This window comes from Dermacentor silvarum, chromosome 4 (assembly GCF_013339745.2).
Source record: "Dermacentor silvarum isolate Dsil-2018 chromosome 4, BIME_Dsil_1.4, whole genome shotgun sequence".
NCBI classification, from domain to species: Eukaryota; Metazoa; Arthropoda; class Arachnida; order Ixodida; family Ixodidae; genus Dermacentor; species Dermacentor silvarum.
Genome location: NC_051157.2, coordinates 172,665,149 through 172,806,255, shown reverse-complemented (window position 1 = coordinate 172,806,255; position 141,107 = coordinate 172,665,149). Strand labels below are relative to the sequence as shown.

Genomic DNA, 141,107 nt, shown 5'->3' with positions numbered 1-141,107 from the left:
TTTGTTTAATGCTTTTATTTACATGAAACTGCTACATTTTCAGTGCTAGCTTGCACTGTAAATATTACTGTGTACATTTCATTTATTGACTCTACTATTTACAATTGAGGGCGCTATCTAGAAACTTATCAATTGCTCATGCGTGAACCACTTCACGGGGGGCCACAGCATTTGACCTAAGGCTGGCCATTTGGCAGTATTTTCTCACACTGGGAGGAAACTTTGCGGTTGTTCAGAGAGAAAACCATGGAGGAAATAGAATGTGTGCGTGTAGTAACACGTTCTATCGAGCGGAAGGTGCAATGTGCATTTTGGCTTTTCTGAGGCTTATCTGCTGAAGTGGAAAGCGAGGAGACGAACGCTTATGTTCTTCATTGCATACGGGAAGCGGAGACCTGTCAGGATACCAGTAAGAAAAAAAAAAGGCTACAGAACAAAAACTGCAGGCTACACCCATGGCACACAGGGCATCTAGATGACAACAGCAGCACGAGCAGCAAGGAATCGTGGCAAACACACTTTTAAAAGCCACTTATTATAGTTTGCTTTCAATGGTATATTTCGCTACTAATTATTCTGTTTTACTTAGTATAAATGTAAGCTCGACATATACCCTACAGAACAAAACTAAACAACTTTTACATTTCTCAGGTATTCTTTTCATTACGTAGACACGAACGACAATTGAGTAGGTAAAATGTAGTGTCAGCAATTTCACTGCATTAAATGCAATTATTTGGTATTTCTAGACCACCACATATTGCTGGACACTACTAATAGCGTGTATGTACTGTGATGCTCCCGCTGCTGTTGACGTCGCAACTGCCAACGCACACTCGTGATGTAAAGCGTGTGCTGCCCAGGGCTTGTGTCGAAGATGCCGATTACACTGTCTCGAAAAGCCGGCCTTCTCATATAATTCAATCGAGACCTGCTGTTTCAGGGCAGACCGTGTGGTATGGGGTCACCGTTATTGTCAAGTTCGCTGCTGCTGCGGATGTCGTCATCGCATTATACGTTCGCCCTCAGACAGCCGAAGGTTGTGCAATACAGCACATGCCACGACAATGTCGGCCTGACGTTCCGGCTCGTACAGGAGGGTGCGGTACCGCTGCAGACAGCGGAAACGGCTCTTCAAGAGCGCAATACTCCTCTCCGCTATGGAACGCATGGTGGCATGGGTTCCGACGGGGGCCATTGGAGATCGCTAGGGAGGGCCTTCATCCGGCAGTATACATAAAAATTGGCTGCTGATAATGATAATACCAATAATATAACACTTATTATTATTATTATTATTATTATTATTATTATTATTATTATTATTATTATTATTATTATTATTATTATTATTATTATGGTAACTAATAGAAACTTAAATGTAGTAGAGCCTCAATAAATTCGAACCTGCTGTTTTTCTCACTTTACGTTGCGATCGGGCAAACGCTTATCGATTGCCATGCATTAAGTTTCCATTAAATATGTCGCAATTCCGCCAGGCTCCAGCATTTTAGCTTTGGTTTGTACTATGTGATGTCATATACGTAGCAGTGAGAGGAGACATGACGTGAATTGCAGAAGCACGCTACAAGGAAAATGCCACAATCACCAAACTATATAATCTATGCATTCAATTTGCACTTGCCTGTCAATACTCAAAAATATAAGTACGATACTTCAGCTGTTAAGTCTAATGAGCATGGCAACAAGACAATGGTGACACTAGGGAAACGCATGATACTGATGAATGATGTGAATCCATGTGATTCTTTCTTCTAATGCCTTGAAGAAACTGAATGAGAACTGAATGAAGTAAAAATTGTTACTGGGAAATCGCGGTGACCTTTTTAGTATTACGCTGCTTTCCTGTCTGTTATTTTTTGTGGCTATCACGCTTTGTTTTTTGGGTCTGTGAAAAAATGATGTGTTAACAGTATACGAATGTGTCTGTCAACGGCAAAATGTAAAGGTGAAAAGTATCAGGCGTGGACACTTAAAACGCTGCAAATTTATTGGGCGGTATGAGGAAGAGAGTTCTCAGGCGTAACCGTGGCCCACAAGAAAGACAGTGAGACTACAAACACCGAAGGCTTATTGTTCTTCCCGCGAAGACATAATACAACAGCTCGTCGACACGGGTGCACGCGCCGCGGATTCAACTGTGCCGCGGCCCGCGGCAAGTAGTCCACGAAGCAGCCCGCAAGCAAATAGTGAGAATTTACTTATCAAAATAGCGAGAATGGCTGGCTATTCACAACGCGTGCATGTATGCTCAATGATTAGAGCATCAACATGGTATGAAAGACTATTCACAATACTGATATAATAAAAGTGTGAGACGCGTGATTGATTTTCTTTCAACTTTACAGTTCTAAGTTGGCAGTTTCACTATAGTGTGACACCTCCGTTCCGAAGATGCACATTATTGATCTTAACACTCATTTAATTACCTTCAACAGCGTAAGAAATCTCCAGCTCAGATATGCTACAATTTTCCTTTCATCCAACCACACAAATCTACGCATGAATGCGATGTCATCACTCATGCAATACTCCAGAATACGTATATTAGCCCACCTTACATCGGCACCACCACGAAGCAAGAAATTCCTGGTGGAAGTTGGCACATTTGCAGTCCAGGCTTCCCTAATGAAATGAACACTGCCATCTTTATATGGAAATATTTTGCAGGACATAAATGGAAAACAAGCATGTCTGCTATTTTTATGCTCCCTATGGCGAGAAATAAATACAATTTTCACCCTATAAATTTTCACAGGGCGCATAACGCAGTACTAGAACAGCGGAGTGCCTTCAAGCAACAAAGCATTGAATAAAGAAGACGATAACAGCCATGACCACTGTATCATCCTTCAATTATTCACTTATTTTCCTTAAATTGTTATTACTCATTTATTTCTAAACTAATTTATCTTAAATTTCGATTATAATACCACCCGGTTCATGGCCTATCCTCCACATTGAGTTGTGCCATTGATTGAGGCATCATCATCATCATCCAGCCATTCCATGGACCTGCCTGACTTCGACCGAGTGTGCACCGCTACAAAACAAGGAGAAGGTGCTGGCTTTCCAGCAACACAACGGCATGGAACCAAGTTCTTCACGAACTCGCGCTTGAGCTCATCGAAGCGCGACCAGGTACGCTCCGCCTTCAGCCAATGGAACGCGTATACGTCGCGGGAGATTATACTGCCGCCTCTCAGAAAGCGGCGTTGATTGTAACTTCGCTTTTGGAGCAGCATGCCTGCATCCAAGAGATCAGCGTGTGCGTCACATCTGATGTTGGCGAGGCAACCGACCAAGGGCCGTTCACAATTCGCTTCCAACCATCAACGGGGCTCAATACTTCGCGAACCGTTCGCCGCCTCGAAGTTACGCAGCGCACTCTTGTTCAGGCGCAAGTAGCAGGCAAGTTGCACGCGCTAGAAGGCACCGATACCATTGGCTCCCTCGAATATCTGCGGCTTAGCTTGCTAGGCGGCCAAACAAAGCTGGAGGCTGATCTGGAAGTTCTGCTGAAGCGTAATGCGAGCTCCATTACAACGCTGGAATTGTTGTTCTTCGGACAGTCAAATAGTATTCTGTCTGTCTTGCCTTCGCTTAGAAACTGCGAGTCGCTGACGCTGAAATCGTTTGCAAACCTTCAAGAACTTCCGCAGACCATGGAATACGCCATGCAGCTTATAAGTACTTCGGTGGTTCTGAAAGAATTGGATATCTCGCCGTTGACAGAGACGTGGATTTCACCACTGGCGGAAGCTCTGACGAAACGTGGAATTTTTACTAGGCTATACGTAAGGCTTGAAGACTGCTCACCTGCACCGTTATTTGCAATTCTTGAGGGCAGCACAACGTTGAATAAACTGCATATCGCTGCCCGTGCAATTGATGAAAGCTGTGAAGAGGCTTTGGCTCGGTTTTGAGGAAGAATAAGTCCCTGTGCAGACTCGTGCTTTTCTTTTCCGACGTCGAATCCGGTATGGGACGTCTGGCACAAGCATTGACGGAGAACACCACATTGAACTACCTTGAGTTCGGGCACGTATTTATGCCCTCCACTGCAGTTTCTGAACTGTGCCGTGCACTCTCAAGGAACAAGACACTAAAAGAACTCGTTTTCCCTGCATCTGGCACACAGTTTTCAACGGATGAAAGGTATATTTCTGAGCTTCTTGGCTCCTTTCTTTTTTTGGTTTCATAGTTCCTGAAAATATAGTTGTTTTCTAAAGATATCACCTCTTATCTTATATGAATCACTGTAGGATGTCAAAATTAGTTTTGCTTTTTGTTTGACCATGAAAATAGCCACATAACTGTCATCGCTACAATCTCATACTGTACAAACGACAGATAATAATGCCATATAAAGCACTCACGAAGGTGGTGTATCATACTGGTGTAAAATCGTCACTAGAAATTTTAAACTGCTAGCGTGCACACTCTAGACACTTTAGCAAGTACAGCGCCCGTCCTTTGACTAGTATACTGCAGTTTTTCCTCTGTGATAATACGTAATACTGACACGTATACATGTTTATCTTTCACCGGTGGCCGCTTTCCACCGGCTAACAAATGTTAAACGTTATCGCTCGGCGCAGGACGCACCTGTATCGGAAGTTTCTAGAACGTTATCGATGCTTGTTTCCGTTGCCTGTTTTCACCTACGCTTATGTTATCTGATTGTATGACCGACGCGAATTGTCTAGAACTTTCTGGAAGACCCGCGGGCATCATGGATTAATCTGGAACCTTCGAGGACTCAGGTATAAAAGCCGACGCATTTCGCTGCTGATGAGATTTTCGACGATCGCCGACTGTGTTCGCCGCTATCGTTTGTGCTTTGAGTGTAGCTTGCTTTTGTGGGCACAGGTTCGCCTAATAAACAACCAGTTTCGTCATACACAGTTTTACGACTGTTTACTTCAGCGTCACTACTACGTGACAATACTTATAAAGTGTCTGCAAAATTAAACTCCCATTATGAAATTCTTTCGTCTCTAAAATTAAAGGCCACCGAATTAGCGCTCAAAAGCAGGACCAAAGCTAGATTTGACGCTTAGCATGTGAAGTGTTCATACGCTTGTGCGGCACCATGTCTATACTTAAAAGGAAACTAAACGAAAATATTAACTCGAGCTAGATAAATAGACAATTCCTATAGAATCCAATAATTTTCTGTGGGACAATATACTTCATGGTAGTGTAGGAAATTGGCGCCGAAGGTCAGGCTGCTGATCTGGAATTTCAAATGCTGACTCCAAAATGGACTAGTTGACGAAATCTGTATGTAACCTTGCTCCGTGTAGCTCCCTGTGAATCCGCCATTGCTGAAGCGACATGAGTGATGCTGTAGTCAACAACAAATGGCGTTACTCTAATTTTTCATTTTGGGCATTTTCTTGCTTACAAAAGCTCTGTTCTGACTAAGAACGACAAATTGCTTTTTACCGCAGTGTAATCTTGCAATTTATCTCAACTTAAGGTTTTCCTTTATTGTCCCCTTAAGAAAGCTGAAAGTGGTGCCATCATTAACGCTCTGTGCTATATGGTGGTTTTGTCTCTACACCTGATACGCGGCACTAGACGCCAGTCCAACCAGCTAGATGAGAAGCTAAGTTTAGGAAGTGATCCACAATATATCACCAACTAATAGTGCTGCAAATTTCTCCGCTTCACCGCCGCCGTTATCATGCAGCGCTATTAGTGGCACGTGTTACGCTAGCTTTGCCGCAGCATGATGAAGCGATATGAGTAAACGTTCAGAGTGTACCAGCAATTCTGCAATAACAGACTTCACAGTGCGATGAAATTTCAACTACCGTAGTGCTACAATTGGGCGCTCTTGGCATGTGATAAATAACTGTATAATTAAGTTATCCATATTTAACGCACGTGTGGGATTCCACGTTAAGTCATGCGGAATGCACGAAATCCTGTACAACTACCGGCCATGGGGACAATTTTATTTATACGCCCCGCGCAACTTCATGCAATGTTTGTTTATCCACAACTAAGGTAAGAACTATAATTTCACGCTTTTTTATGTTTGCGCTACACGTCTCATCAGCTATGCCGGAATGAAAACCGCAAATGAAGCAAGTACACATTGTGAGACGCATAGGCAGTGACGTCATGAGGACTAAGGCGAAGTATGACACTTGTCGACAAAATAGTGGCCATGGCAGGAAACAGCGTAACGAATATCTTGCTGCATTTAATAATTCCGTAACTGCTGTGAAGCAATGGTATATACCTATGCCGGAGAATTGGCTATTAATGGACACACAACCAGGGGCACATAAAAAACGGCGAAATAAAAATCTAGTAAATTAAAGTGTCTGTCGAATACATTGCACTACTCGAAGAGGAAGTAAGTGAGCTTTGAAGGTATCCAGCAATCTAGAATATAAGCTCAGGTTTTATGTAGAAATTTTGTTGATTAGGCAGAATATAGATGCGGTTCTTATAATATTTCTTTTGTCATCATACAGAGGTTATAGAGGGCTTACGGCAATCAGCCTGTCTAAAAAAATATATTACCTGGGGTCAGATTCCAATGACAGCGGCGGTTCTGGCATCGGCGACACAGACGACCATAGTTGTTGCCGGTGTCGAAATTGTTTTTCCAGCGTTCGGCAAAATGGAGCACTCACAATCGACAACTACGTCTCACTGTCGCTTCGAGCAGTGACATAAGTGCAACGTCGACCTGTACACCAAGGAGGTGGAACTTGGTCAAGATTACCAACCGAGGAGTTCGGGTCGGTCGAACAAATGGAGCTGCATTGCCTAATTCCCCGGCTGGGGCCGTCTCAGAAAGGTCGGGGAGAACCATCGTAGTCGCAAACGGTGCGGCGGCCTGTGCGAAATGTGTCCTTTTGCCAGCAGCGATGCTGGGGACCTCAAGAAAGCGGCCGCTCCGGAGCTTCGCGGCGAGGAGAGAGAACGAACAGTACAACCAGAAATGCTACGTCTAAAATTATGAGGCAAGAAAACGATTATATACCGTTGCATTTACAGGCGCAGTCAAACATTGCCGGGACTGAACTGCCCGCGGAAGGTTATGACTCCACAGCCATGACATGGCAAGCCTGTTTTTGATCAGCGATATACGATTATGAGACCGGCGGTGTTCGTTAACAGTCCTCTTCCGACACCAGTATAGTTCTTTTACGCACTGATAACCTGACCAGTTATACTTAGTAAACATAACCAAAATTTAAATTTTTCGATTAAGGGCGTGAGTTTCGATGGGAAAGCTGTTAGTGCGTCCGAAAATTGCTCAACGTGAATTCAGTAGTTTTCATTGCGCTATGTCTTGCGTGAATATTTTCTTCCTGCGCGTTCCTCGTAGCACGCGAAATACTTGAAATGCCGCCTAATTACGCGCCTGCGCGCCACAACTACAGTGGCACCGGAATTGAGTCTAAGGAACGAGCTCCGCTTATGAGGGAGTGAGTGAAACAACTTTATTTAGACCAGCCGAATCAGGCCTGGGCCTAGGCCGCGCCAGGGGTGGTAGAGAGGCCCTGTCGGCCGGCCGCCTCTCAGGCTCGCTGGATGGCCCATAGTTGATCTTGCAGATTTGAGCTGATCATCGCGGCTTTCCACCGCGCCCCAAGCTGTTCTCAGGAGACTGCATATTCATCCTGAACATGTGCGCAATCCCATGGAATGTGTTCCGGTTATCAAGCAGAAAATTATGCTGCACCGGTATTTTTGATGCATTGGTCATGACCGCACCGGTTAGTCTACCGAAGCTAATGCTGGGCACCGACAATGCTGACATTGCTGTGACAATGCAAGCCGATGCTGGGCACCGATTTTTTGTGTAGGAGTGCACCCGTTGAGCTACCACGATGCGTCCTCGCCGTCATGCAGGGTGTAACTGTAGTGTGCAGTAATGGCAGCATAGAGCAGGTTCGATAAGTGGAAGATTAAGTCTAGATACACCTAGCATAGTTTGACAGGTTTCAGCTGCTTTCACTTGGGTGCAATATTTCCCAATCTGGAAGCATGCTTTTGCTGTAGCGTCACCACAGAGCTGCCCATTTTAGGGATTTTTTTCCCGGACGCGAATACCGCTTGCCTCAATATTGTGGTGTTATGTGCACGCCAGTAAGGGTTGGAGTTTGCGCGAGATGGTAATGCTCTCAAATGAGCTTGAGCGAAGAAATGTGACCTGCTCTTCTCCCGGGCTGCGCTCACACTATATGCAAGGTAGATTAACGGAGTCGAGCAAACATGCCCTGCATGCCCAGAACGAAGAGCACATGTTGTAGTTGGATAGGGTTGTTATCCGAGCCTCAAATAGCCGGCTTGTACAGCACAAAATTTTCATCTGGCCTTTTCTCGGTAACCAAGAATGAAAAGGGCGTCCTAATTAAAACCTGCATATACTCTCAATTTCTACGGTTTAATAAAAGCACGCAGACCTGATAGTAGAAGATTGCAAAATAGTCAACAGTTTCGCAAAATGTGTTTAATTATGTTAAGAAACATCAAGCACTACACACCGCCGTAGGCAAAACGCTCGAGCGTAGCATAATAGCGTTTGTGCACTTACGCCAGCATCGCGATTCTAACTGACGTTCCTGCTGCAATGCTTGCTTGCTCGTTGGAGTGGAGCTCCTAATAAAGCATAAAACCAATTGCCGTGGCCCAGCGCAACATCTGCGCAGGTACGGTGAAAATTAAGTGACAAAACGTTCCACGTTTTCGCAGGGTGTGAATGAGCGCTGTGCTCGTTGCTCTCTGAGCAGGTGGTTTCAAAGCGTAACTTTATATGGCTTGGCGAAACGAAAAAGCGTCTGTTCATCGGCTGTCCACAGAAAGATGCCATCATCAGCATTGGCTCGAGCGTCGTCGTCATCTTCCGCGGCTGTCTCGTTGGCGCCTCTCGGGTTGTGCCACTGCTCCCCCGTTCGTCATCGTCGCCTTCTTCCACAGCTGGCTGCGTTGCCACTCACCATTCCAGCCTAGAATTTCACTTCTCTTCTGCCGTTGTAATCGGGAAGCAATTTAATTTCGAAGAATTGCAAGCGGCAATGGAGGGCGAATGCAGCTAACCACTCCGCCGATCAAACTTGGGACATCGAATGCAAGCGACAACGGCGGCCTGCGGGCATACAGTCATGGAGGTCGTTCTCTCCGTCGGAGCTGAACGTGTGTGCAACCTCATTAATAAACACAAAGACGTAACCAATAATTTAGAAATTCTTTAATGAACCGTCGTGATTAACCCAGTGAACACACCGGGGCCGCTCGTTTAAGCTTCGCTGGTTAACCATCTGTACGGTGTGCTTGGGCGGCGATTTTTTTTCTTCGTGTTTCCTGGAATTTTCTCTTGCGTTATTCCTGTTAGCGCTTTGCGTCGTTCATTGCCGAGTTATCAATGAACGCGTGTGTAGAAAGTTATGAAATTCCAGTTTGTTTAGATTTACTTGTTGTTCCTTCCGTTGTAGTCATTTTTCCGTTCCTTTAGAATTTTGTTCAAATATAAATTTTCTAGATGTAGTTCTTTATGTGTCCTTTCCAGTTATTTTTTACCTTCATCAATGTTTTTTATTTCATCTACTAATTCTCATGTTTAACAAATTTCGTCATCCGGAGTACCACATTTCTCGATCGCCTCAGCAAGCTGCAGCTTTCTCTGACTTTTCCCGACCGCCATCAATTGATTTCGTAATGTAGCTACAGCTCTGGACACTTCGATTTGTATAAACCCATGATTATTCCCGAACGATGACTTTCTTACAAATCAGTAACGTGAAGAAGATCTATAGACCTGCCGGCTTAGGAAGCATATATGAGGTGGAGGTGTTAAATTCGTACACAAAGTCAGGAGCTCCCCTTATTGTAGAAGCAAGCACCTAACGTACAACATCCCATAGATGCCAACGTGCTGATATGATCTCGGTTGGATAAATAGGAGTTCACCGCTGGATGAAGGAGACCGCGACGAACACGGGCAGGGAAACGCCAAAAAAATAAATGTGTTTACAGAATATTGGCATGATGGTCACTTCAGGAGCCTCTCAGAATCTCTAGCGTTCTTTCTGATCTGGCTGGTTGAACGTTCACGACCTTAGAGTCCCCTGCGTGGTAGGAACCATCAGCTGGAGAGTTCGGGTCCTCAGGGAGTAGGCGCGCGGTCCTTTGTAGTTTTGCCACACCGATAGCCGGCTTCTCCATACAAGTTGCTCCTCTCCGCTGGAACTGTATCACATGTGCGGCTGCTGTTCTGCACAGTGGCAGGGAAACGCAATTAACGTCGCGCCCTTGGTTTGCATAATGGCGCCGATACGCGGACGTGCCACATCTGGGACCGTAAACGCTGCGTCCATCTCCCGGTTGGATCAATTAATCCCACGTAAAACGTACGGCAAGGAATGTGTTTCCGTTGATGGGAGACGCGATGCAAGCGCTCCGAGTATGACGTTTCACACGACTGGGAAAGGAAGCAGTTATGATTCACACAGGGCGATTTCAGGAAGTAAGCAGGTAGCGTTGCCCAGCCAAGCTTTGTTGCTTTTTTATGCTGATCATACCAGCCCACATATTGCATGATATTTAGCGCGTTTCTTAATTTTTTGAACTTTTCTGCCCAATTACTCGGCAATAGGGTATTCCAACGGATGCTCCGGCTCATGTAGCAATAATGTTTTCCAAGAACGAAGTGCCCATAGTCTCACCGCTGTTCTTTATAATCAAACAAAAAAGCAGTATTTAAAACCAGTAAGTGGAATCTCACTGCATACATATCACTAAAGCGCTAAAACTACATTACTAAAATAACGAATTGTTTGCGACAGCTTCCTATATTTCCTACACTTCCTATAATTGGCCTCTACTATTCTTCGGTCATTGGGTATGTGCGACTGTGTGTGTGCCTATTCTCGGCCAATACCCCAGAATGGTTATCTGCCAGAGTGACGCAAGAAGCATCATATATGCTCAAATTTATTTACACATGCGAAAGTGATAATAACTATTAGTATTCATTAATTATCTCAATAATAAGCTAGAAAATAGCATTTCTGTATTCTTCCCTTTTGTACCCACTGCCGCCCGATTCATGGCTGATGCCCCGTAATGGGTTGTGTCCCCCCCCCATGCACATAGCCACCAAACCAAACCAAAACCAAACCATGTGATGTACGTACATCCCGCTGCCTGTAACTTTCCTGGTCATTGTCTATTATCTCAATGAACATGAAGCGTCACTTTGGAATTGGTCGTGGTTAGACAGTGTGCGCCGACGTCGCACAGTGTCTATCCACATGAACTGCTTCAACATTTGGGCAGCTCTTGTGCCGGGTGTAGTACATAAATATAGACATCCCATGAAGTAATAATGCAGACATGCGTGGTTCGTAAACGTGTATACTGCATGGGATCATTAGTGGATGGGATAGAAAATAAGTACCATTGCAAGCATCCCATTACGCGTTGTATAACCTAATTATGAAGCCACATAAGTTTTGCTTCACATACATTTGCGTTTTATCAACGCAGTTTTCTTCCTTTAATAGGTAAATGCAAGCGATTTTCGTTCTGTCATGATTCCTTGCTCAGGTCCTTCTCCTTTCTTTATGTGTATTTTATGCATAAAATTATCTATCCTAACGCACTGCTTGAATCAATATGCCAGTTGGTGTTTTTTTGTTTTTTTTTTGTTTTTTTTTTGTTATTACACGGTACAGCGTTTTTTCAATATCACTTGTGGCAGATGCCATAATTCTAGTCTTTGAAAATGATTACTCAAAAAGCGGACATTACTTTATCGCGAAAGTGATTTGCAACAATGATTAATCACGAAATATACCAAACTAGGCTTTTAATATTTACTTCACGGTAAATAATGCAATTGGCGAATTGTAGTCAGTGAGTTGGCATGGCCTATCTACTTTGAAAAATTTTCATTCGGAGACCAGTTTCTAGATACTCATACCCAAATTGTCCGACGGAGCATATGTGTGTCATCTGTTGTTTGTGCTTCACTGCATAACAAAGCATTTCGTTAAAATGTTACTGTGGCAACTGTACATTTTTACCGCAAATGTGATGGCGACTATGTCAAAACCCTTGCCATCCTCAGAATTTGTACCAAGTGGATAGGCCTTGGAAACTCGCCGGCTATAATTTTCAAATTGCAATAAGTGCTGAAATTTAATTAGGTAAAACAATTTGAAAGTTATTGGTAATTATTCGATTATTCATATAATTTATTCTACAAGTAATGTCCACCTTCTGGAGCATTCAATTGAAAGACTACAATTATGTTATCAGCCACAGTCAATTTTCTAAAATTATCTGTTTCGTAAAAAAAAGCACCCCGTATTGTGCCTCTTGAAAGTCGATTGATCGAGGTGGTCCTAAATGAATAAATACCCTATGGACTTTCTCAATTTCAGGATGGCCTTGGCACAACAGCTCGCAAGAGATGGTTGTTACAACCGTGTACAGCTAGCATGGGTCGAGGCTGACGTTGTAGGCCTGTGCAAGGCACTTTCTTCGCCGGCCACGTGCCCCGAGCAGCTCACCTTGTACGACATCTGCCAGCTGTCCGAGCATGCAGTCGACTTACTTTTTGGTGCCCTTGGTTCCAGCATCGTTCGTAACCTCAATATTGTTATTGAGAGAGATCCTAAAGGAAAAGGCATACCCGTCTGTGAAATGATAAGGGTGAACCGGCACCTGCGATCTCTACATCTTTCTGTTCAGCGGTATGCAGAGCCGGTTGTCAATAGAGTTTTAAGTGCCTTGGCAGTGAACACAGGAATAGAACAGATAACAATTGAGATCTTTAGTCTAACTATGCCTGAAACTTTCACTGCTCTCGAGTACTTTTTCTCTCGAAACAAAGCAGCAACCGAGGTTTCGTTACATTGTGACCGCGGCCTTGCGTACCAACACTTGATCCAACTCACTGACGCAATTTCAAAAAATAGTCTTATTGTAGATCTTGAATTACCTTGCTATGTGTTTGGTGACAGAAGCAGCTTCCCTCTATTCGAGTCCGTGCGGCAGAACAAGATGGCTCTGAACCGCGCCATAGAGTTCGTTCAGCTTCACATAGCAGAGAGAGCGTACGCCATTGCTTTCGAGCAGTTTTTTGACAAGCATTGCCTCCTTGCTCACTACATGAAAATCACCGGAAAGGCGCAAGCTCTGGCAATTTTCGACATTGCGTCCGCTCGACACTTTCTTCAAGAAAATTTCCTCGTCATCACGGGTGTCACCCAGCGAGGTGTCATAAAATGCCATCCTGCCAGCGTCACGCAAGCTGACTCACTAAATGCAGACTGTTGGTGTGTGATCGTGTCTTACCTGAAGATTACTGACGTACTGACGTCGTCGTGTTCGTCTACAAAAAATAACCTGAAGCACTAGTCTACTGTAACCCTGGTGCAAACCTGCTACAACCCTGCTACAAACAATCCATAGCGGCTATATAAAGTTGTCTCGCCGTACATACTGGTTGCTAAATAAGACCGAATAATACGCAGACTATTCTCACGTCGCAATAAATGCTTCATCACTGTGCGTTGTTGTGCAGTGAGTCTAGATAATAATAAATACTTTATTCCGAACATCATGCCAGAAAGTATGCAGGGCAATATGCAAGGCACGTTTTTCCAGGGAATTTTACGTGCCAATACCCCGATATAATCGTGAAGCACGCCATCATATATAACTGGGTTACAATTCGGACCATCTGGGGCTCTTTACAGCACACGCAGTACGCGGTAAACGTATCTGCAGAACACGTAAAGGTCAACGTGAACATATTAAATAGAACGCAATTCGGCACTAATGCTGTAGATGTCTTACGGGCTCGCGAACAGAGTAATATGTTTTCGCATGCTCGAGGTCTCTTCACCATCACCATTGTCATCCGCCCATTTTTTTTCAGTCAACAGCAGGACGAACGTCTCTTCCAGAGATCTCCAATTACCCGTAGCTTGTGCTAGCTGATTGCAACTTGCGTCTGCAAATTTCATCACCCTATTTAGTTTTCTACCGTCCTCGATTGCGCTACCACTCCTTTGGCACCCTTTCCGGAACTCTAATGGCCTACCTGCTATCTCTCCTACGCATTACATGGTCTGCCAGCTGCATTTGTTAGAGCACAACTCAGTTTCTTAGGCGAGCGTCGGCGTTGTTCCTCCTTACCGAACGAACCAGCATAGCGAAGGATGAAAGATGGAGATAGGGAAGAGATCTCAAGGAAGAAAGCGAAGTTGGAGGGCGCGGCGGAACCATGAGGCGGTTTTTAATTAATTTATTTTTTAGCACATACTGCAGTCCGTAGACCAAGCAGGAGGAGCAAAAAAAGGGAACATAGTGAAAGAAAAGAACACGTTATACAACACGTTATAATAAACATTGGTACTCAAAGATAAACATACACTAACAAAGGTGATTAAATATACATGTGTAGAAAAAATTGCACAACTGTGTATCAACTGTTTTATGTACACAAAGGTAAAGCAAACACATCAATAGTTTATAGACAATCTGTTTAAACACAATCAGCAGCTTAATGCGCACAAGGGTAAAACAAACACAACTTAGATAATGAGTTGTCATAATGTAGTATGGCAATAACAACAATGTAGTTTACACTAAAATATGCACGTGTTTTTCGAAGTCAAGAAAACTACGTTCTGGGAAAACACTGGAAGGCACTCCATTCCATTCGCTAATGGTTCGCGGAAAAAACCAGTGTTTGAAAAGGTTAGAATGTGCAAAGTATGGTGTCAGATCATGATTGTGACAATGTCTGGTCCGCCGGGAAGAAGAGGGAGAAAGGCATTGACCGGGATCGATATTAAATTGCCCATTTCGGAGCAGCTTGAGCCTGGCGATAGCTCTGCGCTGTTTCAAGAGTGGAATGTTGTTAGCAGCCATCAATGATGAAGGTAAATCAAGAGTGTGATAAGCTCTATAGATGAATCTTACTGCTCTCCTTTGGACCATTTCTGTTATATAAACATCATTTTTAAAATATAGGTCCCAGGACACGCATGCGTACTCTAGACGGCGTCGAATGAAAGTATTATATGCAAAACGTTTAATCTGAGATGGCGCGTTTTTACTTTATGTCTAAGAAATCCTAGTTTTCTAGAAGCGGAGGAACAAACGTCGTCAATATGGCTACCCCATGATAATCTATTTGTAATCTTGACCCCCAAGTATTTAAAATTACTGACTTCGATCAGGAGATTATTATTTAAGGTGGACCTTGATGTAAAATTTTATTTGAGATTCGAATAAAGACGGAATTGTTAATGTGTAACTCAATCGACCAGGTGTTGCACCAATCGGAAAGAGAATTCAGGTTGTTCTGTAAGCACTTTGGTCCTTTTCACATTTAATTATCTTATAAAGAATGCAATCGTCCGCAAAAAATGTTTAAGTTTATGGCGGAGGTGTCAACTCATGAAACGATGTCATTTATTAAGATAAGAAACAAGGCAGGGCCAAGGACGCTACCCTAGGGAACTCCCGAGGTTACAGGTAGCACCTCAGAGCAGCAGTTGTGGACCTGGACAAACATGTTTCCGGTTCGTTATATGAGATCGATATCATATAAATAGATTAATGGGAAGGCCAATATTAGAAAGTTTCATAAGTAGTTTACCGTGACAGACGTCGCACTTCTACTCCGCCAACAACCGCGCTCGTCGCTCGCTCGCACCGTCGCTTATCTCCACACGGCTCTGACCTTTGTATGCGCCGTGCATTCGCCGCTCAGTTTCCGTTGAAGCGATAGACCGCACGTACCTTCGCCCGTTGCTACGGCGTATGCGCTTGCTGCCAGCGTTTTTACAGTGGTTGTCTGCAGTCATTCAGTGTGATCTATTCATGTTTGTTTGTGCGCGCTCACACCACGCTTGTTCAATCAGTTAGTAATAGTCGGGCCACATTGGCCAACGCACGCTACACATGCAATGCTACCCGGGTCAGCAGTGCAGCGCTACAGGTGTGTCCCTTCGCACGTGCTGCCCACGGGAAGCGCTTGTCATCAACACCACCGTCTCACACGCGCCTTCTCGTGGTCATCGAGTCTCTCTTCATGTCGGTCTGCTTACGCCGCAGCACACCTGCTTACTTAATCAGCTCATGTTTACTACAATTCATATTGCTACCAAAGCCGCTCACCTTACTTCGTATGACATTGCTGTGTTGCTATCGCATTCATTGCTTCGCAATTAGGGCGAAACTGTGACATTTTTTAACACCAGTATTGAAGGATAAAAACACTGTTTTATGGTCAGAGATGCCATCTTCAACGGAGACTGTGTATCTATATACATTAGAATTTGAAAAGACTAGGTCGAGTGTAGAACGGGCGTTTCCAGCCTCTCTGGTGTACTCATTACCAATTTACAAGATCACACATCAAGACAATGTCGGCAAGCGGGTTCAGGGACGCTATATTAGAGCCAGAGCCATTAACGTGCCATTGAACACTGGGTAAGTTAAAATCACCTGCAAGAATCAGACGGTCATTTTTGAACAGGTATATGTGGTCATGTAGCTTAGTCAGATATTCGTGCGTTGATGATGGTGGTCTGTAGACGACACACAAGTTGAAGGAATGGCCCAAGCAGCTTACTTTAAGGAATAAACTTTCGTGCTTTAGCAAGGTAGTGCGTTGGGCGAGTTGGTGCATAGCTAAGCGAATGAATTCAGGCGCAAAGAAAAGAGAAAAAAAAAAACAAGAATGCGACAGGATAGGGTGCCCTATACTGTTTCCTTGTTGGTTTCCCTTCTTCTTTTCTTTGCGCCACAATTCATTAGTTTGACTTTCCTGCTCATGAATTTGTTCAAGGGTCAGAGGTTGCTAATGAGGAGAGTGGGTGAAGGTGAGGAGGAATACGGACCGCCGCTGGCACCCAAGCATGCGGCAAACGCGAAACAAATCGCTGGCGTGGGCTTCGGACCCACTGCGCATGCGCTACTTCACCTGCGCCACCGCCTCTACAGAATGCCCTCAGCGTGACCCGCACATTCCCGCGTTCATGCTTACTTTCTGATCAATGTGCAACGCAACCGGTGGAAAGGGTTCGTCTGCCGCTGCTGCTAAACGAGCTTCCCGAAGCAGGGGCTCAACGCCGCCTCCGAGAGGACTCTGTTGTTCAGAATTAAATTCTTTGCCACAATATACGAGTATCACGAATTCAGAACACCTAAACAGCTGCGCTCAAAATTCCCCTTAGGGAGTATAGTAATCATCGGTAAATTTTTTACGTCGTTATTATCTAGAATATCAGATATCCCCGTATGCTCTTTCATCCATACCGCTCTCTTCCTGTGTGTTAACGTGGCACCTAATATTTTTATCCATCGGTCTTTGCGCGGTTCTTAACTTGTTCTCAAGCTTCTTTGTTAGTCTCCAAATTTCTTCCCAATATGTGAGCACCGGTATAATGTAATGGTTGTACACTTTTCTTTTCAACGACGGTGGTAAGCTCCCAGTTAGGTAATTTTCAAGTCAAGTGTTGCCCGGATTCTTTTGCTAATTATCTTGGTGAATATTGTCACCCAGCTAGTACAGCTAGAATAGATGACCAGCAACACATAGTCAAAAACACGTCAGCCTTTAGTAAAGGCTGGACTTCGGAGAGCGCGCGCGCAAGCACGAACTTCATCGTTCTCGCCTCAAGGGGCCAGTGTCACCACGTGCCAACTTATTTCGCATCAATATTTTACACAATACTGAAAGCAAGGTATTGTATAAAATTTAATTAGAATTAAGAGACAGGAAAAGAACGGTGTGGATCACAGAGCACACGGGGATAGCCAATATTCTAGTTGACATTAAGCGAAAAAAATGAAGCTGGGTAGGCCATGTAATGCGTAGGACGGATAACCGGTGGACCATTAGAGTTACAGAATAGATACCAAGAGAAGGGAAGCGCAGTCGAGGACAGCAGAAAACTAGGTGGGGGGATGAAGTTAGGAAATTTGCAGGCGCAAGTTGCAATCAGCTAGTGTAAAACAGGGGTAATTGGAGATCTCAGGGAGAGGCCTTCGTCCTGCAGTGGACATACATATAGGCTGATCATCATGAAAGCAAGGTAATGTGCCTGTACTTATTCAATGGTGTGACGTATCCCTATTTAGAGCTAAGCTTAATGTTGATATTCTTCCAGCTCTCTGGTATATTTGAAGCCGTGAGGCATTGCGTATAAAGGGCCGCAAGCTTTTCAAGCATCATATCTCATCCATATTTGAATAAATCTACTGTTATTCCATCTTCTCCGGCCACTTTTCCCTGGGTCATGTCGTGCAAGGCCCTGTCAAGTTCATCGCTAGTTATAGAAGGAGCCTCTGCATCCTGTTCATCACGACGTCGAATGAAGGTAGCATGGCTGCTCTGAGTATTGTACAGGTCGGTTTAGAATTATTTTCATGCTTTTACTATATCATCAAAATTGATGATGATATTACCCCTCTTATCTTTTGATGCATACATCTTGCCTTGTACTATGCAAAGTTTTCTTTTCTCTTATTCATGCTGTGGTCATTTGTACTGCTTCGTCATTCTTTCCCACGTTCTAATTTCGAATACCCCTTGCTTTCCTCTTGTTGATCAGTTTTGACCGTCTATGAGATCTCAGGAGTTGATAATTTTATGGTTTGTCGTTTTTGTGTTAAGTCCTTTGTTACTTCGGAGAGCTTACCTACTGGTTGACTTGGTGCCTTAAAAGGTACTGTGTACTGTGTGTGGTGCCTAAAAAAGTAACTGTAGCTGCTTGTGAAATCAGCCTAGCTACGGTTTAATTCATTACATATGTTAACTTCCTGTTCTAAAACTGCATCTTTGTTAGAGAGCAATAGTCCGACTCCGTCCACTTTTACGCTTACTGCGTCTAAGTTGGCCTGTTGCGTAGTGGCCAATTTTACTATTTTTCTCTTCAAATTGAACAAAATCATAGATCTCAATACTCGTCGTAACAGCATTTTAACCTACCTAATGCTTCTTCATTCTGCCCTATGCTGGGTTCGGCAGAGATCGGGGAACGGAACCCGGCAACGTTTGGCACTCGAACCTCCTCGAGTGAGGCTAGCCTAGCCGGGCTCTTTGAGCAATTATCAGGTTTCTTCAACCTGCCGTTAAATGCTGTAGCAGTTCACCAACACATGCAGAAAGCGTTCAAACTACTTGTTGGAGGTTTGAGATGGGCACACCATGGACGCGACAAAAGAAGGTGAACACAAGAGAAGCGCTTACTCGTTACTGAAGCCGATTAGGAGCATATGGCGTACAAATAATTTCGCAAGGAATCTGTGCAGACCAGACCACACATAAAACGCAAACGACATTGTAATCCACCTTGAAATGCATAAGAACAACCAAATCACAGCATTCCTTTCAAAGCTTTTTCTTAGTGGTGTGCAATGTTTCAGATGTGTCGCTGCTACATGCCTATCAACGCATGCCCAGAGGTGGGGAACATGCATCGTGCGACACGCCTAGCGCCCTGTCTTTGCGGGCGTCCCCACGGCATTGCTTACTGAACGTATACCGCAATTAAAAAATCAAGACGCCTTAAAAAAAAAACTCAGCCTTTCTTTCAGCATTTCAATCAAATTTGAACAAAAACATTCCTAGATATATTCAGAAATATTGAGCACTGTGGAAATAATGCTCAAAGTTCCTGTGTGGTTTGACTATTTCGATGAGGTCCCTTTCAAATAGTCCATTTCAAATAGAAACCTAGAGCGTGTTTTCCACAATGTTGATACTTTCCTACGATGGTAAGCGATTTCTATTAGAAGAACACTCAAAACAAGTTCGGCGGTTTTACGAGCCCAAATGCGATATGATTATGAGCAACGCCGCAGTGTCCACCCCGGATAAATTCCGACTACCTGGAATTTTTCTTTTTTAACGCGCACCAATCGCACCGCGGTACACGGCCGTTCTTGCATTTCACCTCCATCGAAATGCTGCTGCGACCGGATTCGCAGTGGCTGCAGCGGCTCTGAATTCCGGCGCTGCGGCCGCATTTTGATGGCGGCTAATTGTCGCTCAGTTCATTCTGTCCCTTCAGTTAGGCAACGCTGAGCTGATACCCTCCGTGAGAGGGCGCTAGGCAGACTTAAATTATGGGGCTTTACGTGCCAAAACCACGATTTGACTATGAGGCACGCCGTAGTGGGGGACTCCGGAAATTTGGACCACCTTGGGTTCTTTAACGTGCACCTAAATATAAGTACACGGGTGTTTTCGCACCTCGCCCCCATCGAAATGCGGCCGCCGTGGCCGGGATTCGATCCCGCGACCTCGTGCTCAGCATCCCAACACCATAGCCACTGAGCAACCAAGGCGGATGGGGCGCTAGGCAGCTGACGATACTCAATTCCCGCGTTTCCGGGCATGGCTAACGACTTGTTTAAGCGCTCGGTTTTCGATATATGGCATTGTCGTCAAATAATTGCGAGCAACCCTTCGTGGAGAAGGTAGATAATAAGCAGGCTGTGGAACTTATCGTTCGTAAGTTGTCTGCATTCTACTCTGTCCGTATCAAGACCTTTCTAAATCCTTCGTCCCTTCTTGACCCTGGACCCTGCATACAGCCACAGCTGCAGGTGGCGAGCATACGCTTGAGAAGCCGTGATAAACACTTCGGCCACATCACGGGGTACTATATTGCTGGGCCCAGAATTAGGTTTGGGAATAGGTGCAGGCCGCCCCATCTATATTCGTGCCGTGCCATTCATTTATTAATTGCGATAGCAATTATGTGCACACTCCAAGCGCATTTTTGCCGTCGTCGTCATCGTCGCCGTGATGTTTCGTATCAAGTGCAACGGCGATAAATAGAAAATTTAATAGAAACTTTATTGGAATGGATGATATTGTTAGAATAGATATTTATTAGAATGGAAAATGTATTAGAATAAAAGATATGGTGGTCGGAGCCTCTCAGTCCAGGGCCCCACTGGCCTCTGCCGCGATAAAATCGTCGCCGCGCGCCGTGCGTTGTGTATGCGAATGAAAGCGTGCGAGGGTGAGCCGGCAACCGCAGTTTAATGTCGCGCACGTGAGAGAGGAAGGCAGCCGGAAGCGCACGGTCTTCGTTCACGCGCAAGGCACCGGCAGGAGGTGACGGAAACGGGAGGGGGGAGGGTAGCTTTTTGCTTCCGCGGCTGCTGCTCACGGAGCTATCTTGAAAGCTATCTGCGACGCGGCTATGGTGTGCGCCCTCGGGGGCATCATCTTTAAAGCAATCTGCGATGGGCCTAAGTGCATTCGCCGAGTGCCGGTAGCTTGGTATGCGCTGCCCTTTCGACGTTTAGTTCGCGTTGAAGCGAGAGCCAGCGCGATGATCAATTTTCTCGCTGCCACTGGTGTGCTTACTCACTCCACCGTTTTTACGAGCTCCCGCGGTCATCGAGTGAGATGTGTTCATGTCTACCTGTGCGCGCGTGACACCATGCTTGTTTATTTGGTTAGTAAGCGAACATTTACAACTTTAAATGGGCGATAAAGCTACCATCCTTACTTCGTATAGCTCTCTACTAATTTGCTATCGCAACCGATGCTTTGCCTTTCGGGCGAAACTGCGGCTTTTTTAATTCGTTTAATCCCCGTACTACGCCAGGCATGCTTCCTGCAAAGGAACGAAGTAGCTGTGCCACAACTGCGCATCAGCTAGTCAGCATTATTCTTTTAAACCTAAGGGCTATGTTCTCAACTTCCTATGGGTGGCGGGCCCACAAATGCACTCTGCACTCGCTTCCTACCTGGCACGGCAAATCAAAAGGCACACAACTGCTCTAGTCGCTTTGTGTATTTTGTTGAATACACAAATATTCGATATTTCAAACGTGTATTGAATATTCCCGGCTTTTCAATTCGCATTAGATACCACAAATCCATATTTCATGCCGAATGTTATTTTTATTCGAATATTCGTAACAGATAAAACCCACATGGTAGATTTTCAAGAGTGAAATAACGATTGAAATAGAACTTATGCTGCAAGAGAGCTGCGGTTGTTGCACAAAGGCACCATGCGGTTCCTGAGCGGATGTCCGCGGAACATCGCTGCCGCGCACTAATTTTCAATTACTCACTAAGAATGACTCGCTTTTACACAGCCTATATACGTAAAAAAATCTGACGTTTTATTATTTGGCCAGTCTCATCAGGTTGGCATCCCTTTGAAACATGTTCGATGGGGGCGACCGAAATACAAGAACACCGGCTTCCCGTGTACTGGGGCACAATAAAAATCTCCTGGTGGTCTGAATTAATCTGGAGTCCTCCTATAGTGAGGACTCCAGGCAAGCCGTATACGGCTTGCCTAATAATCAAATCGTGGTTTAGGCACGTTAAACCCTGAAATACATACAATTCTATACGAAACATTGTGCAGTGCTATAGTGTCACACTGCTTTCATATAGGGTCTAACTGCTTTCAATCACGCGGGCGTGATGTGATTTGCTTCATTGCAGCAATTGTCACGGTGAATCAGATAAGTGCTTCATTGCTGTCCTTGTCATGATGCATCACACAAGGGAAAACAGTTATTTATCATTTAAAAGCATCCCAATGGACCGCAAGTCTAGTTGCGAAGTATGTTACATACATCAAATGCACTCATACTGCATATTTCATGCTGGTTCTGAAATATTAAAAAATATAGACTATATAGAGAGTTTGGTAGTCCCCTTTCTCGAATATTCGTATTCAATTTTATTCGGAATTTTTTCATTTTTTTACTCGGAGCCCTATGATTTAGTTAATTCATTGATGGAGCTGTATATCATTTCGGCGTGTTTTTCAATTGCGACTGCAACGAGTGCACATATGTCCAACAGATTTTCATGAGTGAAAAAGTTTTGTGTCGCTGAAGTTACCCGTCGCCTTTATACGAGCCGAGACAAAGGCGATAGATACTAGCACGCTGTTTGAGCGGAGCGATAGCGGCACATTGGCTTGTGACGGTGCTTGCGGGCACTAGGCTAATTTAAGTAGAAAGCAATAAGTAATGATTTGTTCGTGGGTGCCGGTCTGCTACTACATTCGCGACAGTAACTTGAATAAGAGTGCAGCTGCTTTAAGCAAAGTTACAGCATAAAACGAAAGTGTACTGATGTTCCTGAGGATCCGCGGTGTGCCTCTATTAATTTTAGGGCACTGCTACCACCAGTCACTGAATCAAGTCGTGTTATTTGATTACGGTAATCATTATCGAAGCTATTACATCCGAACTTACGCTATTAGCGATGTGCTCCCAATGGTGTGCAATCATGAGAATCCACTACGTTTGGATATTGGTCCACGTTTTTTTTTTTGTATACTATTTTATTTGTTTGGATCAAATAAAACGAAATAAAACGACATATGTGAACGAATTGAACTGGAAGCGCAAACAAACGACTACCGCTGTATCGGAGATATTGCCGCGTCTGTAGCACGGCAACGACGTCGACGATAAGAAAACATATTGGTACTTGTGAAAAATACAGAGAGGAAGAAGAAGAAGCAGTGACTAGCGCGCGGTATTAAACGCCGTCCGTTCTTGTTACTGTTCCTGCTTACAAGTTCGTTTTGTACCGCGATTTCCGTGACGCAGCCACACTCGTGGAGCTGCTGGGTACCTGATGCTCGGGACTCCTACCAGGACCCGTACACATAGACCCGCGACTCAATCACTCGTCATTACTCCAGTATAACAATTCTAGCCGCCGCCTGTTAGGCATCAGTCTCGAATTCGCCAGCGTTCCAGCTCCGACCAGCATGGAAACTCTACATCGGCGAATCTTTCTCCTTCACCGATTACGACAAGCTTTTCCGAGGTGATTTTTCAGCATCCTCGCGTTCAGGACATCTTTCGTGGCGCTGAACTTGAAGACGTTGAGGACTGGCTTAATCAGTATGAAAGGGTTGCTAAATTCAACGACTAGAGCGCAGAACAAGAACTTGTGCACGCTTATTTAGCAATTGAAGACAGCGTTCGCACGTGCTTCTAGAACCGGGAAGCGTGCTTCCAAACTTGGAACGACTTTCGACGCCAGCTCCTGGATATATTCTCCTGTTCCGACCGGCGGGATTACGCACAGCAGCTTATCGAAGCGCGTTTAGAAACCCAACGAAAGCGTTCGCATTGTATGCCTGAGGATAAGGCCCGTTTACTTCGCCGAAATGACCCCGACATGCCTGAGACTGAGAGAGGCGCCATCTCATGCGAGAAAGAAAAATAGTTTTCAGGCCTGGTACTCTGCGAGAGCTGATTCGCAGAATAATGCGGGAGGAACTACAAACCCTGGTTGCTCCTTCTAACAAGTCAGCAGTCGCTTTTGTAGCCGAAGTCGTCTGCCAGGAGCTGAGGCAAGACTTTTAACCGCCGTGCCCCGAATCATGCACGTTGAGTGGGACGATCCTAAGCACTGGAGAAACGCGACCGAAAAAATGCGACGGGACAAGCGTAGACTTCCGCAAACTTTATAGCTAGGTGAACAGATATACACAAAAGCCAGGCGCATTCGCTTGAGCAGAATCCTCAAAGCTACAGAAAAAAAAGAAAATAAAGAACACACAATCTTGTGATAATACCAAGTAACCGAATCAAAAGTGAAACTAAACTTAAACGGGGAGTTCTGAACATATGTCGACTATGAGTTTGCTAAAAGATAAATACAAACATTGGGTTTAAAATTCGGAACCATCAAACGGGAATTGAGAGATACCTTCGGTGCCTGACGGCGCAGGGGGGACGGGGAGCTTACCTGATTAATTTTGGTCGGGTATAGGTGTTTAACCTGCACAGGCAACACGACACACAAGGGTTTTGACATTCAATAACCCGTCAAAACACAGCCACCGTTGCCGGGATATGAACGCGCGACCTCCCGCTCCGAACCAGAATACCACAGTCACCTAGTCATCTCGACGTCACATAAGCTTCACGTGATAATTAGATTGCTTAATCAGGTCCCGTAATACCACCCTGCCCTTTTATCAATCTGACATATTGTTCTGGAAAACCGTTGCTATCCTACCCACAAAGTGACAACTGTTACAGGCGACAAATTATCTCTGATTTCTCTGTTTTTTTCCCTAGAATCGTCTTTCAGAACGTTTTCAAAGTTTTTCCTCTGCCCTAGCAGGAACAAAGGAGGCAGAAATTCGATATTTGCAAGAAATGGGGGCTATGTTAGGACCGTGCCTACTGAAAGTTTGAAACGAGTATGGTACTTACAATACTTGCAGAAAATCACTTCTTCAAGTGCACGAAAGCTTTACAAGCATACGTTAAGAAGAACACAGGAAGAGAATTTTCCAGAATGACTCAATCTTCCACAAACTTGAGATTGGAGGGAAGGGGGATATTCTGCTTTGTGCACGTGCTCCGAAGCGTTTTACAGTGGTTGTGATATGTTTCTCACTGTGCCAAGCAACCTTTACGCCAAATTTTACATTTAGTGAAAATGTTTATCATAGAAGCTTGTGGCATTATTCAAGTGTATTGTGGAGCTAAAGTTGAACGTTACAGCTTTATGTATATGATTTGCCAACAATTACTCAATCCTCTCTTTCTCCCAATTTTCGTGGGTTTCACAAAGGAAGTTGCAGGCTTCCCCGATGTCTTCGTTGTAATTAATGGGCTTTGTAGTTGATGAACGTGTTGGGCAGGTTATCTGCAAATGGTAGGCAATATGTAGCTGCGTAGGTCAACTGTGGTTCTTGCAGTAAATTAGGTACATAAACGCTGTGGATCGTCATAGCTATTCTTAATTAACGCCGTAGAATTTAGCCGGCTGTCCCGAGGGAACAGGACAGGCTGTCCCGAGGAAACCGGTACAGTGATTCATTCATCCCTAGGACAAGCACGGACTGGAATCGCCTTTCCGCATCAGTCGCACTCATCACTAGATACCGGATTTTGGGCAAATGCCTATTTTGTTTCTTGCGCTCCTATCGCCCCACTTTGATATATGAGCATGAATTAGAGGTTAAGAAGGGCTGCTATAGTGTTTTTATAGTGGCTATAAATGCCTATTTTGGCGTTTGTGCCTAAATGCCTATAAATGCCTATAGATGCCTATTTTCAATATCGGCGCCTATATGAACACTATTTAGCCTCAAGTTTTGCTTTCGAGTGCAGTTAGAGACCGTTATTCTTGTTACCGGGCAACATTGACTGTTCGGAACTCTATTGGGTTCCACCAGGGTTCTTCAATGCTTTCTTCTGGTCATGAAACTCCCGCCGAAGTTTCATATAGGGACAAAAGCTGCCACCAGAGGCGCCGCCGTGAGTAGAAGGGCACCGATCTGCCGCGCTTGGAAGGCCAGTCGCGCGTTCGCGTGGATGTTTGCCATGAAAGCACCTCGCCCACATTTTTATTTCACTGTGTCCCCTAACTGAACGTATCAGTGCTTACTATTGACCAAATAAGATAGCATGCGAGTTTTTTATTACTTCAAGTCATTGATTGTTAGCAATGGTTCACCCAAGGCTGCCAGTCAAGTGTTGCAAGTTCGCTTGTGCTCGTACCTATACCTACGTTTCTTGATTCCTGGGTAAGTGATTAAAATCGTGCTTAAATTATGCAGTGCGCCATGACTAAGCCTAGCTGACCCACAAATTAACGTTGCTTGCCCAAGAAGTTATGGTGCGCCCTACTGCGCGCTGGCGGTCCGCAGCTCTGATTCTCCTGTTAATTGCCTGTTTATTCTGGGGCATCGCGAAGCTTCCAATGGAAATTTTGCGCGCAGAACAGGCACGCTTGAATAAAGTCATCTTGGCACTAATTGCAGCAGCAACTGTGAACTGCGCATGCTAGATATAGGCGATATGTGTGGTTTTTAAGCGAAAGTTCTTGCATTTAAGCATACAAATTTAAACATGATCTGTTGAAACCTGCGTGAGTGTATTTTTTTAATCCATTCGCATTTAATGTCGCAGTGACCATCAGTTCAAGGTTGGCGTTTCACTTAGTCGCCCGAAAACACCACCCGAGTTTTTTTTATAAAAATACCAGCGCAGATTGAAACCAGCTCGGAGCTTCCATCGTAGTAGGTCATTCAAGACTACATTTACCGATCAAACTGAATAACTGTATTATTTTTTGCATGTTTCGCTTATTTGTCTTTATACTCAGTTTTCTTCATCCAACTAGAGCCAATTTTTTGCATTATTTTTTCTGCCTAACAGAAAACAAGTTTGCGTAGGTCTTGTGGATAGCATTTTGACTTATGCTAACCATGCTACTCTTGCAGGACAGGGTCTACTTTGCGAAACGGCGGAATGAAGGGCATAGTATACGATTATTGGGGAGTAATTACTAGCAAGCGTCAAGAATGCAAAAGTGCCGCAAGCACTAGTGCACATATGATTGCAATTAAGATTGCGTTTGATAGACTGGAAGAAAAGTTGGTGGATCTCTATCCACCAACTTTTGAGACAAAACACCTGGAAAATTATTTGTCACTGCTTTCCTCTCGCCTGTGGCTGGACAGGATGAACGAGCACCAGCACGAAATAGCCTGTTCCTTTCGCATGTAAAAAAAATGCAAACTGCACTTAATAAAAAAAAAGCGCACACCTTCAGCCGTAGTGCTCACAAAACGTGCTGCGCAGCCAACACTGGCCGAGGAAGTACGGTCGTTCAACAGGATGTCCTCAGCAATGTTCATATAGACATTGGCACAGGCTATATTGTCCACGGTGCACACTTCTAGGTGCTCGTCCACAATTTTCAGAAGGCAAAGCAGCTGGTCTGATAGCACTTGAAAAATTCCCTAGTCTTTATTTTGGTCCGTGCACTTGGCTCTCGGGAGGTGCTCCTCAGTGTTTAGATGTAGTCCTTGCAGCTTATTTTAGCAAACTTTCATGCAATCTAGCCACCAAGGTAGTCCAAAATGCAGTCCTTCGTTGACTCCGGACGATAGATATCTTGCATGCACTCAGCCGGCTTCGGTAGTATATCGTCCAAAAGAAGGAATTTCCTAATGAGAGTGATGCCAGTTTGCCTGCGTCGTGAGCAAGAAGCATATTTGAAAGGCGTGTACCAGACTAACCGTGAATTTCTTCTTCGGCTGCATCGGTGACGTCGGCAGATGCGACGGCCGCCTCTTCGGCTTCAGCGCAGTTTGATGATACCGCTCGTCGCCTTTTTGCAGGTGGGCGCCGTGTCATTGTATGCGAACGTTCTTTGGGCTTAGACAATATACACAGGTACGCCTTAGAAAATCTTCGGAATGGCGTCTTCTACCAGTTTGGGTCGATCGCGTGGCAGTGACACAACGTTTCCATTCACTGCACACCCGTCTGCACGAATAATGTCTCTGGCATCAAAATGTTTCTCGCACACGCGAAAGTACTTCGATTCAAACGAGAACCCAGCAGTCTCTTGTCGCGGGATTGCTCGGTTCCAATTGTCGCGCTGTTCCGGGTTCGCTGGTAAACAGAATGAGGATACTTTTTCGTCGACGCCCTTGTATCCGGAGCGGCAGCCTGGCGCACAGCAAGTGTTAGGCATCACTGCTATGGTGAATTACGAAGTGTCGATGTCACTACATGAACAGACACGTTCAGACGAAACAAAAAACAACCACTCACAACAGCACGCCGCCCCGACATTCCGCTTTCCGGCGGCAGCGGCCGCCTTCCCCGTCGCCCGCAGTTGCGACGCCAGCGCCGCGGCGCCGCAACTGCGGGCGCAATATGAAGCTCTCCCATAGCGTTACGCGGAAGTTTCATGACCAGGAGAAAAGTATTGAAGGACTCTGGTTCAACCTATAGTAATCTAGTTCAACAAACTTTCGGAATACAACCGCTAGCAGCAGTGAAATGGGACGCGCCGCGGTTGCGAATGCGAAACCGCGAAGAGCCGTCAGGGGAAAGGACAGTAAAGAGCAAAAAAAGAAAGAAAAATGTGATGTGCACACGGATTTTGTTCTGTTTGTAATTTACTTTTTAAGGTGTTCACTGCCGTCGAGCGTTCCTTCTCAGCGTACAAGATCATTCTCAGTGACAAGAGGAACAATTTTGAATCCAAAAATCTGGAGATGGTGGTAGTTTGCTATTGTTCCCACAATCTTCAATGTGATTCTTAGACTCTGTTCCGCGTGCTCTCCAAACAGATATCTTGTTTCCAAACAGAAACGTGCGCCCTTCAAATGGGCGGAAGTTTTTTTGGCAGTGTTGGGGCGTTTTGCCTGTACAATTCCGATAATGTCATTGTATATGAGAAAATTGCCCAGAGTTGTACCTAACAGTACTTACGTAAGAACATGTTATTTCTTAATAAATTGTAGTCTCTCTTGCATTTATTATTTGTCTGCTTCTGTTGTGTCTTAATTTAGTTGCGTCAGGCAGACATACTGTAGCGCTTTTTTATCAATATTCCCAGCTTTGAAGTATTCTTTTTCATGCTTGTTTCACTTTATGCAACGCTTGAGTACAGTGGCCATTGAACATGAATATGAGCAGTGTGCTTGTTGAATTACGCCCAATTATCGTCATTATTCCAGCAGTTTTATGGAACAATTGCACGGTTATGTTCAACTGTTGGCGCCTTTGTGCCATCATAAGCAATAACATTTCTTGTTTTCCTGTCGTAGATACAGCTCGGGCACGTCTTCGTTTGAAATTATTTGCATTTATGTAAAAGTTTATTGTGCCTATATTTACGACGTTGGAGGCCTAAAACGTTGATTTGCCTGCCTATCTTTGGCGCCTAAAACGCGCTTTTTTAATGCCTAAAGATCCGGCCTCTACTCATCACCGACCCTACCAACTTCAAGACCGCTGTTCCAAATGCCATTGTTAATATTTTTTTTGTATTTTTACTGCATTATTTTTTGTTTTTGACTCCACTACTTTCTGTAACGCCTTCGGGCCTTGAAAGTATGCGAGATAAATGAATAAATAAATAAATAAATAAATAATAAATAAATACCTGGCAGAAAAGCAAATTTGCTGAAAAGAGGTGGAACATGATGGCCATTGACCATGACAAGGTTAATTTGTCGTGATAATTTACTCCATTGGTAAAAAATTTATAAAGTGTGTGAAAGCGGTATACGGCCGTTATCTGCTCTTTAATAATGTCCCGAAAAAAATCTAGGTCTGAATTATTTGATATTTGTTGGAAATAGAGGGGACTCTTATGTGCAGTATGTGGCATATATTAACGTTCCTGGAATAATCAGCAGCTTTCAAAGTAATTACTGAACGCTCAATTTCTCCTCATTTTCATGCTTAATACGATGTGCAGTGTCCTTAGTGAACTGAACGAGTCAGGTTGTTTATAAATTTTACAAATAGCGGGCCGGGCTTCGTTGATGCGCGGACAAAGTTCACATGTGCCTGGATTATTTACAGTCTTTGCAGAAAATTCTTTTGAAAGTGCTCCTGAGCGTGATAAGTGTGTTTCAGGAGCAGCGTTTATATACTTACTCCTACCGGAAGAATAAATTTGGTGAGAGTGATGGGAGCGCTATGAATTGTGATATACGAAGTTTAATGTGCGTGTGCGAAATACAGCAAAGGTTACACGCGCGCAATATTTCAAACAGGAAAGTCATATGCCGGCTACATTTTAAAGTGTTAAGTTTATTTATGGGCAACGGAAATTCTAAATACAACTGCTCGACAGAAACTGCTTCCCTGGAAATATGGCTGGGGCTTGGCAATGTCAAAGAAGTCTGCTACCTCTTCTCGTAAACCATTGTTACTTGGAGTGCGTGGTATCTTATCTCCTCCAGACCACGTCTCTTGCACCTCAGACGCTGTCTTCTGAAGTACGGTACGATCGTGGAAGCCAGGCTGACCACGGTATACAGCAAACCATTCCCATCCTAAATGTGCCCGCAGCGAACCACTTAGTCATCCAGAAAAGGTAAGACCAAATATGTCCTGTGATATTTAAACGTCAGACTTTTAAAGTGGCCGTCCCTGTCTCAGCGTAAGTAATTGAGTGGTGACTAAAAATGCTAGACCTATTCTCAGAAAGTAAAATAACGTTTTGTGCATGATCATCAATAATACTATAGAGGCCAACCAAATTTCTTTTGACGTTTTCTGAACATTATTACGGCCATAAGTTATATTAAAGGCTGCAAATTCTAGAAGACATTTTAGCGTTTACTTTCTTGGAAGTTGATTAATCTAGATTAGGCGACGATGTTATGTGAAACTTTGTTAGGTACATGCTTTCTTTATGTGGTGCGGGCAAATTTGTGCGCTGTGAAATGACTGCACATGGTGCTAGTTAGCATGACTGTATGGTTATATGGTCATGTCATGTTGTTATGACTGCCTAAACGCCCATACTCTCATGCACGCAGGAGAAAAAAAGAACTATCGAGAGCTCTAACTTTAACTTACTTTAATGCGTCTAGTGCGGGTGCAGACCGTATTATAATAGCCGGAGCATATTACTGCCGGAGTTGCTACCAGCCGGAGTTATTATAGACGGAGTTATTACCACTACTGCCTCTTCATAGCAAGTAAAAGCCTGGGATATGGGGTGCAATTATATATGCAAGACATGCGAGCAGGCTAGTTGGTAATTAAGAACTACACAACTACACTTTACTAAAAAAGCGTCGTTGTTTTTACTGGGATTTTCTCGGCAGCATCGGCTGCAAATTATTACCCGTACAAATTTTTCTCACAATTTATTTCACGTTTCACTGCACATCTCTGCAATAACGCGCCATCATATTTGCAGTGCTTTTGCATAAAAATACGTACGCATGTATTTTCATTTCATGTCACCGGGAAAACACGCCATTACATTTACAACGATGTATCGTAAAAAATACAGAAGGTTGTAGTTTTAATCCATGAAACGGGCATAACAGGCCATCATATTTACAACAATTTCACGTAACAAATATTGGCTCCTGTAGTATCATTGCGCGGCACCACAGCAACGTGCCATGATATTTTATTATAACCTCCAACATTTATTAGTCATCATCATTTGAATATCCGTTCCCTGTAAAAGTGTCCTTCACTACCCTTGCTGCAGAGTCATCCTGCTTACTAGAAACAAGTTACTATATTGTTTAATAGTTGTACATTGTATGTTAAGCAAAACAAATTGAAATAGAAACGCTCTGAAAGAGGTGGCTGCCAATAAAACCGATGGAACAGCTGATGTCAACATCAAAGTATGGTAGCCCTCATTTGAAGTATATTGAAAGTCCCTGTATACCTAAATGAATACGGAAACAGTCTAAGCAAATAAACGAGGCAAAATGATAGAAAGAATAACGAACATGTGTAATAGTCTGGTGTTAGGCTACAGTGTACCGCTGTACAAGAAGTGGGTCTCCAAACAAACCAAGCAGGTTATCTGCAATGTCCACGCTGGAGTAAGGCGCCGTCAGCCCGACCTGTCGACGAATTCTGTGTGCCGGACTGTCGCCGAGCTCACCGGAGTGAGTATGTGAACGGTAACTCGATCGAATCAAGGCTGAAGCTCTGCAGGCCCCACTCTCCTCTCCAAAGCTTAAGAAACTGGATTTCTCGGGCGAAGCTGGGAAGCGCATGACCGCCAAGACGAGGCTGCTGCGTTACGAGACGTTTGCGTTGGCAGCATTGCCGCGCACAGTGCACAGCTATTTCATGCGCAATGAACTGCCTACGTCCGAGAAGCTACGCAACGAGGTGATCAGCGACCCTGACATGGACATGCCGACGATCAGCACTCGCACGATGCAACGAATGCTGAACGACTTGGGGTTCGTCTTCCGAAAGAGAAAAAGGAATTCCGCATTGCTCGAAAGAGACGACATCGTTGCTTGGCGTCGAAAGTATCTCCGAACAATCCGAGAAATGCGGAGGCAGCAGCGGTAAGTTCTTGCGTTCTATTAATTTCTGCAAACTTTCGTTGCGCGTGCTTGTTGGTAAAAGTGTAGACGCGAATGGTGAGCATGCGCGTGTACCTAACGGCGAGCGAAAACTAGAGGTATGCTTTGCATCAGTGATCGCCAAACGTGTGCTGTTTACGCGAGTGATCGAAAGCCTTACATAATCCTAACTTAAGTCGCAGCGAAATTCCCCAGTAAAATAAGATAGCTGTTCATGTTTGCGCTTGTACGGTGGAAAATAGTATCAGCCGAGGATGCGATGATCTCTGCCGAAGATGTAACTGAGCGTTTCGCTATTGCAGAATTTCCCGTCACATTGTTTGGGAAGATTTACTGCCTTTTTTTCCGCGTAGGAGCAAGGTATCTAAATGACTTGAAGAAAAGAATAGCTATTTTTATTCAGCGAATATGCTGGGCACATAATTAAGGACGTGGTTTCATTAGCTCTTATGAGCAGCCTGAAACATGTTTTGTGAACATTCAGTTCAGTCTTTCTCAGGGGAAGTTGTGCCTGCTCATCTTTGTTATATGAATTCACGTGGGTTTTGTCAGTGGATTCTTAGCGCTGTAACAGAGGCATAACCTTGAATCAAGGCCGCTGGTTTATTAATGGGCTGTTGCCAGTAAAGGTAAGGTCTTCCCTAAACGACTGATTTCTTTTCTTTTACAGGACCATATACTACCTTGATGAGACCCTGGGTAAACGCTGGCCACACTAAGGACACCGTATGGACAGACACCTACATTAAATACACGGGCCTTGAGAATTTTCGCGTATGGCTGTCACGCAATACAAGATATGAACTGTTTTTATGCATGCTTTATTTTTTTTTCTACCAATAACAATTGGTACTATGGACAATACCTGTTACATACTGCATGCACAGGGATGAAAAAAAAAAAAACATCGACGGCCATCACACTACATGAAGGTGCTTGACCAGCGAAGCTCGATAAAAGAATCTGTATCAGTCTCTATTCAATTAGGCGTAAGCTCTCTTAAAATCTTTTTAATTCAGTGACATGGTACTTGCGTATTTTAGCTGCGGTGTGTGCTTGGCGACATTCGTCATCTTGCATAGTTTGCGTAGCTATTATATTGTCACGGGGTCGTGACGTTGACGAAGGCAGCAGTCGGCCGGTAAACGGAAAGTCAGATTACAGTAATACACACTGGCACTGATAGCGGCATAGGCACCGACTACGGGGGTACTCCGAGGCTCGAGCCCCCTCCGGAATTTTCCGGAGGGGGCCCTTTCGTGAAGATATTCACGTATACCTCTTGTACTCCATGATTACGCAATGCCTCTATGACTGCTGGTATCCCTACTGAATCAAATGCCTTTTCATATTTTATGAAAGCCATATAGAGAGGTTGATTGTACTCCCCAGATTTCTCGATTACCTGATTGATGACATGGATATGATCCATCAATAGCCTGGCAAGCGAACAAGAATTCAGGATCGCCAGTCAGCCTCTGTAAAGTAGTACGTTTATCTAGGTCAATAACTCACAGAGGACCCTGATCACAAGAAAGAAATTTACAGAACAATAAAATTGGGTTGGAGTGCCTACGGCAGGCATTGCAAATCCTGACTGAGAGCTTACCACTGTCGTTAAAAATAAAAGTGTACCATCATTGCATTCTACCGGTTCTAACATATAGGGCAGAAAATTGGAGGTTAACAAAGAAGCTCGTGAACAAGTTAAGGGCCGCACAAAGAGCGATGGAACGAAAAATCTTAGGACTAACGTTAAGAAACAGTAAGAGAGCGCTGTCGATGTCGGCAGAAACAAGAGAAAAGAAGCGCAGTCGATGTCGGCAGAAAACCAGAAGGGATGATGAAGTTAGGAAATTTGCAGGCGCAAGTTGGAATACGCTAGCGCAAGACAGGGGTAATTGGAGATCGCACGACTTCGGTTGCAGTGGACATAAAATATAGGCTGATGATGATGATGATGATGATGATGATATAAAAGGACAACGTTTAGAATTTTTTTAAAGAGAAGGAGGTAGCCAACTAAATGGATAGCCTATACCTAGAGAATGAATATGTTGATGTATGTTCACCTTACTTCAAATTACTTTGCGTGCTTTTTTGACCGTGAAAGAAACCTGTAGACTTCAGTGACCCCTTCGGCAGAGTCTTCTATCAACGGCGTGTGAAAAGCACGCGAGTGATGTGTGTCTAAATATTGATTCTCTTTCCAGTAGGCAATGCTAACAACTGGCTACAAAATAAATAAAAAAAGCTCTTCTAATTATTTACAACATTTACGCATTAGGGATGGAAACATCGCCTCTTGCATGCAGAGGTCATAATAATACGGGGTGTTTCAGCAAACACTTTCAAAAAATTTTTAAAGGTTGCCTGTGGTAGATAGCACAATTATATTTCATGAGCTGGTCTACAGAGAAGAGGTGGACATTACTTGCACAAAAAATTGAAATGCATAATCGACTAATTAAAAAAATTACCAATTAGGTTTTTAACTTTAACTTATGGCCCGTGTAGCAATTTAGAAATTCTAGCCGTGGAATTCGCAAGGCGGATGCACTAGGAAGTAATTCTCAGGATGGCACCAGTTTTGAGATATTAATTCCCGAACATTGTGGAGAAATGCATTGGCGTTCCAGTTACTTTTGCGCTTACCCTCCGTGGTTGTTTAATAGTGGCTATGGTGTTGGATTGCTAAGCATGAGGTCGCGGGATCAAATCACGGCCACGGTGGCTGTATTTGGATGGGGCGAAATGCTAGAACACCCTTATACTTAGATTTAGGTGCACGTTAAGGAACCCCAGGTGGTCTAAATTATTCCAGAGTCCTCCATTACGGCGTGCCTCATAATCAGATCGTGGCTTTGGCACGTAAAATCCCATAATTTGTTCTTTTCGTACTTTTGTGCTTTGATGCATAACACGACGTTTTGTTGAGAACCGTGACTGGCACGCCAATATATTTCTCCACAAAGTTAGAGAATTAATATCTCGACACTGGTGTCAGTCTGAGAATTAGTTAAAAGTGGATCTGCGCTCCACGGCTAGAATTTGTAAATTGCAACATGGGCCATAAGGTAATTAGCTAAAAACCTAATTGGTTAATTTTGTTCATTAGTCGATTATGCATTTCAATTTTTTGTGAAAGTAATGCCCGTCTCTTCGAGTAGACGAGCTCATGAGCTAGAATGTACTATCTGCCACAGGCCACCTTTAAAAACTTTGGAAACTGTTCGCTGAAACACCTTGTGTATAGAATTCACTCATTAACCGAAATGATGCCAAGCCGGATTCACTCAAAATCAGAATAAATAGAAGTCTAGAAGGCATGCGCAGCAGCGCTTATACTCGGACTCAAAGTACTAAAAAAAATAAAAAAGAGTGCAGTTTGGCCGGGAAGGCGAAGCAGTATTAGTGACAGTGAAGTAGAAGACAATTATACGAAGGAAGATTCTTACCGTGTAAATCCGTGTAAGCCTCGCACCCGTGTAAGCTCCGCACCCATAACTTGACAGCCAATATTTAAAAAAAAAACACATCCAACCGAGAAGCAATCGTGTTCCGTGCGCTGATTCTGATCGGGCTCAACAGCGAATTGTCGCGGGCAGCGTACTTTCGCGCATTGCTACTGGATGTCGAGATTAGGCGATCGCGGAGGTTTACGGCGAATTTCATACTGGTAGTTGGAAAAATGAGGTCAAATGGCCCGGTCCCATGAAAGGCTCGTCAAAATCGTGACAGAAAAGTTTGGCCCTTACACGAGTCTATATACGTTAGTTATAGTGCACATATAAATTGTAGTAAATATTCACCTAAAATTAAAATAGAAAGCATAGTGGACATAGTAAGCACGGAACATGTAAACCTGTAAATACCTCACTGGATGAGCTCGAGCACTCGCCTTCACAAAGCAAGCATTGTGAAGAACGTCGGCAGCGGAGGCGAACGGTTCGTACAGCCGCGCGATTCACCGCAACTCCGAAAATTAGATTCATCATTATCTGCCTATCTTTATGTCCACTACTGACGGCCTTTGTGACTGATCTGCGATGACCTCTGTCTCTTAACTCTGCAACACTATGGGCGCAGAACGACAGCCCGGCAAGGAAGACGGCACGCATGAAGTTAGCAGCCATCCCTGGCCACCCTTTATCATTGCACCCACCAATGATTACCAACAATTAGATATGGCACGCGGGTCCTATAAGCGTCAGTCGCGCACAGCCACTCACAGCTGCGGCAGGGCTAGAGGAGAAGATGCGTGCTCTCCTTCCCATTCGTGTTTGATTACGTGACCTACAACTAACCCGAATATTTAGCGCGTGAGAAATCATGCCCATCAAGCCGCAATCCTTTTCGGCTCACTGTTAAGTGCTTTTTCCCGCACCCACAGGGTATGGATCGCTCATGTATATGGCTTTTGGATTTAATGCGGAACATCATGGCAATGACAACAGCGACAATTTGCCTGAATGGATGGATGGATGAATAACTTTATTAGTGTCCTTTAGGGCGCGTGCTAGCGCGCAGCTTTCTAGCTTTATTGCATTCGCCATAAAGCTAGAAATAGAAAATTGTTAGCAGTGGTTATATATATAAAAATCAGAAGCACAACTTCGCGGTCATCATAGGTTTATGTACCCAACAGTTTCGGTCGGTGGACCGATCCCTTGACAAAGGTCGGTCCACCGACCGAAACTGTTGGGTTAGTAAACCTAAGATAACCGCGAAGTAGTGCTTCGGATTGTTCTAAATACGCTTGGCCCGTTGCAATATATATATATTCCGGCCTGGCCCCAGCCCCCCCCCCCCCCCCCCCCCGGAAAAATGAAAGCTTTCCGCCTATGGATAGCGGCGAGTACAGCATCGACCGTGGAAACGCTGATCATCGTTGGGACGCGCCGTCTTTGATACATCGCGCATCGAACTTTCCAGCCTTATCACTGGTGGTCGCGCAAACTCTGAAATAAGCTTGACTGTTCGTGTCTTGCGCGTCATCTTAACACAACGATCTACTACAATTGTGAAGCTTCTCGAACCCTGAGGCGCAGTCTGCGCCGATCATTGCTGAAAGTCTTTCTGGGCGTAAACCGAATACAGCAAAACTGAAACAAGACACGCTCCCCCCCCCCCCCCCCCCCCCGTGGCAGGATTATGCCGCAACCGGCCTACCAGGGCTTAATACTGTAAACGTTAACATTCGATCACGTGTGGCGCGTACCCGTATATTTTGGGCTGCCACACTTTTTGTTGACTGAACACGGCACCTAAGCTTCGCTGTTATAGAGGCTGAATAATGCTGGGAAAACCTTCTGAACAGCGAAAAATATTCTGTGTACCAGTATATATACAGCACAGTAATTAACTGCATGTATGCACACTCATCAAAGGTTAACTCTGACGTTCCCATTTTGCATGCATACGTTTTGCTAAACACACTAGCGCTGCGAGCTAGCGAAAACCGAAACTGGAACTGAATTCGGCTGCAAGCTGCGGGACTACTTGCGTAGTAACACAAATGTGCGGAAGCCCCGCCTTCGTAGCCTTCGCTCCAATGTCAAGAAAAGCTGTCACCGAGTATAGTCATCGTGTGCGGAGCGTTGATGTTTGCTTGTGCGCGTGTGACACCATGCTTGTTAATTTCGTTAGTTTGTCTATGTTTACAAGTTAATACGTCGGATAAAACTACTATCTTTACTTTGTATAGCTGTCCACTAATTTGCTATCGCAATCGATGCTTCGCCTTTCTGGCGAAACTGCGACTTTTTTTTAAGGGCTACGAAATTTACTGGAATTACACCGCTACAACTAAATCCTCTCCCAAAGTGGACATTCTTTGCCAAAAAATAGAATCTTTATACCTCACATTCACTTTCGTGGAATGTAATGACATTTTTCCCATTTAGAAAGAATGGGTTTTAATAGGGTGTTCGGTAGCACCGGTTCTAAGTGGCGTGTTTTTGGAGAAATGTGATAGAGCATTGAATGGATAATTAAAGGACTCGACAGTCATAACGGGATTCAGATACGTTGATGATTTTTTATTTGTTAATTGTTGTGATCTACAAATTTTCCAGCCGCAAGCCGCGCAGGTACTAGACATAATTCCGCAATGCCTCAGTCCACTTTTCTTGACAAACGAGATGCCAGAAAACGACTCCATTCGCTTTTTTGATGTTAGGATTGTTTTCTCAGCGGGCCACAATTGCTGGCTACATGAGCCTCGTGCGCAGAAGCCACTCCCTCCATTCACATCTGCTCATAGTAGAATAGCGAAAAAAATTTTTTAAAATAGCCCAGCTTGCATTGGAGGTGCAATCCTAAAGAGACAGCGGGGCTGATGGGCACCTAGCTAGACCTGGCTTTTGGGCTAAGCTAAGCATTACTCAGTGGATAGATAGATAAATAACTTTATTAAAGACCGAGAGAGGAGATCCGGGTTTTACCCCGACCCCCCTGCGGGCCGCTCCCACGTTGGGACAGGCAGGGAGTACCTGGCCGCGGCATCGTGGGCCCCTTGGATTGCCCGAAACTGGCGGTGACGATCCGTGCTTTTGATGGCGGAATAAAAGCCTTCTCTTGAGTTCATTTTTGCCTTGAGTTCCTTGGGTATGTGAGGGCAGTCCCACATCATGTGTTCAAATGTACACACACACCCACAGTCCGGGCAGTCAGGAGATATATCCATATATACCGAAACGCTAGCTGGACAGGGGTAAACCCCTGTTTGTAGCAGTCTGAGCGTAATTTCTTGTCCCCTGGTGAGATGCGAATGGGGTGGAGGAAAGACCCTACGACCCAAGCGATAATGTGAAGTGACTTCGTTGAATGTCGCTAGAATGTCCCGCGACCCTCGATCAGCCGCATCCGCATCCAGAGGCTTGGCCCCGGGCGGGGCGGAGCGGTCCAACGACCCAGGGCCGTGAAGCCCCGCGCGGAAGGCAAGTGCTCGCGCCCGGGCGTGGGCCAATTCCTTGGAGTTGGTGATGCCGCCGATCGTGGAGCCCATATGGGCCGGGAACCAAATAATCTCGTGTGGAGCGACGTTCCTATCTATGAGAATCCTAGCAACAAGCGGGGAGACCCTCCCAGAAGCAAAGGCTCTAACCGCCGAACGTGAATCCGAATAGATATGATAACGGGTGGAGTCCAAACGTCCTAGTGCGATGGATACTTGCTCAGCTATTGCCGGGGAAGCTGCCTCGACAGAGCATGCCGACATTAATGTACCTCGCTCAGAGACCGCAACGGCCACATAACGATTCCTATCTGCGCGCTGCGTCCGTGAAGGTCGACGATCCCGAGTTTAATTGTACTTGCTCCAAGATTTTCTTGGCTCTAGCCCTACGCCTTGCGATGTTAAATTGAGGGTGCATATTCCTAGGAATAGGTTTAACCACGAGCACCTGTCCAATGGCGGAGTCAAGAGAGGTCATCCGCTCCTCCTGTAGTATTGTAGGAATTCCGGCACGCGCCAACATCTCCCGACCCGCCCTGGTGACCGACAGGCGAGAAATCTGCGCAGTACGTTGAGCCTCTATAATTTCATCCAGCGTGTTGTGAATTCCTAATGCTAACAGCCCCTCCGTGCTAGTTTTGATTGGAAGGCCGAGCGCCCTTTTAACCGTTTTACGGATCAGTACATTCAGCTTGTCCCTTTCAGCAGCGAGCCAATTATGTAAAGACGCAACATAATGAACATGGCTCATGAGGAAGGCATGAAAGAGGCGAAGAAGATTGCCCTCCCTCATGCCTCCTCTCCTGTTAGAAACTCTGATAATGAGGCGAAGCGTAGCAGCAGTATGTTGCTCTGATCTACGTAGAGTTTCTGTGTTATGTCCGTTCGCTGAGATGAGCAGACCCAATATTCGGATACAGGTAACCTTGGGAATTGTATCCCCACTAGCAGTCAATAATGTGACATCCACCTCCTCCGGGGGGACCCAGTCCTTGGGTCGCCGTCCCTTTCTGGTGGGCTTGTATATTAATAGCTCCGATTTACTACTTGAAAGCTTTAAGGACATACGACTGATGTTCCTTTCGACCGTGTTGACCGCCTCCTGCAATCTGTCCTCAAGGTGGCCTACGGCACCACCGCGCACCCAAACCGTGATGTCATCCGCGTAGAGCGCACTTTCCAATCCCTCGAGTTCGCCCAGTTCCCGAGCAAGGCGAGCCATTCCAATATTGAAAAGAAGCGGGGAGACGACTGCCCCCTGAGGGGTTCCATGCGAACTTAATTCGTAGCTTTCCGACTTCAGCTCCCCCAACCTAAGAGTGGCTGTTCGCTCACTGAGAAAAGCCGCAGCAAAATGCTAAAACCGCGCACCCAGGTTCATGTCGTTTATGGATTGCAATATGTGGGTATGCGATATGTGGTCAAATGCCTTAGCCAGATCGAGAGCAAGTATAGCCCTGGCATCGCGAGTGCTATCGTCAAAGATGTGAGATTTAAGCAGAAGCATCGCATCCTGCGTTGAGAGATGCGGACGGAAACCCACCATATTCGGAGGGAGGAGACCCTCGTCTTCGATAAACGCAGATAATCTGTTATTGACAACGTGCTCATACACCTTTCCAACACAGGATGTAAGTGAGATGGGGCGGAGGCTGTCAACGCTGGGCTTTTTGCCCGGCTTAGGGATGAGGACCACCTCCGCATGTCTCCATTCCTCGGGGAAAGTGCCATTGGCCCAGTGGTGGTCAAAAAGGTCGGTGAGAAAGTCAATCGAAGCGTCATCAAGGTTTCTCAGTGTAGTGTTAGTTATCTGGTCAGTCCCGGGTGCCGACCTGCCATTGAGATCCACTAGCGCCATTCGAACTTCAGCTGTGGTAATATTTTCATCAAGCTTGGATTGCGTCCGCCTGTTATAGAGGAGGGGCCGCGAAGGGGGGGCATCCACTCTTCTAAGCGGCAAATATTTGCCTGCAAGCATGTTGCAAACTTCCTTTTCTGAGCTGTCTCTGAGAGCCGCGCTGACTATACGGTCAACCACCCTGTGCTGACTGCTCTTGCTTTTTTCGGGTCCCATCAGATGTTTAAGTAAGTTCCATTTCCCCCAACACGCATTTGCCCATCTACCATGTTGCACGTCTCCTCCCATCGCGCTCTCTCCAGTTGCACGGAGTAAGTCTCGATCTCCCGGTTAATTTCAGCGACCCTTCGCCTTAACCGCCTATTGAGCTTGTTCTGTTTCCAGCGCTCTTTAAGGCCATTTCTGGCCTCAAAGAGGTGGGCAAGTTTGCTATGCATGCTCCCGATCTCTGGCGGCGTCTCTACGACCTTTGTGGCCCTCTTAACGTCCCTGGATAAGTTTTGTTTCCAATCCGCAAAATTCTCCCAGCAGCCCCCGTCTTTACGAATATCGCGGAAAAGATCCCAGTCTATCATAGCGTGTTTCCTGCTGCCAGCGACAGTTGCCAAGAGCGTAGTTTCGAGTATATAATGGTCACTACCTAAGTCTTCATATAAATTAGTCCACTCGCAGTGATCCTGAAAATTTGTAAAAGTTAAATCAGGTGTGGTGTCCCTACAAACTGAGTTGCCAGTTCGCGACGGATAACGGGGATCAGTCAACATAACCATGCCTAAGTCGTGCGTGCTCTTGTAAAGTGAGTCACCCTTCCTTGTAGTTTTTCGATACCCCCACGCAGTGTGTGGCGCGTTGAAATCGCCACACACCAAAAGTGGAATGCCACCGTTGTTCGCAAGCCTCATAGCCTTTGAAATAAGTGCGTAAAAACGGTCTTGCGAACGTTTTGGGGAACTGTAAACATGTAAAATTAGCAACCCCTTGAGCAGTCGCCTCCCCGGGAGAAGTTCAATGCACTGATATTCCGATTTAAATCGCTTGTCGAGATCGTGATGTACAAGAGCCGAAATTTGCTTTGAAACGCATACCGCTATCCCCCTGCCGTCATCCTGTCTGTGGCAGAAAGTCTCATACCCAGACAGGGTAATCCCCTCTAGGAGAGTCTCCTGCAGCAAGAGGACATGCGGCTTGTCTTCTCTAGCTCTAATAAACTGGCACAACGCCGCCTTTTTTCTTTGAAACCCCCAGCAGTTCCACTGCCACACGCGGAGTGCCGGGTGCTGCTTATTTCGCCCCGCCATTTTTACTGCCAGATTTTGAGTTTCAGTCTGCCCCGACCATAGGCTGTGGCGAAGGAAGAAGCGGCGTCCAGCCTTCCTCATTTGGTGTAATAACTCGGACCTCATCGGCCCTAGCCTCCAATGTTCTAAGTCGCTTACCGTGATCAGCGCTATGCTTCTTGAGCTCGCCTACATCTACTCGAAGCTGTTGGAGTATGCTCGTGATCTCAATTAGCGACTTTTCCATGGTCTCTCGAAACGATTCGAAACCATCCCTGTCTGAAACCGCTACATCAACCACCGCTTTGCGTTTACGACCTACCGGTCCTTCCGAAGTCTCCATAGCAACAGGAGCCGGCTTATTAGGTGCCTCCAAAGCTTTCCTGAGCGTTCCGATCTCCTCTTTAAGTGCCATTACCATCTCTTTTAGAAGAGAATTCTCCTCTCTGATCTGTTTAAGTTCCACACTGCCCGGCTGCCCTGTAGGACTACCCCCACTTACCTGCGGTGCTTTCACGCCACCAGCCTTCTGCGCCCATGTTGCTTGCGGCGGGAGATGACCAGGTCCTGAGGTGGATCGTGACCCAGGATCAGCCGACTCCGAGCGAGGAGTAGCGCCCTGGCTCCGCCGTTGGTCTCCCCGCTCCTCGATGGCAGGAAAATCTTGAAATCTCCCGGGAGATTGTCGTTCCCGTCTTGACTCTTCAATCCGTTCTCTTCGTCGCTGTCGCACGAGGAAAGGAGTCTGATAACGCTGTGTACAAGTTCGATCCCCCGTCGGGTGACCCTTTCCGCATAGCTTGCACTTCGCTTTACACTCGTGTGAGTCTGTGGGATTTTCCACCCCGCATCCACGACAGATTTTCTTCTCCGGCGTCGGACATACATCGGCTCGATGACCTACTTTTGCGCATATGTAGCACACATCCACCTGTCGCCTATACAGGTAGCACTTCAGAAGAACACGTCTAAACTTGATGTAATTCGGAACTTCACAGCCTTCAAAGACGATGACCACGTTGCCAGAGTCCTTCATGCGCTTGGCTTGCATGGCTGTCGGATCCCTAGAATGCACTATCATAGTGTTGAGTTCCTTCTCGGTGATTTCCCGGTCCACGTTCCGAATGACACCCTTGCAGTAGCCGTCACCCGCGGAGTAGTAGGCGTTGACGTTGTACACTTTCTCTCCAACCTTGATTTGCTTGATGCACACGTAATTCTGCGCGTGTTTCTACAGCGGCGTACTAACCACGACGATATTTTGTGTAACGTTGGGGCAGACAACGTCTTCCCCCGCAGCGTCGTAAGTGATCTGCCGCGGCCATGATTGCCTCAGCAACCCTGCAATGCCCTGCTTTTCTGAGATCCAAAGCATCCCGCGGTCGTATGACGATCCGTCGGTGATCTTCCGGTAAGTCGGGCATGCGCGAGGACGCAATAACCCACTTTTTCAGCGTCGAACGGCTGCGTTGGGAAGGCGCGCCAAACCTCCACCATATCTTCTAGAACCAGCGTCGGGTTCGCGTCCGGCGGTTCCTTGCTTTGAGGACTTGCCGCGCACGAAATTCCAGCCCGCATCATTGAATTCCTCTTCTTCGATCGTTTCGCCTTCCACTTCGACAGGCATCTCCTCGGTAAAGCGGCGATCAAGCGCCCTACTCGTCGCTAGGCCTAACTGCCGGCGGCGAAGCGGCGACGCCGCTAAGCTCAGCGGCCTCTCCTGTGGCGTTCCGATCAGAAAACAGTCGAAAAATGGCAAATACGCACCCAAAGCCCAGAAATTGGGTATCCACGAACGTAAAACCACCTTGTTCACAAATCCAGAGCAGAAAACTGGGTTGAAAACCCCATAAAAGTTCGAAAACAGCAAAAACAAGACGGAGCCGGTGCGGAGACGTCCGCACTGGTCGGCGCCACCGCGCGTTGTCAGCACTACTCAATCATCGCCAGTATTTCCCTGAATTTATTGATTATTGATCGATTACCGATAAGCTTCTTTTGGGGGTTTTACACGCCAAAACCAGTTTCGATTATGAGGCACGCCATAGTGGTGGGCTCCGGATTAATTTTGACCACCTGGGGTTCTTTAACGTGAACTACAACGCAAGCACACGGGCGTTTTTGCATTTCGCCTCCATCAAAATGCGGCCGCCGCATTTTGATGGCAAATTCGATCCGGCAACCTCATGGTCAGCAGCGCAAATCGATTATCGATTAGCTATTTATTGGCTATCGATTGGCTATCGCGAGATATTGGGCACGTATTTGGGCTAGGCTAAGCGATACCAAGTCATCCCCAGCATTTTACGGAATTTATTAATTATTGATCGATAATCGATTACATATTGATTGGCTATCGCTTGCCAATCGAAAAGCATAGGCGACGTAGTTGGGCTAGGCTAAGCACTACCAAGTCATCCCCAGCATTTTCCGTAATTCATTGTATATTGATCGATTATCAGTTAGCAATTGATTGGGTATCGATGTCTCAATAATCCTAAGTAGTCCAGACCATGCTTAGGTTGACTTAACCCGGCTCAGCTTCGCTAGTTCACAGGGGTATGTGCCATTGCGTTTGGACCCTTTCTGCACTGCCGCCACGATCGGCCCACACTTTTATTGCGATAGCAATTATATGGACACTCAAAAGCAGATTTCTGCCGTCGGCGTCGCCGTCGTCGTCGCCGTCGCCATCGTCGTCGCCGTAGCCGTGAGGTTCCGTATGACGTCAATGGAGATGAAATCGTCGCCGCGCGCCGAACACTGTATGTGCGAGTGAAAGGGCGCGAGGGGCGTGCGCTTTCACGGGGAGTGAACGCACGGCGGAGAACAAACGCGCGTTCTGCGCCGTGCTCCCTTAAGGGCTGCAGAAGTAGGCGTCTCTTTCCTGCTTTACAATCACCATATATGTAGAGCAAACGCGCCTTCTTCCGACGCGCGAGAGGGCGTGGGGGAGGGGGGGGAGGGAAGGGAGGCGATGTTTAGCTGCGCCTGGGCCTCCCCTCTGGAAAGGAGGAAGATCTCCTCTTCCCCGGCCGACACCACCTTTCTGCACTTCGAGGCGTCGTGGAGTTCCTTGACTCGTCAGGGCTCTCCGCACGCCTCTAAGGACATTTCTACAAGCGGGAAGGCCTCACGGCCTCCCACCCCACCCCAGGCCTGACCGGCCTGGCACAACACCCCTGCAGACTCTGCAGCACACCAAGGCCTTCCATCTCGGCCTGATACGTGCCGCCTATGCCTGCCGGTTTTGCTTCGCCCAGCCATGGCGACTCTACTCTATCCCTTCTTTCGCTCCCACCTACCCCTCCCCGTTGGCGCTGAGCCGTGCTCCCTCAAGGGCTGCAGAAGATAGCGCCAACCTTTCCCTTTCCCTCAAGAACCACTTATCTTATATATCACCAAGTGCCTATTTATATCAGAGGCTCCGGCAACAGTCACCAACGCCGCACGCATTTTGAGCGAACGCGGGCAAAACGCCGACGGCGTCGACAACAGTTCTGCGTGTTGCCGGTGCTGCTTCACGTACTTCCGTACTGCCGGTGTACTTTCACGTACTTCAAGTACTGCCGGTGTACTTTCACGTACACACACGCACAAAAAAAGAAAGCGGATCGCGGATATACGTGCGGCTTTCGGAGGCGTGTATACGTAGTTCCGAAATCTCGCTGTCTTCCCCCCGTCCCAGGTTGGCGCCGCGCGCCACATGCGACGCTGAGCATCGCGCCACCGCTGCTGCGCAGCAGCGCCGCCTGTTCACTGTACGGAGCCTATACCACACTGGCACACGCCAGTCAGAAGCGCAGCGGCTCCAGCGCAGTGTCAGGCGGCGGCTGCCCAGCGAGCGCACGCCGGCGCCAGTGCGTCTACCACGGCTACGACGTCACTCCTCTGGAATGCGCAGACCGTCGGCGGTGAGTCGCGCGCGGCGGCGGCGGAGTGCGCGAGAGGTGCCGGCTCCGGTGGCTCCGGTGCGCAAGCCGTGTGACATCACTGATCCTTGCGCATGCGCAGCACGGCTCTTGATGTGCCGCGCGAAACGGGCTTGGCTAGGCCAGTGTAGCTAACGCTACAAAAGAAAACAGCGTGACATTGTGGATAACGGAAAATACCATTCGGCCGAGAAGCGCGACAATGTCGCCGTCATACCTCACATACACTGCGCGTCCCATCGTCTCAAGAAAACAGGACAGCGCTTGGACTTTGTTCAGTGCTGCTAACAAGCGGTAGCAGTTGGCGAGAAGCACCTGCCCTGTTAAGAAACGCAGGAGCGAATGTTCCGTTAAGCTGAGATCACAGTTGGTGAAATGCGTACGGAGTGTCATTTACCGAATTCTCTTGTCCTGTGTGCGTGCTACGTGGACCAGTCGGGCAGAGGCCTCAATGAACGCTTGCGGGGGCACGCTAATAATGACCGAAAAGTAAAGGAAGGCTTTCGTGCTCTGCATGTCAGCACGTGTGGATGCACACCACAATTCCATCTAACCACAGTGATTTGTGAACGTAAAGATCAGCAAACGCGTGTAATCAGCGAGGTAGTTCATATGGCTAGGGAACAATTCGTCCGAGTGAGCAAACCGTCGGTTGCCTTATCCAGTAAAGAATTCAGATGCTTGAAAGGTGGACGCATGCACAACGCGCGCCTGTTATTGTGTAAGCTTTCACTGTCTTGCGTTTTAGTTTTTGTTGGTTGTTTTTCTTATCATTTTTTTTATTTCTCGTTGCTAAGCGATTTTATGCAAGTCTTTCCACGCATGTGTATATTGTTATGAGCCATGCACATATGCTGCGGACGAAATAGAAGTCGTATAGCAGGCGAGAAAGAGGATGAACTGTATCCCGGCCCGCCATCTTTGTTGTTGTGGTGCCACTCACTGTCACTTGTAAATATTGTATATAAACCCTCTTTGACATCTCCCCGTAACATCTTTGGTGGAGCATGCGGGGCATATCCGAAGGACACCACGGAACTTCGCAGCGGACATCTTGTGGACCATACGACCATGTCGACTGAGGCCCGTTGACTCAGCCACGGCTACCACAACATCGGTAGTCGTGGCCCGACTCCGAGACCCTGGTACCTTCACCAGTACGGACGCCGTGGACGTCGAAGACTGGTTAATGGATTACGAGCGAGCCTGCAAGAGCAACCGGCGGGACCCAACCATCATGCTGGTTAACGTGATCTACTACCTCAAGGGAACGGCCCGTGTTTGGTCCTAAACACACGAGGAGGAACTGACTAGTTAGGACACCTGCAAGCGCAAACTACAGAAGCTCTTCGGAAAGACTGTCGGGCGCCAGCGAGCCGCCAAGAAGGAACTTTCGTGCCGGGCCCAAACATCGACTGAACCATATGTCTTCTACATTCCGGACGTGTTAAGTTCTGTGTCGGCGGGTTGACGACAAAATGCCTGAAGCTGACAAAGTCAGCCGTATACTTAAAGAAATCGTTGATGACGTCTTTAATTTAGTGATATACTATAAGGACTGCTCTACCATCGACGAGATCATAAAGGAGTGCCGACGCTCTGAGGAAGCGAAGAGCCGTCGTGTCACGCAACAATTCATTCGGCTCCATAACACCGCCGTTACCTCAACGTGCGAGGACGTCCAGTCGCCTGGTACCGAAAGCATGCTGCGTATTGTGCGGCGTGAGATTGAGACCGCGACTCCATCTGCCCCTCAGGCCTCTTCTTACGACGAGTCCCACCCAGCAGTATCGTTGATCTAAGCCATCGTACGCAAAGAGTTCGCGAACGCAGGCATATATCCCATCTGTGCCGTAAGTCGCCCTGCTTCAGCAATTTCTTTCGACCTCCCGGGTGATCGTGCACGCCGTCGGTTCTACTGGCCAGGCATGTCCCGCTCGGTGCGCTGTTACGTGGCCTCTTGTGACCTTTGTCAGCGCCGGAAAAAGCCGCCGCTCCCGACTGCTGGCCATCTTCAGCCTCTCGACGTTCCATATGAGCCGTTTCATCGCGTTGGCCTCGACTTACTTGGCCCGCTTCCTCTGTCTGTCCCAGAAAACAGATGGGTCGCCCTCGCTACAGATTATGCGACGCGATTGGCGATCACCCGTGCTCTTCCCACAAGCTGCGCGACCAACGTTACGGGCTTGTTACTCCATAACGTCATTCTGCTACATGGTGCACCTCGGCAACTCCTAACTCACCGGGGCAGATAGTTTCTTTCGAAGGTGATCGAGGATATTCTACGGCTTCGCTCGACGCAACGCACACTGACCCCGGCCTACCATCCACAAACCAATGGCTTGACGGAGCGACTAAACCGAACAGTTACCGACATGTTGGCAATGTATGTGTCCAAAGACCACCAGGATTGGCATACTGCAGTGCCGTTTGTGACATTCGCGTATAACATGTCAAGACATTTCTTGGCGAACATTTGCCACTTTGACAGTGTCTATCTATCTATCTATCTATCTATCTATCTATCTATCTATCTAGCCGCCTACGTCTTGGTGCTCTCATGGCCGTTTCGTTAACTTAGTAGGTACCAAAATTGGCATAGTATGACAGCAGTGCATGACGAACTTAAGGGCGTGACATGAATGTCATGACATGCGTGTAATGTAGGTCATGAAACAGCCGCCTCAAATTACAATGACCCATCGAAAAAACATTAACACTCAAAAACCACCGAAAGGGGTTCGGACGCGGGTACTAAGTGAAGGACACACTAAAAAATGATGGTAGAAGTCATAGTCGTGTCATTGTCATTTTTGGTGAGTCATGCTTGACTCATCAAAAATGACAATGACACGACAAAAAAGATTAACACTCAGAAAACCACTGAAATGGGTTCAGCCGTGGGTACCAAGTGAAGGAAACACCAAAGAATGGTGGTAAAAGTCATAGTCACGAGCATGACTAAGCAAGAATGACAATGACTCAGCGAGATAACATTAACACTAAAAACCAATGAAACGAGTTCGGACGTGGGTACTAAGTGAAGGAAAAGGATAAAAGTTGATGGTCGAAGTCATAGTCATGAGCACGACTAAGGCGTTCGCCTTAAGGTCCCTTAGGCCTAGCTAAAAGGACTCCAGAGGAACTCACGACATGAATGTCATCCCATGCGTGCCATGTAGGTCATGAAACAGTAGCCTACATATTGGTGCTCTCATGGTCGTTTTGTGAACATGGTGGGCTCCCCGCTCATTGCTTCGCATAACATCGATTTCCACAGGGTGTGGTATCTGCGGGCTTTTTTGTATTGTAGTTCTTGTTCTGAAAATCCTTACATCTTATGTTACTTGTTACGCATGTTTGTATTATCGTATTCGAGTAAGCTAGTTTTGTTCACTACGATCAATGATCCTCAAGCGCATATATGTTTTCTAAGCAAATAATAATAATGATAATAATAATAACCAGGGTAGTAGGGCTGGTCAATCTGCTTGATCTGTTGCCTTCACTTGGACTTCTTATTCACAAGTAAGGCTAGGATCGTGAATGGCGCGGTGAGCAGTCATCTGACAGGGATCCAGGCATCGTTTTGTTCTTTGACAACTGCTTACAAGTATCCAGCTAGCCTGAATTAGACTCGGGCAGCACTCCTTCTACCCGCACCAAGTTGCGCACCTGCCAATGTCACTGACTCCTTTTGAGACCGAAACGATTATCGGGGCAGGGGGGGGGGGGGGGTTGAAGGTGCCACTTGGATGACCACACTAAGCAGTTTCTGCATTCATTTACATTCACTCCCAACAAGCGTTATCTTCGCTTCCCGAATTCAGAGGCAAATTTATACGAGCTGTTGCATGCGCCATGGAGCTAATAGTCGTGTAAACATTCCGTATCTGTCCTTACAAAAGAGATGCATGCCTCTGCACGCATGCGAGCGGCGCTAGATGAGTTGCAAGACTGTACGACCTTCTCATATGATACTGCCTCAGGCTATTCTTCGCGGTCAGCATAACATTGTCAACACATATTTTCCAGCGGGAAAGGTGAGCTAAACTTTCGCGTTTATACCTTCTTTTTTCTTGCGGGTCTTTGTGTTGTGAGACATTGTGGATAGTATGAAACATCGTAGGCTTCCCTTAGGCAGCGCAGCTGCTTATATAAAAATATAAATGTAAAACGATATACTTATGTAAAATTGTGTTCATAAAACAGTGTTAAAATATGTTCTGAAATGTCTGATAATCCTTTCTTTCAATACACGGTGACTTAAAAAGTAGACACAGCAATATTTTGAGTAGCGCTCGGTCCGTTCAGGAGACAGGCGCCCTTTCGAGCAGCATGTACAAACTTGACTTTTTTGGGGAAAACTGTGATATTGTGCTTAGATAGTTTATTGTATTGCAATTTTACTATCGCCTTTGGAACACTGTCTACTTCTATTTATGAACCTGGGGTGGTGAGACGATAGCGCATTCATATAGCCATTTCAATGAGCCCGAGAATAAGGCAGCTGCACAGCAAACTGGCGACATGCGTTCCCTAATACATCCACGGCGTAACTAAGAGGTTGCCGATAGGAGGTGCGGCGACCTACGATTGCATATACTTCATATTAAGAGGCGGTGGAATTGCGGCTTTTTCTTGCGGAAATCGGGAGGAAGGTAGCCTTTGCAACTACGCCTTGCCAAAATGTAAGTGTAAACCGGGCAGGGCTGGGTAAAAAATGCGAAATAATCTCATCATGAAGGTAAAAGATAGTAAGGCGATACCTATTTAAGATACAGATACATGATACTAAGGAATAAAGTGTAACGGATACGTCTCACCATTTGTACCTTAGGATACTTCGATAGATTATTTATTTACTGATTATAGCTCGGCTGTAGGAGCCGCTGCATGTTTATATGAGTCGACTCGCAAGGTTCTTATTTTCTGCGTTTCTAAATACCTCTACGAAAACGTAGAGCTTTCTCGACCTTCTACTGGGTGTTGATTTTGCAACAATGTCTCGCGTTGGTAGAGCTTAAATCGGATCAATCAAGGTATGTCGCGCACTGAGCCATTTGTTTATACAGTATATACGATCGGCACGAACTGCTGCTGCGCCCCGATCACAAAGCGTGTCAGCGTGTTATTTTACAAAGTGTTTTACAATGGTTTGGTTTTCTGCGTAATTGTTTGCGATCAGTTCCAGTACTTAATTTGCAGATTGTGCACTCAACAATTCGGCACATGTTACATGGACGCAACAATGGTCAGAAAAAAAAACGCATTGCGCCATGTCCATTTGATGTGACATTATCACAGTGGGCTTGCGCTCATGTTCAACATGCGCCTTAGATGAAATGAACGACGAAATTCGAGGTTGAAGACTGCGCACTGCTGATGATTATCGTGCAAAGCGCGGTTCCAGTTTCACTTTGTTGTCGTCACAAAGAAATGTTAGTTTTATGTAAGAGCAGATATTGATCCATATAAAGTTATGGTCATGCTCTGCCTAACGGTAGTGACAAATATATACATTGTTCTATGACAATGTTCTATATATTTGTTTCTGAGAACGCGGTACCGACTATCCCGTGCAGCACCCAACTTTCCAGAACATAGATAGGTTTGAAAACGGGGCAGGAGATCTGGGTGATAGCTCGCATTTGGTAACAGACTCGCCTTTTGCGTATCGTAAGAAGGCATTGAAAAAAAAACGTACTTTTTCTTTTTCTCCGTACGGAGTTCGTCAACGGACGCGTGGATGTCGGATGAGCAAGGGGCGTTAAACGCAAAGTCCGGGACGGAGAAACATCGTACAGAATAGGCGCTGTGGCAAGGAAGCCATGCATGGAAATCTATTGAATACAGAATTAGACCAAGTTTTATGATCATTAAGAACGCTTACAACTGCTGTTAGAACTCATATAAATGTATCGGGAACGCGGTGCAAGAGCAAAACATTTCTTGGTATGACTATTCAGTAGTAGAATGGAGAATATCTGAGATACCATTCAGCATGTTTTGTTAGCATGTAAAATTATCCATCCAAACTTAGATAATGACGTAATTATTACGTCGAGTGCATTGGGCCTTAAATAAATGAAAAGGTGAATGAGCGGTGCAGTGGAGAACAATAAAAGGCGGCTATAGTCATAGACACCTGAGATGGTAAGCACGCTTCGCGTCCACTTTACACGACTTTCCTTGCTAATTTTTGGTTGGACATGTTGCTGCCTCTCATATTCTACAGATCATTGCCGATACCCAAGTTCTGCCCAAGTTAGGTGCAGGCGCCGCGAAATAATTTGTCAGCAAGTGCCTTTTATATCACGTGACTGCAAAGACCATGCTGGTGCGAAGACATATATGCTACATCGGCAAACGGGTAACCGTGGCGAGGAGAATAAGTCCAATACGTTCGTGTTCACTGCCTGCTTTGGCAGCTTCGAATTGAAACTGTGGGTTTTAGCGTCCCTAAACTTCCCAACTGATTCTGAGGGACGCCATAGTAAAATGTTCTGTATCAGATTTGGCCACGTGAGTTTCTTCAGGTGCACCCCCGGCACAGTAGTCACTTCAAATTCCATTACGGAGCGTCTGTGCTGGTATTTAGCAATCCAATATTCACGTGCTGGAGAGAACTGCCCTGATTTCGCAATTTAAAGCGAAAGGTTTACTAACCTAGTCGAGCCGAGTTTCGCCGTCGCCAGCGATTTGACCTTCATTTGACCACAGATGCGCCGTACCCTTGGCAACGCATCACGTGATTCGCCGCGCCGAGCTCCGCCGCCGCCGCTAGCTTGGCGCATGCGCTCTCCGCAGCTGGATCGCCGCCGGACAACGTGACTCATGGCGCGCATGGTTAAGAGGAGCGCTGCGCTCGTCTAGTCAGTGCGAGCTTGGCCATGGATGAGAGCGAGGCCGGGCCGTCTTCTCTGAGCGCTGCACGGGAGTGGCAGGCTTTGAGCCGTCGTCGGCAAGCGGCGTCTGACCCCCCCCCGCGAATATCGCCCGGCGAGCTGCTTCACGGCAAAGAGTCCGGAATGCCAAGCCTAATCATAGCCATGTCGAGGCACCTGCCTAGACACAGCCATCATACCTGGCTTAACGATGTGTGTATACCTAAGTTCAATAATTACAGACAAATTAAAAGTTAACCAAGTGAAACCAAGACTTAACCAGGCTAAACCAAGCTTTGGCTTTGCATATGCAGGGTTAGCTGAGCTAAGCCGCAGCCATTTTTTAACAAGAGAGTCTCCCAAAGACGACAGCGACGCGCAGTCGGTTTGGCTTTAAATCGACGAAGAAGCAATGTAGACGAATGCTCACTCTTGACTCAATCGGTTTCGTACAGTAGCGTGGTCCGCATTCCATTAAGGCCGATCGATCAAATTTTGCGTTTTGTTCAAGCGGACATAGTTCTACGTTGTGCTAGTGGCATGATCATCGCGGGCACGCGCACAAGCGCTCCTACTCAGTGGCTCGGTGCAAATTGTTAAATTATACCTGTCTTAGCTGGGCGGAGCGTAAAGCATCTGCTAAAATATCGATTGATTGAATGAGCGCTCGTAAAGTGTAATCGAATTCCTCAAAATCTGCAGGTATGCATATGGCTGTCACAGATATATTTCTGCACTGTACCAAATGTGGAAAGACTGTCAGCCGGAACAGTAATGCAATTCACGACACACGCTCAATTCACCTTACTCAAAGCTGCTTCTACGTATATATTCCAGGGAACAGCTACCTGACTCATTTCTGTAGTTACATCATTATGCCTCGCGACAATAACAAGAAAGGCAATTATACAAATTTTGTAATTTGCTACTACTAGCACCACAGGACATTCGAATGTCTAAATTGTGTTCGGTTATCAAAAAAATATTAGCATAAATGCATGGTCTCTTTGAGCAAATGTTTTCACCCATAATTTCCTTTAGATTGATGGATTCTGGGTGCTTTTGTCAATATTTCTGTAGGCGTATCTATTATGTTAGGATGAACGATGCTCCATCGGATGTATTGAAGACACAGATACGGATACCAGTCTTGTGCAATGTATTGTTATAGAGATAAAAATACCTGACAGTATGTTGAGATGTATCAAGATGCATGTACCCAGCGCTGAATCCGGCCCCACCTCATCTATAGACAAAACTCACAAAGGGGTCTAGGGCCGTTCCCTTACAGATATCGAAGCAGGCGAAATGACCTTATGCAAAGATCGATGGGCTACACAATACATCTAGCTGTTAAATTTGGTTTGTCATGCAATTGACCCTGACACACCCTCACTGCACACGCACATCCGCCTGAGACCCGTTGTACAGTACATTGCACATTGCCTTCCACATGATTTTCGAAATCTACTCGGGAGCGATTACGCCTAATATTCAATCTGGATACGGATTACGGGGCATGTGTAACTGTAGAAAAGTGGTTTACTCATATTCTTCTCATCCGCTTTCGAGGACTTTGACACTCAATTGTTCTAGACCTCTGTCTGATACCAGACTGACGACTGCAACCTTCAGGTGTGCTTAGAAATCACTGAGATTGCTTGAAAATACCTGACGCGGCAGCAACATGGCACAATACTACACGTAGTTCCATCTTCATCTCTGCGTTTAAGCAATGAAGTGGACTTCTCATCTTAGCAAACATGAGACGATAATAGAGACAGTTATTTTTTTCCGTACATGAAGACGGCGTTGTTGGCGTCTTACCATGACATTTAAATATTAAAAATTGTTGTTCAAGATCATAACATAACAGTGCACAATAAAAACTAAACAGTGATTTCCGAGTCTGTCAATTTTTTTGTTTGCTTCTAACGCATTTATCGTATTCAAACGTGTCATTTTCCATAATTGTAAATGGTTTCATGTTCTCGGAATAATCAATGTTTCCTCGTAGTCAAAAATGTTACCTTGCATGGCTCAGGACATTTATTGTAAAGGTCCTTTTATTGCATTTTAGAATGCTGCAAGGCAGGCTGCGTGGTCACGAGCTCGAGTCCTTGGTTGCGCCACTTCGCTCTCCTCGTCTTCGCTCGTTCGTACAAACGCTGATATATAACACTTCCCCCCTCTAGTAAACCCTTAACATATCTTAGCCAATTTTATGTTTACATGTTGAAATGCCTAGTCGCTCTGGCGCCTTCAGAACAAGACCATGGCGACTGCGTGGTATACGATCGGCAGCGGCTTGCGACTGTTCGGATCGCTGCTTTCTTTCGGGCGTCCCTGTTTCACTGGGCAAATCTGGGGACGCGTTAGGAGACGAGTCAAAAGCCGTGGGTGCATCCGCTGTCGGACGTTCGGCCTCTGAACTGAGTAACCGTCTTGTAGTCAAACGGTTCGTATTGAGTGAGTCATTTCCTGGACAAGAATAATAGGGTGATTCTTGAACTGCGTTTTCAATCAAGGCATCTCTTCTTTTTATATGATCCACGTGACGCCTGTGCCGCGTGCCATCCTGAGTCATCGTTAGAAAAGACCTATTGCCGCATTCTTCAACTACTACAGCGTGTAGCCAGGCGGGGTTATTGTTCAGGAAATACTTTACCCACACCTTGTCACCTGGCACATAATATTTTGTCATGTCGTCCACTCTCCCCGTTTTTCGCAGCCGTGGCCGAGTGAGTAGGACGCTCGGCTCGGCTGCGGTAATTGTGTGGTTCGATCCCCACCGCCTGACACCGACCGGTTAATAAGATGGGTACAAGCATCCCCCGGCCAGGCGACCGGCTTTATAGGGGTGCGTTGTTTGGGAGAGGTTCGTAAGACTGCTATGCTTGCTGTGCAAGAACCAAGACAAAACCATAAGAACCCACTCTCCCCTTTTCGGTGTCTTTTCGGGGGTATAGAGCATCAAGATGAGACGGAAGATGCCTGCCAAACATTAATTCTGCAGGCGTTTTCTGCGTTGTGGTGTGCGGTGTCGTATGCTGCTTAAATGAAAAACCGCGACAGCCGGCCGAGAGGCTTCCATCCGTCAGTTTCTTGAGCGTCATCTTCGTTTCTGCAACCATGCGCTCCGCTTGTCCATTTGTGGCCGGATGGTATGGAGCTGATGTTACGTGTTTGATCATGTTCAACTTGAAGAAATGTTGCATTTCCGACGAAACGAATGCTGTGCCATTATCAGAAACTATCATTTGCGATATGCCAAAAGTTGTGAACAGTGATCGTAGCAGATCCGTAGCTGCGGAAGTAGATTGTGACGGTGTCTTATTTCTAGCCACGTGGAGAAGGCGTCCACTACGATTAAAAAGCTCTGATTGTTCACCGGCCCTGCAAAATCAACATGAATGACCTCCCATGGTTCACTTGGATGGGGTAATTCCGGCATTACAACTGCTGGAGGAAGATGGCTGTGCATCGGACATGTCTCACATGACCGCACCTTGGTCTGGATGTCGGCATCCAATCCAGGCCACCACAGGGTACTGCGAGCGAAGCGTTTCATCGCAGTCATTCCTGGGTGGGTAGAGTGAAGGAGAGTGAAACATTCCTCTCTAGCCTGTGCAGGAATCACAACCCATGTGCCCCATAATACGCAACCACGGTGCGCAGAAAGTTCTTGTACTCGGCTATTGTAGGGTTGGAAGTGTATACCTTGCCATAAGACTGTTGATCCTGTTGATCCCTTTGTAAACTTGAGAAAGCGTGGAGTCTTTCACTGTCAGCCTTGCTATCTCCTCGGTAGTCAATGGAGGTTTGCGCAAACCTTCAAGCGTCAACACTTCACCTGGTGCCGCTAGCTCATCAACACCGGAAGCAAGAGGAAGTCGACTGAGCGCATCCGCATTCCGGTATTTTTCCCCTCTCGGTACAATAACTCGTAGTCATAAGCGCTCAAAATTACGCACCAACGAAGCATCCGAGGTGATAACCCTTGCTGAATTTGCTTCCCAGGCCACATTATTTAAAGAACCGGCTTATGGTCAGTCACTATGAGTACATGCCGTCCGGCAATAAACTGATGGAAATGCTTGACTGCAAACACAATCGCAAGCCCTTCTCTGTCGAGTTGGGAGTAGTTTCTCTCACATTTGCCGAGTGTTGTTGACGCAAACGCTACTGGTATCTCGTGTCCGTTTCCGTCCAACTGCACAAGAACTGCTCCTAAACCATAAGGTGAAACATCACAGCTGAGCATCAGTGGACGAGAGTCATCGTAATGCGCAAGAACCGTACACTCACGAAGTGCGTCCTTAACTTAAGTTTGTTGAAAACGGCTTTGTGCGGGGCTTCCCATTTCCAATTAGCTTCTTTTTTCCAATAGACGATGAAGAGGTTCGGCGATGGACGCTTTGTCTCGGAGGCACCAGCTGGAAAAACTTATCATTCCTAAGAATGATCGTAGCTTGGACTCGTTTGTTGCTTCTGGCGCACTCGTTATTGCTTCAACCTTTTCAGACGTCGGCTCAACTGCCTTAGCGCTCACTTTGTAGCCCAGGAACTGCACTTCGCGTACCGAAAATATGCATTTTTTCTTGTTTGCTTTGAGACCTGCTTGTTGAAAACGCTGCAAAACTGCTTCTAGTCGATTTAGGTGCTCTTCATTTGACGCTCTCATGACGAGGATATCGTCTAAATAGGCGCAAACACCGGGCAGTCCAGCTATCAGAGTATCCATGAATAGTTGGAATATAGATTGGTGAGGCCGAAACACCGAATGGCAGTCGCTTCACTGTGTACAAGCCTTTAATTGTGTTGATAGTCAACATCTCCGAAGTGGCCTTGTCGACGTGCAGCTGTTGATAAGCCTGTGCCAAGTAAATCTTTGAAAAAATATGTCCTCCTCGAAGAGTTGCAAGGAACTCAGCTGCAGTTGGCAGAGGATACGCCGTTGGTTTGATGTTTGCGTTTACTGTGCTCCTGTAAACCCCGCACAATCGTGAGGATACGTTATTCTTCCTTACGATGACCACTGGCGTGGCCCAGTCACAGGCGAAGATTGGCTCAATTATGCCTTGAGGCTGGTCTTCTCGACATACGGCATCTCGCAATGGAAATGGCGCTTCTCGGCACTTCAAAAACTTGGGTGTCGCGTTTTCAGCAAGGTCAATGCATACAGGTGGCCCTGAATGTCCAGTGAAAGCTTCATAGAACACCGCAGAGAACTTGGCTAGTGTAGCGTCAGTGGTTGTTCCCGTGAGATTGTTCAGTCCATGCAGCGTAATTCCCAGTTTTTCGAACCAATTTCTTCCTAACAAACTGGCTCCAACTCCTCCAGCCACGAGCAATTAAGGGTAGCTGTGCTTTGTTGTTGTTGAAAGATACATTGACAAGCACGGAGCCTATTATGTCCAAACATTCTCCCGACGATGTCCGTAAAGCGAGCTTGCGTTCTCTTAAAACCGAGGCATCGTAAGGCCAGAGGCGATCGAACGTCGCCACACTTGTTATAGAAAACGGTGCTCCCGAGTCTACTTCCATCTTGAGTGGCCGACCAGACAGTCGTACTGCCACGACGAACCTAGCTGCTGTTGTCATCTCTGGTCCTGTGTGAAAAACAGTAAGGAGGCTGCCTTCCTGCTCCTCTAAAACTTCGTCCTCCTCTAAACGGTGGCTTCCCTGGTACATCTGTGGTTTAGCCTTTTTCGAAAGGCAAGCTTTCGCGATGTGACCCTTTTTGCGGCAGAAGTAACACGTAGCATTCCTGAAGTAACACTACTCGCCCTTATAATCTGCTAAACATCGGTAACACTGACGCACCTTGCTTGTAGAGCACTCGCGAACATTCTGACGATGTATATCGAAAATTTCGGCCTGTTGCTGAGTGCTTTGAATCTGTCTCTGCTGATATTTTCCTGATTCAGCAGTCAAAACAATCTCGTACGCTTTCTCAAACACGTTAGCTTTTCCTTAGCTAGCAACCGTTGTTGAAGATGAGAATTCTAGATCCCACATACCAATCTGTTCCGTAGCATAATTTCCAAAGGAAACCTTGTACTCCCTTGTTGAGACTAGAATTCCGCGCTTCCGTAAGACGTCTCAGGGCCCGCCGTCGTGGAGTCTGCGTTGCCAAAGTTGCAGTCCTTTGCCAAAGTTCGCAGAGCTGTCACATAGTCTTTGACCGATTCATTAGCGAGTTGGTCTCGTTCCTGGAAGCGATATCGTCCCAGTAACTCGGAAGGCCGGGGGTCGAAGTGCTGCCTCAGTAACTTGAGGATGTCCACCAAATCCACCTCAGAAGGTTTCCGTAGTGCAACCAGGGCCTTCAGCATCTTGTAGGTCTGCTCACCGCACAGCGTGAGGAGAACCGCTCGCTTCTTGGAAGATTCGACGATATCGTTGGCTTCATAGTAGAACTCCAGGCGCTATACCCACGATAACCAGTCGGAGCCGGGCACAAATTCTGGTATCGGTGTCCATTAGGTATCGTCTTCCAGGAAAGCTTGCTTCGCGGGGTCACGTTCCCTCGTCGCCAGTATTGTAAAGTGCCTTTCATTGCATTTTATAACGCTGCAAAGCTCGCTGCGTGGTCACGAGCTCAAAGTCCTTGGTTGCGCCACTTCACTCTCCTCGTCTTCGCTCGCTGGTCCAAACACTGATATATAACAACCTTCTGATCATTGTTCCGTCAGCCTTCTTATTTTTCACTTTTTAAGCTTATTCTCCAATCCTCCTGATTGTGCATCGAAATCTCGTGCCAATATTGTTCTTGAAATTACAGGAGCTAGGTATTTAGCGGGATTTTGTTTGCATAGAAATATTTATTTCTTGCTCGACATTTTTTCGCAAGTCAGCCAATTACTTAGGTCTCATTTAAATGCGCCATCCGCTTATCGGCCCGCATTTCTCTGGTCACTGTGACAGCGAGCCAGTGGACAGTCTCTAAGACACCGTATTGTCCTAACGAAGAGAGAATGCCCAGGCCTCACAATGAAACCCAAACTAGCTCGAGACAGATCACAAGGTCGCCATGATAGCCATTCGGTGCTGTTTTAAAAATATACGGATGAGTAATAGTGTGCGCGGAGGAGATGAGTTTCAGTAATCAAAATGTTTAAGGATCATTGAAGCTACGCACAAATATTTATTAAAGATGCTTCCGACGTCGGTGGGTCGGAGAAAGCTCTTCCGCAAAGCCGCATCCCACGATGCTTCGCAGTACAGACCGGATAGAGTGGTTAGATTACGTATAGAGCTGCCCATCATACGCGCATACCTTGTTGTTATATGTGCTAAGTGGTATTGTGCACAAGCAAAAAGGAAACTATATGCGGTAGTTCACTTAGAAGATAATCAGTGCCAGCACGGCTGAGGACTGGCTGTTTTAATCAGGCATTTTTTTGCATAATCAATCAATCAATCATTTATTATACAATTTTACAGTTACAAAGTAATATTAATACAGAAGGAGGTCCCAAAGTTAGTACATGCATAAACATGTGGAACGTGCGATTAGAAACAAAGGTCAAAATAGCGGGAAAATACAAATCAATACAACCAAAGTAAATAAATAAAAAATGAGAAGTGGCTCTAAGCTCAAAATACATTATCGATAAAATCCTAGAGAATAATGTATGTAAAGTGCTTCACAATGTGCCTTCGAAACGCTGAAATCAACAAAAATTACGTGGCAGGAACTCAAACTGTTTGTAGGCAATGATTCATATTACAACTATAAAAGCAGGTAGGCAAGTGACAGAGTTCGTGTTCTGTTCTTCAAAAATGTTCGAAATTTTTGCTTGTTGCAAGGTGTAGACACTGTGATTTATAGGTTGTGTACAGACTATCGATGCCTGGTGTGTTGTCTCGCGTGCATTAATCCAAAGGATACAACAAATATCGCGTTAGAAAAAAGAAGGTTGGCGTGGCGTTAGAAAATCTCAGTGTAATGCTACGGTTCGACACGGTGTCTCACTTTTTTCGCTTGTTTTTTTTTTTGTTTTGGGTGGCACTCTGATTGACGTTCCAAGCACGTTTTCGCCTCTTAGATATTACAATGGCAATGGACAGCACGTAGTGCGTCCTCACTGCCACTCGACAACCATGTGCTCATGCGCTGTTTCTACGCCATGCTTATTCCGATGCTTCTACTAGTGATCTCCTGCACATGTAAAGTGAGGGCGTTTATTTCAACGTTTTTACAGGTGCTCTCTTGCACATGTAAAACCAGCGCAATAAACTTAAACGCGTTATCCGACAGCCCCATGGACATGACTCTCCGGCCGCAGTAAGGGCGCACTCGTTGCTGCCACCGTTATGTCAGGTTAATTGACGCAGACAAAAACCAAGCAAAAAAATTTAAAATATATCATTAACTGGCATCGAACGCAGGAACCCAGCGTAGCCATCGGAGATTTTACCACTTTGCTAACAACCGCGGACGTACAGTCGATGCTGTACTTTTCATATTGACAACTGACGGCAAGCTACTGAACTTTCTATCACATACGTTTTCTTGATTTGGGGGATTCTAAAGGCTAATTCTTGCCCACTTCGCGTGCATTCTGTTCTTACCTTTTATCTATAACGTATTGAGCGCCTATAGCAACTTCTTAGCGTCTGTGTTGCTAGAAAACCGAACCCTCAGCCCCTCTGGCACTGATTGTCATCAAAGTGAGCTAGTGCACTAGATTCCCACTCACGTTAGCAAGCAGCCCCACCAATACAGTATTTGCTACTTTTAGTAGACAAAACAGCGTCAAAGTGTCACTGTGTACGCCCAACGGCTGGAAATACTTTCAAATGTATGCCTAATATGACGTCATAACACGCGCTACCGATTTCCATTTTTTTAGTGGTCTGCACATCGGTATGATTAAAGCAGTCTCATGAAGTGTCAAGAAAACTGTATGTGGGGTAAAAATCAAACGGTAGAAGGATAACTCGGGCCTACTCGTGAACGAAAACTGTAGGCGACTTGAAGAGCGGTCAGCGGAGCTAACTGTTTGTCGAAAAGCTGCACTTCCGCGCTTCGATTCGCTTAGGCTTCTGTTAATTCGTGGATCTCAGTTTAGACATTAAAATGTTTGTAATCGTGATGCACCGACGCATTTCCACCAATCACTGAATTGGATCGCAAGCGGAGTGTAATCCGCCTTTTGCATTGCGCTGTGGCGCCACCTTAGCGGACTTCGCGAGAAACAATATGTACGGCGTCGGGGCCCCGCGAGACGCAGAGGCACGCTGCAAGAAGCGAGCTGAAATGGGTTTGTGCATTCGTCAGTCGTTGTAATTTTCGTTTTGTGTTAGTGGCCGCTTGTTGACAGGGTGCCTAGACCGGCAATGACTCTGGTGCGACTTACAACCGTAAGTCGTCAAAATATGAGGACGGGATTTCGTGCAGCTTCGCCAACAAAACCCGTCACCGTGCGATGTGCCTCTGACGAATACATCGCACCGTGACGCGATTGACACAGCGCCTACGCTTGTATTCGTGTTATTCATGTTTATTCGTACCGAATACGAGTCCAAACATGCTTTGGAAGTTGAAATGCTCGAACGTGAGCACTCGCCAGCCGCCCACATCAAGTTTAACCTGGGGTCGATTCCGCTCAGCGGAGGTTAGCCGTATCGTATATAGCAGCAGGGTTCATGCATTTGTTAGACGTGCGCTGAACGTACGCTAATAGGATGATAAAAATTGCTTCTATAGCTGAGTCTTGACCACAGTGACCATAGCTCTTTGAAGGGGCCACACTGCGCCCAGAGTATTTATGCAACGCAAGAACGGCGCATTCGTTTACATCCGCACGCGTACGGCCACCGCTCGCTGTTCGCTTCAAGTACAGTAGAAACCGTGCACCGCTCAGACGAAATTATGAGGAAATGTTCAAAGCATATACTAACACTTCTCATGCACATACCAGAAGTGATCACACTGAGACGAGAAGGCATCAACGGCCCGGGCACATCGAAAACGGCGACAACAACCACCTAGCCGCACTGGCACGCGAAAATGCCGATGCCCGCCGTACTCGCGTGGCAACGAGCGGTGTTGTTGCTTACGATGCAGTATCGAAAGGTCACTTGTTGACAAGGCCATTACTTGTTGCCTGCTTAGCATAAGAGGCAATCTGTGTTTTCGGTAACTACTAAATCTGGCAGCAACAAATACACTCTCCGTAGTTGCACTTCGTTCATGGAAGCGCCGGCGACTGCGACCGACAGCCTTCGTTCAAGAACGGTGCCTGTACCGCGGTATTAGCACTGCGCCGTGTCGCCGCTTCCCACTCTGTGTGTGCATCGTACTATGCTGAGTGGTTCACTTCAAGTCGGTAAGGTCAGTACCGAACTGCATAAGCAGTTTCCTTCGTCGTACTTGATTATCCTATATTTCAGGTCCGCCGGTAGGGGACGAAATTGTAGGCTGTGTGACTGTGTCAGGCCTAATGAAGCTGCCTGAACGAGATCGACACCGCCTCAAGCTTGATGTGGAGCAGTGGCGTAGCCAGAAATTTTGTTCGGGGGGGAGGCTGAGGTTGCAGCGCGGCCTCCTCCTTATAGAATTTGTCGAGGGATCAAATACATGAATAATAACTGCATTGCCAATGTCATTGTATATTAGATGCTGCACACGAATTATTGAACGCTACGCACTGTCAAGTAAAATATGTATTTTTTCATAAAAGAATATATTCGTATGTCTTAAAAATTCTGGCAGAAATAATTGATGTCAATGCGGCCGCGTTTTTTTTTTCGTCTATTTAATAAGGAAAGAAAATATCACACGGCCATTAGAACTATATGAGTTCTAAACCAGCAAAGCAATGAATACAGCTGATATGAAGAACGTAAAGGCCATCTAATGAATAAGTTGAGGACAAATATTTTGATGAATCTTCGTCATTCAAGAACCTTGTTTACATTTTTGCACATATGCAACGGCCAGGAAAAAACCTCAATGACGCTGTCCCTCGTTGCAATAGATTGCGCAGGAGCAGCTGTTACCGGTCGTGTATTGTAATTACACCGAGATTATACTCGCAACAGTGAGTACAAATAAAAAGTAGAGAGAGAGAGAAGTCATAAGGGAAATGCAGGGAGGTTAAACATGCTGAGCCCGGTAGGCTACCCTGCACTGGGGAAGGGGGAGAAGGGATTGAAAGAGAAGGAAGAGAGAAGTTGACACGTTGCACATTTACAGTTAAGCGTTCATCGCTGAGTTTCGTCACAGGCGGTCACACAGACTTGTGCACTTCAAAAAACACAGCAGCGCCTTTATAGCCCTGCACATAGCAGACGCACGAGGCCACGCGCCCAATATATTTTCCTCCGTAAAAAACCTGTCGTCCAAGTGCCCCAAAGCTGTCCGAAGGGCAATCCTCTCATCTTCGTATCTGTGGCAGTCACATAAAAGTAGGAGTTCTGCAAAATATACATTAGAAATGCGAAGATAGAACGGAATATACAAATGCGAAGATACAACTAGCTAAGGGCAAAAAAGAGTCGCTAGGAACAAAGTTCACTGCTTGTATACACAACACCTCGCAACAAGATATTTAAAAGTACGTCTAAGTCTCCAATAAATCTACGTATTTAAGCAAACGTCACTGTATATTATGCGTCAAACAAGACAAATAAACACGTTCGGAGTCAGAGATAGTAAACTTTGCGCACAGAAAGACAGATGATCTAGGCAAGAACAAAACTATGATCGCAGACATCATGACATGTACTCGGGCTATACAGCGGTCGCGACAGCACCATACAGGTAGAATAATAGAGGAATGATGCAGAAATCAGTACGCAAATGTGTAATTTAACTGCCTGCACAGCGGCAACAATTATTCTGCACCCAAAATTAAAGGAGGGTTTTGCTTCGTTTCAAAAAAGAAATAAAAGCAGGTAGCTAAAAAGGAAAGAAAAGGACAAGCGAAAGACACAGATGATGCGGCAAGTTACTACCCAATATCCGAGTGTATTTTTGGCAAACGCATCGTGGGCCGGACTTTCAATGAGCAATGTCGGTCAAAATTGGTTATTGATGTCCTCGTAATTTTCTTATTCGCATGATAATTTTGATCATGATGCTAACTGCTAGAATAAACGGCTAAAATTTCTGCGGTTTTAAAAGCTGACGAACAGTCATACGTTTTCATAATTACGAGCTTATGGACCTGAAGGAATAGAGCTTTTTAGTTGCATTGATTTTTGCTGCTTCGCTATCTAAAGGACAAACTTCTCTCGGCGGGGAACTTGAGCGAAGCGGTCAATGACTTCGGACACGTTGATGCCGACGTCTTTGTGGGTGTATAGAAGCACCAGTCTAACCATGCGTTTCACAGACATTGTGGAGCGCAAGTAGTTTTTTTAGTAAACGCTTGTGAAAAAATATTCTCTCTGCGCTGTCAGTGGTCACTGGAAGGGTGACTAGAATCTGGAACAGTTTGTACACATTTACATAGAACCTGCAGTCGCAATGAGAGATGAGCATCTATTCCGGTGCTAGAACCTAGAACACTCCCTCGATGTCGTTGGCATCCTTATTTAGGTACTTTGCACAAACAGTAGGCTGTTCGATTCCGGCGATGTCCGTCGTTTCGTCAGCAAGTACGGAGAAGCAGCCTGCTTATGCAACTAGGCTTTCTTTGATAATTTCGCCACAAATTTCTATAATTTGGTTTTGTGCATCTGGGCTTAAATACGAGGCATTACTGGGGCAACTTTCCAAATGGTTCTTCAGATATGTATCTCCACAATCAGCTCGCATGCGAAGAAGCGCTCTGAAAATACCTGTATTTTCAGGGGGCCTATGCTTGGATTCATAGGGCCACTGTCCCTGTGGCCAAGGAGAGCCAGACCTTGTAGCCCGCAAAAAGAATTTCCTCAAGAATTGGCCATTTCCTTTCTCCTGTTTTCTCAAATTTTACTTTGCCTGCCCTGGTCCAGCTGATCGATCACATTGGGCACGCGTCCTGAAAATGTTTGGAGAAAATTATCAGCTGCTAGCTCACAGTCACGGTAATATTTAGTATTTTCGTGTGTGTGGAAGATTGCGAGCGCGTGCTTTCATTTCTGGAACGGCTTGGACACGAGGGCTCCAGTGCACGCATGTTGTCCAAGTTTATAACAGCATTAACCCCATAAAGTTCCAGAATTGAAAATCTTTTGAAGCTCGCCTTTAGAAATGTCAGTGAACCTTTCGCGTCAAAAGTTTATGAGAACTTTACACCCATAAAATTTCGGAATTGAAATCCATGCGCTCCGTAGATTCCGCGGCCGCTGCGAGATGCCGCAACGCGCCCGCTCGCTATCGAAAAGCCCTTGAAAGTTTGTGCTCGGATGGGGCTCCTTGCGTTACGTGACCCCAGGTGCCACGAAATCCAGCCCGAGTTGGCAATGTTCGTGCAGAAATGTCTTTCGAACGTGAAAAAGACATTGTAGACAGAATGCAGAATGATTCAACATAGCTCGCCTACACGAACATGTCGCAGCCTATGACACTAGGACACCTGAAAAATGGAGAATTCTGCACTCAAGGACGAATTATGGTCAACAAATGCTTGGACATACACTTCCGACTTCAACTCAGTAACCTCGCCTTTCGAGAAATAGACATTCTGTCCTTGTGCAGCCTGCACAACTACTTTCAGTCAAACTAATCCTTGTTGTTTAATGAATTTGTTCATATGCAATACTGTATGACTTTCCCCCCCTTTATTTGCTTTAGTTTATGCTGCACTGAATACAGTGCTATGTTATGTTTTTTTTTCCTATTTTTTTCCTGTTTTCGTATAATAAGACTTTCTTTATGTAATCTATAATGCTCATGTATAAATTCAATATTTCCTTGTTAATGCAGACTACGTGTTTTTCTAATTGTTAAAGTGTATTTCTGCCTGTCTCGTACACACATTTAAAAAAAAATGACACCTTCCCATCTGTTTACTCACATGTGAGCGCACGACGCCCTCTGTTGCCTTTGATGAGTTTTTGGGCTAGTCAAGTTGTCTGCGTGCAACTTTTTATCCAGAACCCCACCATGTCATTCTTTTCATGGGAAGTAAATTATTATTATTATTATTATTATTATTATTATTATTATCATTCCCGGCGTCGGTGGTAGTTTTGGTCGGCGGTGCATGCCGGCACGAAAAAATTTCAGGGGGGGAGGGGCTGAAGCCCCATCAGCCCCCCCCCCCCCCCCCTGGCTACGCGCCTGATGTGGAGGGCTTTAAAGGGCTGGAAATCGTGCATATCAGCGTCGGAAGCACGTTTCGACTCAATTTGAGCGTCAATAAATATATACACGAGCGCATTTGCGGCGATATTCACGTTGTCGGTGCGATGTTCTCACTCGGCGGCCGCTCGCACGGCGATCAGCACACTGGTTTTGTCGGCGTCCTTGGTACGAAAGCTTATCACACTACGATCACTCGCTGTCGACGGTCGCGTGGTTCGGTAGCTTCTTCGTCATATACTTGTATGACAACATAGGTCTCCCACTGGCACAGTATCACAACTACAGCCGACCGAGCGTTGGCGCCGGCGTGAGGTTGACTTCTGACCACGGTGTAAGATATATACTCTTTAGGTGGGGACACTTCTCGGCTTGCTTGCTAGACGCGATCGACCAGATAAAGTAGCAAGGGCGCACGTCTATCGGGGCGGTGACGGCAGCGGATACTTATCGGCGGAACGACGCAACTTCAGTTAGAACGCAGGCGAGAGCGTGCGCCGACAAGGAACGCGTACGTGTCCTCTCCCCGGTGACCTACTTTCGTGCGTCACTCAATCATTTCGGATTGCCCGCGACCCACCGGTTGCTATAACAACGTGAGATTAAACCAATAAAAAGCTTTCTGTGTTGAAGTTGCGTTGTACTGCCGATAGGTATCCGCTGCCGTCACCGGGCTGATCGGCGCGCACCTTTGCTACTTTATCTGGTTGATCGAGTCTGGCGAGTGTCCTCACCTAAAGAGTATATATCTTACACCGTGCTTGTGACCGACATCGGTGTCGTGTCGGCATATATTGCGATGTACCGGACGTTAACCGAATATCGCTGTGAACAGCTGAAGTTTCTACCGAAACACAGCGCAAATACCGCGTCGTCGACCGGCACAGCGCCGACAATAAAGAGTTCGCATGCTCGACGGCTATGCCGCATACGCGTGCGTCGTCTGCTGCACGAACCGCCGACGCCGTACAAAACGTTTTCGGCGCTCGCCGCTAGGGTACAGTGCATGCGCACTCGGGACATGTAAAAGGCGGATTCCAGCATTCATCCATTTGTGAGAAGCAAACGTCATCATAGCATCGACCTGAGAGGCAATGAACTAAATGCGTTTTTCTTCCTGCGAGAGCGCGCCCCAACGCTATGCAATTTAGCGCAGTTGTTGCTGCAGTGAATGAGCACACCAATCTGCGCCGGCAGACCTCACTCAGGCGGGCTATACCAAAACGTCCACAAAATGAACGTGGCCGCGAAGAAGGAGTATTTTGATCAGTTTCGTATCTTAACGTGAAACACACTGAAACCAACCAGACACGTCGGACGTGTTTCCATGAAAAACCTTCCGGATCCGTCTAACGTGGCTGTGAAAAAAGATGCTCCAGGGAGAAGTCGGGCGAACCTTTATGCACAACCTTCAGCAATATACATTAACGAGTTGTTTTTTTCGGAAACGTCATTGTTGTTTCGCCATCTTACTAATGTTAGCGGTGTAAGTTTATAAATTTTTCTTGGCAATTGCTTCTTTCTCTACAGGCTAACCTTTGGAACTTCTGTATACCATCGGAGTTCAGGGAACGCATTTTGTGTACCTACAAAACTGGGACTAGCTTGGCGAAATGAGAGCAAGGATTGAAGACGGCGTCGTGTATTCGCCGTTTCCCACGGTGAATATACCATGCTGTTCATTTTACGTTGCTGCAAAACAGGCGCTCCTGGATCAGCCTGAAAAGCTGGCGCTAGTAAGTGCATTCCAAGCTTTCTGCATGCAGAGCTAGGCATATATGAAGCAAATCATCCCATAATGAGTGACTTAATACACAAAATGGTTTCTTAAGCTAGCACAAAAATAAAAATAAATTGAGCTGCGTTAGCCAAATACGCTTCTACATTACCAAAAAAAAAGTCACTCTTACTACAAGAGGAGGCTTGGTAAGCGAAAAAAAAGAGCACAAAAAACGCAGGTCGCGGGTTTCGCGACCATGATGAAACCCCACCAGCTCTCAGCGACGTCATTAATTTTGACTGCCTGCTCGGGCTTTGTTAATTTTTCATCCTTAAATATTTACTGCATTGTATTACAAAACACCCATGCACTAAACCTGGTAAATTTCAAGAACATTAATTGAGTCACATCGGCCTTAATAGAAAAGAATACTAAGAAATTCGTGACGTCAAAGTGACGTATCGACGCTAGGGATTCAGTGCGATACTTAAGAAACAGGGTCCGAATTCACAAGAACTTCCTATGCTAGAATGTTTCGTAAGAAAAAAATTTATCCAAACAGCAAAGAGTTTGTCGTAGTTGTAACGGAGAATACTAAGTGCGTATAATACAGAATGTTCTCCTTTTGTATGCTAAGCTATAATATGTAGAAAATTTAGACATATATTTTAATATATCTCTGTACCGGTAACGTATGCACAGTGTTTCCACCTTCCGAAGGCCGGCAGCCAATGGCAAAGCCAACTTATGAAAAAAAAAAAAAGCTTTGTGAATCTCGTCCCATAACTTTGGCCTTCATTTTCTCTTCCAATAGTCAACCTATTGCAGCAGAACTGCCGAAAACTGAGTATTGAAAGAATACATCAGTCTAAATTGATTAAGTATTTCTATTTCGTGTTCCTTTAGGGTCGTACGGGTTTCAATTTGCGTAAATTACGAATTGATAATATGCCCTTGACGTTCCGCATTTTCCCTATCAGAACATGAATATTAACCTTAACTTAGCGTATCCCACCAATTCCCTGCTGACTACTTCCCCTCAGCCTTGTGTTTGAAGCAGATCCGACGCGCCTTTCGACACGCTTCTTCCAACCCTCTCCGGTCGCCGAGCCAGAAAGCTTGGCTGCAAATAATGGCGCACGTGACCTCTTTCTCGTCTGCTTTGTGCATCGGTGGATAAGTCCACGCTTTCTGCCAAAAGATCTACTATTCGCTAACTTCCTGAAAGGTGCCGGGTCGGCGCTCTCACGGCCATAGGTCAATGCCTCACTGCTCTGAGCATTGAAACAGCAAAGTGTTTGGTCATAGTTGGAATGGAGAATACTAAGTACATATAATACAGAATATCCTCATTTTGTACGCTAAGCTATAGTATGTAGAAAATTTAGACATGTATTTTAATATATCTCTGTACCCGTAACGTATGCGCAGTGTTTCCACCTCTGTTGTTGAAGGAAAAGCAGAAAGAAGGAAAAGCTTCTGCAAAAACACAAACTGGTTGCGGTGGAAACGTGGTGGCAAAGAAGTTAAACAGGAGTAACTCTTATCTGAGAAATTGCATAAGCGCTGGATACGGGTTTAGCGCGAACAATGAATCTCAAACGCAGGCGGACGGTTCCGTCTCCGTGACCCGAAGCGAACTCTTCGTCCTAATGCAACGCTATGCAGCGGGCTTCCAGAAGCACGGTGTACAGCCTGGAGACAGAATCTGCGTCCACCTCGGCAACAATGTAGCTAACTTTGTAGCCATGTGGGGGTGCGTCTTCGCCGGCGCAAGTGTCATGCTTGCGAAAACGTCTCTCACCGCACGTGAGTTGTCTGCCTGTGACGGATATTTCCTGTTTTGTCGACCACAGATAATTTAGCACCTTGAGCACGTTGAAGTACCACAGCAAAGTGTAGAGATTAACTATTGAAAATAGAGAAACGTGTCACTGTTTTCATAATTCGGTAGATCGTGTCGCGGCTATTATGAACAAAATACAGTTCCAATACACCAGACTGCAAGTAGGGCTCTTTACATAATCTACACATGGTTTAGGCGGTACAGTGATCCAGTGTCCTCTCGTGAGAACGTACCATAGCCCACAAGATCGTACTGTATCTCAGGAAGGGATGCGGAATATTTACTGGCTTTCTATGTGCAATCACCAAGAGCGCTGATTGTACGATGCTGCAGATTTCATTTCCTGGCAAAAAAAAGCGCACATTGTCTGGGGCAAGGCAGTCGTCCTCCTTGAAATACCTGATATTACTAGAGCTGCCAACGCCGACTGGAAGTAATAAAGGCACTTCGCATCCATCTAATATTTCAGATGGAATTACGTCACTTCCATTGCCGGTACTACTTCTATGCCTGGCACTTCTCGATCCAAAAAGACATGGACGTGCAATGATGACGCCTGTTCAAACATTATCGTTTCGATGAGCCGTGATATATAATTTTCCGCCCCCTTCTGGATCGTAATATCGCATGCATTATACACTTAAGTTTAACTGATTGGGGGCTGGTTTGCCCTCATTTTAGTATTTTTGGTAGCATTTCTATACCAAAGATCCCCTTTGCCGAAGTTACTAGTGTACACAAACTACATTTAACAAAGTAGTATAGATTTGCAACAATGCTAAACGCATGACACTCAAGGAACATGGTGCATATCTTTATGATAATGTCTTTTACAAAACATGGCACACACATCCGCCAAAGTTAATTTTTTACACCGAAGCTGTCTATGGCTAGGATCTGGAAAAAATGTGTCCGAGATGTTGACAAAGAACAAATCATCATGTGGGCCGATCCCGGTGATGCTACAGATAGGGTCCAAGCTCAATGGCACATACCCCTGTGGGCTCGGGTAATTGTAACGCACCCTTGTCACACGTGGGACCCAAAGAGGCAAAAACAATGCGCCGGAGCGTTGAACGCTGTTGACCAAACGCTAGTATATGACGACGCGTGTCGAAACGTGATTAAAGGTAATAGCTGTGTCTCATTCTCTCTTGACATAGCCATTTCGCTAGTGCTCAGTTGCCCTTTGGACTCGGTATGGGTAAGACCCATGTCGCTCGCTCCGAAGAGGAAGAGCGCGCCTTCAAGGAGCGCCGACGCGCTCAACAGCGTGAATGGATGCTAAAGTGACGAGAAGCCGAACGCGCAGCAGCCCAACGTGCTGCAGGCCGATGGTGGGGGCCCATCGACTTCGAGTGACCGTCCTCTTACCGATGAAGAACATCGACAGACCCGACGGAAGGTGGATGACATCGATCACGTGGGAACGTTTCGGCTTAAAGTGTTGCACTGAAGTGGATATGCCAACAACAACACACTACAGATCGTGCATTGATCTCACATTGAGTAAGAATATGCCTAGAATAGATGTGCAACAAATTGCAGTTTACCATAGCGACCATAAGTCAAGGATCAATATCGTGGCCAAATGAATAGAATAAAAAAAGACAAAGGTAAACAACGAAATTATGTGCTGTGTCTTTTCAACCATTTAACATAACCACCAAAAGAAAAAAATTAAAATATCATTAAACAAAACCAACAGCTTCGCTCGTCTTCCATCTTCACATAGTCGAAGGGCTCTAAATTATTTTCTTCATTCTTGGCTCACTGTAGTCTCGCAGCTGAGCTCCGGAAGCGTGCACTTATTCTAATGGCAAGCAAGCAGCCAAGTTGTTAACATTATCATACCGTGCATTTGCACCAATTTACAATATCAGGGGTTATACCCAACCAAAACTTTTCCTTTGATATCCTAATCGTGCAAGGTAGCCTTGGATTCTTAACCGTAAAAATTATAGTTCCTAATATATTGTGTCCTGTCTACGAGCATGTTATGTCACGCTCCTGAGTGCACCTAAAAACCAGTAAGTAGTTTCCACTTCCTGCAGACATGAAATACAATCTTGTGGCACATTTACTTATGCTTGGTTCGTTCGCGCCCGGTAAGTTGTTATCAACGAACACTGCTGAGAACAAAGGTTAAGAAATGTGCGGTTTTAAATCAGTAAAATCAGATAAACACTCTTGTCCTTCGTGGGGCTTCGGAGTTCCCTGGGCAACGTCGGCCCAGCGGCCTGGAGCGTGAAGGAGATTTCCTGAAGGAAGCTTGAAAAAATGAACGCGTACCTTTAAGGGCGGGCCAGAAGAAGAACGAGGAGGTTACGCGATTCATCGTCTTTCATGACGCCGACCTTTGCGCGCGCCGTTCCGTGGTGCGGAAGCTCCACCACTGTGTCAATAAGTTTTTTTTTCTGTGTGCTCTTTCCTAGATGCCTTGGCCACTTACACGCAGCAAGCCTTAAAGTGTAGCATCGAAAAACGTTGTCACATGGCCTTGCTGGGACACCTCCTTAACATCTCCGGCTGCATACGCGAGAGACAATTGCATAGCTACGAGCGAGAAAACCAAAGTTGAAATCAGTCAGAGCAGCGAGCACCAAGTAGTTTATTGCTTGCTGTACCAAGGGTCAATGTTGGGCAAGGTGGTTTACGTTTATTGTGAAATGCATTGTGTTTATATTGTCCGTCTGTGTTCAAGTGGGCTGCATTTCACAATGAATTCTAACTAACTGTTTCTTCTTATTTGCGTCAAGGCGAGCTGCATTACCAACTGGCAGACAGCGACAGCACTCACATTCTCACGGAGGACGCTTTCGCTGAAAAAGTACTGAAGGCGGCATCTTCTCTAAAGCTGAAGGTGAGTTAAGGGAACACATCACACATGGTCTCCGTGTTGAGGAATGGACTGACGGTTATGCATTTTTGTTCAAGAGTATATTTACTAACCACTCACTATAGTCAAATATAGGCCTGTTTCTGCAAAGACCTAGAAGCATCTCGTCTGCATATGCTACAAGCTTACTCAAGGCCAGGTATTACAGGATTATGATGACATCGCTGCTGTTTCATCGCGGGAATTGTGAATAGAAGAGCTCACGTGTTGCCGCATTCTTGCGAAGCTCGAAAATGTTCCTGGAAGTATCCCTGACGTACATTTTTCTACATGGTCGGTCATACTCGCGTTTCCACTTCTCACTGTAGAAATTCTCAAATGTAGAAAGCATTCTCAAATGTAGAAAGCAGCTGCAGATATCACAATGGAGCAGTGTCTTCAGGAGTTGTGTTACTTTAACCGTATACTCGAGTCGTAAAAGCACGTTAGCCTTCGAGATTAAGATAAATCCATCGCGTGGCCAAGAATGGGAAATATTTATTACACTTTTCAGAATACAAAATCGGCCAAGTAGGATGCGACAACGAGTAATGTAAAATTGAAAGGCTATAAAAATTGATGTGCACCGCTGGCCGTACCCAACAGCTCTGAAACGATAACACGGTGATGGTGTGGCTAACATAATGTTAAGTGTGCTTCCTTATCAACTCTTACTTGTCCTAGGCCTAGGTGATCGAAAGTACAATAAATTATCAGGGCAGTGTTGCATTAATATGAAATACCTGGGAACGATTACCAGCGAAAAATATTTTATGATTTTTTTTCGCCGTAGTATTTATCATTCATATGTTCATTGTTCCAGTGTAAATGTAAAGTGCACGTTATAACTGCAAGTGCAAGATAGCTTCACCGGTACATTTTTTTGAAAGATGATTATTCAGGCGCTATGACATCGTGCTGCTGAGTACGGCGTCGCACTTTGTATTTCTCATGAGGCACCCATATTGTAATATGTATTAGGCGCGGAATGCTTAAACGCACCACGCGATTTGGCTGCGCGCTAAGGGAACCCCTCCTCCCCCGCAGCCCCCCTCCCTGACCCAACATCGCTAAAGTTAGTCTGAAGCCATCTACAAAAACATTCCTCATGGGAGGTTCGTTGAGGTGTTTACTGCATTAGTGTTTGTCGCAACTAGACGTATAAAGAATCCGCAATAATGCTGGATTATTCCCGGACCCATATGCTGGAATGCTGGATCCACATCATACCATCCGCTTAAGACCACATTTTATATCTCAGGATTGTTTCTTGGGACACTAATTAAGCGTTTCTGCAGGGATTCTTTACCACCGGTGTCGCGGAAGGGTTTGTGTCAACGGCCACATTTCCCGACCTCGACGAGGCTTTGTTTCGTGAGGTTCCGGTCCAAGATCCAAGAAACTGCGTGCTTGGTATTTGCTACACATCTGGCACCACAGGTCTGCCCAAAGGCGCGGTCACCACCCACTATGGCTTCGTCGCAAATATGGCAATTGCAGGGTATGTACAATCGCGGTCACTATACCTACTACATATCTGTGGGGACAACATATCTTGGTAGTGGAGCGAAGGCTAGGTGGACTGAGCTTCTGCACAATCGTGTTACTCCGCAAAGTAGTTCGACCGCGTGCAGCTGGTTCTAGTTCTCGCTTTCCTTACGTGCTGTGCTCGTAAACCTAATAATGTATTACAGCGTAAGCTGTTGTGGGCTCACTAGAAAAGCCGTTTCGGTTCGCGATGGTGTTGGCCGCGAATGGCGTAACTGCTGTCGCCAGAAATGCGAAAAAAGTACCCGGTTGCCGCCGGGATCGAACTCGAGCCCGCTGCGTGGGAGCCAGATACTTTACCACTGAGCCACACAAGCTTTTTTTTTCTTTATTACCGACTTGGCAAATACACAAAAACAACATGTCAAATAAATACGAGATTAAAATTACCAGTCGTTAAAAGACTGTAGCATCATGTTAAAATGGCTTCAACGAAGCCAAACTGTCCAACACTTGAAGCCATTCTGGTGGGTCACTTTGCATTTTCAACACTTCCCGTGTGTAAACAACATTTTCAACAAAATAGTATCTGGCTGACCTCGCATGTACATCACCGTTGTGTACAGCCATTCGAGTTCTCCATACGCTTTGCATACACAATAACATTAACATGTCCGCCGGCACACCGTCAGGTTCTGCGCATGGCAAGAACCTTATTCCAAAAGCACTAATCGGGAGCTCCTTTTTTAAAGTTCGCTGCAGAATGTCCCAAAGAAAGCGGGCATCGTGACAGTCAAGAAAAATATGTTCAATTGTTTCTTCCTTATTGCAGATAAGGCAATTGACGGACCATGGGACAAACAAACCCTTGCTCCTTAGCCATGGCTTAACCGGCAGTGTGTCAGTGTGGAGCTTGAAAAAGAAGGATTTTGTGTTAGCTCTTACAGGCATATTCCTTACTCTTTTGAGAACATCACGTTCAGGCCCTAAGTCGTACACAGAACGATACACTGGCATTGGTACAAAAACGTCAACAAGATCCTTATATAATTTTTTTCGTGACACTTCAAACAAGTACTCCCTAGAAAATCTCGCATTTAGAAGACGAATCGCCGTGATAACTTCACGCAGATAACCTTTTAGTGCCATCGGTTTGACTGCGTGCGACGATACAACGAAATCGGGCAAAGCGTCACGTAATCTCACTTGGATCACCGTGCACAGAAACCCATCACTTTGGTCACGAAAGAAAACAAATCTCGACAAAAGTTGCTTGAAAAACAAATGAGTTAAACTGAGTCCGCCGTTGCGCAAAGAGTGAAACAAATTAAATCTGCTCATGCGTTCCCATACAGAACCCCAAATAAATTCCGCAAACACTCTGTGTATTTTTTGAACTGAAGATCGGCTCATGCCTAGCACCTGCAAGACGTAAAACACTTTAGCTACTAAAAACATATTACACACTTTGGCTCTTGCTAACATCGAAAAGTTGTGGCCTCCCCATTTGTTAGTTTGTTCTTTCATTCTGTCCCTCTCATTCGTCCAGTATTCTACTGGCTCTCGGTAGTTGCCGAGTGGAACCCCAAGATAAGTGCCAAGTAACACACTTCACTGCATTCTGCAAAACAATTCTGGCGTATCTTGCCAGTTCCCATGCCAAAAACCTAGACACATTGGCCAACTTATGGCACTACCAGAAACACTACAAAAAGATTGGGCTTCCTTCACTACTTCTGCAATGCTTTGCTTATCGCGACAGAACACTGCTATGTCGTCAGCGTAGGCTAACACTTTTATTTCTCTGTCAAAAAACGTGTATCCGCGAATACTATGGCTATGAAGTATCTTTAGACAGAAAGGTTCTAAATAAAGAGCGAAAAGCAAGGCAGAGATCGGACAACCTTGTTTTATGCTAGACAGTACTGGAATTCGTCTGCTGAGTCTGTTGTTGATAATTAGGTTTGTTGTACAACCATCATAAACCATTTTCACCCCATCCAAAATGATTGTTCCGACATTCATGTACTCAAGAAGCAGAAACAGGACTTCGTGCGACACCCTGTCAAAAGCTTTGGCTAAATCCAGTTGTAGCATGGCTACACGATCTTCCATCAAATCGCAGCATTCAAGTATGCTTCGCGCTGTGTGTATATTTGTGAAAATAGTCCTACCTTTTATACCGCATGTCTGATGTGTACCCACTAGTGATTTCACTACACTCTGAAGACGTTGGGCGAGCACCTTCATGAATACTTTATAATCCGTGTTAGCTAAACTTATTGGTCGGTAGGCCTCTACTGATTGAAGCTTTATGGGGTCAGTAACTTTGGGTATAAGTACTACATGTGTCTGCCGGAAGGATGGAGGCGTCCATTTTTGTTCATAACATTTCGTTATGACGCGATACAGAGCCTGTGCTACTTCAACCTTGAAAATTTTATATATCGCTGCCCCAAGACCATCTGGTCCAGGCGATTTTCTTGCACTGAGGTCATCGATAGCCTTCTCAATTTCTGCTACCGAAATAGGCCTTTCAAGGGCTTCCTTAAGTTCACCATCAATTCTCGGCATCAGAGGCAAATAATCACTTTTAAACGCCGAGATATCGCTTGCTCTCTTGCTTAGTAGCGTACTATAATGGTCCACAAAAGCACGTTCTAACATTTCCTTGTCGTATGTAAGCTGCCCTTGATAAACTATTTCTTTTATCTCCTTGCTCAACGCGTGTCTCCTCTCGTCACTGAGCGCTCGCTTGGTGGGCGTTTCACCCAACCATACTCGTTCCGCGCGTGCTCTCAAAACGGCGCCGCGATATCTTTCTTCGTCGACGACTTCAAGTTTCGCTTTAAGTTCTTTGATATCGTTTATAAATGTGCCAGCCGCGCCTCTTTCCATGTTCAACAGGTATGCTAACATGCACTGCATTTGCCGTTCCTCTTGCTTTTGTTTGTGCCGCAACACGCATGCTCTCTCTATAGCAATTATTTTCGCATCGCATTTAAACAGTTCCCAAGCTTCTACAACATTTTCCGCATTTTCAAGGAGAACATTTTCTAATTTCTCTTTTATTCTTTGTAGAAACAATTCATCCTGCAAAACATTGTCATTAAGTTTCCATAAGTGCCAATTAAATGTTTTCTCTTTGCTTTTTGTACCTATCGTAACCATTACCAAGCAATGGTCACTGAAACTGATGCATTCTACACTGTAGCTAGAAAGGAACGGAACTAAATGAAAAGGCACATAAATGCGGTCTAACCTCGAATGGCAGTCTCCTTGAAAATGCGTATATTGCACATCACTGTCAGAACCAAGAACACTTCCAACATCCTCCAGATCAACTTCACACAAAATTTCATGCAGAACAGTTGCGCTTTTATCTTGACTGAGCAGCTTTTTTGATCTATCTATCGGCCGGCACACACAATTAAAGTCGCCAAACACTAGAACGTGCCTGTCACACACCAAGAAAGATCTCAGGTAAACACAAAATTCTTCACGTTCACGAGCATTATTAGGAGCATATACACACACCGCCCGCCAAAGCATTCCAGAAAAAGAAAAATCACAAATAAGCATACGCCCTCCCTCACATGAAGTAACTTGCTGCTCTGTAATCCCAATACTGTTTCTAATAAAAAGAAGGCAGCCACCAGAAGTACCATTCGCGTGGCAAACGCATACGTTGTACTTCGTTCTGAAAATTTCAACCATTCGATTCGTTTTTTCCTCAGATTCAATTTTTGTTTCTTGGACTGCCATCAAATCAATGTCTTTTTCTAGTAGCATGCGGCTAATCTGACATTGTCTTCGCCTCTGTGACAGCCCTCTAACGTTTAATGTCGCCAAACGAAGCGGAGTGGTGATGTTAGTATCGTCTGCCATTGCGTTAGCTACAATTAATGTGTGCCCCTACTCACAATTTTCGAGGAAAAATTGCGGCTCTCACACTGATGCTTGGGGAACATATCCCTCTCCTTGAAGGCGACGTCTGCAAAACCACGTCCTCACAGAATCATTCCCGATCAACGATCGGGTGCTGAAAGTTCTTTCCGGGGCACTACCTCCGCTAAGGCGGAGGCGGCGCATGTGACGGCCGTCTGTCTGGCGGCACGTTGGGCTTGACCTTCAGCGTCGACCGTCGGACTGTCGGTGTTTTCAGTGTCGGTCCTTCGGTATCGACACCGTCGGTGTCTCGGCTGTGGTCATCAACCTCGTCACGCAACCGTTTTCCGGCGCCTTTAGCGTCGGAAGTCAGGTCCATGTCGTCGCTGACGCTGACTGGCTCGTCAGCCACTTTGGTCGGAGGTGGCGTGATTTCTGAAGGCGCGCCCGTCGCCTCAGCACCAGCTTGCGTCACTTGAACCTTCGCTGGAGGAGGCGCAGAATCCGGCACATTGCCTTCATCTATCCCCTTCAGGTTCACCTTTGCGGTCTTCGTAACCAGTGGTGCAGACGAAGCTGCCGCCCCTTCAGCTGCTCCTTTGGCGGCCTCTTCGGCGTCCTCCTGATCCATGAGAAGCTCAGACGAGTCCTCGCTCCTGCCTGGGCCAGCAACGTTGGCGTACGTTCTCACGCACTGGATCTCGTCGTGGCCAAAGCGACGACACAGCCCACAACGTGGAACCCGGCATTCTCGTCGAATGTGTCCAGCGCCACGGCAGCGGAGGCAGAGGGGTGCTCTGCCCGGGACAATAACGAGAGCCATGTCTTCCGCAACACGAAGTTGGTGTGGTAGGTCGTCTGCTGTCATTCCGGGCTTGAGTTTCAGGACCACCGACCGTGTCGTGGTTCCTTTGTCGTTGCAGCCCTGGACCCTGCACTTCTCCCTCGTCACTTCAGTTACTCTTCCAAACGGTGCCAAGGCTGTTCTGACGTCTTCGTCAGGAACACCATGCAGCAGCCAGAAGAGCTTGAGCCTGACACCCTGGTTGCACGGGTCAATGACCACGCAACGGTGTTCCTTGACAAGGAATCCTTCTGCGTCCAATATCTTCTTTTTGGCCGCCTCGTTCGCAAAAGTTACGGCCCACACATGATTCATCTGATAAGCCCCGAGGGCCACCACTTCCGGCAGCAGCATGAGTCGCGAAAGCGCATCCCTGAAATGCTCAACACGGTAAGGCCGAGCTTTCACTTCGCCGTGAAGAAAAACAGTGTTCAAAACACTTGCACCTGAAGGAAGTTGTGGTAGAACCATCTGGTAGTCCAGGGGAAGGTTTTTCCGTTGACCGGGAACCGCGGCCGAGGGCCGCTGTAACTGCTCCTGAGGAGCAAGACATTCCGCGACCGTTCGCTGTGATGGCCGGAAGTGGAATCCCTCTCACTGAGCCGCACAAGCGTTTGCTATCGGTCAGCGGAAAAATGCCATATAAATGCTCATTAGGCAGACACGCAGGCGCAGACGACCCGAGCCTCCGCCAGTATCGTGGCGCCATCTAGGTAGCGTGCCTGCAAACGCGGCTTGCGCAGGCGCAGACGAAGAGATGCGATTCAGACGAGGCGGGCAACCAAAAAAAAAAAACGTGATCCTCAACCTCCACCAGTATGGTGGCGCCATCTAGTTAAGGTGCCTGCAAACGCAGCGTGCCCGACGTGTAAGTTGCAGTTGTAAGGCTTGATCGGCCTCAGCAGACTGCTGTGCAGAGAGCATTACAAGCCGCAGCTCGCCGTCGACGCCGGGCGGACAGTTCAGATCGTTGTCAAAACGAGGCGAAGAGATTGCAGCGAAGACTCTGTTGTGCGTGGTGCCCAAATTGGAGCTACTCTTGAGCCGCTCCACCAGCTTACGCGGTGACTGTGCAGCGTGTGCCGCGCAGGTCTGTGACTTTTTTGGGGGAACTCTTTACCAGTGCATAGAGAAAAATGGCGCCTCGGTTCCGTAGCTTTCAAATCATTGACAAAAATGTTGTCCCCGTTGATAGCCAAACATGATGTCTTATTGTTTCGCTAAGTAGTGAATTGGAGACAGTGATCGGAAGACAGAGCAATGGGACACTATGTACAGAAGCGCTATGTTCGGCGCTTTCTTGTTGCATTTTCTGATTTCCCTTCGCACATACAGAAATCAAAACAGGTGAAATGAACTCGCAGTGCTCCTGCAATAACTGAAATAACGTGAGACAACCACGATATACAATGAGTGAAATCACAGCAGGATGCCACTTTTTTAATGGCGGTCGAACATTTAGTCGACCAACACGGCTGTAATGAGGATGTTGGCGTCCTCATTACACGTGTTGCTGAAGATGCCTTAGGTTCGTGAAGCATTCGAAGGCATGCGCGAGCCCAATAGAGGCAGCGAGGAAAAAAAAATTAAGAGTGGCGCAGTCTACCATGCACACGTGCCTGCTGTTGTCCTGCGACCCAAGTTGAAATTACAAATATTTGCCTTCTATAAAACCAATGGCGGCCCTACGGTGACGTCAGCAAGGGGTCTCGCTTTTGCAGTCTTCTATGCTGCTTGTTTTCATTCATTGCTTCCGCCCTGAATCTGTCCATAGCATGGTGCTCTGAAATTGTTTGGTGTATGTTTCCTTGTGTTAGCTTTTTGAAACAGGTTTACTAGATTAGTAAATAAAATACTTTTACATGACTAACCTCCATATTGTGACTCAGTGGCACAATATCGCCCCAAGCCGGTTACAGTGCTATGCACGCCGCTTCGCAACTTAATGGTCATTTTCTAGCTCAATCGCCAAATCACGTGTCGATGAGGAGTGTTTTAAAGACAATATTCAGGGTATTGCAGACTGCGTCTTCAATGTTATCCAAACAAAGGCAAAATGATATAAATAAACGAGTTACTCGAAACTGATTTTACCACACTTACGTAAAAAAGGTGCCTGCGGGTCATAATTAAATGACTGTTTTAGAAGTTAGCCGATACACACACACACACACACACACACGGATACGCATACGCACACACGCATACGCACAGACACACACAAACAACTAGACGACGTATTTCGTTGCGAGACATGGATGCTGTTGCCCAAACAGTTCGTAAGCCTTGCGAGACTTAGAAAACGTTGACTCTGGTTAATTGTTCTCTATGAAGAGCTTCGTCCAATCATTGCATAGAACAAAAACTAAACAGCCGTAAAGCAATTAATAAGGCTCGTATAAGACGTCCATGTGTAATGTACCTGTTTCCTCGACACAGAGAGTAAAGTATAAAAATCGCGCATTGATAAACGTGCTCACCCATGCTAGTAATTTTATTGGCTGAGCTGATTGTTCTGTCTGCTATTCAATATGTACAGCTAGCGTGCACATGTAGAAAAAGACAGATTGAGCGGCCTTATTAAACTCCAGTCGCCGTGACAGAGATATTCGATCGGACCTTCGAGGTCAAGAGGGAGCATTCTGTTGGCAGAATTGCTTCCTCTGTTGATACAGACAGGTTGACAAGCAAGCAGTTAAATCCCACAAATAATATCGAATTTTATCTTGACAGAAAATTAGCGTCTGTTCGATGTACAACAACATCAGCCTGTTTCTCATACTGGCAAGTTATAGGCTTTACACCACAAATTTATATGCACTGCTAGTCGCTTGTGTTTAGTGGCGGTACACACCATTAACATATCTTACTTTGTTGCGAGTGCAATCTTTTTGTCGTGTAGTTCTTTTTTTTACTCTCTTCTATATGCGTCGAGTTCAGTATCCATCGCGAATGAGAAACACGTCAGATGGTCATTTGCAGTTGAAATAATTTAACGGCCGTGTCTCACTTATATGCGCTAGGCATTTTCTAAATAGAATACAGCAGAAGATCACAAAGTCTTCAGCTCCTGAACAACGGATAATAGAGGTTTGTTTTTCATGTTTGTTATGGATAACTTCTCAAGAATAGAGGAAATAAATGCAGTCGATGGTGCCTTTATCCGTGGTCGCAGAGCTCAAATGTCTGCTGCTGACACAATTGTTGATGCTCTTTTTTTTCACCTAATCTGTTAGCTCCTTCCTGCCATTTATGCCTGCTGGAATGATTAGGGTAGATAACAAATTTGTGACTCAAGTACAAAATGTAAGAAAGTCATCTCACCTACTTCAGTCACAATTTAAAACTCCTTTCGAGAATATGTACGCAATGTGAAGACTTTGCTTCATTCAGTCACCAGAACTCATATCTATTGTTTTAACTCATCTTGAGTGCTCCTCAGGACCTGAATTATGTTCTTTGTCTGTCTGTCTTGAGTGCATTCGAGGCTGTGAATTTTTTTTATTATTAATAGCATAAGTTCTCTTTTGATTCGGAAAGCACAATTTGCATGGAAACGGCTTAGAGATGGATAAAATATCCATGCCGGTGTTTATTTTGTATTTTCATATTGCTAATAACTTTCTCTACCGGCGCAATGCGTCACTTTACTCGAAGCCACTTACCCTGGAATAAGCTGGAGTAAGCTATGCGCGCGGAAAAAAGGTCATCGCTATAGGCGGCCTGTAATGGGCCTGTATGGGCAGGCAATGTAACGCGTAGGATGGATAACTGGTGGAGCATTAGAGTTACAGAATGGATACCAATATAAGGGAAGTGCAGTCGAGGACAGCAGAAAACTAGGTGGGATGATGAAGTTAGGAAATTTTCAGGCGCAAGTTGGAATCAGCTGGCGCAAGACAGGGGTAATTGGAGATCGCAGGAAGAGGCCTTCGTCCTGCAGTGGGCATAAATTTTGCCTTATGATGATGATGATAACGATAGCCGGCTGTCACAAAAGAGCGCGTAATCCAAGCGCGCGCCGAGTGTCACACAAGCCAGCGAAAGAACACGCTGGCCCCGCGGCAACTTCAACAGAGTGGGAGAGCGCATACGCCTCATACAACAACGCGAACAACGGCACCTGGACGTCTAGGCGAGCCTCGACAAAGCGACGTTAACCAGAGAGAGTGAGAGAGCACACGCGGGCGCCGAGACACCTTCTCGCCCGGGGAGTCGAGAGAGATAACTACAGCGTGAGCGTGCGCCAACAGCATGAGTCATCAACCCCCCCTCGAGGACGCGGCGGTGGTCGAAGGTACGAGAACAGACTCGAACATTCCGAAGCTTTGGCCATGCTACGAGATGACGACTCCGATAGGAAAGTTCTAGAACGCCTGTGGAAGCTATATAACCGCCGTGCGAGAATCGTTCAGGGGAATTCAGGGGAGTTAGAGAGTTCAGTCCGCACCGGTGAAGTGATGTAACGTGAAGACTAGAGCCTCTGCGGAAGAAGGGGATTCCCCGGCAAGCTAGTCGACGGGTTCTTCGAGCGTCTGCATTTCCGGAAGAAGTTCTTTCTTCGAGATTTGCCCCGAGTTACGCCGAGATCGTCCGACTTCAAGACCAAAACTGGTGAATACGATTGGACACTTAGTGTTCCTTTTTATTTTCTACTTTACGTGTTGGACTCTTAGTGCTTGTCGTTAATTATTTTCCTGTGTTTGTGAATACCCATCTGATTTGTGTATTGTGTTGTCTAGCCTAAGTGTGCAAGTGTGTATGACTGCCTTGTGTGAAGAATATATTTTGTGTTTTGACAACTCTGGGCTCTTACTCGGTCTTTAGACAGCAACCGGCGTTCGCTGGCGCACCAGAGGGCTGATCCTTAATTGTCCTTGATTTCGTGGGATTACTTTCGGAAGCTGATAAGTCGGCTTTGGAATTTAGTCCGGCGTCTGCGCCTCGTTCACGGGGTCAGTGACATTATTTCTGGCGTCCGCGACAGGACCTTTCTGGTGAAAATTGTGTCTCCATAGTAGGGAGAAAGAGCCTAGGGTCGTTTACATTGCTAGTGGAAACGACTTTGAGTGTTGCACCACGTTTCGCTAACTTGTGTGCAGGAGTTCGATAGTTGAAATCTAGGCAGATATTTTTGCACGCGGCTAGATTTTTGAAGGGCATTATGGATCTCGAGAAATTAGTTGCCCTTGGTGAGAAGATGGGTCTTTCCGCAGCGGAACTACGGAAGTGGGTTAGCCAGAAGGAAAAAGAAGCTTTAGAAAGAGAGAGAGAGAGAGGCTAGCGGCCGAATGGGCCAAAGAAGAAAGAGAAGCAAAGGAGCGACAAAGAGAGGCGATGGAGCGAAAATAAGAAAGAAGCATAGGAGCGACAAATAAGAGAAGAAAGAGAAGCACAGGAGCGACAAATAAAAGAAGAGAAGCAAGGGAACGACAGATCAAAGAACAAAGAGAAGCGGAAATAGCTGAGAGAGAAAGACAAATACAGCATGAGTTAGAACTTGAACGTCTTCGTTTGCAGCAGTGTACAGACGCTCCCGCTGAGGCAAGAGTCGATGGCACTGAAAGCGAAGAAACTAGCTTCCGTCTGAAGCCAAGCAAACTGCTTGTGGCATTTGATGAAAGAAAAGATGATCTGGATGCTTATTTGCATAGATTTGAGACAGTTGCTAAAAGCCAGAATTGGCCAGAGGATCAATGGGCCACTGCGTTACGGTGGCTAGATTGGTAGGTGTGCCGACCGGCGTAGTTCACTGCTTCTCCGCATCATGACAGCAGGAGTGGCGCTGCGGCCAGAGGTTTGCCGTGAAGCGCGCGCGTCGTCTGCTACTGAGAGTGTTGTTATTGCGCGCTTGTAATATTTAAGATAAGTTTTCACAGTAAAACTTGAAAGAAAATGGTTAAATTATGTTGAGAGAGTGCTTAACAGTGCGATGTTTCTTGTTGCAATGAGTAATTTTGCAAATCGGTCATTTATATCTTCTGTTAACACGCTCAGGGCACGGAGCGCTGCGCTCGCAGTCACGATAGTTCTCCGAATTCTTGTAATTTCCTTGGACGTTTAAGGAGCGAAGTGAAGACTGTGGGTGATATTCGTGAACACCAAGCTCGTGAGACTCCGGGACAGAGTGAAAGTGTTCCTGCACAGAAGAAAACCAGCCGGAAGAGCACCACTTACATTGCGCCGAATTGTAAGCTCGGCTACAAACATGCAAACCACGCGCTAAAGAATCATTGTTTTCGATGCGCTGAGACTCAGAACTTTCCGAGAGACGTCAGCTTGCCCTTCGCCGTGCTGAAAAAAATGTTTGAACCGCATTAGTCATGTGCCAGCGCCACTTCAAGGAGCATCGAGCGTATGACCGGCAGGAAGATTGTGCAGATTCCGATGGCGTATGTGCGGTTAGAGTGACGCTGTTCCTTCGGTGCTACCCGACGCTGCTCCTTACATATTGACGAACAATTCTAGAAAAACAACAAGGCGAGACTCCAACGGCATGTCGGCCGTTGAAATAATCCGGAAGAGACAGCGAGCAACTCCTCTGGAGACATTGGCCAACCTTGCACACGCTCCAAGCAAATAGGATGCGAATGCAAATATCGCGTGTTGTACGGGTGAAGAATGAGTATTTGTAGACAAGTGAAGAAATTAACCTTCTCAAAGACGGCCGACGAAATGTTTGTGTGTGCAAAAGATTCAGCTTCAAGTGCAGCGGCCGCGGTTTACAACGCAACGACTGGCAGATATGCCCTGCCGCTGGCATCTTTTCTTTTCCTTTCGCCAGCTGAAGCATTCAGGAGTCATGGGTTGTGAGCAGCATAAAATTGAAATTACGAACAGCATCATCAAGCTTTGCTCGCCTGCACTTCCTTGTGACGACCAAAACTTGGCTCCTGAGCGTACTCCAGAAAATAAACAGCACCTTACGCTGCGGCTACTCTACGTGCATTTTGAGCGCTGTGATGCAGTGAAGTGTTTCATTTAAATCTATAGTTGCAATAAGAGCTTGGTATTGCTGCATGGTTTGCGTGTGTGACTGAAGAACTACCTAAATTATTATTGTATTCAAGTATTCATGCATACGATCTTCACGAGTCCAAACTATGATTTTTCATGCTACAAGCTACTGCTTTCATCATACATAATCGCACGACGTAAGAACGTTTTTTCTTTATCACCAACAAGTTTATAATATATTTTATAAATTTATAATAGCCCCAATACTAAAATCCTTTGGTTCAATTTCCTTGACTGCAGTCAAGGAAATCGAATCAAAGGATTTTAGGAATATCAATATTTATTCCATTGTGTTTTACATCCCTTCAAGCCAAATCATTTCTCTTGCACATTCCGTGGTATACGAATACGCCCTGCACGTTCGTGTACAGCCCCTACATACTACATCTATTCTGCAAAGCAAACTTTGCCTTTCTCGCTTCAGAAGAACTGATGAAGGGCTATTTCGTCCATGCATAATTTGTGCTTCTCCTCGTAGAGACAAGTTTAACTTGTTTACCGAACTAAACAGCGTTAATAGCTATTATATTCTTGAACGTCAAACGGGGAAACAAACAGGTGACGGAAAAGGCAAGTACGTTACCTTCGCAAGTGACAGAGCTCTGCTGCGTTCAGAAATTTGTAACTGTCTATGATGCCACTGTGAATGTGGTTTTCAGTTTAAATACGATGGTAAATACTTCGCAGTTGCAATGTAACGTGGCCGCAGCAGCAGACGATGCGCGCCGTCTGCGACAGACCCCCGACCGCAGCGCCAATTTTGTCGTCATGATGCGGAGAAGCGATGAACTACTCTTCGTGCCCGGCGGACGGCACACCTACCCATCTAGCCACCGTAACTGCGTTGAGCACATGTTTGAGTGGCGAAGCACTTAGTGTGTACGGTAGGCTGACGCTACCCAATGCCTCTAATTATGGAAGGGTGAAAGCTGCTTTACTGAAGAGATTTAGGTTCACCGTAGAAGGTTTCCGAGATAAGTTTAGGAGTGGAAGGCCTGCCGATGGCGAGACCGCCACGCAATTTGCCGTGTGGCTCAGCCACTATTTCGATAGGTAGACCGAACTTTCAGAGACTGCACAGCAGTACGGTGCGCTTAGAGAGCTTCTGATCAAGGAGCAATTCCTCATCAGTTGCCACACGAGCCTGTCACCCTATCTGAAAGAAAGGAAAGCTAAATCGCTTCAAGATATGTTGGAATTGGCAGATCAATTTTTGGAAGCACAGTGAGGCGCCAATCTCTCTAAGATCCAAAAAGATAAGCCAGGGGACGCAAAGAAACCGACAACCGATGAAAGGAGAAACCCTCAGAAGCCTGTTCCGAGGTGTTAACTCTGTAACAGATTGGGCCATCATCGTCGGACCAATTTTACGCGCCCCAACGACGTTAAATGTTTTAAATGTGGGCGAACGGGGCACAAAGCAGATACATGCCGCAACGTAGTGAAGGAAACTCCCCAAGCATCCTGTATGTATGCCCCGCCAAAAGAACAAGAAGACGTAAACGCCGAATTTGTCGATCTCCGAGATGGAAAAAGAGTTCCGGTCGTTAATGCGGTGATGACCCAACGCCCCGAATTTCCCGATAAAGGAATGCCCATATTTGCCGGAAAAATCGCTGGAAAACAAGTCACGGTGTTACGAGATACCGGCAGCAGCACAGTGATTGTGCGGAGAGACTTTGTCAATGACGAAGAGCTCACGGGCGAAAGCCGTTCAGTTCACCTGATCGATGGTATGACTAGGAAGCTTGCTGAAGCCTGGATTGAGGTCGAGACCCCCTACTACAGTGGGAATGTCACTGCTCTTTGCATGGACAACCCACTGTATGACTCAATAATAGGAAACATCAAGGGAGTTCGAGGCCCAGACGACCCGAAACCTTTGAAGGAATCACCGAAAATCGAATAATCGACGATTAAAGAAGCTCGCGGAAAACCCACAAATGATGCCGAGAACACCGCGGCAGCTGTCACTTGAGCTCGAGCGAAGACTCTGACAAAGTCTTTCCAGCTCCTTTCCACGCCCAATTCCGAAAATAAACCGACCAAGACTCATAACGAAGTCAAACATCACCATCGAAAAACCAAGGACAGGAAGTTCAAATTTAAGAACCGTTAACGATTAGTGTCTGGTGCAAAGTGTTTTATGAGTGTATTGCTTGTTTATTTATTCATCTATCATGGTCATAGTGTTTGTTTGTGTTCTGTAAACTACTTGTCAGAATTTTGTATACTTTTTGCACATGTTATATTTCATATGTTTTCCTTGTTACGCGAGGTATGTGTTTTTGTATAGTCCAAGTGTACCTGTGTGAATTGTGTCTGTATTCGATTTATCGCGAGTTGTGTGAGTTGTGGACTGATTTATGGACTTACGGACTCGAGAGTAGCGGACTCTTGTGCGCGCTTCTTTTGTGTCTTCTTGAATATTATTGCATAATATTCTTAAAGTGGGGGGTAGTGTCACAAAAGAGCGCGTAATCCAAGCGCGCGCCGAGTGTCACACAAGCCAGCGAAAGAACACGCCGGCCCCACGGCAACTATAACAGAGGGGGAGAGCGCATACGCCTCAAACAACAACGCGAACAACGGCGCCTGGACGTCTAGGCGAGCCTCGACGAAGCGACGTTAAGCGGAGAGAGAGTGAGAGAGCACACGCGGGCGCCGAGACACCTTCTCACCCGGCGAGTCGAGAGAGATCACTACAGCGTGAGCGTGCGCCAACAGCATGAGTCATCAACCCCCCTCGAGGACGCGGCGGTAGTCGAAGGTACGAGAACAACCTCGAAGGTTCCGAAGCTTTGGCCATGCTACGAGATCACGTCTCCGATACGAAAGTTCGAGAACGCCTGTGGAAGCTATATAACCGCCGTGCGAGAATCGTTCAGGGGAATTCAGGGGAGTTTGAGAGTTCAGGCCGCACCGGTGAAGTGATGTAACGTGAAGACCGAGCGTCTGCGGAAGAAGGGGATTCCCCGGCAAGCTAGTCGACGGGTTCATCGAGCGTCGGCATTTCCGGAAAAAGTTCTGTCTTCGAGATTTGCCCCGAGTTACTCCGAGATCGTCCGACTTCAAGACCAACACTGTTGAATACGATTGGACACTTAGTGCTCCTTTTTATTTTGTACTCTACGTGTTGGACTCTAGTGCTTGTCGTTAATTATTTTCCTGTGTTTTGTGAATACCCATATGATTTGTGTATTGTGTTATCTAGTCTAAGTGTGCAAGTGTGCGTGTAACTGCCTTGTTTGAAGAATATATTTTGTGTTTTGACAACTCTGGGCTATGACTCGGTCTTTGGACAGCAACCGGCGTTCGCTGGCGCACCAGAGGGCCCACTCTTAATTGTCCTTGCTTTCGTGGGATTATTTTCGGAAGCTGATAAGTCAGCTTTGGAATTTGGTCCGATGTCTTCGCCTCGTTCACGGGGTCTGTGACACCGGCCTAGTATGTGCGCGTGACACGTAACCAAAGTTGTCTGAAAGAGCATAACACCTACGGTAGGGGGCAATGAAAAATTGGACTGGTTAAACAGACGATTTATAAAGACAGAAAAACTTTAATCTGGTTTGCTGGCTATGCGCTAGTTCTTTACCTTTTTTCCAGGGCATGAATAGGAGGGCACAGGTCACCAAGGAGGTATTTGCTTTTGTTGCTCACTATTTGTTTACCAGACGGGCACCTTTACGAGTTGCCAACCACGAAAGGCTTTCTTAAGCGCCCTGCAGGGAAAAAATGCTGGCTCTCCCGTAATCGAGAGTAGATGTAAGCATGAAATGGCTACCATATGGCGTCTTTTGCTGCCTGTGGTGCCGTCGCCTTCAACCGCGTTTCGTCTTGCAACAGTCCTACGCGCTCAGCGTCTTTCGCCACTTTTTGTTGTCACACCGAAGTGGTCGGTTGCAAATGTACGGCCTTAGGTCCCCTGTATCTGACTTCTGAACGTCGCTATTGAAAATTACAAATAAGACTTCAGCGTACTGGAAGTTACAGCTTAAGTGATATTGTGAAGAAACATTAGGAAGAACTCGAAAGCAATAATTTTTGTAACTTGTTTGGAGAGTAGCTAGCGTAGGAATGCGGTTTCTGTGATGCATTTTTTAAGGTTTTGACTGGTTGCCTGGATGATCTCGTTTTGTTCTCGCAACTTACCGGCTTGTTGTCGTTTTGACTACCCGGATAACGGCTCAGGCTTTTGCCTCAAGGTCACTTGAAGGCCGCCGACAACGGGAGCTAAAAGCATTTCATGCTTAAAAAAGTGGAATGCGCGTCTGTTTCATTCATTTTACTACATTCTAGGTAAAAATAAATTTCAGGACCATTTTAACGGCTATTCACAGTAAGCGCACATGTTCTTTCGAATCACGTCGTCCATTTGCCCTTTCGCAGACGATTGCATAATCTCTCGAAAAATCCCCTCTCAACCATATCACATTGCTCTGCAGCAAAACTCTATTGCATAACAATCCTGGAATCAACATGGCTGTTGTCCTTAAATACAGTAAAGTGTAACGAAATCATTCAAAAGCAGTTAATCAATGCATTGGATCCTTTTGTGGGTGAGAGTCCTGTGTGTCCTACTTCATCTTACATGTATTTAGGCGTGCACCTCACAACCATCGTCCACTTATATTAAAAGGTAACAGCTGACGCATCTCGTATGCCAGGTTACTTAAAGCATAATCTTTGCGACGCCTCCCCCCCCCCCCCTTTCTTTCAACACGCATACTCACCTATCAAACATACGTGGGTCCTAAACATGAATATGCGTCTGGTCATGTGAACAAGCCGATCCTATCCGCTCTTAGAAACAGTTCAAAACCACGCCGCATGCTTCTTTGTCAACGATTACAGCACACATTCTAGAGTGAGAAGCATCAAACAATCGCCATCACAGCCTTCCTTGAATTCTCGCAAAACATTTGGCTTCTTTCTCTGTTGCACAATACCATGAGCAGGAAGCATTCCTCTACTTTCCCGTTTCTTACACCTCATCGAATTTTTTTTATTTACGATACTGTTGGCCATAAGGCCGCCACAGGGTGGGTTTTAAGGCGTCACAAATACAACTTCAGTGCTACAATAGGTGATCAAAAATACAAATGGGGTGTTATAACAATAAATTATCAAAAATACAAACTGGGTGTTACAACAGTAAATTACATGAATGAAGTGTCAGTCATAGAAAACGGGTAAACTCATAATTTGAACAATAGTTATCAAAAATAGAAGCTGGCTGTTACGACAGTAACTTACGTCAACGAAGTGTCACTAATACAAAAAAAAAACAGGTAGAATCACAATTTGTACAGTAGTGGAACACTTCGGCAATCTATTTTCTAGCCTCTAATTCATAAAAAACACAGGAATTCATAAAACAAACCATACATGGTATATTTTAGCAGTTCATAAAGAAAGGAGCAGCATGTGTATATTATGTACAAGAATCGAAGCAAACATAAACATTCAGGTTTGTAATGATGCCATTGTGCATTTTTCGAAGGTTTCAACTGATGTGCCCTGCATAACTGACGATGGCAGTGCGTTCCAGTCTTTTATGGTTCGGGATAGGAACGAATTTGCATATCCGTCGATATGTAGCTGTGGCAAAACGAATATCGAGTAATGTTTTTTCCTTAGAGTTCATTTTTTTGGAGGGGGGCTAAGCAATCTGAAATATCCATCTTAAAATAGTGTTTAGAAAGGAAAAATATGAATCTTAGTCTTGCCACTAGGCGCCGCTGCGATAGAGGGGGTAGTTGAAGCTGATTTAACATCTCTGCTACCGAGTCGGCGGAGGAATGTTTCGGCAAAATAAACCGTGCAGCCCTTCTTTATACCCTTTCGAATTAGTTTATTAGACGCACTTGGAACGATCCCATATGGTGCTTGCGTACTCTAACGTTGGCCTCACATAGGTTAGAAAAGCAGTTAATTTGAGTGATTGAGGTGTAAGCTTCAACTTTCTGCGCAGAAACCAAAGTGTTTTTTTCGGTAGTGCTCGTGATTCTTGTGATATGCGTTTTCCAGCTTAGGTTCTTGGTGATAGTTATGCCTAGGTATTTGAATGTATCAACTCTAGCGAGTATTCGGGAGTTCACAAATAATTTGTGATCCAGGACATTCGTTATCTTGTTGGATACCCTGAAGACACCTGTTTTTTGTTCGTTTATCTTCGTTTTACACTTTTCACACCATATTTCAATGGCAGCAAGAGCGTCACTCAGCGATTTTTGATCATTGACATTGTTTATATCCCAGTAAAGTAAACAATCTGCGTACAAACGAACGGTGATGTCTTCACTAATACCGGAACAGATATCAGTAATGTATGCCAAAAATGAAAAAAAAATCCTAAAACAGACCCCTGCGGCACGCCTGAATTAAGGTGCTCGATTTTATGCCATTTATTTCTACATACTGCGTTCTACCGAGTTATATGCGAGGATCCAGTCTCAGAAATTGGGATTAATTCCCATTTGCGCCAATTTGCTGATTAACAGAGAGCGAACCACTCTGTCAAAGGCTTTAGAGAAGTCTATGCAAATCGCATCAAGTTGTCTTTTCTTGTTCAAAACGCTAGAAAAGTCGTTGAGGTTTTCATTAGCTGCGTGGTGGTAGAAAGGCGTTGCCTAAGCCCGTGTTGATTTGGAAAAAAAGGTTTTGTTATGTTCAAAATAAGTGTATATGGATTTTGATAATATGTTCGAGTAGTTTGCAGCAAACAGGTCAAAGATATAGGACGATAATTTATAATTTGCTGCTTCTCACCGGTCTTATGTATTGGGATTACTTTTGCCGCTAGCCAATCGTCCGGAAGTTGTTTTTGAGCCATTTATGCAGTAAATATTATTTGCAGGTAGTGGGCTACCCATTCCGCATATCTGTAAAAATGTGTTAGGTATTTCGTCCGGGCCAACAGATCTTTTTTCATCTGTCTAAAATAACAGACAAAATTCCTTCGTACGTAACTGTTATCTCGTACATTGATGTGCAATGACTCTGATATCAAGGAAGGGGCAATGAACCAACTTGATCTGAAATATTAAAACTGATTGAAAATATGAATCGGAGCATGACGATATCACCGTTACGATATCACAAGCGCATCGTTTACAACTACAGTGTAAGATTTGCGCTCACTTCCTGATAAGCAGCGCCAAAAACGTTGCGGGAATGATTTCATGACATTTATGAGTTTTTCTGCGTGATATTTATTTTTGGCTTCTTTTAGCGTGTTTCGTAGTAGCGCTGACATATTTGTCATTTTCTGACGATCCCTTTTCGTTTTCTTTCTTTCGCGACTGATCCTCCGCTTAAGTTGGATGATATCGCACGTAATCCATGGGTTCCGTTTGTTTGTCTTTTTCTTTGTAAGTGGTATGAAGCTCTCAATACAATCAGAATCAATACAATCAGAATCAGAATCAGAATCGGTTTTATTGAAAGTGAGTAAAAAGATTACAGGCTGTTAGTATACAGAAGGAGGTCCCGAAGTCAGAGACTGCAATGGGACCTCCTTTACAATTTGAACATAAAAAAGTACAGGTTACAGCAGTTATAACACATCGTGAACAAGAACTACTTACAGATTTTAGCATAGATAGGTTAGTTAAAGAATTACACTTTCATAGATAGGTGGCATATATATAAAAAAACACTGTAGTATAATTTGTCGAACACTAAGAGTATAGAGTATAAATGACTGGACGTACATAATATAATTGTCAAACTCAAATACATGTGCATGACAAGGACATCAAACATGAATCAAATTGCACTACTATGAAACTTAAATGAAGGCACATTGAAAGAATGGCTATGAGTTAAACTAATCAGTATTGGACAAAATGTGTTCGTTTAGCTGTTTCTTGAATTCATGAATTTTAAGTGTTTTTATATCTAATGATTGTGTGTTCCAGAATGCGACAGATGAAAAATGGACGCTTTGTTTGCCATAATTAGTATGTATTTTGGGCAAAATGAAGTTCCTGTTTATTGCAAACCTGGTTATATTGGTATTCATTAGAGAAGATTGTGGTATCTAACTATCGCATCGTGAGTAATTGATCTGTTGGAACAAAAAGGTACCGAGGTTATATTTAACTAATTTTGCGACTAGAGAATGCGGTTAGTTCGCAAAAGATATGCGGCGTTATCGTCAAAGGGGCTAAATGTGATTATCCTAATAGCCTGATTTTGGAGTATTTGCAATGAGTTTAAATGGGTTACGTATGTGTTTCTCCAAGAAGTAACGCAGTAGTTAATATGTGAATGAATAAATGAAAAGTATAAGGATAGAAATATTTGATAGTTAAATATGTGTCGTGTTTAAGAAGCACCCAAATTCCATAGGTAATCTTATGTTTAAATTAGATATGTGTTCAATAAACTTGAGATTTCTGTCAACTTCTACACCAAGATAATTACAGGAATAACTTGCAGGGATAGGACTGGCACCAAGAAAAATAGGAGGAATGGAATGAAGTGTTCGTTGGTGGGAAGTGAATAAAACAAATTTTGTTTTTGACGGGTTTATCTGTAGCTGGTTAGTATGGCACCACTCCAGCAGGCTGTATAAATCGTCATTAAGGTTGGATATTAGAGTTGAAAGACATTTATTTGTGTTGAAGATAGTAGTATCGTCTGCATAAAGTATACATTTCGAAGAGGAAAGACAGGCAGATCATTGACATATAATAAGAATAAGAGTGGACCCAGTATGGAACCCTGGGGCACGCCAGTGTTAGTGAGCATGGTTTTAGAATGAACACCTGAAATAGTTACTACCTGCAGCAGAACTGATAGTTGGGCGAGTTGGTACGAATTCATAGTGAAATCTTTTTTGCGCACACAATTGACACGGACACAGTGAAGGGGAGACACACGAGCGCTCGTGTGTCTCCCCTTCACTGTGTCCGTGTCAATTGTGTGCGCAAAAAAGATTTCACTATGAGTTACTACCTGCATTCTGTCTGTTAAGTAATTTTGCAGTAATAGTAATGCTGGGCCGGTAATTCCTAACGATTCAAGCTTATGAAATAAGATATGATGATTTATTTTCTCGAATGCTTTCGTCAAGTCCACAAATACAGAAGCTGCGTAGTTACCCTCATCGATAGCAAGCTTTAGCGCATCGGTTAGCGCAACGAGAGCAAGATCAGTCGAGTAACCCGGGCGAAAGCCGTATTGGAATGGTGAGAGAATGTTGAATTTGTTAAGGTAATTAGTTAAGCGTTTTTCGATAAGCTTTTCAATTACTTTGCTGAAGAAAGGTAGTACACAGATAGGGCGATAATTGGAGATTAAAGATCTGTCACCTTTCTTAAAAATTGGAGTGATCCTGCCTTGTTTAAGTTCCTGGGGGAAGCTACCTGATTTAAACATGATGTTGATTAGGCCCGCAAGGATGCAAGATATTAAGGGTGCCATTAATTTTATATGATATGGGTGTAATTTGTCCATGCCGGCACCGGTTATCTTCATGTTGTTTATAACGTTTTGAACTTCCTGGGATGTGGTTGGAAATAAAAAGAAAGACTGGGGCACGCGGCGGGGCACGGGATTGACATGCACAGGTGTCTGTAGTTCACTGCTGAAAAAGAAATCGGCGAACGGATCAGCTATTTCTTTGGCGGTTTTGAACACCATGCCTTGATGAGTAATTTCTGTTATTGATTCGCGATTTTTTGTCCTATTTAAAAAGGAGTTCACTATTTCCCATTTCTTTTTATGTTTTCACTGCATTCCACAATTTTCCTTTGGTACCATGTTTTTTTAGCTTTTTTCAATGTGGCAGAAAGCTGGTTAGAAAACTTATTGTACCGAATGGCTAAGTTCTTGTTAAATGGTTGTCTTTTGGTTTTCTTGTAAAGGTTATCCTTTTTGCGCATTAAAGCTAGAAGCTTATCCATAGATTCTGAGGTGACGCAAATTTCTTTTTGCATTTAACTTGATGGGAATGATAGTCAAAACAGGATTTAAGCATAGAGATAAAGAGTGAAAATGCTCTTTGTGGATCCTTTGTAGATAAGATGGGGGACCAGTCAAGATTGGACACGGCTTCAATGAATGAGTGTTTGTCTAGTATAACTTTTCAGTACGAAATTTTTTCGGAGCCATGAGTAGAGTGAAAATTTAAAAATATAGGATAGTGATCAGTTATGTCGGTCATTAGAATACCTGCATCTGGTGAATATGCCAAAGTTGATAGTGCATGGTCAATTAATGTACCTATGGGGTGGTTCGCACATCGTGTCGGTATCTTAATTAAACATTCATAACCAAAGCTGTTAAAACAATCAGAATAATGTAAAGCGTTACTAGACGTGCTGTCAGCGAGGTTTATGTTGATGTCGTCTATAGTAATTACATTTTTGTTCTCATTTGCTAGGATTCCCATAACTTTATCAAGAGCAGCACAGAAATCTATTGCTGATGAAGAGGGTGAACGATATATGCAACCAATTATTAGGTTTTTGTTGTCTATGTTAAGGAAGTCCTTTTCTTAGCTCAATCCAAACATCTTCACAATTGATTATGTTGAGCACAAGATCGCTCCTTCTTTTGTATGTAGTATCATGATAGATAAACAGTGCTGCGCCGCCATGGTTGCTGAACGGACGATTGGAATATTCAGCAACAAAATTACGAAAAAAAGGTGTTTATCGTGGTCGCTCAACCACGTTTCAGATGTACCGATGACTGAAAATGGGAAGGTGAATGTAGATAGCAGAACAGAATATTCATCGAAGTGTTTGCGCAGACTGCTCGCATTCAAATGCAGGGCAGATCGCCGATGATTTGAAAGAAGATTATTTAACTGGTTAGCTGTGAAATAGGATGAAATTGTGAGATTTGACTAGACGACAGGCACGGGGCAAGGGTTGATTAGAGTTAAGTTATCACTGAAAGATTGGATTCAGTTGCGATGCGAAAGACACGACTTTCAGTTGTTTTCCGAGCCTTGATTTGACAGTGGTCTGTCCACAGAAATCTCCAGTTTTTCGTTTTCTTCAGACACAATGCTTTGGAAAAGAGAGCCTTGTTTTCAAGTGTTAGATGTTCATTTACAAAGACAGGGTTCTGCTTTGTTGTTGCAAAGCCGATATCACCGAGGCAAAGTCTTGCTTTCCGTGCTTTTGCCACGAATTCGGCTTTCTTTGTTCTCGAGCAGAAGCGGGCGACGATGTTTATATGTTCTGTTTTGGTAGGAACCCGATGAACAACGCCCAGGTCGGTGGCTGTTACTGCGCAACCAATTTTGCTGACAATAGTTTGTATGACCATCGAGCAGTCCTCTCCTTGTGTGCAAGGAATGCCCTTAACCTCGACGTTGTTCAGCCTCGAGTATTGCTCGAGTTCGGAAACATTCTTTTTCAGAGTGCAGTTGTTAGATTGCAAAGCCTCGTTTTTCGCCTTTAGCTCATGGTTTTCGGCACTCACTTTTTCGACGAGCTTATTTAGGAATTCCATGCTAGTTTCCAAGCTATCCGTTCTTTGCTTTAGTTCTATGACGTCTATGCCTGAATTGCTGGCCCTCAGCAGAAATTTCCCAAAGATGTCGTCAAGAAGAATTTCGCTCACGTTTCCAAGCTTGGATTCAATTTCGTCAATTTTTTTGGCGAGTTCCGCATTTGTAGGCATTGTTCCCCAACGCTACCCGGAAGGCCCGGCGAGACATAATGGAAGATAATAGCTTTAAATTTAGCCCACATTACCTTGACATAAGCCTTAACGCTAAAATGATCTAAGGAGCATGACAGATAATTATTTATACTAGTGTCATCAGCCTTCGAGAATTTTGGCACATATACAGCGAGTTCTTCGAATTTAGTGCGCACAGTGTCGTGCTTTATTTGAACGAATGCTAACTTATGATCCCATATTCCCTTGTCAATTGCTATTTCGTAATTATCAAAGCACCCGTCGAGAAATACTAAATCTAGGATAGATTCCACTGCACCTGCCATGCGTGTGCTTTCCTGAACTATTTGTGATAAGTCATCGGAAAAAGCTACAAGTGATTCACACTCTGCACACTCTTGCGAGCCTATAATGAAAGACTCCCAGTAACTAGCTGGTAAATAAAGTGCGCTGAAAGAATAATACGCCCAATTCGCGGTTATTGTTGATCTAAATAACTGTTGAAATTCTGTAGGTACGAAGCTAGCTTATTAGGCGCTCTGTATATTGCCCCGAGAAGGACTAAGGCATTGTCAATCTTAACGTTGCACACACACTCTCGTGGTTTTGGATACCTTGCGAACGTATGCATTCAGCCTTTTCTTTAACGATTATGGCAACACCACCTCATCGGGATTCGCGGTAATTCCGCATTATCTTATAACCGGGCGGTAGTAATTGATTGTCTCGTATGTCGGGATGTAGCCACGTTTCAGTTACTGTGAGAATGTGCGGGTCATAGCTGGCTATAATGTATTCTAGGTCGCCAATTTTATTCACCGGGCTTCTTGCGTTTAAATTGAAAAGGTGGAACTCGTCTTTTTTGTTGTGCGCAAACCTTCAGTCATGGCTTATTTGCGCTGGTGGGTGTGTGCTACGCTTAACCTTGACTCGGCGGTTTCTTGACTAGTCCCAATAAAACACCTCTTTATTGATATATAGTTTGTCGGAGTCAAGACGCACGCGCTGTCCCTCCTATCTTTCCTTCTCAGCGGAGCTCCAAAGCAGTTTACGTTTAGCCAAGGTTTCTTTTGAGAAGTTATCTGAAACTGAAATGCCAGTTCCTTTCGGATGCTTGCAATTTTTGTACATCTCAGACTTTTCTCTGTAATCGTACAACCTTAAGGCAACAGGGCCAGGCCTCGCGGTTTGCTTTTTTCCAATCATCTGCAGGTGCTAGACAGTGCTCAGAGTAAAGTGAAGCTTCGTTTCAATTACGTGTTTGAGCACTTTACTGCGCAGGTCATCTGGTGTTTCACTCTCCTCTTCCGACAATCCAAATATATAATTTGTTCCGTCTGCTCCTCTCCTCCAAGCTAACAAACCTTCCCTGTTGCCTTTGCATGGTTGCATCTAATTCCTTGACTGTTTTCGTCAGCTGAGAGATAGCTTGATCGTCCGCTTTTAGGATGTTGTTATCGATCTGCTTAAGCCGCGTACAGAGCCCCTGTAGATCGTTTTGAATAATCTTTTGGCCATCACTTAATTCGTTTAAGAGAGCCTGTGTATTTGGCCCCGGGTTTTGCTCAATGTATCCGGAAAGTAAAAGGCGCTAACTTGCAAACACAAAATACACCTTTGGGCAATTCAGCACTATCATAAAGCCATTGTCACTCTTATATTTCCAGAATGAGTAATAGCTGACCTGTTCAAGGAACAGAAGTCGATTTTTAGTTGACATGGCTTCCAGCGTGCCACCTTGCCCACTGAAAATTGCATCCAAGGGCTCTGGCTCTATACGGCGAGGTGAAAGTCCCGTGGTCCATCCGTGACGTCCCAGTTCCTGTACTTGGACAGTGGCGCCGCCGATACACTCGAAACCAGCAGCGTCAGTAGCCAGTATAACAGGACACCTGTTCGATGTCTCTGCTTGAATGATCGCGCTGATCATCAGCACCTGTTCAAGGAAGAGACAGACAGACAATGAACTTTTATTGAGGTCCTGAGGGAGTAGCCGGCGGATACCCGTTGGGGCCCCCGGCTCACCGCTGGCTGCTCCCATGTCAGAATCGGGAGGCCAAGCCTCTCCGCTCTTTCACGGGCCCTCTGGACGGCCGTGGAGTGGAGCTTGAGTTCCGTACTAGAGATGGCCTCGTCTCAGTCTTGTTCGCTGGTGAGTGACCTATCCCGTAACGCAGGACACTGCCAGAGCATATGAGCTAGAGTGCTAAACTCCTCCCCACAATCCAGGCTCTCTGGGCCAGTTTCTGTGTTAATACTGCTTAGGAATTAAACCTCGCGAGGGATAGGACCTCGTCTGAAGCATCCTAAGCGTGACCGATTGAGATCCAGATATATTTAGGTGTGGAGACGGGAAGCGCCTGCGTTCCTCTTTATAGTAGGAGACTATCTCATGGAAAGTTAATAAAGGGTCGCTGTGGCCGAGCTCCTCCGGATCCAATGAAGCCCCACCGCCGTCGCGGCGCTTGAATTCTCGCGCACGGCGGTGAGCAATCTCATTGGGGTTCGGCCGGCCCGGCTGCACGTTGTCGCCCATGTAAGCGGGGAACCACGTAATGTAATGCGCGGAGTTAGAATTAGTTCTGGACTTGCTTTTCGGAAGCGCCTCCGCCTGTCTCGCAACCATTTCCGAAGCGAAAGCCCTGACAGCCGCGCGTGAGTCAGTGTAGATATACGGCCTTTTAGAATCCTGCATCGCCAGCGCAACCGCCACCTGCTCGGTCACGTCGGCCTTGAAAGCGACTACCGAGGCCGTAGATAGGAGCTCGCCCTTATTGCTGACCGCCGTGACCGCGAATTTACCGTAGCGCCCATATTGAGCTGCGTCCACGAAGGTTTCTATGTCGGCCGTTTTCTTTAACATCGGCTTGGCACGAGCTGCTCGGCTGCCCGCATTATGCTGTGGATAAATGTTTCTGGGGCTATGGAGTTCTCGAAGTCGATTTTTGGGCAAGGCGAAGCCGCCTTGACCACTGAAAGGTGCATCCAAGGGCTCCGGCTTTATACGGTGAGGTGGAAGTCCCGTGGTCCATCCGTGACGTCCCAGTTTCTGTACTTGGACGGTGGCGCCGCCGATCCACTCCAAACCAGCAGCGTCAGTAGCCAGCCTAACGGGACACGTGTTCGATTTCTCTGCTTGAATGATCGCGCTGAGCATCAGCACCTGTTCAAGGAACAGAAGTCGATTTTTGTTGACATGTCTTCCAGCGTGCCACCTTGCCCACTGAGATGGAAATGGGCATGCATTTTTCCCTGCATTTCCCGCCGTCTGCACAATAATGTCAATTTCAGCATTTGGGCAGTCCCACCAACGCAATAACACATCTGTATGGCGTATCATTGTACTGTGGAATCACATTCCTAATGAGATATCAAACTTTCAAGAAAATTTAATCTTTAGGAAACTGCTGAATACGCTGTTTGTCCAGAACTAAAATATATTCTTGGCTAGGGATTGTTGTTTATGGAGTTCCATAACTTTATGTGTCGTTTATAACTTTGTATAATGCTTCATTTCTCAGTGAGCTTTATGTATTTCCTTAACAAATGAAAGTTTGTCGTTCGTTTTCCTTTCTGTTGTATATAACCTTGGCTGCTCCTTGTACAACACAGCTGTACCCCCCCCCCCCTCCCTCACACAACGCTTACAAGTCGCAACCCGTCAGTTACCTGTATAAAAGGCACACATCTCTACAATTGTACACTTCATAGATGCGTTCGCATTACACTTTTACAACCCATCACTTTACGGGCTAATACAATTCCTAAATTCTTCGAAATATGTTTGAACAGTGGCCTTTCAAGATCGCATTAAAATAAATGAAGCATATCAATCGGCTTCCACACCTCAAACAACCATTTCTCGTACACTCTAAAATTGCAGGCCCTGCTTTTCCTGGGACGCCAGCGACGTGGTGCTTATTGCGGCCCCTATAACACATGGCTCCGGCTTCATATGTATCACTTTCGGGGTGTTGCTGGGCGCCACCGTCGTTATGGCAACGCCAGGCGCCAATTTGACGCAAATCGACCGGCTCGTCAACCAGTACAAGGTAAAAAGGCCTCATGAACTATAATTGTCTCACAACATGCCTCACCGGGAGCCTTATTTTCATTTAGTTACTCAATTTAATACCCATAGCTCCCACTGGACGTTGCAATGGGGTTAGGAGGGGATTACTTAAATATAAATATGATATACATTGTTTTTCAGTAAAGGTGTTCGAAACATTAGGTAAATAAACAAATTCATTCGTATTGCTGTTATCACACAGACATAAATATTAAATGACTCGTTGTAGTAAATGGACGAGTAATCGTTAAAATTAGAATAACTTTTTAGCTGAAGCATTCAGATGATTGATCATAATAAAAGGCATGAAGCCGGCCAGCCTAAGAGTTCATAACTGTTTCCAGAAATCCAAAAACCCGACGCTGCTAATTTCTTCAACTTATTGGAATCTCGGTCGGTCTTGCCATTTTACCTTTTTTGTCGCTAGCTTCAACAACTCTTCTCTGTTTAGCGGCAGATTTTAGGGGGCGAAGCGCCTTAGGGTTGAGGCTTGTCCGTCCATCCACGTTGTCCGTGCTCACGGCCAACGTTGGCCGCGCCGCAGCCATAGCAACCAGGAGGGCGGAGGAAGGCGCCGCGGCGCATGCGCACGCGGTCTCATCCTCGCCAGCTCCTAGCTCACTTCCCCACCGCCGCTTCTCTTCTATCCGCGGCGCGCTCCCTCAATGCCCACGCAAAAGACGTCGAACGAGATCCCATACTAACAAAAGCAGACGTAATTAGCTTTACCGAAATGTGGAACGCGAGACCGTACATCAATGGATTCTTCCGCGTCGTCTGCACAGAAGAAGCAAAGCGTTTGGCGGGTGATGTTGGGATGTATGTGAAATTGCCAGATACCGCGGTGGATCTCTACCTACCAATAACGAGCGAATCTCACAACGGCGAACACGCTGCAATAAATCTAAACGACGGAACCGTCGTCATGACAGTGTACTTGGCTCCGAATCTCTCCCGAGGCGACGTAGAGAAGTACATAGATCTAGCCATGCGCGAATACAAAACAAAGTACAAGAACAACCCCTTCGTACTTGTCGGAGACTTCAACGTAGACATCACGGACAGCGACTGGCTTGTGCTGTATATGACGTCTCGATACGCTCTACGATGCATTTCGTACGAAGGAAACAACCAACAACTACCAGGGGAACGTGCATAGACCTTGAATTTGCCAACTTCAGGCTAGATGCGATCGAAGAACCATTGGCTCTACATTTCATGGACCACAAAGCAGTGATAATGAAAGGAAAACGGAATCCAGAACTCAACACGACATACGAGCTATGACAAATAAAACATTGTATATACTGTACACACGCGCTGTCACTCATTTACATGCGCGAGTGGGCAGTGTCACGGGTGATTTACGGCAAGAACGATCCCCAGTGCTTCGCCCACTCGTCTTGATTCACTTCATGGAGATGCGTGGATTTTGTTTTTATTTATATTTAGTGACCAGCGACTTTCTTTAGCGATAGACTGAAGAACTACGTGTGATTTTAGCGACTTCCAAGTTAAGAAAGCTATCTCAAGAATGGGTTTAAAATAGCATTTCATTGTTTAGGAGCTACAAGTACACGATGGAAACTGCCTGCAGGGGGCGCGGAGGCTGTGCCCACGCTGAAGCAGTGGAGGTCATACACTGTGCTTAAGGCGGCAAAAGAAACCCTGTTTACATTTGACAGCAAAATGCACACTTTACAGCGTTAGTTGTTATTGTCTCATTCATCTGGCTGTTTTTATGTCCACCAGCTGGTCGTCGCTAAAATGTAAAAACACTTTGCGACAAAATTACAAAGAAAGAAATTTTCAGTGTGCCACAAGGATTAGAACTTTCGACCAACAAAATGGAAGTCTAGGATATTATCACTCAGCCTTTTAACAGCGGAGCTGTTTAATCCGACCACCAGTCCGTAACGCCTGTACAAAAAAACCTCACTGAACGATGACATCATCGCGCGTTGCCTAGCAACCACCTCGCGGAGCAGCGTGTGCTTCGCCTCCTCTCCGTGCCGTGCACATGTTGCCTTGACATGGGACATTAAAGAGAGGGAAGGAGAGCAGGCGCGCGGCTCGCGCTATGCTCGGGAGAGAAAAAGAGAAAACGAGAGCGAGAGAAAGAACGAAATTGTAGCAGCACCAACGAGGCAGCGTGCAGAACTGCTGCCGACGCTGTCCGCGTTTCCCCGTTTCCCGGCGTTCGCGCCGAGCGCGCGCGGTATCCGTGACTGCAGCAGGCACGTCTGGCGGCGGCTTGGCAGGTTTCGACCAGTCGCGTCCCGGCAAGTGTGGAGGCGCAGCTTGGCCGTGACGTCAACGGGGAGATGAAGCTCGAAGTCACCGCGCCGGCGGCAGAACTCTCGTTGACTCTGTGGCGAGTACATGTTGCCTTGACATGGGATGACCAAGGACGATCCGGACACCCGAAGAAGAAGCCGCTTACCTTGAAGGGCGTCGCGTGCCCAAGCGAGAATCTGCGCGTCGGCAGCGAGCCGAGTCGGAATACCGTGCCTAGCAGTATTTAGCATTTCCTAGCAAAACTTAGCCAAGCCGAGTAAAACTTAGAAGCTAGGTCGATCACCAGCTCCGCTGTTTACTCCAGCCTTGCACCGCTAGTGTAAGCTGCCCGCGTTTTTATTACGTTCGCAGTATTCATTATAGGGACATTTAAATCTAGCAAGACCTGATAAGCCAACTAGTGACACCAAGCACGGACATAGTAACACAATGCAACGATCATGATATGGGCATAGTTCCGAATGACGGGCACAACAGCAGTCAAACACATATAATACCGCTGTCAGGCGCCACTCCATGCCTGAAAATGTAGAGAACTGGAGGAGGATTCGAACTTACGACCTTTAGATTAGAAGCCGGGTGTTCTACCTCTGCTCCGCGTCATAACCGAAGTTAGGAAATTTGCAGGCGCAAGTTGGAATCAACTAGCGAAAGACAGGGGTAATTGGAGATCACCCGGAGAGGCCTTCCTGCAGTGGGCATGCATTAGGCTGATGACATATGACGCACCATCACATGCAGTGTTCAAACTTCCAGTGGAAATTATTTGACTAAAATGCATATCACGCTTTAGAAGGTTGGTTAAGCACCTCGCCAAGATCAGGTACGAGACCGGTCAACGTCAACTTCATCATACTTATGTTTTAGGTCTGCCGTGCTTTGAATGAAATGCAGCTTTGAAAAATACTTAGGGAAGAAGACGCAGTGAGGCACATGAAACGTCTTATGCGTGCTGCAGACGGTGTATAGGCACTATGGTGAAGAAATCACATCACGAAATACGCAACTTACATTTATTTCGGCATTTATACTCTTGCATGCATGCTGAACTTGTGCTAAAGCTAGTAGGGTTTACAGCCTATTTGTGCAGTCGTGCTCTCTCCTTATTTTAGTTGCCCCAGTTGTTATTATGGCGCTGTTTGGGAACTATAGGGTAGAGAAAAGCAGGAAAGAGTACATGAGTCCTACGTTAATATCTTGGCAATTATGTACAGAGATTCTACAGCTACCCATCACGAAAGAGGTCAGGCAAGGACACAATCTCTCCAATGTTATTCACTGCATGGTTAGAAGAATTATTCAAGCTATTAGACTGGGAAGACTTAGGAGTTAGGATCAACGGCGAATATCAGTAACCTTAGGTTTGCAGATGACATTGTCCTGTTGACGAATGACGACTGACACTGATGACGAATTACAACAAATGAGTGAGGACCTTAACTAACCGAGAAAGTGTAAGAATGGGAATGCAGATAATGTTCAATAGCCTGGCAAAGGAACAAGAATTCAGGATCGCCAGTCAGCCAGTAGAGTTTGTAAAGGAGTACGTTTATCTAGGTCAATTACTCACAGGGGACCCTAATCATCAGTAGGAAACTTACAAAAGCATAAAAGTAGGTTGGAGTGCATAGGGTAGACATTGCCAAATCCTAACTGGTAGCTTTCCACTGTCGTTTAACAGAAAAGTGTACACTAATTGCATTATACCGCGCTAACATATGGGGCTCACAGAGCGATGGAACGAGATATGTTAGGGGTAATGCTAAGAGACAGAAGGAGAACGGTGTGGATGAGAGAACAAACGGGGATAGCCGATATTCCAGTTTAAATTAAGAGAACAAAATGGAGCTGGACAGGCCATGGAATGCGTAGAATAGATAACCAGTGGATCATTAGAGTTAGGTGATGGGTGCCAAGGGAAGGGAAGTGCAGTCGAGTACGGCATAAAACTAGGTGGGGTGATGAAATTAGGAACTTTGCAGGTGCATGGTGGAATCAGCTAGCGCAAGACAGGCGTAATTGGAGATCTCAGGGAGAGGCCTTCATCCTGCAGTTGACTCAAAACTAGGCTGCTGCTGCTGCTGCTGCTGCTGCTGCTGCTGCTGCTGCTGCTGCTGCTGCTGCTGCTGCTGCTGCTGCTGCTGCTGCTGATGATGATGATGATGGCCATGTACCAACTAGCCCAACAAGCCACTCTCATGATGATGAAGCAGATCATGATACTGTTCTGTGCGTCGTTACGTGGCCACATACGAACTCGGCAAGAGTTAGAAAAAGTCGTGGATCAACCTGATCGTCTTCTTCAGTATGGTGGCTGGCTGGTCTAGCTGGTTATTCATACTGATAATACACAGCGCGAGAAGAAACATGGGGACGAATAGTACACACGGACAAGCGCTGACTTCCAACTGATTATTTTACTGACAGACATGCTTTATATATGCATGTCCAGGAACAGATACACAGAAAAAGAAATATTTCCAGTGACCCAAGGAAAAAAAAAACACAAACCAAAAGAACGCCGAGAGTCGCTTGACATACGATATGAGTGTTTTGGCCAAGTTATTTTTAATCTCACTCGACACTTTTCCTGTGTTGATTTTCGGAAATTCTGTGTATATCGCTGTGGTTACCGAATACGCACAATGGTAAGCTACCACTCTAGCCAGCCCGGACACCTGCGTAACTGATGTCGAAGGCTTCGACGTTCAACACGTCGTCGACGTCCAATGTTGCGATCTTCGAGTACGTATCGTGGACTTAGCTCACCGCTATATCTAGTGCCATTGCTGGCACTACCCACTCGTACTAGACGGAACACAAACACGCAAAGACTAATGAAGTCACAGTCACCAGCTAGTCGACACCTTGCGGTTGTATATCTCCAGTGGTCATGGTATAAGAACGCGGCCTTGTCTATGGTGACATTCGCTTGTCACCTCGGTCTACGACACCGCTCAGGAGTCATTACTTTTTCGTTTTGTCGATAGTAGCATACTAGGCATGCATGTTTCCTCTGAATACACTTTCCGCTTTAGATGCGTCCTCTGAATAGAGTTTAGATGCTCGTGGTAGTGTTGACTGATTACACAACTGAAATCGCTATGCGCTTTCACTTGTGTGATCTATGCGAAATTCACATCTGGATCGCCCGCTCATCACCGGAACCGGTTACGTTTTCAGTCGGCCTTGTCGCACCCTACCCCTACCTCCGTGTTGTGAGCCTGGGACCTTACTATACGAACTTGAGCCCTACATCAAACCAATACAGCACATGACTGCCTTGGGTTTCTGTCGCTTAGCACCTTTCCTTCGCCGACAATTACACCTTAAAATTTGCAACAAATATAGAGAATAGGCTTTCAAACCTATAGACGGATGTGCGCTATAGTACATATTAACGCGTCTGGTGATCGTTTTTGCAGGCTTTTTCACCAGGTGTAAATCGCTCGAGTATAACATACGCATTGTCGAATATTTTACTTATGTGTTGTTCTTTCAGAAGCCTCTCTTCCGAGTAGTAATTACTTTTTCAGTGTAGTGAAGCAAGAGAATATGCAGCTCATACGCAGTAAACTTGTAAGCAATTAGAAAGATCTTTCAAAAATTATATATCAAATTGTGATTTCCAACCGTAGCGTTGGCGACCGCACAAATGACTTAATTTAGCACGGCAACCATAATGCTGTACCCAAAGGCTTGTCAGAACCATTGTGTTGTTCAAATTTATTGCCTTAATTAGAATACGCTTCAAATGCACAAAATAGCAGTGCGCTGTGTCCCAGCTTCAATGCCAGTCCCTGCCGTGTAACGTTGGCGATGTTACAGTTGTTCGTAGACGTAGTCTATACCCGAGCAGAAACTTTCGAAAACGTGGTAGACATGGAATCCATAGCGCAAACTAAATGAAAACCACATTTTGCAGTGAATTTTGCTGGACTTCCAGCACTATAGGGGGTCGCATTCATATTTATATGTATTTTCTAGCTTTTTTTGTTATGCCGTAAGGCAGCCCTCCTCGTTGTAAAACAAAAATACGGACTACATTGGAAGATTCGAAACAAGCTTTTATTGCGATAGCAATTATATGGACGCTTCTACCGGATTTCTGCCGCCACCGTCGTCGTCGAGGTCGCCGTCGCCGTGAGCTTCCGCATAAAGTCCAAGGGCGATAAAATCGTCGCCGCGCGCCGTATGCGCGATCGAAAGCGCGCGGGGGACGTGCGCTATCACGGAGAGCGAACGCACGGCGGACAGCAAACGTGACCGCCGCGCGAAAGGCCAAGGGCGTATGGGAGGGAGGGAAGCGGGGCGACGCTGTGCTCCGCCACCAAAGGCGTATCTTGCAACCGGGCGTAAGGGGAACTTGTCACTCAATCTCCCACGCGAAAGCAAGAAAGCGGGAAGGCAGCGCGTGAGGGAGGGGGGGGGGCGCAGCTTCTACTCTGCCAACAGCTGCGCTCGTACGTTGCCCGCGGCTGTGGCGGTCGCCCGCACCGTCTGTTATCTCCACACGGCTCTGACCCATGTATGCACTGTGCATTCGCCGCTCAGTTTCCGTTGAAGCGATAGACCGCACGAACTTCGCCCTCTGCGACGGCTGCGCTTGCTGCCAGCGTTTTGACAGTCGTTGCCTGCGGTCATTCAGTGTGATCTATTCATGTTTGCTTATGCGCGCTGACACCACGCTTTTAATTCAGTTAGTAAGCCAATGTGTCCAAGCTTATGCAGCCGATAAAACTACTATCCCTACTCCGAATAGCTCTCTACTAATTTGCAATCACAATTAATGCTTCGCCTTTCGGGTGAAACTGCGACATCTTTTTTTGTTTAATTGTGCGTTGCTGAATGTCATCGGCAGTGCAGTCCAATCTTAGGAGCGTAATATGTTTTTGTCAAGCTGCAGCCGAAATTTCCGCACTCCAGTTATACCTACATGACCTATATCCCGAGGAATAAGGAGACGAACGCCACAAAATTGTTACGTTGAGGTACATTCAAAAGTAGTTTTTTTTTCACTATTCCAATAATTACAGCTATCCGTAACTTGCGATGCGTATGACAATCTCGGTTAGGAGTGCGAAACAAAGCAGTTGACTTTGCCCAAATCAGGCCCAGTGGCCGCTATAGTGCTCTCCTGTGGCAGCCGTAGTCCTAAAAACTTGATTGGCCTTGTGCATCCGTTTATTCCGTTACTCAAGAAAGGGTGTAAGCAAAGGCCCTCGAATAGTGCTGTCGAGATAACGCGTTAAGTACTTCCAAACATTCGCTTACTAACTAAATTAACAAGGAGGGTGTCAGCGCGCACAGGCAAATATGAACAGATCACACTCGATGACCGCGTACACTCACTGTCGAAACGCTGGCATGAGGAAGCGCGTGCGCAGCTGCCAGCTAAGTGGCCTTCGTGCTGTGTATCGCGTTAATTAACGCAAACTGAGCGTCGAGAACGCAGCACTCACAAAGTGATGAGTAGCCGTCGCACCTATACTCAACCCACGATGCAGATTTCTTTCAAGACAGGGCGCGCGCGGCCGCTCAGTGCGGTAGTTGCTGCCGGGGTAAAACGCAGCCCCCTCCCTCCCCTCCCCCGGCGCCATGGGCGCGACCGAAGACGGCGCGTTTTTTCTCCGCTTTCCTACCTTACAAGAGCGAGATTGTGCCGTGATCGGCGGCGCCCCTTGAGCGCAGTCGCGCAATACGCAGTTGATGTCGTAGTACAACGCCGCCCCTCCTCCCTGGGCTTTTTGCGTGACTGAAGGCGGCACCTTTCCTCCCCGCTTTCCTCCCTCGCGCGCGAGAAATTGAGCCGCGATTGTCGGCTTCCCTCGCGCGCTTTCACTCGCACCTACAGCATGCGGCGCGTGGTGGCGGTGTTGTCGATCTTGGACTTTATAAGGAACATTACGGCGGCAGCGTCAACGACGGCAACTTCTTCCTTCTTCTTTCTCGGGTTTTACGCGCCAAAATCACTTCCAATTAGGAGGCACGCCGTAGTGGAGGGCTCCGGATTACTTTTGACCACCTGGGGTTTCTAAATGCGAAGGTGTTCTTGCCGGCGGCTCTGTTTGTTGTCCCGCGTCCCACACCCACCCCCCCCCCCCCCCAGCGCATGCGCGTCCCCTCCCCATCCATCTCCTCTCCTACGCTCCCCCCTTTCTCTCCCCTACGAATCCTGTACGGAGCAGTGTTGCCAGGTCCGATGAGGCGGCGTAGCCAAAAGCTACAGAAGTTGTAGCCCAAATGTATCCAAATAGAAAAAAGTGCAAAATATTTCGTAGCCAAATATAGCCATTTTTATTACAATTTAATTTGTGTATACATTTTCACATTCGACTACGGCAGTCCTTTTTTGCACAACCCGTCGTAACAAAATGTCCGTGCCGCCGTGACGGTCGGCCCTTTACATCAACAACAGGGACATTATGTTTGCACAGAACGCTTTTTGGTTGGCCCCGGAAGCTCTTAAGTTCTAGCGAATCGCTGCATAGGGCGAATCTGTGCTTTTATTTTAAGGCAGGTAGTACTACGTTAATATTTTTATTTATTTACAGTAATATTGTTACGGGTTATTCTGTTAAGAGAGGGTTTCTTGGGACACGACGCAACCGACGGTCTTGAGCGCCAGCCTAGGTTCCGTGATCCCTTGGCAAAAACGTCCTTTTCTTCCACACCTCGTATCTGCGTCCCACTGCAGCTTATGGCACATACCCAAATAACACAACACTTTCACGCTTGTAACAATATTAACTACGAACTCTGCTTTTTAGCTGTCCCGAACACAAAATACTGTTCACCGTCATCGATCTCTCACGTTATCTCTGCCTACGGCGTAGAAGTTTAGCTGTCCGGCGATCTGCGATGGCGATGTGCCCACGGCTTCTTTTTTTATGAGCTAAAACAAGTCTTTCGCGCTGTGATATCTCGCGTTATTTGCCTCATCGTCCAATCTTGTTTTCTCGTTTTTTTGTTTTGTTTTTTCAATTAGCTTGGCCCGGATTAGCTGGGACACACACTACCTATATAGTGTCAATTTGGATTAACCTGGTCGCCATCTTAGATCTCGAGCACCCAAGAGAGAGAGAGAGAGAGAGAGCAAGGAGAGAAAAGGCAGGGAGGTCAACCAGAAGAGCATCCGGTTTGCTACCCTGCACTAGGCGTAAGGGAAAGGGGAAATAGAAAGAGAAAAATAGGGAGAGAATGAGCACTGAGTACACGTGGAACGATGTACAGGGACACTATAGGCGGTCTCTTAAACCGGTGCACTTCAAATACTGTACTAATGCAGGCAACGCTTTTTGTGCCAGTGACGGGTGTAGCCACGGTCCGAGTATCTTTGACTCAGAGAATGGTCTCGAGTCCAGCCGGTTTAAAGTTGTCCTGAGAAAGAGGCGTTGTACGTCGTAGCGAGGACAGGTACACAATAGGTGCTGGATGGTTTCCTCGCACATACAGTAGTCGCACATCGGGCTCTCGGCCATTCCCATACGATGTGAGTAAGCGTTCGTGAACGCCACTCCCAGCCACAAGCGCCAAGCACATGCGTTGAGAAAAGGGGCAGACAACAGATACCGCTCACTGTCTGATTTGGTGTAAGCGAAGCTTTAAAAGATTACTGCGCAAACCGGCACACTAGTGTAAGAAGCGCGCAGTCGTTTTCGGCGACGAGCACGTCCCGAACTAACTCGCTCGAAATGGTAAAAGCCGCGATGGCGTACACAGATCAATGGTAAACAACAAATTGATAACAGTTGTAATGCTGTGAAAACCAGTTACTGTCAAAAAGCAAACCATTTGGATGGCTAATAAAGTTTTAGAAGGGCCCCAAATAACTTTTCGGGTGTTAGCATTGGGGCATGCCGGAATGAAGAGTTTTGGAATAGGCGTTTTGCGTTTGCGGATAGCGTGTTGCGTTTGCAGCGTCACTACGGCGTCAAAGAAAAGCTGTTATAAATATTAAAATAAAATATACCATTTTATGATAAGAAAAGTAATTTAGACTTTCGTGTTTTCGTCTTTAATTACAATTTAGAACTTATTCTATTAGCGGCAAGCAACTTGTTGCGCTTAGTTTTCAGTAACCAACATTACGTACCTTCACACAGCCAAGTCAATCCGTGACAGGCCTACGAGCCATGAAATCGATAATTGAATTCGGAATCAGCGGCGTATAATGAATCAATCTTCATAACACATGTTAGTTGAGAGAAAGCGATAACCGCAATCACTTCTTCTAGCTTACAAACTTCACGCGTTACCACGAATAGAGCCCAGTTTTGTGCTAGGTTACAGCCGTCGCTTCGATGGGCGCCGCCATGCTAGTTGACGAAAGCTTTTGGGGTAGATTTTGGGGCTCCCACTAAGTCGATGAAATAGCGTGCCCGACGCAAAACCCAAACACAGCTTGCGTCTTGCGCATGCGCAATGGCTTCGACGCTATTTCTTTGGGGCCCCAATACGTTTGAGGCCCCTATTCTAAAACTCTAATAATTGCTGGGGTTTTACGTGCCAAAACCACGATATGATTGGGAGGCATGACGCAGTGGGGGACTCCGGATTAATTTTGACCACCTCGGGTTCTTTAACGTACACCTGAGTACAGGAATGTTCCTGCATTTCGCCTTGATCGAAATGCGGTCGCCGTGGCCGAGAATCAAACCCGCGTCATCGAGCCAGCAGCACGACACCTCACAAGCTAAGCTAACACGGTGGGGGAAGTTCATGTGACGTGGTGCACTGATGTCATCGTGGCAAACATGTTTCGATAATGGCAGAATGAGTATCTGCATCCATGACGTTACGGGGAAACCATCCAGAAGTAAAAGTACCAGAACCCACCTTTGGCTCGGGGTCTTGCTCCCATTCTTTTTTATACGTTCTCGCACTTCCCCATGTTTGGATTCTCCTCCTTGAGGAGGATCCGATCTTACGTCCAACCTATCGAAATTAATCCCAAATTTAAGTACAAAGAAATATTCATCTAGCAGGAAAAGGAAAATGGCAGTAAAGATTTGCGCCAGAAACGTGCAGTAGATCGAAAGCTGTGCCCGGCGCGATACTTCATCCGGAAGACATGGCCATGAACACACTTGAGCGTGTCATCCACCCGTGCTTCCCTTCTTTCATGTCGGCGCCACGATCACCTGATGGCCCCGACCGTATGTTATTGCTCTCCCTTCCTAAGCATAGCCATGTTAGTACAGTGTACTGTGAAAAACCCACTACTCCCAGGTTCATCCCGATGCCCGGTGATCGGGTGCCTAACGGTCAAGCAGGGTGTAAGTTTAAGTGCATCAAAGAGCAAAGCCACCGGCGCAGACAACAGCGCAGAGAGGCAATGAAAGGCAGGGGGGGGGGGGGAGGTCATTTCCCGCACGCACACACGCACAGCCACGCGGCCGGCTGATGATAAGTGGTTCTTGAGGGAAAGGGAAAGGTTGGCGCTATCTTCTGCAGCCCTTGAGGGAGCACGGCTCAGCGCCAACTCAGTCAGCTAAAACACAGCCTTCGAGATTTGCTTCTACCCGATCAGAGCCACCTCTGGAGCTTGGATTAGGGCGCCACATATAGCCCAAACACAGCCAAGTCGCAGATTTTCAGTAGCCCAAATATAGCCACGTAGCCAACTCGTCCAAGTCGACGCGAAAAAAATTTTCCCGTAGCCCAATTTGGCTATATATAGCCAAACCTGGCAACACTGCCCACAACCCCACAACGCATACGCGTCCCCTCCCCCTCTCTCCCCTCTCCTACGCTCCCCCTTTCTCTCCTCTAGGAATACTCTACGGAGCGGTGCCCGCGTGCCACACCCTTACAGCGCATGCGCGTCCCCTCCCCCTCTCTCTCCTCTCCATGCTCCCCCTTTCTCTCCTCTAGGAATCCGGAGCGGCGCGCTCGAGAGGTGGTGAGACAGCTGCATACTTCGCTGGGGGCACCACGGTAGTTACGCGGTATGAAAATGACCGAGCGCGCGCGCCTCATTCTCTCTCCTGTGCAGCGCCGCGATGAGCACTCGGGCCGCTACCGCGAAACCATCTCCCGCTCAAGCTAACCATCTCCCCGCTGTTTCGCATCCACACATGGTTCCCTTTAGGGGGAGATGGAGTAATTTTTTTAACGTGCACTACAACGCAAGCACATGGGCGTTTTTGTCAACGACGGCATATTGCGCCTGGAGTGTCCATATAATTGCTATCGCAATAAAATAAAAAAAGACTGCATCATCCAACCGTCAATAGCACTGAGAGATCAACTATATTATCTGTGTAGTACGATACATTGAAAAAATGTTCGCAATACCAGTTGTATTTATTCTTGTCGACCTCTTTGCACTGGCTTTACTCAACATCGTTAAAAAAACATGGCCGTTTCGCCACCTATGCGTGTGGCATCGTCAGTACACAAATGGTTCTATAGAGCAGAATACATCCTATTTATCTACCACGCCGTCGTGGACATCCGGCAGGGGTCACGGTAAAAAGTGCAGGCCGACTGGTCATGGCGGATAAACCATGATTCCACAACTTTACTCGGGCCCCATCGCTGCTTCCGTGCCAACGTTTTGACATTATTGAAAACAAACGCGTGTCCTTTTGTCAAGCGATGATCCTCCATTTCCGTCTTCGTGACGTCATATATGTGTTCGTAGAGACGTGTACCGCGTCGCCGTTCTGTCTCGTAAATATAGCCGGCGTTTCAGTCCAAGCTGTCCACCTTGTATAGACGACACCGCTTTGTTCGTCATGCGGTGTTCGGTGCTTTGGCTTCGGAAACTCGCCGTAACATCGCCGATGAAAGCACCGGTGGTATCTGCGAGAACTTCAGCGCAATATTTCTGTGCCAAAGCGAAGAATTGCCCTAGAGCAGCGCCACTAATTACCCTTTCCTTCATTTTGAGAGCTTACTTATTATTACTTACTTATCTTATTCCTTCCATTCAGGTGACTGCCATTACTGTTCTACCGGCGCACTTACGGGCTGTTCTAGACGAGATGAAGAGCACGGGAAACCCGCTCAAGGGCGTTCGCCGCATCGGCATCGGAGGTAGCGTGTTTCCAGAAGCCCTCTACAAGGAAGTGCAATCCGCGTTTGGCGACTTTGAGTGTCTGCTGAACGGATACGCTCTGACTGAGTCTATGGGGCTCCTATGCTCACCGTCCATTCACGCGGTCACTGGCATGGACGTTGGATTCCCAGCTCCGTCTTCGGAAATTAAGGTGTGTGCAGCGACGTAGCGTAAATTAGGCCCTTTGAGTACTAAATAAAAATATCACCATGTACTTGTTATTGCGACTTGTATTAGCAGGTTTTTAAATTCGCGATATTCTCCTAGGAGATTTAGCCACAATCTATAATCGACTCGCAGTTGTGATCGTTTGTTCAATGTGACTTATACTAGCTTAGAGTATCAAATGTCCCATTACACGCTTGTAGTAGGCCTTAGCATTGTCATTGTAACCACCTGTGCATCTGTGATCTCTGCATCTTTAGTAAGGGCTAGCCGTAATTTTCATTGCTTTTCTAGACAGGCTTGTGTTACTGAACCGTACTATGAGAGGCTTTGGCACGTAAAACCCCAGAAAGAAGAAGAAGTAAAAAGAAGAGACGGTGAGTGGCGGCTCTAACTGCTCGGAGCGGGAAGTGGTCGAGCGCGGAGTAATAGAAGTGGCGGTGAAAGATGACGGGCGGAGGGAAATTTGGTTTGGCTGAGAAGCTCACTTCATGGGCACTACGGTGTCGCGGCTGCTGACCCGTTTTTAGCCCTCTTTGCAACCATGCATCTACCATTTGAAACTCGCTTGATCATAGCATACATAATACATAGACAATTCATTACCATATGTCATGGCGCTCTTTGGCGACAGCTGCCCTTGCGCCATTACACCACAGATAGTCAACATCATAATGGGATGTCAAAGCCAGTGAAGTTGTGTAAAACAAGTAGGTACAATGGCAGATACACGGAAGGACGTGGGCGGCCAGAACCCGCATCTACGTCGCAGAAATTGTGGATGTCCGAGTCGGCAAAGCATATGTTCTTTGGAGGCAGACGGGCAATGCGATGACTGGACATCGTGTGTGTTTTTCTCTAGTCCTTGTAAATCTGGAAGTCGCACAAGCAGTTTCACAAGCTGCATATGCGAGTAAAGGTGTCAGCAGTAATGCTTTCTAAGCATTTCATGTGATAAATGTTAGTTGCGAATTCTCCGAATAAGTACTACATGACGATTTTCGCGCATAATGGAAGTCGCTCGGGAGGAGGATGTGAAGGCGTCAGAGGCGTGTGATTTGCGCAGTTGAAATGTGGCAATGTTTAGTGTGGCATTGGTTCGAAGATTATTGACACTCTAAACCAAATCACACTGAAAGGGGCAAGCTCTCGGTGTTGGCTCCATCTAATCACCTGTTTCGGGTTGCGCGTGATGTTCGCAGCCCACGGATTAACCAGGCGGTTGCCAAGTCAGGTAATGAGCGGAGTTAGTACTTTGAAATCACTTCTGGAACCGCTAGTGGCGTGGCGCGCCGGCGTGCATTAACGCGGAAATTTTCGTATTCCGCGCGATGCGAGTAAAGCAAAGAAAAAAAAATAATTACGAAGGCCAAAGTGTGATCAAAATAATTGAATGGAATAAAGGTGCAATAACAGTTTTGCCACGAAAAGTACGCCCGGACTTCGAAAACCGTAAACTCCTTTAACAAATCTTCTTTGCATAGCCGCGTAATTAGACAACAAAATTATCCCCGTTGCGGTCGAAAAGAGATGACCATACAGCGTAGGTCTCATAATGATATGTGATATGAGTGTTCTGGCTCCAGTTTTATTTCTTATATACATTAATGACCTGCCATTTCATATTCCTGTCAATGTTAGACTTTTTGCTGACGATTCTGTTCTGTATCACGTAATTAATTCGTATAAGGATCATGTAGCTTTGAAGGACGCTTTATCATTAGTACACAAATGGTGTAACGAATGGCAAATGACTTTGAGCATTTAAAAATCGGCTACACTATCAATTACGAGTAAAAACACAGATCAGATTTCAACTACACTATAAATAACGCCACACTTTACGCAGTGAATGAGTTCAAGTACCTTGGCTTGACATTAACACACGACTCTAGATTGGAACGCAATGTTAACAACGTTACCTCGACCGCACAAAAAAAATTTTTCTTCCTAAACAGACGTCTCAGACTAGCAACCCCAAACACAAAGCTACTATCACATAACACATTTGTCAGATCAGTATGAGAATATGCTAATGTTGTTCGGTTTCCTTTCACTAAATAACTCATTAACAAACTGGAAGCAGTTCAAAGGAAGGCACTAAGATGTATTTACAATATATATAGGTTAACAGACTCACCCACGGAATCGCTAAAACAGGCCGGTATGCTTACCTTACAAAACCGAGCAAAGCTTGCGCGGTTTAAAATGGTGTACCAACTTATTCATAACGAATTATAAATAGAGAGCTCAAAATACTTATCCATAACACAAACACGACCCACCCGACATAAACACACTCTATTATTAAACGAACACTCAATTCATACGGAATGTCATAAGCATTCCTTTTTTTCCTTTAATGACCCTACCATTACAAACAGCCCAACCTTATCTGCTTTTTTAACATTAGTCGAAAACAAATTGCATGCTTCACAATTCTGACCTACATGTGTTACCATTCATTTCTGTGCCATTTTATTCTATTTTATTGTATATATAATCCCAATTTATATATAGATTATCACCTCTTGTGTACACCTAATATTAGTACCTTGTACTTTGTCATAGCTGAGTTCCATTGTTTATTTATACTAACTTTACCTATTTACCAGTTGTTTATTATAAAGTTTTCTGCCTTGTATGATTCTGTTATTACTTTCTACGATTCTCTACCACTTATAATTGTTATCCTATTTCATTACCTCTTGCTATTCCTAAGCATATGCAATGAGGATTAAGGATTATAAACAGGGATAAGGTGCCTCAGAAAGACTGGCCAGCGTTTCGATAGGAGGACCTATCTTCGTGAAAGGCGGCCTCGTCATCCTCGGCGGGTTAGTTTTAAAGGGTTAGTGGAGTGATGTCACGTCGATGTCCACTGTGGCTGGCTGTAAAGGGAGAGACTGAAAAGAAAATGAGCGCCTGCGCTTGACTGGCTAGGCGCGGTTTCTAAGACGAGGGGACAAGAGCGGGAGAGCGAGAAAGTGGCAAAAAATTTATAAAAAAGGTAAAAAAAAAGAAAAACCATGAGAGGGGGTTGGGGGAGCGAAAGGCGAGTGAGCGTTCGGAGGAGTCGTGGTCGGCGTGCGTTTGGGGTCCCTGAAGAGCCGGTCAGTGTGCAGGTCACAATACGAGTTGAAAGCGTGACTTGAGTAGCGTAGCATCAAGGCATCGGGTAATTTTGTGGTTGACAGGGAGCAGCTTGGTCCGTCACGGGACGTTAGCCTCACTAGTTCGCCCTAGGCGTCGTCGCGGCGGTATACAGAATTGGCGAGACCTTGCGTGGTCAAGGCGCCGAAAAAGGTATCCTGGCGTCTGGGATTTTGGAATGTCTCGGTGTGGATCGTGTGTGGAAAAAAAAAACGGCGCAGGAGGGTGACAGTGTAGAAAAAATATAATTAGAAATTTAAACATGGGGGGGAGGGGGGGTACAACTGGAGACAGGTACACCTGTCTCCAGTTGCTTCTGGAGACAGGTGTACCTGGAAAAGCGCTCGTATGGTTGATCAATGCGTAAAAGCATGGAGGACGATAATAAATTGAGTCGTAGGGGAGATGCAGGGAAGAACTGGAAATGGAAGAATAGGTGAGGTTGAGGGGAACAAGAAAAAAAAAGGAGGAAGGAAGAAAGAAGAAAAAAAAACTATTAAAAAAACGGCACAGGATGGTGACAGCGGAAGAAATATAATTTGAAACATGAACACTGAGGGGACAGGTGTACCTGGAAAAGCGTTCGTATGGTTTATCAATGAGTAAAAGCATGGAGGAGGATAATAAATTCAGTGGTAGGGGAGATGCAGTGAAGAACTGGAAATGGAAGAATAGGTGAGGTTGAGCATCGAGATTAGCTGGAGGTTTAACTTATTTTGCGCCTTTGTTAATGGTATAACAATTTAAGGTTTATGTTACTGCTTTTAGCGATTCTAAGTTGCCACGCGATAAATTCATCCCCGTGGGGTGCAGGCATTTAAACTTGTGTATGAGGTATGATTCTGTATATTTTCTCTCGCGAGGTGAACGAAAATGTGTTTGTAGTATATAGAGTCTTGCTTCATCAAATATATGGCCGTGCTCATTGAAGTGGCTGGCTACTGCTTTAGGTAAATTGTGTTTTGTATCCGCGCGATGGCCGTTAAGTCTCGTGTGCATTTCTTGTCCAGTCTCACCTATGTATTGCTTGTTACAAGCTTGTAACAAGCAATACATAGGTGAGACTGGACAAGAAATGCACACGAGACTTAACGGCCATCGCGCGGATACAAAACACAATTTACCTAAAGCAGTAGCCAGCCACTTCAATGAGCACGGCCATATATTTGATGAAGCAAGACTCTATATACTACAAACAAATTTTCGTTCACCTCGCGAGAGAAAATATACAGAATCATACCTCATACACAAGTTTAAATGCCTGCACCCCACGGGGATGAATTTATCGCGTGGCAACTTAGAATCGCTAAAGCAGTAACATAAACCTTAAATTGTTATACCATTAACAAAGGCGCAAAACAAGTTAAACCTCCAGCTAATCTCGATGCTCAACCTCACCTATTCTTCCATTTCCAGTTCTTCACTGCATCTCCCCTACCACTCAATTTATTATCCTCCTCCATGCTTTTACTCATTGATAAACCATACGAACGCTTTTCCAAGTACACCTGTCCCCTCAGTGTTCATGTTTCAAATTATATTTCTTCCGCTGTCACCCTCCTGTGCCGTTTTTTTAATAGTTTTTTTCTTCTTCTTTCTTCCTTCCTCTTTTTTTTTTCTTGTTCCCCTCAACCTCACCTATTCTTCCATTTCCAGTTCTTCCCTGCATCTCCCCTACCACTCAATTTATTATCGTCCTCCATGCTTTTACGCATTGATCAACCATACGAGCGCTTTTCCAGGTACACCTGCCTCCAGAAGCAACTGGAGACAGGTGTACCTGTCTCCAGTTGTACCTCCCCCCCCCCCCCCATGTTTAAATTTCTAATTATATTGTTTCTACACTGTCACCCTCCTGCGCCGTTTTTTTTTTCCACACAAGATCCACACCGAGACAGTCCAAAATCCCAGACGCCAGGATACCTTTTTCGGCGCCTTGACCACACAAGGTCTCGCCAATTCTGTATACCGCCGCGACGACGCCTAGGGCGAACTAGTGAGGCTAACGTCCTGTGACGGACCAAGCTGCTCCCTGTCAACCACAAAATTACCCGATGCCTTGATGCTACGCTACTCAAGTCATGCTTTCAACTCGTATTGTGACCTGCACACTGACCGGCTCTTCAGGGACCCCAAACGCACGCCGACCACGACTCCTCCGAACGCTCACTCGCCTTTCGCTCCCCCAACCCCCTCTGATGGTTTTTCTTTTTTTTTTCCTTTTTTATAATTTTTTTGCCACTTTCTCGCTCTCCCGCTCTTGTCCCCTCGTCTCAGAAACCGCGCCTAGCCAGTCAAGCGCAGGCGCTCATTTTCTTTTCAGTCTCTCCCTTTACAGCCAGCCACAGCGGACATCGACGTGACGTCACTCCACTAACCCTTTAAAACTAACCCGCCGAGGATGACGAGGCCGCCTTTGACGAAGATAGGTCCTCCTATCGAAACGTTGGCCAGCCTTTCTGAGGCACCTTATCCCTGTTTATAATCCTTATTCCTCGTGTGCTACTCCATTAGTCAGCCTTCATTTTTGATTAAGCATATGCAATGTATATGTTGTAATTAATGCTACGATTTCGTTCACCTTTGACAATTGTCTCCCTTTTTTTTACTCTCGTTCATTTTTAATACGATTTATTTGCTTTATTATTTCTGCCAACCTTACTGTTTTTCTTTGCTAATTGTCAATGTATTGTATGTAAACTAGATATTGTATTAATTGTTATCGTTATATTGTAAGACAACTATGTGCATGCCCTTCTGTTATGATCCCTGATGGGATCGACAGTGTTAATAAATAAATAATAAATAAATATATCGTACACGTTTTTCTTTGATCGGCTTGGTTGAATTGAGCGGAGAAAGCGTCGCAGAGCGTGGCCTGCGGGTTTTTGTGTTTGCTCTACTGAAACCTCTCTGAACGGCCTGAAAAAAATTGTGCGCGTAGGATTTTGTAGAAAAAGATGACAAAAGTGCGCGTATAAAAATGTAATTATTAATGTTTATTTCTGCTTCATTGCACTTCAAAGCGAATATACACTCACCGCCACATCTGAGCAGAAAGTTTTTGTAGATGAGCAGGTAGACCAGCAAAACTGTCCGACAATCATCGCTAGAAACTAGCTTGACAAAACATGCTTAGCTATCGGATCTTAATAATTTTTTGGGCGTGAAACTATAAAATATTCCCTCGCAGGTTGTCGACACACTGACGCGAAAGAAGCTTGGACCGAACCAGATTGGAGAGATTTGCTTTCGCATTCCGTCCATAATCAAGGAATACTACAAGAGGCCAAAAGAGACAGCCGAGCTCTTCGATCAGGAAGGCTGGTGCAAGTCAGGTACAGCAATTACCTTTGATACGCTTAGTACACCAAATATTTTTAAGTGATGTGTTAGCTTAGACAAATATATGTGTGCAACTAATATTTTTATATTCTTGCCTGTGAAGCCCGTCCACGGAGCAATAAGTAAGAGGCATTCCTAGAATGCGGAGCAAGTTGTTAAATCGGGTCACATATTGTGATAGCCAGGCAGTACTTTTTGACGCGCTGCTCCACGCACATTGTTGCTCGTTTTGACAGCACGGCATAATGACAGTGGCAGTAAAGATTTTCCAGTTTCATTACGGCTGGTGTTACTGTATGCCGGTAAAGACACGGATAAATAACCTTGTTCTATAAATTTGGCGCGAAATAAACTAACGCAGTGGTAAAAGTTACTTCACTGTGTTGTCTGAAGCCATATCTTAGCAAACGGGTGAAAGAACAAACGCCGAGAAAGTGAAGAGAGAACAGAGAGCGTTCGTCTTGTGTTTGTTTTCTCATGTTCATGTTTTGTTTCTCTGCGCTGAACCTAAGGTGCACTGAGAATGCACGCATCACCTTTAATGATATTCTGTGTCAAGATGTTCGCATGATTCTTGGACCGTTGGGCGTACTACTCGCTTAATACAAGCTTTTTTATCGCTATTTGAAACATGCATGTCTGTGATCAGCAACAACATCATTTTCATACAGGAGACGCCGGGTACTATGATGAATTTGGCAGGGTGTACATTGTACAGCGGCTAAAGGAAATGATCAAGTGCATGGACAATCAGGTGGTGCCTGGCGAACTCGAGGAGTTGCTCTTTGAAGAGCACTCGGAGTACATCTCCGATGTTGTCGTAGTGGGACTGCCACATCCGAAATACGGACAGGCACCGGCTGCGGTAGTAGTGCTCAAGCATCCAAGTATCAGCGAAGAACAGGCTCACGACATTGCCCACAAGATCAAAGCAACCATTTCAGGTTGGTGCTTTATGGTACATAGCGGAACGCAGTTTTAAAAAATTACGGTATTTTTACAACATGTCCGTCACATGGAGTGCAACCCTGAATGTATCGAAAACAGTGCTAATGCACCGTATTTACGTATCGGCTACTTAACACCATTTGACTTCACGTCGCTTATGGCGTGAAGTAGTTAGCGTTTCGAATGTCCTCCATTTAATTTGGTTTCATCGCATTACTCAGATCAGGGAATTTGTTATAGCAAAGGTTGTTGCGTACAACACGGAAAGCACTCCCTCTTTCAATGGCCAGTTTTAAAATGGCTCTTGGGCAGATGTCTCGCAAACCTAATTTAATATTATTTCCAAATTTCTGGTGAATAGAGCGGCTGTATTTGTCTCTTCTATTTTTAATGCAAACTTTTTCACCAGAAAGACAGAACAGAAATTTCCGTTTCTAGCCTTTCGTGAGATCAGTATTCGTAGGCTTTATAATACCGTGCGTCCTGATAAGAGGCTTGCCGGACCAGCCTGCGGTATCACCAGTATAATCCAAGCCGAAGTCATCCACCGACAGCCTGAATTCACGCTTTGCTTGAGGCTATAATTCGCTTTCCACATCCATCGCCTCCGTTTGAATGGCAAATGCCAATCTTACAGCAGGGCCTATAATAAATCAGCAAATGTCATAATAAAACACGGCAAGTTAGCACGCGGAAAGAACCACTCGTAAGACAAAGGTCGAAATACAACAATAGAACCGTTCACATTGTAAGAAAGGAGAGTCAAAAGAATAATGCTGCAGCATATTCGGACTTCTCTGATACCGTCAACATACTGAATTTCTAGTCAATTTTGTATAACAGTTTGTAATGGATATTGTTGGGAAGCTCCTGACTAGAGCAACACTACAAGTTGTGGTACCCAATTTGGGGGAACAGATATCCAAACAGTTGCTAGTCGCAGAATTTCGAATACACGGGCAACGCTTGTTTGCCACCTGATTTAAATTCAGCATTTATACATGGTGTATATTTAGACAAATCATTATCAAGGTAATAAAGAACCTGATGGCGCAATATGTTGGCGGCATCTTTCTATAGTATTGTATAGTGTCTGTAGAAGCTAAAGCACCGACACGTTTCAAGTGTCCGGCACCTGTTCTTCCTATGCTGCATGCAACAGTACGACCACCTCAGTCAATTCTCTAAAGAAGACCAATAATCAAACTTTATTATAAATACAGTAGTACTGAAAAAAAAGTTCCCAAGGTACAAACTGCAGGCGGGACCTCCTATATTAATACAATTGAAATTACTATGGCGCACCAATAATAAAGAGTAAAATCTGTGTAATGGACTGCAGTCACAAGAACACGAACAACCATTTCAGTAGCTAGCATGAATATCCTGAAACACACAATTTCAGTTAATGGGACAAAGCATTTACTGCATGTCGTAAACTGCGACTGATTTATGATGGAAAGTGGCGTCATATATTTGTGGTCTTTTTATTTTATTAAAAAATAAACTAGTGCGCAACGCATGGGAAGGAAGGTGCTCGTGAAGTGCATCTCTTTGGTTACCTGCCGTGTGCTTCACACTAGTTTAACCTTGTTAATAATGTACCAAATGGTCCAAACATCTACAATTCTGGAGCTCTTTATATCAATATGACTGAAGCCATGTGCTCGCTGTTGTTACAGCTACGTGTAACACTGATTCACCACCCAAATATTTTTAGCGTTCCTCTCTATTTCGTATCAGTGATCATGTCTCGGGCGGCTTCCGAAGACGAGTAGGTTTTGCCGCGCCATAGTAACAAGAAAATTGGGATTGGTCGGCGCTGATTAATTTCCCATAGTAGGAATTTTAGCATTGAGCAACCACCTCTTTTTGACTAAAAAAACCGCTGTGAAATTGTAATACGGCGTTTGCCTCTCTTTCTCGGCAGATAATTTGGCTGTGCACAAGCGCCTTTACGGAGGCGTGTTCTTCATGGAGACACTACCGAAGACTGAAACTGGAAAAGTCAATAGAAATTGCCTGGTCGAACAGTGCGCACGTAGCATGGCGCTTTGAATTTATTGTAACGTAAACATATGGGCGGCGCAATAAAATTTCACCACGTTCGTTTTCACAAATCTAGCTTTTGGAGGACTTGGGTAGGTTTGCCCACCTGGAAGGTATGACCACGTATTTGAAAGATTTCTTTCATTGGTTTTCTTTAATGGTCAGCATGTTGTTCGAGTCCTTACCATGAAGCCCAGGCCACAGCCAGTAATAGTTGCCCTCCCAGGCCTGTTTCCTCAATAGTTTAGTTTCTAATTGCGTATGTATGAGAGCTTGAATACTGTGTGTTACTGCTGAATTTTCTGTGAGTTACTTCTCAGTGTAATATGTGTATAGCGATTGTGTAGAGGCAACACATGTGTATAGTAATATCGAAATGCCCAGTAGGAGAACCAGAAACTAATAAAAAAATTGCATGGCTTTAGATAGAAACCCCTTATGTACAGGGTGTTTCAGTTAACATTCGCCAAACATTAAAAATATGGAAATGCGTTCTAGCTGGACCAAACCAAAGTAACGTTCTTTGCCGTCGCTTAGAGTTACTCAGATTATTTTTTGCATCCGTAGCAACGGTAGTACCGTAGCAACTGTATTACGGCTAATATGGCTCCGCGAATGGGTTGGGACGGCTAACCAAACTGCCCATAAGCGTTACATTTTTTTATCCGGCTTCCTGGCTATTCGCTAGCACTTTATGCAGGACATGATTAAGAGTGTATCTGTAAGTGCTTACGACTTTCAAGGTAGTATCATTCATGCAGTAACTCGAAGGAGGAGGAAGTTCGATGCAATTTCCACACATAATTTTGCAATTAGGTTGAATAAATTTGATTAACCCTACGTAACAGCAGTTAGAGATAGCGTTCATATAATATTTCCCGATGTTAACATCAGCATGGTCCAAAACGTCGCGAAGAATAACGCAGTCATTGGCCAAAATGCAGATGTTCGAAGAAATTCAGCTTGATAAATTGTTATCGTAAATAAAAAACAGAGGAGAACCCAAAACAAATCCATGGAGAACACTAGATTCAACGGTGCTAAGACGAGAGAAGTGATTACTTCACGTAACGAACTGTGAATGACTAGGAAGAAATGCTCAAGCCACTCAAACGAGTTGGGATCAAGATTCAGTTTACTCAGCTTAAAAGCAAGCAATCTGTGACCGACATTACCGAAAGCTTTGCAAAAATGTGGAAGAAAACGCAGTCTGTTCAAGAACGTCTCTTCATGAACTGAAACAAGTTGAAGGCTGTGGGTGAAATAAATATGTTGAGATTGGCAAGAAAATCTTTTTTTCTGAAACAATGCCGTGCTCATGTGAATAATAAATTAGTGTATAAATGTGTGACACTAAATGGGAAAACAAAAAAAAAATAGTGGAGCCGCAACATTCACACGGGGACCGATTCACACGGGGACGAAGCTGTTTAGGCTGCATGCATGGGCTGCAAACATTAGGAAATGATACATTTTTTTTTCATACGGCAGCGCACTACGGCGGCACCGAGCTTTGTTGCCAGCTTCGCCCCGTGAAACTTGATATTATCGCGGCTCGCTGTTCGCTTGCAAATGCGACTGGAAGAAACACGACCACGGAAGCTTTCGACAAACAGGCGAAATGCGAATAATAAACGATTCGGCTGCGCTACTTAGTACTACTTACGTGTGCAAATGCGAAAGCATTATAATCCATTTGGTGAAACCTTTAGTGAGCCAGATGGCTGCGACGTAGCGTGTCCAATCACGAACGCAATAGTCACACCTTTATTCAGCCAGAACAGTGAAGCAGCCGTGGAGTCGGGAAGGCGCGCTCGTCTCGCAACCCAGAAGCCCGGGTTCCATTCCCACCCAGACCGAAATGTACCAAACTTTCTTTTGAAAGCCATTAGTTTACTTTGCTTACGGGAACCTCCCTGAGAAATTTGACTTCAATCCGAACATATTTCACTTGTGGGGCTTATGACTTGCTTATGGGACTTCAGCGCAGTACCTCATTTTCCTTGATTTTGGAACGCGGCGATACCGCAAGAGAAGAGAGCGCACCAACATAATTATGATCAGTGACAACGGCGTCGTCATCTTCATAGGACATGGCTCGCATTAAGAACGAATGACGAATAGCGAACACAGCGCCGACCTGTCAGCAGACGAAGGAAAAAGCACGGGACATCTCGCGTCTACAGATAGGCGAGATTTTCATGCTGTCACGTGACTGCCGCAGCGGCTCGCCGCCAGTTGTTGTGGCTGCTCTGCCGCATCTGCGTTTTAACGCCGGCGGCGCCCCGCGCGCGTGTTGCCGCTAGTGTCTGGGGCTTTCGGCGGCGGCGATCAAATCAAATCAAATCAGGTTTATTTTTCCATAAAGAAATGGAGGGAGGCCTGAGCAAAAAGTGAAAACTAGTTCACTTGACAAAGGCTCAGGCCCCCGTTTACATGGCAGACAGCAGTCATGACCAGAAGAAGAAAAAAAGACAAAAAATGCACATATGGAAAAAAGCACATAGTTATACAATTTTAGTTGTGATTATACAAGTGTCATAAGAATATAATGAGATGCAAGACAGAATAACACAGTAATATAATGTAATATATCACTGTAATATAATATTATTACCGTGATATAACGGGATGCAAAAGAAAATGTAAAGCACATAATGTAAATCAATGTGATTTGAGACAATTGTACAAAATATAGACAATATAAATACAAGGTGTCCTACAGTTGCATAATAAAAAAAAAGCACGTAAACTTTTTTTATTTACATTTTCTATGTTAATCTTGTTCTCATGCAGATAATTCAGGAGAACAGGAAGAGTGTGTCAAGCATCTGTGTACCATGAGATGTTCGAGAATACGGCACGCTCCATATATCTGTATTACGTGTAGGGTAAATGCGTGCCCTCAATGTTAACTGAGCAATAGACTCTAGCATCTTGTCAGGGGTGACAATATTTTGTTTGTACTTTATTGCCAGCGTATATGCGTAAAGACTTGGAATGGAGATAAGGTTAAAGCGCTTGAAAAGGGGTTTTGTATATGCGTAGAAAGGCTCACCAGCTATGTGTCGAAGGGCTTTCTGTTGAAGCGTATGCAGGCGGTTTATGTTTGTTAAGGTTGTTTTACCCCAAACAAGCAAGCAATAATTCAAGTGAGAGGCAAACAGCGGGTAGTAGATCAACAATTTAACACTAGACGGTAGAAAGAAATGGAATTTTGCTAATATGCCGACAACTTTTGATATCCGAGTAATTATATGATTGATATGGGTATCCCAAGACATGTTTTTATGAAAGTATACTCCAAGTGTTTTAATGGAGTCAACCACCTCCACAGCAGAATTGTTAAGAACAAGATTTCCTGTTAGCGCGGTGGTCGATTGTCTTGGAGTGAAAAGAACGACTTTGGTTTTGTTAACATTTATTTCCAATGAGTTAAAAATGCTCCATGTGCTCAAATTTTCAAGGCATTCATTTATGTCAAGTTGAAGCAATTTGCAATCAGTTTGACGAAATAAAAGTGTTGTGTCATCTGCATACATGATGTAGGTTGGTTTCTGGTTTATGCAAGTGATGTCATTGACATAAAAATTCAACAACAATGGCCCAAGAATACTCCCTTGGGGAACCCCAGTGTATTGCTTGAAGTGTAGATAAAGTATTGTCGTGTCTGAAGGACAGCGCAACGGTGGAGCGAAAACAATACGGCTTTATTTAGCCATCAACTTAACAGCAATGGGCGGACTGCCCGGTTCAATGTTACAGTAATGAAAGCACACGCCAACTTGAATGCCGGTGCCTTTAAGCACAACCAAAAGGTGATAACGCTGCGCCGCCACCACAGCGCATGCCTAGCTGTGACGCCTTATCGCCTAGGCGCGCGACATATCAAGTATCATCTATACCAACACTTTGCATGCGGTATGATAGATAGGAAGTTATGAGTGTTAAAGGCAAGCCTCGTATTTCATGAAGTTCCAGTTCATTTAGCAATGTTCTGTGGTTTAGACGGTCCAATGCTTTTGAAAAATCGATGTACAGTCAACCACAAAAGTTTGCGGACCACGCGAGCGCGTGCCAGACTGCCTATCCGCGCCACCTAGCGGTACGCCACCTAGCGGCGACAGGGGCGCTCTCTCGGATATGAGCCCTCTTGGTACTCGCCTGCCTGTTAATTTTATTCCCGTGCATGACATTGTTAGTTCGTTGTGTTGACGCAGAGCGCTGTCTGCGATAAGACCGCCACATATCTGGCTTGATAGCAGTATCGGAGCAATCACTGCAACCTTTGTCGAGTGTTGTGCCAGTGGGTAGATAAGTTTCACGAAGCGCTGCGACGATTTTTTTACGCGACGTTTACTGGCGCACTTCGGTTGGCAGCATCTTGGTCCAATGAGTGTTGCTGCTTCTGCGTCTTGAGAGAAAGGGTAGGGAGGTGTTTCACTGTCATCAAAAATAAAGAAAAAGCGGATGCATAGAAAATTTTCTTTCACACATAGGCGCATCTTCGCATCAGTCGCTGAAAACGTTGTAGACTTGCTTCAGGCCACGTGGTGATTGCCTATTTGGAAAGATGCCGCTGCGTGTTCCACTTGACGAAAGAAGGCACATTGTGCGTTTATTTATAGAGGGAATACCTCAGCGCGAAATCTGCCGCCGAACCAACAGGAGCCGGACTGCCGTGAATAGGATTATTCAAGCTTTCCGCGACGATGACAGATTCACAGATATGGAGCGCAGTGGGCGTCCAAGGGCCACGACTGAGGAAGAGGACCGCCTGATTACGGCCGCCATCGTGGCTGATCCTTTTCAAAGTGCAGAGGATATCCGAGAAGCGCTCTCGCTCACGGTATCGTCTGAGACTGTAAGAAGAAGGCTGAGTGAGCTTGGCCTGCAGTCTTTCGTAGCAGCACAGAAGCCCTGCCTCTCAGACAGCCAGCTACAAGAACGACTCATGTTCGCTACAGCAATGAAAGATTGGACAACAGAGAAATGAGGCGATGTCATCTTTAGCGACGATTGAACTTTTTCCACGCGCTGGGACCAACGGAAGCGGGTTTGGCGTCCACTAAACTGCAGGTGTGTTTACAGTGTATTGGCAGTTAATTCACGAAGCTAATTCTGCATCACAACATGTTTCACGTAAAATGAGCTTTTGGACATTACGAGATTTTTCTGTAGTGGTATTATGTTGAAAACATTAACGATTGTTTCATAGTACTACTTACTCTGAAGCTAATTAAAAGCTGCCAGTGGGTCTTTCAGTACTATCTAATGATGTTTGCACGTTTTCTATTGCAACTCTATAACAGCATTATAAAGTTCATACGCAAGAGGAATCACAACATTTTTAGACGCGCCGCTGGAACCCAATTGTATGCTATTTCTTGCAGATATCTGCCTAATTACACACAGAGTGTTCTATCCAGTGGACGGTGTTCCGTGAGCGTGTGGGGAGCAATCAGCAAAGATGGCCTTGGTCCCCTTGTGCGTCTGGAAGGGCCCTTCACTGCGTCACGGTACTGCGACGTCATCACTAGATACCTCGTTCCGTATGCGCTGGACGGTCCCTTCAGCGACGGCTGCTATTTTTTTCAACACGACCGCAGCCCGATCCATAAAGCACGTATCGTCCAGTCATTGCTAGAAGAACATGCTGTTTGCCAGCTTGAGTGGCCTCCATGTGGCGCCGACTTGAATCCCATAGAAAATGTCTGGGGCATGTTGAAGAAACGGCTGTCCACACGAGCCAACCGCGGCCGCACGGCCGATACGCTGTGCCAAGCGATCGCACAAGAATGGGAAAGCCTGCGCGGTCGACCGGAGATTACTGAATCTTTGTACGAGTCGATGCCCACACGCATCAATAAGGTGCTAGAAAACGGCGGACATTTCACTTCCTACTAGATCATTGAGAGACCTATGTTTCATGACACTTCTGTAAATGTCTTGTGAATAAATTCATCCCCTTCAGACACGAATTATGATGCACTGTCTGCAAATGCGTCAAATGCGCATGGCATCATTTCAAGACGCTCACTATTACATTCCAAGAAAGAAGACGAAGCAATGTGCTGTTTTGTGCGAGTTTCAGTAAACAAAATTAATTAGCGTATAACTCATTATCTAATTATTCTGAAATCCGTCAGCTTCAATGCTTGCATAAAAGAATCAACTATTAGGCCCGAAACGCATGCACACTTGCTTTTTCGGTTGTATTCGTGTCGACCGGAGAAAAAAAATACTCTTGACGTCGGTCTTGGAACGCGGCACGTCGAACGATTGTCTAACATGGTAGTGTCTCCAGCAAAGTGATCATCTGCAGCAATACGCAGGACAATGAAGTTAACTGACCGCTAGTTGTCCCATCAGGAAGCGGACACGAATGTGCACACTGAGTTTTAGGTCATTTGAAGAAACACGTGGCGTGGGACGCGCCTCCGAAGTTCGAGTCCCCAAACGAGGACGCCGTGTCGCAAAGGGTTATAAAAAGAGTCATCGCACCCGATTATTTCTTATTTTTCTAAATGTAACCACTATAGCAGCGCGGTGGTTCGGGCTTTGCGCAGCAAAACCTGGGCGCAGGCGATCAAATCCCGGCCGCTACTGTCACTTAGCGATGGGGGAGGAACGGAAAAATTCTGCCTACTGACTAAGCATCTGTGTCCCATGGCTGCCTCACCGCTCACTCACGCACTCACGAAAAAAAAAACAGCGTGGCTACGCGAAAATAGAACTGATAACAGCCGAAGAATACGCTGTCTGATTACTTGTACTGATATTCTGCTCTCAAAATATAAGCAAGTAGGCCCTGGCTAACAAAGAGCGCGTCACGTTGAAAGAGATAGGTAGAAAATATTTGCGCACAGTGCGAAAATAGACAGGCCATAGATTTAAGGAGGGATGCGTCTTCAACGTAGCGCTGCTGTCGATCGCTGGTGACGTAGCGGAAGTGTCGCGAAGAGGCTCTTGGCCACGCGCTCGCGTGGTCCGCAAACTTTTGTGGTTGACTGTACAAGCCAGCTATCAGTTCCTTTTCTTCAAAAGCTCTTAGAATAATTTCTTTTTGAGGTAAGAGCGCTTGTTCAGTGGACGTCCCTTTGCAAAAGCCATATTGAGCGGTGTTTATTAGATTGAATTTTGTAGCAAAGTTTGAAATTCGGTCATGCATTATCTTCTCCAAGCCCTTAGAAAATACGGGCAGAATAGAAATTGGGCGGTAGTTCGATAAGTTGTGTTTGTCCCCCCCCCCCCTTTAAAAATCACAATCACTGTGGACACTTGGATCTTTTTAGGGAAGTCTCCCGTAGAAAGAGTCAAATTAAAGATATGAGTAAGTGGTGCTGAGATTAGGTCAAGCGAGTATTTAATATGTTTTATTTGTATGCCATCTATATCGCATGACGTGGTATTGCTTAATGATGCGAATATCGCCTGAACCTCTACTTCATTAGTTGGTTTAAGATACAAACTGTTTATGCTTCTGGGGACCGTTTTTGTAGCATCAGGGTGGTAAGAGCTATGGACCATATTTACAAAAAAGTCATTAAAGGCTTCTGCAAGGTTGCAACCATAAATAGGCTTGTCATTTAACATTACTTCAGTAGTCTTTTGAAGTGCACAGGGCCGGTTTAAAAGTTCGTTGATTTTCTTCCATACAACATCTCCTTTTACATTATGACCATTGTGGAAAAAAATTGAACAGTTAATTGCGCTTTGCATTAGGTAGCAGAGAGTTAGTTTTGTTCCTGTGGAGTTTAAAGTTTTCCCATTGTGGTAGGAGGACGACAACTTAATATTTGTGATCGGTGTGCGGAACCGATATTTGAAGAGCGCGGGCTTTTCCGTGCTTGTGCTCGGCGTGCGGGGCCGAAAAGCGCGGGAGTGAGCGTCGCTGGTGCGCGTGGTCGGTGCGCGTGCCGGGAGACACCATCTGGAACGACGGGGCAGCCAGGCTGACAGAACGGGCAGTGCAGCGAGATGGAGCGGACTGAACGCCGGCCCACGTCCCGGCATCCCGGTCCTGCACTGTGAACTGGGCACCGCCCCGGCTTCTACCATCGACGCGGGTCCTGCGGAGCTGGGCCTCGTTCCCGCTCGCACGACCGCTGCCGTGCTGCCGGGCTCGGGCCACGACCCAGAGCCCCCTGGTCCTGTTCCGAACCGGGCGCCGCCCCGGCTTCTACCATCGACGCGGGTCCTGCGGAGCTGGGCCTCGTTCCCGCTCGCACGACCGCTGCCATGCTGCCGGGCTCGGGCCACGACCCAGAGCCCCCTGGTCCTGTTCCGAACCGGGCGCCGCCCCGGCTTCTACCATCGACGCGGGTCCTGCGGAGCTGAGCCTCGTCCCCGCTCGCACGACTGCTGCCGTGTTCCAGGCTCGGGCTACGACCCAGAGCCCTGGTCCTGTTCTCCGAACCGGGCGCCGCCCCGGCTTTCGCCCACTGCTGTGCTGGGCTTCGCCCCGGCTCTCATCCCACCGCTACGGTGCCGAGCTCGGGCTATGACCCAGAGCTAACGCTCCGGAACCGGGCTACGTCCTGGAGCCATCCTGAGCTTCAACCGCCGCCCGTATACCCACCGCCGTCAGAGCCAAGTCCGCCGAGCCGTCGCCACGAGGCCGGACTCCTGTGTAGAATTGTGAGTGCTCGAGCGTGACACTTAACCAAGTTCATCTGTATAGTTTATATGTTATTGTATTCGTCCCATGTGCCGTTCGTGTCATAAATACGTCTCTTTGTGTCTCTGGTTGCTTTCTTGTGCGTCTGGCTAACCTGCGCCCACAACATAATCATCACAATTTTGGCGAGCCTGCCAGGATCGGCTTTAACATCTTGCCGACAGCTAGACCCACGAGGGGAGACCATGGATATTGAGAGACTGTACGCGATCGGCAAAGACATGGGCTTAGCTGGCGCTGCTCTTCGCGAGTGGATTGACGCGGAACGCGCAACAGAAAGACGCTTCCGCGCGCAAGTTCGTGAAGATGAGCGCGTGATCATGGAGCTCGAGGAAAGACGGTTGCAAGTCGAGGAACGCGTTTTACTGCTGAAGCTCAAGCTTCAAGAGCAGACAACAAGTTTGAACGTGCGACTACCGGTGAGCAACCTCAACCTAATTGAGGAAGAAAGGATACGCGTCGAGGCTGTTCGTCTAGCGGAACCTGCTGCAGCTAAGCAAGATTTCGAAGAGAGGGCAGCAGAGAAAAAAGTAGATTCACCTCGCAACTATAGTGAATCGATAATCACAAATGTTACCAGAGATCGCCAGGCAACAGACATGATGCATTCCGAGAAACCGAGCAATGAGAAAGCCAGCAGATACCCGAAGCGTCCCGGATTTAAGGCAACGCGTAAGGGCAGGAAGAACTTGCACAGAATTAGTAAGGGCAGGAAGAACTTGCACAGAATGCGTAAGGGCAGGAAGAAGATTCAAAGGCGATGGAAAGGAAAACAGCGTCATAAAACGCAGGTACATGACAAGATGCAGGCGTCCAGGAAAAAGTTGAAGAAGCCAGAGTTCTACCCAAGCCATTCCAAGCCGTACAAGCAATCTGTAGGCGTAGGAAAGAGAAAGAAACAGGCTAGAAGTAGACAAGCATGGGAGCTCCGGAAAAAGCGGAAAAAATTGTGCATATGCAACGGATAGGATAAAAAGGAATACTATTTAGGAATGGCCTCGGACAATTGAATTGTCAGTTACAAATGTGTGCAGAGAAAAAGTTCAGTCATGTAGAGTGATTGGAACATTGAATTTGTCAACATTGCGAAAAGTGCAGTGCATTATGAGGTGTAAAGTGAAATTACCGGACAACAAGAAAGAACTCGCTGACGAACAGACGAACTGCGCACTGTGTTGTGTGTTACTCATATTCAGTCGACGCGTCCTACTTCACCACCGCGTCGTTCTTGAACAGGGGGGAAGTGTGGTAGGAGGACGACAACTTAATATTTGTGATCGGTGTGCGGAACCGATATTTGAAGAGCGCGGGCTTTTCCGTGCTTGTGCTCGGCGTGCGGGGCCGAAAAGCGCGGGAGTGAGCGTCGCTGGTGCGCGTGGTCGGTGCGCGTGCCGGGAGACACCATCTGGAACGACGGGGCAGCCAGGCTGACAGAACGGGCAGTGCAGCGAGATGGAGCGGACCGAACGCCGGCCCACGTCCCGGCATCCCGGTCCTGCACTGTGAACTGGGCACCGCCCCGGCTTCTACCATCGACGCGGGTCCTGCGGAGCTGGGCCTCGTTCCCGCTCGCACGACCGCTGCCGTGCTGCCGGGCTCGGGCCACGACCCAGAGCCCCCTGGTCCTGTTCCGAACCGGGCGCCGCCCCGGCTTCTACCATCGACGCGGGTCCTGCGGAGCTGGGCCTCGTTCCCGCTCGCACGACCGCTGCCATGCTGCCGGGCTCGGGCCACGACCCAGAGCCCCTGGTCCTGTTCCGAACCGGGCGCCGCCCCGGCTTCTACCATCGACGCGGGTCCTGCGGAGCTGAGCCTCGTCCCCGCTCGCACGACTGCTGCCGTGTTCCAGGCTCGGGCTACGACCCAGAGCCCTGGTCCTGTTCTCCGAACCGGGCGCCGCCCCGGCTTTCGCCCACTGCTGTGCTGGGCTTCGCCCCGGCTCTCATCCCACCGCTACGGTGCCGAGCTCGGGCTATGACCCAGAGCTCAAGCTCCGGAACCGGGCTACGTCCTGGAGCCATCCTGAGCTTCAACCGCCGCCCGTATACCCACCGCCGTCAGAGCCAAGTCCGCCGAGCCGTCGCCACGAGGCCGGACTCCTGTGTAGAATTGTGAGTGCTCGAGCGTGACACTTAACCAAGTTCATCTGTATAGTTTATATGTTATTGTATTCGTCCCATGTGCCGTTCGTGTCATAAATACGTCTCTTTGTGTCTCTGGTTGCTTTCTTGTGCGTCTGGCTAACCTGCGCCCACAACATAATCATCACACCCATCAACCGGATTACGTGTGGTCAAAAACTTTTTGAAAATATTATCTTTCTTTTGTATCATTTTGAGGCAGTGGTTTGTTATCCAAGGTTTTCGGGACCGGTTTGCTTTTCTGATTGAAACTAAAGGAAATGATTGATCACAGGCTTCCTTAAATAACGATAGGAATGCTTTGTATGCCTCGTCAGACGTCTTTGAGGTATATACAATATCCCAAGCTATATTATTTGACCTAGTGCGGAAATTTTCTAATGTATTTTGATTGATTTTCGAACCTTGCGATCAATAGAAGATCCTTTTCTGACAGCTTGGTAATATTTGTTGAGCAAAAAAATCGGCAAGTAGCCAGTGATGGGTGCAGTTAGAACGCCTCCTAACGTGTCATTTGGATCTAGGTTAGTATAAAAGATGAAGTAGTGTGGTTGAATTAGGCGTTATACGTGTAGCCGCTTTGATTACATTAGTGAAGCCATGTGATTGCAATATTGTTTCAAAATTGTGGTGCGATGTTGATACCTTTAACATATCTATGTTGAAATCACCACCAAGGATAAGTGTCAGTTTATTTTGGTTTGCATAATTAAGTAACTTATCAACATGATCAAAGAAGGTGGATGAACTTCCGTCAGGTGGTCGGTACATCACCGCAAAGGCGAATTTTCTTTTTTTTTACACCTCACAACAAGGCTTTCAGTGTCATTGGTAATAAAAAAAACATGTCGAGCAATTCGCACTCAATGGATCGCTTCCACGTCTCCTCCACGTCTGGTTGTCCGGTTTAAAAAAAAATGTTGTGTAGTCTGCTTCCATTATGACATCAGTTTCTGACTCGAACCAAGCTTCAGTTAACAATATGATATCAAACTGGAAATGAAAATTTTGCAATAACACTTTTAATTCATCTTCTTTATTACGTGCGGATCTCATGTTTAAGTGAAAACATGTGAAACCTTTTACTTTCTCAGAGACGAAAATCTTATTCATGTCATCACAGTGTGTCATCATTTTGGATGCGGCTTTTTTGCTTGAGGACTGCTATTTGAAATCTACTGAATCTTGCCAACATCACGAGTGTTTCGTACATAGAGTATGTTAGCTTGTTCAGCTTTGCGAGCTAGTGTTTTCCCGTCTTTCCTCCAGACAAACTTCCATCCACAAGCTTTCTTCTTCTGAATTGTCATCACCAACAAACGCTTCAAAGATGGACAGAGATGTTCATTCACATAAATTCAGGAGCTATAAGTGTGAACGAGATCAGTCATTGTTAGGCGAGACTTTCTGGCCTTATGAAGAAACGAGTCACGTTTGCGCCTGCACCTGAACTGTACTATAATGTTAGAGCAAGAGCCTTCAATGCGAGTTTTCACTCGATGCACTGCTTCGATGTCGTCCGACTTAACTGGCTCATTTAGCAATGTTCCAATCTGACATAGAGTCGTTGCGAGGTTCTCATTTTCCTCCTGGATTACTCCTTTTATTTCGTTGTGGCATTTTCTAGAATATTGCTCGCTCGCCGTCATTCTCTGGTCATGTTTCTCGAGCTCCTTTTTTAGGTTTTGATAGTCACTCATCAAAGTTTCATTGAAATTTTTCAGAACCTCATTTTCTTTCTCCAACGATTTGTTCTTTTCCACCACTTCTTCAAACCGTAAGTTGAAGTCTTCAAGGCTTTTTTCAAAGTCCCTTAGTTGCTTTCTTACATCACGTTCAAGCTTGCTTTTAAACTCCTTCAGTTCTTTCCTGAATTCCTCTTTGAATTCATCAAAGCGTGCACCCATACTGTACTCTACAAGTTATGCGCGTGCAAGAAGACAGTTACTGGAAGCAGCGAGATCGGCCGAACAGGGCACCAAAGAGACTAAGTATATTTTAAAGAACACCAACCTGTTGCGAGCAAAGAAAACGTATGCGCGCTTAGGGCAGGTGTTCGCTGGTCGTCTCGCTGCTGCCAAGTGAACAGATCCAGCGACGAGCTTGGCTTGTGTAGCTTGCAGCGGCGTCCAGGAGTCGGCGCAGATCACCTCAGTAGAACCACGCCCCCCGGTCACCAGAGCACGTGGCGAAATTGGGCAGCGTCGGTCCAGTACTTATCTGTTGCGAGCAAAGAAAACGTATGCGCGCATAGGGAAGGTGTTCGCTGGTCGTCTCGCTGCTGCCAAGTGAACAGATCCAGCGACGAGCTTGGCTTGTGTAGCTTGCAGCGGCGTCCAGGAGTCGGCGCAGATCACCTCAGTAGAACCACGCCCCCCGGTCACCAGAGCACGTGGCGAAATTGGGCAGCGTCGGTCCGGTACTTATCTGTTGCGAGCAAAGAAAACGTATGCGCGCATAGGGAAGGTGTTCGCTGGTCGTCTCGCTGCTGCCAAGTGAACAGATCCAGCGACGAGCTTGGCTTGTGTAGCTTGCAGCGGCGTCCAGGAGTCGGCGCAGATCACCTCAGTAGAACCACGCCCCCCGGTCACCAGAGCACGTGGCGAAATTGGGCAGCGTCGGTCCGGTACTTATCTGTTGCGAGCAAAGAAAACGTATGCGCGCATAGGGAAGGTGTTCGCTGGTCGTCTCGCTGCTGCCAAGTCATCATCATTATCTCGCTGCTGTCAGGTCGTCTCGCTGCCACTCCCCTGCCTTTCGTCACGTCTCCGCCGTCACCGCTGGTCCGGCCCAACGAGCAGCTTGCGTTATCTCCTTGCTGTCTGCGGCGTTGGCCTAACGCTTCAATGCCGGCAGGCCGCCAAATTTACTTCGTCATTCCGATCGCTCCGAGATAGCGCCAGAGTAGGGCGCGTCGTCTATTCAACGATGATGTCATCGATAAGGCATGCGGTGAGCGCGTCAAAACAAAGCACTGCATGAGCGGAGGTCTGTCTGCGGCGGCTGCTCTGAATCGCGCCCACGCGTCACCCGCGCGCTGCCTCAGCCTCTCGCGATCTCCCGATTGGCGAGTCAGTCACGCCACACTTCGCTCTGTTTGCAACGTGTCTCACGATGCATATTATCCGCGCCAGCCTATACAGGCTGTTTCTTTTAGCTGCACCAAATTTTTAAAATTAGAAAAATGTAAATCTTCGTCATGCTATTATATTTACCATTCGAGTGTACGGATTGGCGGCCTCTAGATACAGAACAATTCCCGCACTTACGTGCGTAATTAGCGAAGTTACGCTAATAAACTTTCTAATTATCAACAATAAGTGGCTATAGCAAATGAGTAATGTTATGATCGGCAAGGAATTCGACAGGTCAATGGGGGAAACCAAACCCGCGCACGTTCCCGTGTCGGGGCAATTATCTACATCCCCAAGAGGCGGTTGTGATCTTCCTGGAAACTACCTCTCAGATGTGGGAAACAAGCCCGAGCGCCTTTCCCGTGACGACATAATCCCCTTCATCCTCGAGAAAGCGTCACACCTCTACGACCTGAGCAGACGAAAAAGGCGAGCTACCAAGAAAGAGGACCCAAGGGAGAGAAGGTCGTCAACTTGACCACCCGATGGAGGACTGACACTTCCACAAGTTCCCCGAAGGAGACATCGGCCAACACAAGACCACGAGGGGTTATTTATGGCCGTCCTGGCCCCCGTGTTAATGAGAATCGCTCGAGACTAGGATAGAGTCAAAACCATGTACCAATGAAGTAAATACAATCTTTTCTATTTTTCATGATAACGATGCCCGCCTTCATCGCCGTCTCCT

The 141,107-nt window shown here is 45.9% G+C and overlaps 1 protein-coding gene across 1 annotated transcript; it reads left to right on the top strand.

Annotated features, from left to right (window-relative positions):
- The first annotated feature begins 30,811 nt into the window (after positions 1-30,811).
- On the top strand, positions 30,812-126,725 carry LOC119450774 (uncharacterized). Its single transcript, XM_037714278.2, has 10 exons — positions 30,812-30,904; positions 69,573-69,778; positions 71,370-71,571; positions 74,368-74,471; positions 75,785-75,987; positions 103,253-103,421; positions 116,680-116,955; positions 123,316-123,460; positions 124,139-124,411; positions 126,346-126,725. Exons 2-10 carry the CDS (start codon positions 69,656-69,658, stop codon positions 126,471-126,473), a joined length of 1,623 nt encoding a protein of 540 aa, XP_037570206.1. The 5' UTR covers positions 30,812-30,904; positions 69,573-69,655; the 3' UTR covers positions 126,474-126,725.
- Positions 126,726-141,107: the final 14,382 nt, after the last annotated feature.

Coding starts and splice junctions, on each gene's coding strand:
- LOC119450774 (XM_037714278.2), top strand. CDS start 69,656: ATGAGAGCAAGGATTGAAGACGGCGTCGTGTATTCGCCGTTTCCCACG. Junction 123,461..124,138: donor GGAAGGCTGGTGCAAGTCAG/GTACAGCAATTA, acceptor ATTTTCATACAG/GAGACGCCGGGTACTATGAT. Junction 124,412..126,345: donor GATCAAAGCAACCATTTCAG/GTTGGTGCTTTA, acceptor CTTTCTCGGCAG/ATAATTTGGCTGTGCACAAG.